General features: G+C 40.1%; 2 protein-coding genes and 2 long non-coding RNA genes across 12 annotated transcripts; 1 reads left to right on the top strand and 3 right to left on the bottom strand.

The window, feature by feature from the left end:
* Positions 1–12,521: 12,521 nt before the first annotated feature.
* On the bottom strand, positions 12,522–18,074 carry LOC113114965 (uncharacterized). The gene is made up of 4 exons (XR_003293815.1): positions 17,518–18,074; positions 15,771–15,879; positions 14,950–15,061; positions 12,522–13,421 (listed from the first exon to the last, which is right to left on the bottom strand). It is a non-coding gene; the product is annotated as an uncharacterized LOC113114965 (long non-coding RNA).
* Positions 18,075–68,678: 50,604 nt separating this feature from the next.
* LOC113114931 (eukaryotic translation initiation factor 5A-1) lies at positions 68,679–111,061 on the bottom strand. Of its 8 annotated transcripts, none has more exons than XM_026282089.1 (6): positions 110,778–111,059; positions 107,981–108,155; positions 107,480–107,584; positions 107,280–107,397; positions 107,118–107,190; positions 68,679–70,682 (listed from the first exon to the last, which is right to left on the bottom strand). In XM_026282089.1, the coding sequence occupies exons 2-5, from the start codon at positions 108,146–108,148 to the stop codon at positions 107,165–107,167; spliced, it is 417 nt and encodes a 138-aa protein (XP_026137874.1). In that variant the 5' UTR covers positions 108,149–108,155; positions 110,778–111,059; the 3' UTR covers positions 68,679–70,682; positions 107,118–107,164. The 8 variants fall into 8 exon arrangements, with proteins under 8 accessions (XP_026137874.1, XP_026137845.1, XP_026137892.1 ...); XM_026282060.1 differs by having other exon boundaries at positions 107,266–107,397; positions 110,778–111,058; XM_026282107.1 differs by lacking the exon at positions 68,679–70,682 and adding an exon at positions 70,803–71,728 and having other exon boundaries at positions 107,280–107,358; positions 110,778–111,061.
* Positions 111,062–115,282: 4,221 nt separating this feature from the next.
* On the bottom strand, positions 115,283–120,621 carry LOC113110627 (uncharacterized). 2 transcript variants are annotated; one of them, XR_003293181.1, is made up of 4 exons: positions 120,315–120,621; positions 118,323–118,477; positions 118,049–118,210; positions 115,283–116,379 (listed from the first exon to the last, which is right to left on the bottom strand). It is a non-coding gene; the product is annotated as an uncharacterized LOC113110627 (long non-coding RNA). The 2 variants fall into 2 exon arrangements; XR_003293183.1 differs by having other exon boundaries at positions 118,049–118,190.
* Positions 120,622–124,995: 4,374 nt separating this feature from the next.
* On the top strand, positions 124,996–139,303 carry LOC113114924 (uncharacterized). The gene is made up of 2 exons (XM_026282038.1): positions 124,996–129,110; positions 136,419–139,303. Exon 1 carries the CDS (start codon positions 125,084–125,086, stop codon positions 126,305–126,307), a length of 1,224 nt encoding a protein of 407 aa, XP_026137823.1. The 5' UTR covers positions 124,996–125,083; the 3' UTR covers positions 126,308–129,110; positions 136,419–139,303.
* Positions 139,304–144,179: the final 4,876 nt, after the last annotated feature.

The following is a 144,179-nucleotide window of genomic DNA, read 5'->3' as shown; positions in this document are numbered from 1 at the left end:
AAACTATTTTGCAAATCGCAATTACGTTACATGCCAACATATAAGCAGTGCTATTATGTTGGTCCTTAACCTATAAGCAGTGCTATTACGTTGGTCCTTAACCTAATATAGTCAATTTATTGCAGTGCTATTACGTTTGTCCTGAACATAATACATCCAAAGCAGGTTTCTTTTCACACGTAGCAGCTAATGCTGTTCATTTTGTTTTAATTATTTACTCCCTTTTTTCTCATCGGGCTACAAAATATTATCTATGCCAAGGGGAGTCAAATGTGAGGTCGTTTTACCGGAGCACCCAGATAATTTTTATCTGGCCCTCCAACTGGTTTTTGATGTTTAAAACCCCTCGCAATCTGATATCAAAGTCCCCGCAAAGGTTTAGCGCTTTCAGCGGTGAGTTTAACAACGCACGTGATCATTCAGCGGTGAGTTTAACAACACAGCGGTGAATTTAACAACACTCAACTGCAGGTAAAACGGCATTCAGAGGTGAGTTTGACCAAAGCAACCCTCAATTGCAGACAAAAGACATTAAAAGGTGAGTTTAACAACGCTCTAAGACGCTTGCAAGTGAGCAGTTTTAGCATTTTCTTGTCATAGGTAGGACACTGCTTTAAGAAGCTGGACAACGTATCGGAGGTTTGATTAAAAACTGTTGAGTCGGGACAATAAGTTATGTTTAGAAACTTTAGATTTGTAAGGTGGCCATTTCTTATGACGATAAGTGATAGAAGAAATTATAAAAATATAGCTTTCTGCACCAAATGTGCAGCTTACGTTATTATTGAATTCAAGTTTAAGTAGCCTATTAGGCTAACATTACATTAGCTCACAACTATTATCCAACATTATAAATGTATAAATATATTTATTTATTTATTTATTTATTTTAAGTTCTGCTGTGGCTTTGTTCGGGAATTTTTTTCATATGAAACTAAATGGGGAATATATATATATATATATATATATATATATATATATATATATATATATATATAAAATTCCCTATACTTGCATTTATTAACTGTTTGTCAAATTTTGTTATAAATTGTAATTAACAATATTAACTTGTTTTTTCACTATATAAAACGAATACCACATTCAATCTAGCCCATTCTGGCAACACAGATTAAGAGAATACTGGTGTGAAATGTTCAGTTCTGTTTTTTTCTTATTTTCTTCTTTAGGTCCCTCAAATTTGGCAGCTTCAAAGCATCACAAACGCACAAAGGCACTTTTAAAAGCCACGCTCATCTTGTTATTCTGTACTCATCAGTCAGTCTCTCTCTCTCTCTCTCTCTCTCTTTATAATATTTTCAAAACTCTGACAAGAATTGATGTCATGGCAACGCGTAGTGATGCAGTTGTGGAAACATGTGCATTTCCCTATTGACGTACGTGTAGCAAATAGCATTGAATTTTAGGCTTACTACTTGCATTTTCTTTCAACATCTTGGATGTAAACCCAAAACTATATTAGACAATATGGAGAAAAACTGTTAACTCCCTGTTTTTAAAGTGATAATAAAGAATATGTTTCATTTCATGTTAGTTGTGAGATTTTGAATAAGCTATTCTTTTAGATCTATTCATGGGACCTATATGCAATGTTTGATTACGTTCTACAACTTTAGTATATAATTGCATCCAAATATATCATGTATTGGTTAAGCCTAAAAATATGATTAGGCCTATTATTCATCATGGGACGACGTGACTACAGTCAAACCTGTATATTTCATGATACAATTTATGTAATTTTTCATACATTTTTGATCCGCTAATATGCAGTATTTAGGACGTGAATTTTCGGAGCACACATGCATCCCTGATCCAACCTTTAATGTCATTGGATCCAACTAACGTGTGTGCAGAGCTGGGTAGTAACGGATTACATGTAATCTGGATTACGTAATCAGATTCCAAAACTCAAGTACTTGTAATTAGAGTAAACTACTTTTTAAAATACTCGTAATCAGACTAGTTACTTTTTTATGGATTACATGATTACATATTATTTACACAATGGTAATAAGTCGTTCACAATTCATTGATTCTCCTAAATTTCTTTTTTTTAATGTTTATATTTTTTCCTAACAAACCTGCCGCTTATATACGTTCCTGATTCTTCGAGTTTTTCCGGCGGAGAGGGGGAGTGGTATCAGAATCACGCTCAGAAGAAATCAGCAACAAGATAATGGAAATTGAAGGGAACCTGTTTTTATACAGAGGGGAACGCAGCCTTTGATGACCGGATGTTCAGACATCATTTAATTTTTAAAGAAAAACACGGGAAAAATGTTACTGTTCAGTGTAAACTCTGCCTACCACGGATTAATTTGCTGTCCCTGGAATTCTTTGACCTATCAAAGTTATTGCTGGGAATTTCATGTCTTTTAATATATTTTTGTAATGTTGAATTTTCTTCATTGTTACTAACGTAACCTTATGCACTTCAAGTGTTTTGAGATGAAATATTTCACCTGGAAATGGTCTCTATATATTAGCCAGGGCTCTACATTAACGCTTGTCCGGGACAAGTGGATTTTGTGAAAGGGCAAGTGAAAGAGAATTGTACTTGCCCCGAACGGACAAGTAACCTGATCAAAATTTTAATAACAAACAATAACTAGGGCAGCACCGATGAGTCAATGATTCAGTGAGCCATTCATAAAAACTTTTAATTGCTTCATTTATTGAATGAATCAGCAGTTTGAACGAATCGGTTGAATCAACAATTCACTCATTAAGACAGTGACTTGTCACCACCTACTGGTGGTATGATATCATATTTAAAAGTATCAGTGTATTTTTCCAACATTTCATATTTTGTAAGTCAAACAAGTAAAACATTAATGTAATAACATAATTTATTCATGTGGACAAATGGAGTTTGTTGATACTGATTTCATTTTAATAATAACAACAACCATAATGTCTTATTTTTCTAATTTAATGTAAGGATAACATGTAAGAATTCAACGTAAATGTAGACATCTACATTTAACTTTTAAAAGTTAGAAAGTTTAATCTTTTAAGTTAAAAAGTGTTACAGCAATCAATTTAAGGCAAATATTTTAAAAAAATATATACTAATTAAAGTAATACCATTTTATTAGAATTTTTTTCATGATTCCCAATTATTTAGATTCGCAATTTATAATAGTTGTGCAGTCTTTACATTTTTATTTCAATGTAGAAATTATCTATTCATTTCATTTTATATTTGGACAGATTTGTTACGTGACAGCATTAATGAAAGTTTCTTAAGGGTCAATATCATGTTATCTGCATCTCCTGCACTCCATCAAGCCACTCTAATAATAGCAGTCATCACTCATAATAATGCACGACTCTATTATCTGTATAGCATGTGTGTAAGACTCTAATACAATTATGAAGTAATAATTTTATGACAAATAAATATTTCAGTGAGTAAAACTGGCTGTGTCTATAGTAGGCTGTTATGGACTACACAGCATTTTTATATTATTTTTAAATAATTTTTTTAATGATTATTATTTTAAATTATTGTCCCTGGATCAGTACGATACTCTTGTAATAAAGTAGCGGTGATAGCAGACATATTTTGAGTATCAGTTCTGGTTGAAAAGAAGCGATTTAATCCTGTTTACATGAAATAAGCCTGCTCCCGGACCTGCTTACGGACCTGTTGCTATGACAGCAGCTCCGGGATGAGCTTCGAAGAACCAAACGATCCAAGATCACGCCAAATCATCAACAATCAGATCCAGCTAACTGAGTTAGCGACGTACGAAGAACGGTCCCCTGTATTAGCAATGTTATTGCTGTGAGTTTCATTCTCTTTAATATTCATTTTTGTAATGTTGTTATTGTTTGTCATTTCCTCATTGTTACTTTGCACTTAAAATGGTTTGAGATGGATAGAAATGTCATCGCTGTGTGAGTTTAGTCTTTTTCAAAATTCATGATTGCAATGTAGCTATATTGTTTGATGTTTTTCATTGATACAGTCTTATTCACTTGTAGTGTTTTTCTTTTTTAGATTAAATATTTTACCTAGTAGTGATATTGCTGTGAATTTCATGTTTTTCAATATTAGTTTTCTAAATTTTCTTAATTATTAGTAAATATGCTTTAAAATCACAAGATGTGATTTTTTTTTTTTTTTTTTTTTTCAGTGTTACTAGCAAACTCTAACAGCAAGGTAAATTAGTGTTAGTATTTTGTTAGTATTAACTCTCCAAATATTGCACTTGAAAAAGAAGCTATTATGGCTCTTCTTGCTGAATTAAACAAAATTTTACATATATTTATATATATATATATTCAAAAAAAGTACAAGATTAGGCTAAATGAATATATGTGATATCAAATAAGGTTTAGAAAAAATGTAATCTAAATGTAATCCAAAAGTAATCAGATTACGTTACCAAACATGTGCAATCTAAGAGATCATATTACTGATTACAATTTTTTTTAATGTAATCTGTAATCAGTAACTGATTACAATTCATATGTAATCTACCCAGCTCTGCGTGTGTTTCAATGAGTTATTAGTGTGTGCACTTACTCTTCTTCGTTTGTTAATTACAATAGTCCAGACAGCCCTCCGACAAACAGCGCCCTGTTGTAACTTTTGTTGTTGAATAATTATTTAAGATTTTCGGAATAGAAGCATATGTGATGCTAAGTGTAAATAATTATAAACACTTTATTATTTTTATTATGTTTTTGTTTATTTTGAAAGATCGCAATGATGTATCTCACCCTGTTATACTTCAAGTACACACTAAGTATGCTGATAACTTTATTAATCTTTTAGCCTTGTCAAGTAGGTGAGTTGCGTGGCTTTTTTCTTCTTGTATTCTGAAGTAAAAAGAACGAGAAATATAACATCCGTGTAAGCGTCTCAATCTTCAAGAACTTTCACTAACATTTTTTGGTGCCGAAAGCCGGGATAGCGTCACAGAATGGTCGCGGAATAAGAATCTCGGAGTAGGAAAGTGAAAGTAAGTTTAATGAAGATGGCTGAACAGTTAGAACGGATGAAGAAGAAGAGGAAAACAATCCGCAGCTCAACGACGAAGTTACTGACTCATATGCAAGAAGAGATTGGTAAAGAAGAACCAGACTGTGAAAAGCTGCGCGAGTTACTTTCAATGTTATCGACGAAAGAAGAAAGCTTGGTGGATCTTGACAGAGGCATCGAAAACGAAACTCCCACGGACGATCTGGAGAGAGAGATAGAGAGTGCGCTGGATTATCAGGACCGCATTATCATGTGGAAATCCCGTGCAGTGAGAATGATAGAAAGGGAGCGTGAACAAGAGAGTGAACGGGTAAAAAACGCCTATGCAAATCAAGAAAGACGGCCAGAAAAACAGTCTGTCAAGCTCCCCAAATTGGTTATTGATAAGTTTACAGGAGAAATAAGCAAGTGGCAGGAGTTTTGGAGTCAGTATGAAGCCGCAATTCATTCTAATGAAGCGCTGTGTAAGAAAGAGAAATTCGCCTATTTGAAAACGTATTTGGCTGACGCAGCGGCCAAAGCAGTATCAGGGCTCACTCTAACGGACAGTAATTATGATGCAGCTATTGAATTGTTACAGAACAGATTTGGAAGGAAGGATATTGTTATCAGTGCTCACATGTCTAAACTGCTTAATTTGACTCCTGTAAAGAGATCATCAGACGTAAACGCGTTGAGAAGTTTATATGATGAATGTGAAATTCAAATTCGTAGTTTGGAATCTCTGGGTGTTCCTTGTGACACGTATGGCAGTCTTTTATGCCCTGTGTTATTGCAATTGATGCCAGAGGACATTGCTCTAGCTTATACTCGTCAGTTGGACTTTGATGGTGAATGGAAAGTGCCTGAGCTTATTCAATTTCTACAAAAGGAAGTGCAAAGCCGAGAAAGAGCACTGCAACTAACTAGACCAGAAAGTTCAAAAAGGGACAAACAGATGAGTAATATATATTTCGCTAAACCTGAGATGATTCATGAACCAAGGCATAAAAAATGGACAATGTCTTCTGCAGCTGCACTGCACACTGTTAGTCATGTTCCCAAGGCTTGTATATATTGTGAGAACCTGAACCATAAGCCTGAAAATTGCTCTGAGTATTCAGTGTCTGCTCGAAAAGACAAGCTAAGAAAAATGGGAAAATGTTTTGCTTGTTTGGGTCCTAAACACATAGCAAAGTTCTGTAGGGTTAAAGGAGTTAACTGTGCTAAGTGTGGACGTAAGCACCATCAGTCAATCTGTGAGCAAAATGATAAGCAGCCTGAGAACAAAAACGACAGTGTGGAAGATAGCAACCCTAGCTCTGAAGCTGTAGTGTCGTCTTTGTCGAACACTGTAAAACCAAAGGCTGAAGGGCAACCAACTGTGCTGCTTCAGACAATTAAGGCATGGATAGAAGGTCCAGCAGGTAAAAAATTAGTACGTTGTTTATTGGACGGAGGTAGCCAAAGAAGCTTTGTGCGAGAGAGTCTTGTGAAAACACTAGAATTACCAGTGCTGAAAAAAGAGACTTTGAATCTTCACACTTTCGGAGCTGAGTGTCCTGTGAGTACAGAACGTAACATCGTGAAATTGACACTTGAAAGTGTATGGAATGAAAATCAAAAAATAGAAATCGCAGCAATTGGGACGCCTCAAATCTGTACTGCTGTTATGAAAGTTCCTGGAGAACATGTGCAAAATAAGCTTAAAGCTAAGGGTCTGCAACTTGCAGATTTTTTCTCTGAGGACACCAATGATTCTGAGCTTTCAGTATTAATAGGAGCAGACTACTACTGGCAAATAGTATCAGGTAGAGTTGAGAGATTAACTGAATCTCTTGTAGCCCTGGAAAGTATTTTTGGATGGACTGTTCAAGGACCAATTCCCATGTTGAGTGTAACTGACACAACCTGCATGCAAATTTGTTTAGAAGAAGATTTCGCAGATTTCAAACAGTCAGACAGTAAGGTTTAAGGATGGTCGTTATCAGGTTGAATTACCTTGGAAACCAAATAAACAAGAGCTACAAAATAATTTCAAGGTGGCTAAGACAAGGTTTGAAAGGCTGAAGAAAACTCTAAAAGCTGATGTAACCTTTTACACACAATACAAAGACGTAATACAAGACTATTTACAACAAGGCATTTGTGAAGATGTTCCAGCCAATGATTCACAAGTAAAGGAAACAGGTGTTGTTGAATATTATATACCACACCATGCTGTACTCAGAGAAGACAAACCAACAACTAAACTAAGGGTAGTGTTTGATGCATCCTCACATGCGGAGGGTTGTCCATCACTAAACGACTGCTTGCTTGCAGGACCAAACTTGAATCCTGACTTGCTAGATGTGCTTGTCAAGTTCAGATTGCACAAAATTGCATTTACTGCTGACATCACAAAGGCATTCTTGCAGATCGCTTTGGCAGAAAAGGAGAAGGATGCCGTCAGATTCCTGTGGCTACACGGTTCTCCAACTGATGATAAGAAAAATGATATACGCATTATGCGAATGTGTAGAGTGGTTTTCGGAGTGTCCCCAAGTCCATTCCTGTTAGCTGCAACTATTAGGCATCACATTCAACAAAAGGAGTCAGAACAGCCTAAGGCAGTGGAAGCCTTGAGAGAATCGCTCTACGTGGATGATTTCATTGTGAGTTCTCGTGAAGTGGATGAGGCACACACTATTTCTACAGCTGCCAGAGACATCTTACTGGATGCAGGCATGAAATTGTGTAAATGGGTGACAAATTCACCAGAACTGAGAGCAAGATGGACAGGGAATGCAATGGAGCAAAACTTAGTATCGGACAGTAGTGGAAATGTACTGAAGGTATTAGGTTTAGTATGGAGACCAGAAAGCGATGATTTTGTGTTTGATTTCAAGCAACTGTTGAGTGTTTTGGAGAGAAAAGAAAACACAAAGAGAAATGTGTTGCAAACATCATCCCGTATCTTTGACCCCATAGGATTCCTAACTCCCTTTACTGTTAGAGTGAAATGTCTTCTTCAAGAAATGTGGGAAAGAGGACTTAGTTGGGATGAACATTTGCCTTCTGAATTGTCAAGGAAGTGGAATCAGTGGTGTAGTGAAGTTCCACAGCTTCGTTTAATTGCTATACCAAGATGGTACGAAATAGAGATTCAACCTAATGTTCAATCGCACAAATTGCACGTGTTTTGTGATGCTAGTGAAAGGGTGTACAGCGCAGTTGCATACCTGCAAGGAAAAAATGAAAATGGAGAAACTGTAAACAGTTTTGTAGCATCAAAGGCACGAGTTGCTCCTTTGAAGAAGCTTACTTTACCACGTTTAGAGTTAATGGGAGCTTTAATCGGAGCTAGAATGGGACATAATCTGCTTCGTCCCTTGAAGATGGAGAAACATCAAATTCACATGTGGACAGATTCAGTAATTGGCTTACACTGGATACAGAGTTCTGCACAGAAATGGAAACCATTTGTAGGTAATCGAGTAGCTGAAATACAGAATCTCACAAACCCTGAATCTTGGTCCCATTGTAATGGGAAAGACAATCCCGCTGATTTAGCCACTCGAGGAAAGAGCGTAGATGATCTCATACAGAGTGAACTCTGGTGGTATGGGCCGGCATCTTTAGTTCCAGCTCACTTGGAAGAGCCTGAGCAAAATTGTGTTGCTGAAATGAACACTGAACTGAGGTCTAAGTTTCAGGTCACCGTGCAGTTTGGTGGTGTTTCAACAACAGAACCTCTTTTGGATTTATCAAAATTTAGCAGACTGAAGACAGTGTTGCGAATAACTGCATGGATAAAGAGGTTCATAACTAATGCCCGATCAAGATGTAAAATCCAAGGCGAGCTCACAGCAAAAGAACTTCTTGCAGCTGAAATGTACTGGGTAAAGATGACTCAGGAACAGAGTTTCAGCAAGGAAATACATTTGCTCAAACTAGGACAAATGGTTGACAAAGACTCAAAGATCAAGGATTTGAAACCCTTCTTAGATGAAAATGAACTCATTAGTGTAGGTGGACGATTACAACAGTCTGAGTTCAGCTTCAGAGAACGACACCCATGGGTGCTCCCTACAAAACAAAGATATTCGGAATTACTAGTTCGGAGTTATCATGAAAGAGTGATGCATTCAGGTGTAAGAGATACACTGGTCCAGGTTAGGGAGAAATATTGGATTTTGCGTGGCCGACAGCTTGTGAAGCAAATAGTAGGACACTGTCATGTTTGTAATAGATTGAAAGCCAAGGCAGCTCAGCAAACTACTGCACCTCTGCCAAAGGACAGAGTTACTGAAGCACCACCCTTTGAAGTCACAGGGGTCGATTTTGCTGGCCCATTATATGTTAAATCTAATGGTGTACCAAAAAAGGCATATATTGCACTTTTTACATGTGCTGTTACTCGGGCGGTACATTTAGAGTTAGTGTCTGATCAGACCACAGAGAAATTCCTCCTTGCTCTGAAAAGATTTATAGCAAGAAGAGGTCTGTGCAAAATAATATACTCGGACAACGCAAAAACATTCAAAAGGGCAGACCAAGATTTAAAGGAACTGTGGAGATCATTTAAAACCTCTGAGCTTACAGATTTCTTTTCTTCAAATTTTATTACGGAACTTTATTGTGGAACGCGCGGCATGGTGGGGAGGCTTTTGGGAGAGACTTGTTAGATCAGTAAAGAATTGTTTGAAAAAAGTCCTAGGAAAGGCCTCACTAAACTTTGAAGAGATGACTACTATTTTGACAGAAGTAGAAGCAGTTATAAATTCTAGACCACTTTCGTACGCACACAATGATGCCGATGAGCCCCAACCTCTGACGCCTTCACATTTCCTGGTAGGGCAAAGACTAACCTCTCTGCCACCAAAGACTGTGGTCTCTGAGTCTAATTCCTCCATTCTGACTAAAGAGCATGCTGTTCGCCGATGGAAGTACCGACAGAGACTTCTAGCTACATTTTGGAACCGCTGGCGAAAAGACTATTTGATGGACTTAAAGTCAGCTCATAAGAGTGATTCAATAAAAGCAACTATGCTGAAGGAAGGTGATGTTGTCCTAGTTGGAGATGACAAAGTACCCCGACAAACTTGGAAAATGGGAAGAATTGAAAAATTGAATTCAGGAAGAGATGGCCTGGTACGTTCATGCATTGTCCGTACTTCATCAGGCAGTGTGTTAAGAAGACCTGTGCAACTGCTATATCCCTTGGAGTTAATTTAATTCAACGTCCTTAAAATTAGTATAGATGAACCTAGTTCATCAGGTGGGAGGATGTTGTAACTTTTGTTGTTGAATAATTATTTAAGATTTTCGGAATAGAAGCATATGTGATGCTAAGTGTAAATAATTATAAACACTTTATTATTTTTATTATGTTTTTGTTTATTTTGAAAGATCGCAATGATGTATCTCACCCTGTTATACTTCAAGTACACACTAAGTATGCTGATAACTTTATTAATCTTTTAGCCTTGTCAAGTAGGTGAGTTGCGTGGCTTTTTTCTTCTTGTATTCTGAAGTAAAAAGAACGAGAAATATAACATCCGTGTAAGCGTCTCAATCTTCAAGAACTTTCACTAACACGCCCCGTGCTGTGTCTGCAACCACTGCGCACTTTTGTCACTACTACAATGTTGTGCAGATACAGATTGTCCGAAATAAATATATGACTAAAGTAAACCCATTTAAAAATATATATTGTATTACTCAAAATCTAGACTACAATAAAAAAAAATAGATGACCAATTACATCATTGAAAAACCCAGGTGATTGGATTCTACAAATAAATTAAAAAGTACACATAATAATGCTTCCAAATCTGTCCTTTTGTTAGACATTTAGATTTGACTTAAGTCAAAATATTGTCCAATAGAGCATAATACAGTATACAGGCCTTTGTTCTTTTGATACTTATATTATGACCTCAACACTTATGCACAAAGATATATTTATTAATGGCTATACAGAGTAAATGTCCAGTATAATGAACCATATTACACATATAAAAAAATGGATAATGAACAAATTAATGATATTCTTTTTTATTTACACTGATTCAAATTACAATGGCAAATTGATTACAGTTGGTTCTAGCTATAGTTTTACCTAGACAGGGTGATACAAATGTAACAGAAATGAGTCGAACCAGACAAATTAAAGAGTCTATCAAAGCTGTGTTGAACACGAGCCGAATTCCTCAGGAAGTCATAAAACATTCTGTGCCACAAGTCCCAAGGAAGATAACCAACCAACCAACTTGTTCACACAACAGCTTTCAACATTAACACCACTAGAACAATTATTTACAATTTCAATTCAAAGAAGAGAAATTTGGTGTCAAATTTGTTGTTAGTAATTGAAATGCAACGCTGGACATCACATGGAAACCCATGAGTTAAACACTTCCATTGACTTCCCCCCACCTAGCAGAACCAGACTGAAATTCCTAAGGGGGAAAGGATTTTGTCTCCACAGAAGTATTTGTCAAGAGAATGGCAAAGAAACTGCTTTTGTACATATATATGGACCAGAATGAACTCAAAAAGACTTATAAATGAATCAGTCCATCGCTTCACTCCATATTCATTTATGTGTAACCCACACATTTGACTATCATGTTATAATCACTTATTGTGTATGTTTTTTTTAATAACTATGGGATAGCTGAAGGATACATAGTCATGTCTGGTATGTGTGTGATTGAATCTACTTGCTTGAAATAGCCCTGACAATCCTTTATTTGTCACATGTATCATATCCGTGTTAAAGGAATCATGTCCAAAATTATACCCTGCAAGAGCAGGAAAATTCGGACCACATGCTTGGTAAGATAAACAAATGATTTATGATAACCCTGAGCCAAGACAATATCTGATTGGTCAAGACAACATTTGAGGTGTGGCCAACAGGCCAGTTAAATACTTCGGACACCATGAAATCTTGCTTTTAGTTGGCTTTCAGTCCCTAGCTATGCTGCTGCTATCAGTCATGCCAGTTTCTAGTCTCTAGCTATGCTTCTGCTAGCTTGTAGCTTCTAGCCATGCTGTTTAATCATCACTGTTCTTTGAGCGCGGTTCCAGCGTGCTTCAGCCTGCACGCCTGCTGCTACTTAGCCACGATGAGAAGGAACACAACCTAGTCTCGTCAAACTTTATTTCTTTTCTTTTCCGTTTGAGAGTTTCGTGTTCTGAGTTAAGTTTTGTAACGTCGAGTCTCCGACGCCTGACCTCGGGTGCCCGTTCAACTTCAACCAGCGCACACGACTCTGTACCTTCAGCCAACAACCACGTGCTTCCCAAGACGTCACTTCAGCCACTACTGAACTTCCAGCCAATCAGCGACCCACAAACCCACAAGCCATAATAACTCAACTGACTGTACAGTACACTGTATGCAGGTTTCTAAATTAACTTTTTTGATCACCAGCCAATGTGGCTGGTAACTTTCTAAAGTTACCAGCCAATCAGAATTTCCACTAGCCATTTTTTTTTTTTTTTTCGGTAAAAATAACAAATGATGAGTGCCACTGAATGAATTTGATCATTTTATTAACATTGTTGGCATGAAAAACACATATAAAGTACAATGCATACAACAAAATATACACGGACTCAAATTTAAAATGATTAGTTCCCACCACGAAATTGCTCGTTTTGTTTTTATTCTTTCGCGTGATTTACACGCGGCAATCCTGACAAAGCATTACGACATTCTTGTGATCAAACACAAGCCATTCATGACCCGTCAGCCATTTGGCATTACATTTTATTTTCTTAGTTTCTTTGTCTCTTTGTCGATATCCTACGGAGCCCCGCACATCACCTGTAGGAGAAAAAAAATCAATCCGTGGCGACGGTTTTGCAATCCATCCCCTCAGTTTGTAAACCGTACTCACAAATTTATAAACTGTTCCCTCGGTTTAACAAATCATGCCCACAAATTTCCAATCTGTGCGCACAGATTTTGTAAACCATACCCTCGGTTTTCAAATCCGTACCCACAAAGTCATAATCCATGCGCACGCTTTCGCATTTTCTTCTTCCTTCCTTGTGTTTTCTGATGGACACTCTATTCGTTTCCATGTTTTTTCGCGCTGGTTTCACTGCAAACTGCGTGCAGCCAATGGGCATATGAAACATCATCATGTAGCATTACAGCACAGTGTTCATGGGAAATGTAGGAAGTGCTGCCAGGGTGATAAATGACCGAGAACAGAGCCTCATGTCATGCATCACCAGCCAAACTGGCTAGTAAGTTTTAATTAACACCCGCCAAAATGAATTTTAACCTGCATTTGGCGGGTTGGCGGGTGTTAACTTAGAACCCTGACTGTATGACCCTGCTTCTCTGGATAACCCTGCTTCTCTGGTGCTAACTCCAACATCTCAAAGGCAGGACAAAGGCTCCCAACTGTTCTTCCATTTGGTCCCACTGTTTCAAAAGAGAGTAAGAAATCAAATGCAGCAACTGTTTTAATCTGTCTTATTCACTATCCTATTTCATATCCACTGCATATTCAATGTAATTTTCACAGCTGCTATAAACTATTTCAGTGCTGCTAAATCTGTACAGTGCCATTTGTGTATAAAAGCCATGAAATCCAATAGCACTGTGTATACAATTTTGAATTCAGTGCATTCTTACCACAGTAATTTGTACATACTGTATTCATATTTCTTTAGCATTATGTAGATGTATTCTGCTACTTTTGTTTCATTATTCTACTACAAAGATTTGTATCAACCGAGAAAGAAAACATAACCAAGGATTGCACTATAAAAGTACAAACTGATTCTGAAAAAGTTGACAGTATTGAAAATGCAAAAAAAAAAAAAAAAAAAAAATACCTTTGAAAATTCAGTTCACTCTACTATGCTGAAAACACATTATTAACAAATTACATGTCTTTGTGTATTTCATTTATTTTAAAAAAATATACACTCATTTTAAATCTGATGACTGCAACACAGTCAAAATATTTGCGACTGTTTACCACTGTTTTATGTAACATCACCTTTTCTTTTAATAACATTTAATAAGCTTTTGGGAAGTAAAGATGCCAGTTGATTTAGTTTAGCAAGAACACTTTTGCCCATTCTATTATACAAGTCCTCTGGTGAGTTTTTAAGCCAAGCAGACTGTGGTTTGTCACTGTCCTGCTGGAAAATGCAAGGACTAGTGTGCTAGCAAAATTATATTGAAACCAAAAAAAAAAAAACATATGTATAATGTCAAATGTATAAAATGTACTAAAACACAAATGTTAGTCCGGACTTTTAGGTGTGAAACTGCCCTGAGATGTTTTCACTACTCCAGAGCCCAGCGAGAGTGTGCTTCACTATCTTATGCCAAAGTTTGCAACCAATTAAATTTTTACTAATACTGTGAGACTGTAATACCGTGATATTTTTCTAACGGTTATCATACTGTGATACACCCCTACTTCTTTTTATTTAACCAGGTGAGCTTATAGAGAGCACATTCTCAATAGAAATGGCAACCTGGCCAAGATAAAGCAAAAGGTGCAGGATGACAAAGAAGTTACACATGAAATTACACAAAATTACACATTAATTGCACGGAGGGATAGAAAAAGAAATAAATACAGATAAGATACAGGATGAGAGGGCAACACAGTAAAGGTGTAGGTATATGTACAATTATTGCAGCACAATCAAACAGAAAAGAGAAGAAGTGGGTGAATAAAGTGACAAGGCAACTACCTTAGTAGTAAATTAACACTGGGCGTAATTGTCCAAGTCAAATGTAGTGCAAATGACATATACAATGAACAGGCAGAAGCTCTAATAGACAACTTAGGAAATAAAAAAAAGTACTGACTGCTGAGTATTGTTAATCACAACTTTTGTCAGCCAGAAGCTAGAAGGAAAGTACCTGAGCATTAGTGAAAGGTTGCAGAGTTTTATGGTTAGTGATCTAGTACATTATTTATCCTCACTCAGTCTTCATCGGATGAATCAATGTCATCATGGAGGTAAGGAAATTCCTCACAAACTGCTACTCCATCTTCCTCATCAATTGAGAGAACACTTGGATCCACCACAATCTGCCTGTGATAAAGTGAACACAGGTTAAAGGTGCTGTAGGGAACTTTTATAAAAAAATATTTTTTACAGATTTATTAAACCTGTCATTATGTCCTGACAGTAGAATATGAAACAGATAATCTGTGAAAAAAATCAAGCTCCTCTGGCTCCTCCCAGTGGTCCTATTGCCATTTGCAGAAAGTCATGCGCTCCCGGTAAAAAACAACCAATCAGAGCTGCGCTCCGTAACTTTGTTTGTGTTCAAAATGTAGAAAAATGAACATAATAAGAGAGTACACCATGAATCCATTTTCCAAACCATGTTTTTAGCTTGTCCTGAATCACTAGGGTGCACCTATAATATGTGTTTATATTCAGACTATTTTAGATTGCTTCGGGGGTACCGCGGCGGAGTAACCCCAGTAGCTTTGTGATTCTTCATAGACATAAACAGAGAGAAGTAGCTCCGGCTACAATGTTCTTCTGCAAGACGCAAGCAGTTCTGTTTATTAACCGCTAGAGCGTCAAAAGTTCCCTACTGCAGCTTTAATTGAAATGATAAATATCACTTTCTCAGTCCTGTTGAGCTCATGAAATGACACCATCATTTTAGTTACTAAATATTTTACTTTGTAACTTTCACACAATGCAATACCAAAAGTATGTCTACAAAGAAAGATTAAGCTATTTTACAAGGTACAGTACAAGACAGGGACCGAACATGAGCACCCACCTATATTTTGACTTCACCTCACTCATTTGATGTTGTAGGTCACTCAATCTTGCCAACATAATGCAGCACAGTCCCTCGTATGCCTCCACAGATATGTTAGTAGGACAGACTTAAAACGTTTTAAGATTGGTTAGGGGCAAATGTATCCTACTGCAGCTTTTTACAGACACATACAATGTCCATATTTCTGTCCTGATGATCTTTGCTAGGTTAATGTATCAGCATTAATACCAGTCATTAGCTCATTCATTGAATATGGCTACACATATCTTAATAATAATAATTCATTACATTTATATAGCGCTTTTCTAGGCACTCAAAGTGCTTACATAGTCAGGGGGTATCTCCTCATCCACCACCAGTGTGCAGCATCCACCTGGATGATGCGATGGCAGCCATAGCAAGAACGCCCACCACACACCAGCTTATTGGTGGAGAGGAGACAGATTGATGAAGCCAATCAGCAGATATGCGGATTGTTAGGAGGCCATGATGGTCAGAGGCCAATGGGCGAATTTAGCCAGGATGCCGAGGTCACACCTCTACTCTTTTCGAAAGACATCCTGGGATTTTTAATGACCAAAGAGAGTCAGGACCTCGGTTTAACGTCTCATCCGAAGGACGGTGCTTGTTGACAGTATAGTGTCCCCATCACTACACTGGGGCGCTAGGACCCACACAGACCACAGGGTGAGCACGCCCTGCTGGCCTCACTAGCACCTCTTCCAGCAGCAACCTAGTTTTCTCAGGAGGTCTCCCATCCAGGTACTGACCAGGCTCAGCCCTGCTTAGCTTCAGTGGGCAACCGGTCTTGGGCTCCAGGGTGATATGGCTTACTTAAAGGTGCTGTATGTAGCTTTTTTACCAAACGAATCCTTTTTTTATTGCCTGTGTGTGAAGGGGTTGTAATCTCACATTAAAATTATCCACTTTGCGGGTTTTGCTATAACCTCTGAAAACAAGTATTTTTATATTTATGTGAAGGTCCCGGGTTGGATTTACCGCCAGTGACGTCACCTGCATGCGCGCTCCCAAGCCTCTCGACTCCTCTAGCCTACTGACCTTGCACTCAAAAGAGTCGACACTGCAACTGATGACATAGACTTATGACTTATGCAACTTAATGACATGTTTGATAACACTAAGAAATGAACTGCGCCCAGCAAAACACAGACTCCAACACAAACTCCACATATTGATAAAAAAAAAAAGAAAAGTTTTTTTCTGCTGAAGCTCGTAAGGCCAGACATGAATCAGATGAACTTCGGGTGAAAAACACGGATCAACATCGGCAGGGCATTTGAATCAAGGAGAAACCTTATCTACAAACCTAGAATGTACATTTCCTGAAGAAAGTGTGAAGTGGTGCTTGCAGTGGCAAAATTCGGCACGGTTGATAGGGTTCCATACTTATCATGGTAACATTACATGGAGCATAAGTTCAACGTCAAGCTGATAAAAGTAGCCTATTATTGTAACGTTGCAGTGGGAGTTTACCTGAGTTTCCAGCATGTTGTGTGGGATGCTTTGTGTGTTGCGTCTCAGTCTGGCCGGTACACACAGTGCTCGCTCATAAATTCGCTAAAAACTACATACAGCTCCTTTAAGTAATTATATGCATATATTGCATGTATATGCATGTATTTTTTTTTTAGACCAAATGGCATGAAAAAGAAAGACCTGTTAGTGTTTACTCCACAAACCTGTCAAATTATACAGCATCTCAGAGACAGTAATTAGTACTTACTCCCTTCTTTCAAGTCACCTCTGACCAACTTTATATCATCACCTAATGTCTTGGAGACACCAGCTAGGAACTGCCAGTGTTGTTTCATCTTTTTAATGAGAATAGTCTTTTCTTCTTTTGCACGAGACAACAGCATTATCTTGTCAAACACAATCTTCTTTTGTCTCAAGGGCACAGTGGATTCTGTAAAGATAAATACTGGTAATAGCAAACAAGACAAAAAAGATTGACTGACAGTAAAAGGCCTTGCAATGTGATATAAAACTACATACCGTATTTTCCGGACTATAAGTCGCACCTGAGTATAAGTCGCACTTATATTTCAAGGCCCTTTAAATAAACACTTTACTGGTCACCAAAGGCATGGTTATAATTTTATGCTTGTCTACTTACAACTTAGATGTTTAAATATGTTCATTGATATTTACAAACTAGTTAAAATGAGTGTTTTCCCGAGTGCCAAAATAGAATAGACCAGCCAATGCTAAATGGCTTAATACAAATACAAATACAAAAAAAGTCAACCTTCAAATAATTATGTTCAGTTATGCACTCAATACTTGGTCGGGAATCCTTTTGCAGAAATGACTGCTTCAGTGCGGCGTGGCATGAAGGCAATCAGCCTGTGGCACTGCTGAGGTGTTATGGAGGCCCAGTATGTTTCGATAGCGGCCTTAAGCTCATCCAGAGTGTTGGGTCTTGCGTCTCTCAACTTTCTCTTCACAATATCCCACAGATTCTCTATGGGGTTCAGGTCAGGAGAGTTGGCAGGCCAATTGAGCACAGTAATACCATGGTCAGTAAACCATTTACCAGTTGTTTTGGCACTGTGAGCAGGTGCCAGGTCATGCTGAAAAATGAAATCTTCATCTCCATAAAGCTTTTCAGCAGTTGGAAGCATGAAGTGCTCCAAAATCTCCTGATAGCTAGCTGCATTGACTCTGCCCTTGATAAAACACCGTGGACCAACACCAGCAGCTGACATGGCACCCTAGACCATCACTGACTGTGGGTACTTGACGCTGGACTTCAGGCATTTTGGCATTTCCTTCTCCCCAGTCTCTGGCACCTTGATTTCCGAATGACATGCAAAATTTGCTTTCATCCGAAAAAAGTACTTTGGACCACTGAGCAACAGTCCAGTGCTGCTTCTCTTTAGCCCATTTCGTGCACACGCCTGTGCACGGTGGCTCTGGATGTTTCTACTCCAGACTCAGTCCACTGCTTCCGCAGGTCCCCCAAGGTCTGGATTCGCTCCTTCTCCACAATCTTCCTCAGGGTCCGGTCACCTCTTCTCGTTGTGCAGCGTTTTTTGCCACACTTTTTCCTTCCCACATACTTCCCACTGAGGTTCCTTGATACAGCACTCTGGGAACAGCCTATTCGTTCAGAAGTTTCTTTCTGCGGTTACCCTCTCGTTTGAGGGTGTCAATGATGGCCTTCTGGAGAGCAGTCAGGTCGGCGGTCTTACCCATGATTGCGGTTTTGAGTAATGAACCAGACTGGGAGTTTTTAAAAGCCTCAGGAATCTTTTGCAGGTGTTTAGAGTTAATTAGTTGATTCAGATGATTAGGTTAATAGCTCGTTTAGAGAACCTTTTCATGATATGCTAATTTTTTGAGATAGGAATTTTGGGTTTTCATGAGCTGTATGATAAAAGACCTGAAATATTTCAGTTGGTGTGCAATGAATCTAAAATATATGAAAGTTTAATTTTTATCATTACATTATGGAAAATAACGAACTTTTATCACAATATGCATTTTTTTTGAGAAGGACCTGTATTATTGTTAGAATGCATAATCCGTGTTAGGGGGTCAACTAGTTACATATAGCTAAATTATATAATTTGATTACAAAAATGTTATCAGTTACAGTCACTGAGAAAAAATAATTAAATTGCGGTTAATTATGAAAATGTTACATCTGAATATTTTTTCACACACGTACAGATTTAATTGATATATTTCATAAACTACATTAACTACTCTAAAATATGAGTCAGATCTTTCAGGAGTTAAAAACATATGCTTATTTCCTATTTGGCCGATGTATATTCATTTGTTAAATTGAACTGTTTTACCAACCTGTTGTTAGATGCCGTGGCATTTCCTTTCATAGGTGTGCAAAAACTTGTTTCAAAACAGTATCATAGCTGTTAAACTTTCTTGTTGTGTTTTTAAATATGTATTTAATCTCCAAGCAAATCGGATTTTGTGGTGGTTATGCTTTAAAATGAAATGATCACAATCCTAATTTAAGGGATGAAGGATTTTGAAAAGTCTGACGGTCATTAGTTGTTGAGTACTCTAATGTTAACCCCGTCCTTTTTACAAGTTTCAAAAGATTAACAGTTGAAAACATTACAAGTCTTAAAACATGCAATCAAATGTTATCAGTTACATTACTTTTTTAAAGAAATTGATATAGTTACACATCTTTTTAGATTTTAAATAGGGTAATTTGTGATCTATAACCCATTACAAAGTTCATAGTAACCTCCCCAAAACTGTGCGTAAAATAATTCCACCAAGGTCTCAGCTACAGCTAAACGTTAAAACAAAAACTTCAGGTCCTTGTTGGCAGTTTTGTGAGGAGTCTGTGTGTGTGTGTGTTTGTGAAAACTGCGTGGTTTGAAAGAAAAATATTTTACATTACATTTACATTTATTCACTTAGCTGACGCTTTTATCCAAAGCGACTTACAATTCCTATATATGTCAGAGGATTTATAATATGTTTTAGTTTATATGTGTGATTTTACTACAAACTATAAGCATTCTAACTTAGAAACATGTTTTTATTTATTTTTTATTTTCCAACCAAACCATTTAGTCTGTCATTAAAAAGACATCTTATATATTTTTTTTCTTCACGCATCTGTTTTCATCTGTCTCTGGACTCTTGTTAAAAAAATTTGAGTGCTGACATGAATCCTACATGAAAGTTAAAAAAATAATACTTTTTTAACAGCATGGTTAACAACACCATTTGTAAAGTGAGAAAGAACGTCAAATCTATTGTATAAATTTCTGTGAGACATTTGTTAGCAACAAACACTTTTGGTTTCAAAGAAAACTTATGACAACTGATTTTCAATCTAATATAGTTATTTTCATGTTTGTGACCTATTTTGTTTGTTTGTGTATTTATGTACTTGTTTGAGTGTATATTTGTATTTATTTTGATTGCATGTTCATGCTTTCTGTATGTGTGTGTGTGTGTTTATGATTGTATGGTTGTGTTTGTGTACTTGTTTGCATTCTCAGTACGTTTATGTTGAGGTTAACAATATTTTGTTAAATAACATTTTTCTATGGACTGACTTGTTAAAATATCTCACATCCTTTTGACCAGTAAATGAACTTTCAGCTAACCTCGCGCTCACAGGCCTAAGTCATAAAGTTGAAATTGTCACCCTTTGATCACTGAGTACAAATTTTTTTTTTTACTTTAGCTGACCTGCAGCACACCATTTACAACACCAGAACCCCGGCAAAACTAATTAGATTACAGTTGAGTTGCAAACCCTGAAAACCTTTAGATGTTTTACAATCATCGCTGGCATTATCGTAACAATAAACACAAAGACATCAGATGCCAGACACGTTTCTATGCACTACTTGAGATGAGATATTTAGCCTTTCGTGTAATGTTGTAAAAGTTTAGACGTTTTATGATACAAATGATGACAAGTCTTTGGCAAGAAAATCAAAGATTTCCCAAAACATTTAATTCCAGTTAGATTTGCGTATGCCTAAAAGCATGTTTTAATTGATATATCAATGATAGAAGTTAATATTGACAAAATAAAAGACACATTCAAGGATTTAGACTACTAAAGTATGTGCGAGTGACTTATTAAAATTAAATAAAACAACACTTTTTTCCAACAAGGATTTTTGTTGAGATGAAAAAATAAAATCGTATAGGTTAACCTAATTTTAAAGTAGAAACATCTGTCTAATATTAGAACCAGGTTTCATCAAATAAGAACTGATGTGCTTTTATTAAAAACTTTACTTTGTTTAATTCTTACACAGTTACGGACCGCAGCTCTGATTGGTTGTTTCTTACCGGGAGTGGATGAATTTCTGCAAATGGCAATAGGACCACAGGGAGGAGCCAGAGCTTGATTCTTTCACAGATTATCTGTCTCATATTCTACTGTCAGGACATAATGACAGGTTTAACAAATATGTAAAAAATATATTTTTACAAAAGCTACCTACTGCAGCTTTAAGTGATTGATGGCTGTTCAGGTCTATGCAATTTAACGTATTGCTGTAAACTTGGGATTCCATATTTCCATTCTCTTAAACTCATCTTTCCCTAACTTTCGACCTTCCTGCAACTTGTGTGAATGTGTGAGTGCGTGCGTTCATGTGTTAGATTAGTTTATATGTCTTAGATTTATCTAATAAAGCCTTATTCATATCGAAAAGAGAAGTATCTTGTGTTTTGTGCTTACAAGTTAATGTCTTAAACTGCCGATCTTGTTACTGTGCTAATTGATAGTGTTTTCACTATAGTTTGCATATTAATATCCAGCGCAGATTTGATGTTAAACGGCTCATTCAGTGAATCGCAGGGCGACTCAGTGATCAGCCATGAAACAGTGATTCTGTTCAAATTCCCTTTAAATTATTAAATTATTCCCTTTGAGCTAAATTGACCTGTTTCCCTTACATTTTTATGGTGGAGAAAATGCAGGCAGTTTAATCTAAATTGTGAGCATAAACCAAGTTATTTAATCTTTTATTTTGCTGCGGATGAAAGATGAGAAGCTAGCGAGACGTGTGTGTGTGTGTGTGTGTGTGTGTGTGAGACCCGTGACGTAAGCAGCGCATGCCCGCTTAAATGAATGAAAGCAGCTAGAGGAGACTGCAACTCAAGTCCTCCTCTCCATTGTTAACAGCAGTAAGTGAACTTAAAAGTAAACATCTGAGATCGTACAATAAGGTAGAAATTGAGCGTGTTCCTCATTTTCGTAATGCCTTGTTTATAGCTGATTTGATTTCACTGCGTGTTCCAGTGCTTATCAAAAGCTATTCTATCTCAGTCACCGTTTGCTGAACAGAGCTAAATTGTAGTGATCAAAAAGGGATATAAATTGGTGAATAAAGAATAGTTTTGAGCGTGTTCCTCAATCTATTTATCAGAGCCTCCGAATTCATATTTCATATAGTTTGATTGCCAGTGCGTGTTCCACTGCCGAATCAAATTTGATATTTGACTCCCCTAAGTTAACGTTAAACCTTAGAGAACAATGTTTGTATCTGTTCAGAGTGAATGCAATCTTGCGTAACACTGCGTGTGTCCGAGAGTGATTTGAAAAGCTTGATCAAGTAAATTTTAACTGTGTACCAACCGCGAAGGAAACTTTTTGTGTTTGTGTCCAGAGAAACTGGCACGGAGACTCAAATCTGCAGAGGTCGCTATCACTGTGTTCCCTTAACTACAGAAAAAGCTTCTATTTGAATTAAGATAAATTTAACTCTATACAAACTGAGAGTTTAAGTGCCACATCGCAAAACCAACTGAAAGTGGTGTTGTTATTTGTAGTGTTGAAATGAGCCGACATTTCATGTTACATGCTTAACTGTACGTCCAATACAACGATTCATGTGCTAACGTTAATCCACTAGAGTGTGTTTTGGTTGCCACAGTTACAGTGACACGGAAGTCTTAACGCATTTCCGGAGAAACTTTAAACTGCGCATGCGCATGCGCAGCGCATCGACGCTAGCGTAAAAAAACTCCACGGTGTTGCTAAGCTAATGGAACAGTTATATATACATTGAAGTCTATGCTAAAGCCACTAGCCTCAAAGGTTAGCCGTTAGCATTACAATCCAGTGGTTGAATAGTGTGTGTTTGGGCAACGCTGACATAATTTAACCCTTTAAACATCTTAACTAACACTTGTTGGTCTCTTTCTCTCTCTTATTGCTCTCTTTTCTCACTATACCACTTATTTTCATTTTACTAGAAAGGGAAATACTAACTCACAATTATTAATTGTGACAAATTGAAATTTAATTGAAACATTAAATTTATTTTGAATCATTAAAATTTCCCTCTCAGATCATTCCATATGTCTTTTACTTCTAGTATTCTATTTTGGGCCTAATTATTTTAGGAATGAATAAGCCTTAAACTTTGAAAGTTTAAGTGAACGTATTCTACCTAATTTAATTATTAACCATCTGAATATATGCTATTCAGACCTTTACTTATTTGATTGCGTTTTACCCCTCTTCCTGTTTTGGTTATACACTTAACCACTATTGTTTTACTTATTGATTTCTTCTATGTAATTTCATTTTTGCATATTTTGACCATTTATTAATTTTACTTTTTCTAACCATTTCTTTACCCTAGCTTGGGATCGACACACCTGAGCCCTAAATGGAGACATTGTTATCCCTCACTATGAGTTCAAATAAATTAGAAAGACAACTCTCTTTCACTTAAAGTTTATTTTGTTTGATTAGTTGTATAGCAACTAAAACAACGCTCTCCTTGTAGTTGAGATAACCGCTACTGAGACTTACCATCTCCGTCCTCTCTCTCCTTTACTTTCCTCTTCTCTTTTTACATTTGTAGGACATGTAAGAACAATCAATCAATTCTAAATGAATTAAATACACGTGTCAAATCGTGCCAAAGACGACAAATCATCCTTATGAATTTGATTGTAATCATCCTCTCCCTTGTTCTTCCTAACCTAACCTAAAGTTTTAGCATCTCATCCAACATTGAGATAAATTTAATAGAGTTACTTGTTAAAAATCTGTCGCCTTTGCAGCCTCCCTGCTCGTCCAACTGTAAGGTGACAGGTGTCAATCCCGTCAGACTAAGGAAAGAGATATCAGCATTTTATATTTTATTCTTTTGTAAAAAAAAAAAAAAAAAAAAAAAAAAAAAAAAAACACGATTTAATACTATTGTTTACCTTCTTGATAACATTTAATTGAGAAAAATTTATTTTCCTCATTTGAAAAACATAAATTTTTGCTTGTCATTGAATTTGTTTTTCACCTTTTTCTCTCTTTTCCTCTTCCTCATTAGAGTGACAAAGTCTTCGCATCTCTAGTCTACTTAGACACCCTGAGACCAACACAGTCATCACCACCATTTCACTAGTGTTTCACAATCACTGATACAACACTTAGTTGTCCCACAACACATAGACTTTTACTCCACACAGATCTGTGTCAGTCTCTCTTCTCCCCAGCGTGCCAACATGCCGCATACTGCAGACCCCATTGCCCATGGGGAAGATGTGAACACTTGGCTGAGAGGCATGACAGACAGCCTCACCCCCAAGACCTTTGAACTGTTATTATTTTTAATAATAATCCTAATCCTGAGAAGATTCCTAACACAAGATTCAAGCCAGAACAACAACCACGAGGAGCTAGTCAAGATCACCAGCTCCCTAAGCTATGCCTTTTCAAGTTCAAGATCAACTCAAAGCACCCAGCGAGAGGGAGCAGGAAACAATGGAACAAGTTATGAAGCTCCAAGCAGCAGCTCAGCTCGATCAGCAATATGCAACGGCTGCTCAGAAAGACCTGGTAAACAGACTCCAGTATGCCGAACAGCTACTAGAGAAAGCCACGCTAGACATCAGAAACAAAAATTGTGAAATCAGTGCTTTGAAAGACCACCTTGAATGGGACAGAACTGAAACGGACAATCTGACCCAACAACTAGACGATACAAACGATGAACTCTACATGGTCAGAAAAGAACTCCAATATGCTTATGAGCAGAAACAAGAGCCCAGGAAAGAGAAACATCTCTTAGCCTCCTCACTGCTGAGCAGAGCAGAGTCACATGTCCAAGAACTGGCATATGACAAAAGGAGCGAAGGGCCACAACCTAAAACCTCACCTGCCTTCGCCACACAACCCTTTCCTGCCAACGAAAGAAAACCTCCCGTCCAAGACCTTGGAGCTTCACACGGGATGACCATCAAAGACCTTAACAAACTGTCTAAAAAACATCAGCAGGTTCAACCCGAACTCCACAGAGGGCCACGACATCCAGGCTTACCTGCAAGATATTGAATTTCATCTGGAAATGAGACCTCGTGATTGACAGAGACTGGTTATACCTCCTTAGAGCCACATCCAGTCCCGAGGTACGAAACTTTCTAGATTGACAGCCCAGTCAAACTAAGTCCCTAACTACCAGCGACTTCGTGTGACGATCGTGCACCAGGAAAACACAAGGAGAGGGAGAGATCCAATTGCAGGTACGTTTATTTGACAAAAAGTGTAATCCAAAACAAACAGTCCAAGCAGACAAACAAAACAAAAGCGGGAACCGGATGGAACGGAAAGGGAACTCGGAGGACGAGATAGCAAGGGTAAGTCTCGGGAGACGAGAACATAGGTTACACGAAGGGTAAGGACTCCATACAAACAATAGGGAAAGACAGGTATTTATAAGGAGACTAATGACAATAGATTGCCTGCACCTGTGCGATTGACTGGAGTGCAATTACTGTGAAGACAGGACCAGACTAGAGGAATTATAGTGCCTATGGTGAAGTGCCTCACTAGTGGACACCCAGGAAAACAGAGACTGACAGCGTGACACTTCGTGAGGTCCTGATTAAAGAGTTTACAGACCCAGAGTCTGTACATGGACTGTTAACTGCCTTGGAAACCAAACAAGGGACAAGAGACTCCACAAGCTTACTACAACAGACTCCGACAAGCCTACTTTGGTGCACACAACAACCCTGACCTTGAAGAGGATGTGAACTTCAAAACCCTCTTCCTAAAGAATCTGCACCCTGGAGTCAGGTGTCCATCTAGAAACCATCTAGGTGTCATGGCCTGTCCAAACTCCATGACCATCCAACAGTTGCGTGACTTAACACAGAAGGCCTATAACAAGCAAAAGATGGCCTCAAAGAAAGGTAACAGTACCTCAACACTCTTGAACTCTGTTAAAAAAAGACTCAAGCCTTGCACTGGACGACACCCAGTGGCATCACAACACCAGAGTCTTCCATCAAGAGCACAGAGAGCATGACACCCATATCCATGAACATTTTCAGCCCAACTGCTGGAAAAATCCATGGGACCAGCCACGCTTCAAGAAACCAAAAGGATAAGAACATCTGAAAACCTAACCAGACATCCAAAGGTAATCACCTGACAACTTGTGTGGGTAAGCGACAACAAAACCCACCTCAGCACCACTCAGACACGCACAGTGCTGAGTATGCACAAGAACATGACCGCTTACCATAAGAAGACATGGAACAAGTCATGAAACATCTAAGAGAGTTCCTTCAAGACCATTTACATGCATATGACCACAAAGTTGAGTCATGCTCGCTGTGACCAACGACAGAACGGAAGGCCTGTTGATCGCCTGGTACACCACATCAGAGATGACAAGCACCTGTTCAACAACGAACTAGAACGAACAAGTCTTTCACGGCCAACTGTTGATGAAAAATACTAAAGGACATCACCTCAGTCACTAACAAACTGTCAAATGAACTCCAACTCCAAGATCCACATTCCAGTCTGTGCAACAGCAACCCCCAGAGCACAGAAGGTCAGGAACTCTGCTACAGCCAGAAGGCACCCCAAGAAGAATGCAACATAGGAGACAAAAATTTTGCAAACCAGCTTCACACAGCCATGCCAAACTGCCTCCGACTGTGTGACAACATTGGGTTGTACATAATAATTAACTCAAATGATATATAGGGAATTTGAGTAATTAATCAGGAATATGATTAATATATATCTCATATGACAGTTACATTCATATTATTGATTATGAAAAATAGCTCAATTGCATTTATCAATAACTCATTACAGGGCACTGTAATTTACTCATTAATATGTCAATATTCCATTCTTCATCAACTATTGTGATATCTCTTCCTGTAAATTACTGCAAATCAAACAGTGGTTTGTCCAGCAAACGGCCGTAAGATTAACTTATCAATTTTCAATAAAGTTATCACTTCTTATAATTCAAGGAAAAATATTCTCTGGCATGAAAACATTATCCTATCATCATGATAAATTTAGTTTCTCAAAATAAAGCTTGACAGCATCCCTTACTTCCGGTGTCCACCACCGGGTTCGGGGATTGCCGCCTCGACAGGCACCGGAGACCTTACGGCCACAGCTCCGAGCAGCCGCAGCGACAATGGAGGTGGAGAACATGGTCCACTCGGACTCAATATCTCCAGACTCCCTCGGGATCCGGTCGAAGCTCTGCCGGAGGTGGGAGTTGAAGATCTCTCTGACAGGGGGCTCGGCCAAACGTTCCCAACAGACCCTCACAGTACGTTTGGGTCTGCCGAGTCTGTCCAGCTTCCTCCCCCGCCATCGGATCCAACTCACCACCAGGTGGTGATCAGTTGACAGCTCCGCCCCTCTCTTCACCCGAGTGTCCAAGACATATGGCCGAAGGTCTGATGACACGACCACAAAGTCGATCATCGACCTCCGGCCAAGGGTGTCCTGGTGCCACGTGCACTGGTGGACACCCTTATGCTTGAACATGGTGTTAGTTATGGACAAACCGTGGTTAGCACAGAAATCCAATAACAGAACACCGCTCGGATTCAGGTCAGGGGGGCCGTTCCTCCCAATCACGCCCCTCCAGGTGTCACTGTCACTGCCCACGTGAGCGTTGAAGTCCCCCAGTAGAACGACGGAGTCTCCAGTCGGAGCACTTTCCAGCACCCCTCCCAGAGACTCCAAGAAGGCCGGGTAGTCCGCACTGCCGTTCGGCCCGTAGGCACAAACGACAGTGAGAGACCTATCCCCGACTCGAAGGCGCAGGGAAGCGACCCTCTCGTTCACCGGGGTAAACTCCAACACATGGCGGCTGAGCTGGGGGGCTATTAGCAAACCCACTCCAGCCCTCCGCCTCTCACCATGGGCAACTCCAGAGTGGTAGAGAGTCCAGCCTCTCTCAAGAAGTGTGGTTCCAGAGCCCAAGCTGTGCGTTGAGGTGAGCCCGACTATCTCTAGTCGGTACCTCTCGACCTCCCGCACAAGCTCAGGCTCCTTCCCCGCCAACGAGGTGGCATTCCACGTCCCTAAAGCCAGATTCCGTGTCCAGAGATCGGGTCGTCGGGGGTCTCGCCTTCGACTGTCGCCCGATCCTCTATGCACCGGCCCCTTACGCTCCCTCCTGCAGGTGGTGAGCCCACAGGAGGGCGGCCCCACGTCACTCCTTCGGGCTAAGCCCGGCCGGACCCCATGGGGGAAGGCCCGGCCACCAGGCGCTCGCATACGAGCCCCAACCCCGGGCCTGGCTCCAGGGTGGGGCCCCGGCTGCGCCATGCCGGGCGACGTCACGGTCCTTGATTTTAATTTTGCCATAAGGGGTTTTATGAACTGTTCTTAGTCTGGCCCGTCACCAAGGACCTGTTTGCCTTGGGAGACCCTACCAGGAGCATATAGCCCCAGACAACATAGCTCCCAGGATCATTCGGGTACTCAAACCTCTCCACCACGATAAGGTGACAGTTCAAGGAGAGGGATGGTGGACACCGGAAGTAAGGGATGCTGTCAAGCTGAAGAAGGAGTCCTATCGGGCCTGGATGGCTTGTGGGACTCCGGAGGCAGCTGACAGGTACCGGCAGGCCAAGCGGACTGCAGCCCGGGTAGTCGTGGAGGCAAAAACTCGGGCCTGGGAGGAGTTCGGTGAGGCCATGGAGAAGGACTATCGGTTGGCCTCGAAGAGATTCTGGCAAACTGTTCGACGCCTCAGGAGGGGGAAGCAGTGCCCTACCAACACTGTTTACAGTAGAGATGGGCACCTGTTGACCTCAACTGGGGATATCGTCGGGCGGTGGAAGGAATACTTCGAGGATCTTCTCAATCCCACCGACTTGTGTTCCGTTGAGGAAGCAGTGGCTGGGGACTCGGAGGGGCACTCGTCCATCACCCGGGCTGAAGTCATCGAGGTAGTTAAAAAGCTCCTCGGTGGCAAGGCACCGGGGGTGGACGAGATCCGCCCCGAGTACCTCAAGTCTCTGGATGTTGTGGGGCTGTCTTGGCTGGCACGCCTCTGCAACATCGCATGGCGGTTGGGGACAGTACCTCTGGACTGGCAGACCGGGGTGGTGGTCCCTCTTTTCAAGAAGGGGGACCGGAGAGTGTGTTCCAACTATAGGGGGATCACACTTCTCAGCCTCCCTGGAAAAGTCTATGCCAGGGTACTGGAGAGGAGAATTCGGCCGATAGTGGAACCTCGGATCCAGGAGGAACAGTGTGGTTTTCGTCCCGGTCGTGGAACACTGGACCAGCTCTATACCCTTTCCAGGGTGCTGGAGGGTTCATGGGAGTTTGCCCAACCAGTCCACATGTGTTTTGTGGACTTGGAGAAGGCATTCGACCGTGTTCCTCGCGACATCCTGTGGAGGGTGCTCCGGGAGTATGGGGTCGGCGGCTCCCTACTTAGGGCTGTTCGGTCCCTGTACGACCGGAGCAAGAGCTTGGTTCGCATTGCCGGCAGTAAGTCAGACCTGTTCCCGGTGCATGTTGGACTCCGGCAGGGCTGCCCTTTGTCACCGGTTCTGTTCATAATTTTTATGGACAGAATTTCTAGGCGCAGCCAAGGGCCGGAGAGTGTCCGGTTTGGGGACCATACGATTTCGTCGCTGCTTTTTGCGGATGATGTTGTCGTGTTGGCATCCTCAGACCAGGACCTTCAGTGTGCATTGGGACGGTTTGCAGCCGAGTGTGAATCGGCTGGGATGAGAATCAGCACCTCCAAGTCCGAGGCCATGGTTCTCAGTCGGAAAAGGGTGGATTGCCCACTTCAGGTTGGTGGAGAGTTCCTGCCTCAAGTGGAGGAGTTCAGGTATCTTGGAGTCTTGTTCACGAGTGAGGGAAGGATGGAACGTGAGATTGACAGACGGATCGGTGCAGCTTCTGCAGTAATGCGGTCGCTGTACCGGTCTGTCGTGGTGAAGAAGGAGCTGAGCTGTAAGGCAAAGCTCTCGATTTACCGGTCAATCTACGTTCCTACTCTCACCTATGGTCATGAGCTGTGGGTCATGACCGAAAGGACAAGATCCCGGATACAGGCGGCCGAAATGAGCTTTCTCCGTCGGGTGGCTGGGCGCTCCCTTAGAGATAGGGTGAGAAGCTCGGTCACTCGGGAGGAGCTCAGAGTAGAGCCGTTGCTCCTCCACATCGAGAGGAGCCAGCTGAGGTGGCTCGGGCATCTATTTCGGATGCCTCCTGGACGCCTTCCCAGGGAGGTGTTCCAGGCACGTCTCACCGGGAGGAGGCCCCGGGGAAGACCTAGGACACGCTGGAGGGACTATGTCTCCCGGCTGGCCTGGGAACGCCTCGGGGTCCCCCCGGAAGAGCTGGAGGAAGTGGCTAGGGAGAGGGAAGTCTGGGCGTCTCTGCTTAGACTGTTGCCCCCGCGACCCGGCCCCGGATAAGCGGAAGATGATGGATGGATGGATGGAAAATAAAGCTTGTAGCTAAAGATCAGACACTTCAGTGACTCGTAATGTGAGCCGGGTGGAGGCAATCATGAATATATGGGTTTTTAATAATTGAACTAATAATACATCAAACTACAAATCACACAGAGTAAATACGCGTACGACACTACAGACAGTAAACTTTGTACAAGACATAACGGAATCAAGATAAGGGAGAGAAAGAGAGAGAGAGAGAGAGAGAGAGAGAGAGAGAGATCACAGAATGAGCTCAGGAATGAAAATCACAGACAGTAAACTTTTGGAAGCCAACAACGACTCAAATCATAGAAACATTTTAAGCAGCATTTAAATCTCCATAGAAAATGATACTTGCATGGCCCAGTGTGCGTGAGCTGGTGCCGCTTGAGTTGGAGCAGCGTGGTCCTTTGTGGCAAGGAGTGTTCGTTCATCTTCCGGGCTGCTGCGGAATCGCGCGGTATTTGAAAGGTTCAACAGACAATGTTCCAGAATTCGTCTTCCTTGTGTGGGGAGGCGAATAGTTGAATAATCTTAGTAAAGAAAAGAAAAGAAAACAACGAAAACGAAAGCTTCCGAAGGAGCCATGAGAATGACTGTCCTCTCAGTCCCTGTGCTGAGGGGGACGGCGATATGAGCGCGGCCCAAGGACGCGGAGAGGCACGAGCGGGAGCGTTCAGCCGGTTAGCAGCGTGTGAGAGAAGGAAGAGAGAGGGCGGACCTTGTTTCGTCAGCTCTTATGGCTTGAGATTGGTTCATGCCTCTGTTCGCGTGAACAACCAATGAACGTCCGCGATCTGAAGCGGGAAAAAGTTCCTTTGTCTCTGTGGAAACATCCACCCTAATGATTTAGGGCTTATCAGATTTCAGCAGTAATATTCTAGCAAGTTCGTAATTCAAGATTAATACATTTTACACACCTTTTACACAGGGGAATAGTTGGGTCACAACATGACAATTACAAAAACACCAAACCTGATAGAAACACGAAGTTACATTCAAATGCAGAATTACACACATTTAATGTTTTGATTAACACACGATATAAACTGCAGATAATCCAATTTATATGAGGACCCATCTAATGAACCAAACAGCAATACTTAATATGTTTAGAATACATTTGAGTAGATTTTACTAATCTCTTTCTAAGAGTTAGATTTCCTGTCCTGTTTCTCAGTGGGGTCATAAAGTTTTACGACCTGGTCAGGAGTGGGGTTACAGAAACATGACTATTTGAGAAAGTTAAAATGAGGAGAAACATTTCCAATTTATAAGATAGTAAAATTATAATCCTCGCATAACAAGGATTAACCATTTTATGCAACACAAACCTATTCCAGATACATATTAATAAAATGACGAAGGTAAGGAACTTCTAAGAAAGGTTTCTTTTTGTGTGGGTGTTGGAATGTGGTTGGGGGTTTTGTGTCTATTTTGAGGCTCGCACGGGTATCCCTGGACAGTCTCCATAGGTGTAATAACTGTCACTCAAGGCAGGATGTGGCTGACTTCAGGGCGCCCAAAATGGTGAATTATGTAAACAACAAAGGTCCTTGTTTACTCACGTTCTGGTCTTTGAGTGCAGAATGTGGTAGAGTCAGGATTCATTAATATGGAACAGATGGCTGAAATACCCTCAGCTCATTAGTGTTACATCTCCCCCTTTTCCGTCGGATGAAGTCCCTGTGTGGACATCATCGGACGGCAATCATCACTATGGGCAGATGAAAGGTGAATCATGACGGCAGGTGGTTCAAGATGGCAGGTGGTTCCTGGAGCTGAGGATTCAGCTTGATGAGGTTCTGTGTTGTCTTTGACTTGGCACCCCCTTTCTGGGGATTCCATCGGAGACCTCCAGCCACCGTTGTCGTGCGTTTGGCTGTAGAGGTTTGCATCTCGTTGAGTATCCTGTATAGGATGAAGATCACGCCAAGAGTCAGGGTGTGACCAATGACAATGGAGATGCACCGTGCAGATGGCGTAAGCCAGCCCAGTTAACACAAGGCTTAAGGGTATCATGTATGGAGGGGTTTTACCCGTGATTAGGCTGTCATTGGAGGAGGTAACTTCCCACAGCATGTCTGTTGTTAACGCTGTAAACAGCTGAGTCTGGGTAAAATCCTTCTGGAAGACAGTAAACAGTGGTTTCAAGGAGTTTATGGTCTGGTTCGCTGCATTGACACTGGACATACCAATGTTAAACGTTCTGGTGACAGCAGCGGCTCTGAGCAAAGCTCTCGGTGGTGGTGTCCGCTTAACATTTGTGTAACAGTCACTTTCTCATGTGTGCTGAACATGTGTTTGACATCGGCCTCAGTGTGAGTGAGGGAGTCCTCTCTCCATCGGATCCCTGTACAGCTGTTCTGTTACAGTGCTGGGGTAGTGTGCCCTGTCGTCGGTGATCAGGAGTCTCAGTGGTCCTCTCTTTGGCTGACAGCACAGCACGACAAACCACAGCAGCATCCTGGTACAGATAATAGGGAGAGAGAGAGAGAAAGGGGAGAAAGAAACAAATGAGGGCTGTCTTTGGTTGGACAGGGCAGCCTCTTTGCTTAGTGGGGGGCGACTGGGTTTAGCTCGCCCTGACTCCTGTTTTGCCACATCTTGCTGCTGGCATGACGCTTGCTTCAGTGTTTTGTCAGTGGCTCTGGTGCTGCGTGGTGCAGCACATGCTGCGTCATGGAAATATATTGGCATTATCCCTCTTTTGCTCCATGGCATTACAAGCCCTGGCATTGTGATGTCAGACGGTGCACAACCCACAATATTGTTCTGTGCACGCAGCATGTTTTGTGTATCATGCAGTGGTCTGGGGCGTTGTTTTGTTAGTGACTGTAGATTGGTTGCCAGGGTGGATGGAGGGGTCTGAGAGGTGGTATAGCAAAGTCATTATGGAGGTTTCAGAAGCCCGCATGTCCGCTATGTTGGTCTGTGTAGACAACGGAGCCAGCGTAAGCGATTCTGAGGTAGGCAGTTTAGCTAGTAAAGTTCTTATGCTGTGTGTAATCACTTCAACCTTGAATGTGGGTGGGTGGGTTGGGAGTGACCACAGAATGTTATTAAGTGTGCCAGTTTTGGCAAGGGTGTCAGTTTGATCAAGAGCACCCGTGGCCGTATCTTCGCGAATTCTTTTCTTTTAGTGGTGTAAATAAAGATTCATTCAAGATGAAATGTGTCCTCTGTCTCCCGCTTAATAAAGAAATATCGGCCTTCAAAAGTTCGCCATCAAACCTAAGGAAGCATATTGAGGTAAGTACATTAAGTATTTTGTTTTACTGATAGTTATTTTTTTTTTTTTTTTGGGTGTGCATGTTTTGACGTTGATGGCGCGCCTTTTATATGTGTAGTAGGCCTATTTTCACTAATGCATGCGATTGACAATATAAGGCTCACGTAATAAAATGCTAAAATGCATTTGTAATAATTAATAATCATTATCATTCGTGCTCTCATTGTGTTTGAATTCATGCAAAACACAAGAAAACCAAGCGAGAAATTTTTATTTTTAATAATTACCAAACATGTTGTATTGTCAAAACGGTAACACTTTACAATGAGGTTGATTAGTTCATGTATTAACTAACATTAAATAACCATGAGCAATACATTTGTTACTGTATCTGTTAATCTTTGTTAACGTTAGTTAATAGAAATACAGATGTTCATTGTTTGTTCATGTTAGTTCACAGTGCATTAACTAATGTTAACAAGATATAAAGTATTAGTAAATGTTGAAATGAACATGTATACGTGCAGTTCATTATTAGTTCATGTTAACTAATGTAGTTAACTAACGAACCTTATTGTAAAAGTGTTACCATCAAAACCAATGTAATGAAATCAATTCACCCTGTCATGTCAGCCTTACAGTCCTGTGTTTTTGTCAATATAATCAGAAAAAAAATTAATGTTTGATTGTCACTAAATGCTACTGTATTTCTAAAATCAACAAGTATTTAACATTATAAAGTGTGCAATTGGCTGCAAATGTCAGTTTTATTAAAGGGTTAGTTCACCCAAAAATGAAAATAATGTCATTAATGACTCGCCCTCATGTCGTTCCAAGCCCGTAAGACCTCCGTTCATCTTCAGAACACAGTTTAAGATATTTTAGATTTAGTCCGAGAGCTTTCTGTGCCTCCATTGAGAATGTATGTACGGTATACTGTCCATGTCCAGAAAGGTAATAAAAACATCATCAAAGTAGTCCATGTGACATCAGTGGGTTAGTTAGAATTTTTTGAAGCATCGAATACATTTTGGTCCAAAAATAACAAAACCTATGACTTTATTCGGCATTGTATTCTCTTCCGGGTCTGTTGTCAATCCGCGTTCACGACTTCGCAGTGACGCTACAATGCTGAATAAAGTCGTAGGTTTTGTTATTTTTGGACCAAAATGTATTTTCGATGCTTCAAATAATTCTACCTAACCCACAGTTCTAAAGCAGGATAAAACCTTGTATGCATTTAATTTAATGTTTTTTGAGATTAAAAGCTTAAACAAGAATCTCTAGTTTTCTTTCTTGCTTTTACTTTTACTTCTTTAATACTCAAGTACAATTTTAATGGAGTACTTTTTTACTTTTACTCAAGTAAGATTCTAGCCAGATACTTTTACTTTTAATTGAGTAAAATTTTCCCTAAGTACTTGTACTTTCACTTGAGTAAAATTTTTGAGTACTTTTTACACCTCTGGTTATCACATTGCTGGAACAGGTGTTGGTGTTTGACATGCTTGTTGTTTGCAAGTGTGAGTCCGAGTTCCACACATTCAGGTGAGGATTGGAAGAAACCCAGCGTGTGGTTTAAGGTTTGACCACATTGCAGGTTGAGCCGAACAGCGACCCCTTTGGTGTAAGCTGGTACCACCGTACCGACAACCCATCAGAACGATTGTCAGGTGAATGGTAAACCTGTTCAAACCGAAAACATTCAGTTCATAAGTTTGAGGTGTAAGAGTTCGATCTTGTCTCTTAGCTTCAAATTGGAGTCTTTTGAAAAGGTGAGATGAGATCACCGTCAGGTTTAATCCTGTGTCGATCAGGTCTTCCATGCTGACTCCTTTTCGGTCCACCCCCTTTTTGACAAGGCTGCCCAGGAATGTTTGCATCAGGGCAGGTGTGACGATCGATGGGTGGTAAGGACCGGTCTTGTGTAGCTCGCTGCGAAGGCAGGTAGTCAAAACAGCATTTTCTGGTACCTTGTGTTTGTGGTACCTGGTGTTAGGACCTGTGCTGTCTCGTTCAGGGTGTGCAGCTGTCGGCTGTGGAGCTTGGGTGATGCTGTCACCTTGTGCTGTGACAGTTAGCTCTGTGGTCTGTGGATGACGGGCAGTGTTCTGGGTGCTTGGCTCATCTTCCTTCTAAGTTTTCATGTAAAGCCGCTCTTTCAGCACCCTCAGGATCTCTGCTGTCTCAGACGTGGCTGCACTGTGTTTTTCTGACGTGGGCTCAGGATTGAGCTTACCAGTGTCATGTCGAGAGTGGTTCCACTGCCGGCTGTCGGGGCTTTGTGTCCTGGACGGTGGGGATCGGCGGTTTTTGGGTCGCCGGTCCCAGAATCGCTCGCTCTGGTGCATTGGACAAGCACCACCACAATTGTGTTGCCCTCTGCTGGCTTGGAACGGTATTGACTCTCTGTAAAAATGTTTGTTGTAAGTTGACATCCTGTTCCATACCTGGTTCGTTGCATGCTCCGAAGTAGGCTTTTCGCAGCTGACTACAGAAAGTCTGTGGGTTTCAAGTCGGCCCTGTTTGAGGTCCATAGCAATAAGGAGCCCATGGTCTGAGTTTGGATCAGAGAATTCAAGAATCAAAGTCTGTAGCAGTTGCTGGTAGTACGCTTTGACAGTCTCTGGTTGACGTTCCAGAAAACAATGCACATCACGGCTGGAAGTGATTTTTAACAGGTACAATGCGTTCACATCTGTCACGTTGGCGACAGTTTGCAAATGAAAGTCAATGGCTTGCAAAGAAGCATGAACGTCATGTCCTCCTCCTCCTTGGAGCTTGTCTCTCTGCAGAGTAAGCTAGTTGTTTTTAGCTCGGGCCACTTGCAAGTGTGTTTTGCAGGCCCAGGTTTTATAGTCTCTTTCTTTCAGTTCAGTCTCTGCTCTTTTTAGGAGAGCGTCACCTTGCTGGAGTTTTTTGTTGAGTTCCTTTCTGGCTTCTCTCTCCAGCTGTTCTCTTTGATCTGTGTCGAGGCGAAGATCTTGCAGGGCATTGTGAAGTCTTTTAACCCCTTTCTGTAGCTCTGGATCTGTGTCGTCCTCTTTCTCGCGCTGGTTCTGGGTCTCGAGGAGGAGCTGATCAAGATGACTCTGGTTTGGGGCCTGGTCCTTCCAGGCTTCCTCCGCGATGTTGCTCCGTTCACTGAGCCGTGCCTGGATGACGAGAATGTGACATAGCCTTCCGAAGATCCTGGTGAGTTCTTTGTAGTAGTCGCTTTGGTTTGGATCGCGTGTCATCAGTTCATCTAGCTCGCTGTCTAGTTGCTCTGGGTGCTGCAGGTTACTGGCGTCCTTGGGCAGGAAGGGGGTCGTCACTGCTTTCAACCATGTCGAGAGGTGGCCCCCGTGGACTGCTGGACTGGATGACTGGAACATCCTGACTGTCTGTCGGTGAGAGAAGCACAGCACACACACAAAAAGACCAATGCAAGTTCGTTCTACGTTTAACGAGCTATATTCATACGGGCTGTGCCGTTTATGAGAATTTTGGGGCTAACTGATGCAAACAGTCAGACAGTTAAGTAGCCAATTAACTTGGGTCAACGAAGGACCTGAAATGGAGATTTGACAGGCAGTAGCCTTGCGGGTCACGTGATGACACCGGCTGCTGGTTGTCGCTCTACTATTTAACTTTTATAGTTCCTTTGGTGGCTCTACAGGTTACTGTCTCTATGTTAAATGAAAGAAACAAATCACAACAGAACAGAGAAGAGAAAAAGATCAAAGTGAAACAACACTTGAAATGAGATAAAAACAATAGAAACACAATGTGTTAGTGCGAATAAGGAGGCCCAAGCCTACTTCTAGGTTTACGATAGGGCCAACAGGTGAGTTGGCTATCTGGGAAGGAAACCTAGAAATATGGTGTGGCTTAAAGAAGCAAAAGGGTCAAACACTTAAAATATATCCGGGGAAATATCTAATATTCTGTGGCTTATAATAAGTGGATGGGTTTTATCACATTTGGTTTACCTGGGTGAATTGAAGTCATTCGGGTGGAAACCAGTGGCTTGGTCAACCTCTCCGGCGCTCCCCAAACACTCAACCGCAGTGTCCCCGGTCCTCCGTTACTCTGGCGCTGCGCCCTCTCGAACAGCTTGTGACTTTTAACACAACCTTTGGAGTGCCAAATTGCTGATGTCTCCACTGTGTGCCGCTAATGGACAGAGACCAGAGGAACAGAGTTTCACTCGCAGCCAGTGTCTGTAACACCGGTCGGGCAGCCTTGCTCACCGGAAACCTGAGATGACTGTCCAATCACCAAGGGAGTTCTACAATCAAATACACAAAGGATGAACAAAAGAAACTTAAAAAAGAAAAGTTAATTAAGGTTTTGTTTGTTTAACATCAATTGAGTAAATATATATTATAACGGTGGTAGCCGCCCCCAAAGTAAAATAACCATTTTAAAGGGGGAAAAAAAAAAAACCTTCGGGCGCCAGACAGGATTAAACCTGTCAAAAATTATCTTTACCCAGGATAGCAGAAAAATAACCACCTGTTACACAACAAATAATAATAATCCCAGACTAAAGGTCATCAGGATATTTATTTCTTTCATTTGTTCAAAATCATAACACAGAAAAACAAAATGGACAAAAAATAAATAAAACACAATAAGAAATGACCACATGTTCCCACTAGCGGTCTCTCTCCGGAATCCGTGCCCGTGCCAGAAACCGACCGCGTCACGCTAATCCACGTTTGCAGATTCGTGTCCACATTCATTCACAAAAATGTCCATAAAAAAAAATAGAGAAAAAGAGAGAACAAAGAAAACACTGGATGAACATCTTATTCAGTTTCATTAAATCACACACATTAAATCAACAGCATCAATAATTTTATCGGGCCACAATAATTATAAACAAAACACTAAGCACACAGAATGTGCGAATATGAAAGCTATGTGAATGGGTGCGTGCGTGTGTTGCAGTGTGTGAAATGGCGGCGCAAAGGTACTGACCACGTTTGCAGGTATTGAAGGCACCAATGAGTATCGCGGGTCACCAGACACCAAGATAGGTGGATAAGCAGTTTTTTCTTGTCTTCAGCACTGCCCATGGAAGTTGGTCTGGAAGTGCAATGCTTCAGTCACGCACCAGACATCATACCCATGAAACAGCTGATTGACACACAGCCGTCTTTCCACCGTAAACTATCACTCATACGGGCTACCCTCATGTGCAAACAAACGGATGACGCTTCTGATTCAGGTATGACACGCTCCCTTTAAATACAATTCCCTTCGGCCGTTAATTGACACACTCCACCCAGAAATCACGCTAAAATGAAAGTGAAAGTAACCGATGTTATAGAACAGATTATTTTGTTTGCCACACTCTCCCCCCCTAGTAGAAAACAACCTATGGTTGTTTAGGAGAGAGAAAATCCTAGAAAATCTTCGTCATCTGAGGATTCTTGAAATATATCCAGGAGTTTTTTTTTTCTTGTATCTCCAGTTCTGCCGCTGTTGGATAACACATTTTTATGTTGCAAACATGTGCTGTACGTACGTCTTCTCCAGTGTCTTCCAGGGCTATTTGATAGTTCAACGGACCCAGCTGCTTGATAATGCGGTAAGGACCTCTCCATTTTTGGGCTAGTTTTGCGCTAAATTTACGCTGTGCATTAGACTGGGGAAAGTTACGCAACCATACTCGATCCTTGCTTTTGAATGTTACATCTCTCCTATTTTTGTTATAGTTCCTCAATAGTCTCATTTTGGCTCTCTTGCTGTTTTCTTTCGCTTGAGTTTGCAGATGATGAAGATGATGAACTACATCATAAGAGGCAGCATCTGGGGTTAGATTAGGGCCAGAGAGTATTTTGTCCATTGGACTTTGGAGTTTCCTACCCAGCTGGAGTTTGGCTGGGGTTAGTCCAGTGGTCTCTTGAACGGCTGAATTAAGGGCGAATCTGAATTCTGGTAAGAACTGGTCCCACCTCTGATGGTTGTCGTCCACATAGGCTGCCATCATGCTCTTGAGATTTCGATTAACTCTTTCTGTCATGTTGGTTTGGGGATGATATGCGGTAGTTAATTTGGGAATAACACTCCAGTTCTCACATAATTCTCTGAAAACAGATGAAACAAACTGAGTGCCTTTGTCTGAGAGAACGAAGTCTGGTACGCCCCAACGTGTCAGGATGTCTTTTCTGAAGATGGAGGCAACATTCTTTGCTGTGGCACTCCGAATAGGGAACAACTCCACCCATCGAGAATAATAATCAACAAAGACCAGCAGGTATTCATTTTGAGTTGTGCTACGTGGCAACGGACCCATGAGGTCGACTCCTAGCATTTGGTTTGGGCGGCTTGTTGTGATTTGCTGTAGTTTTCCAGCAGGCTTCCTGTTATCACTTTTCAGAGTTTGACATTTAACACAGGTCCTCACATGCTGTTTCACCGCTGACCACATGCCTGGCCAAAATGCTACTTCCTGAAGTCGCTTATAGGTCTTGTAGATTCCTCCATGGCCACAGATGGGAGTGGAGTGATAGTACTGGAGAAGGGTGGATCGGAGACTGCTGGGAATGTAGATTCTGTAATGCAGTTGGTTATTTGTCAGGTATGCTTTGTGATACAATTTGTCCTCAATTATTTCGTACTGGTCATTCAGACTGGCACAATTATCTGCAACCGCTTGCAATAATTTTGTAACTTCGGGGTCTTTGTGCTGTTCGACCCACAGGACAACATATGATACAGGCAGGGCTAGGTCTTTTCTGCTGGTGTACAAGTTACATCCTGGGGTAACCGAAGATCTGGATAGAGCATCCGGAGCTACATTTAGCTTCCCTTTTCGGTACTCAATAACAAAATCGAATTTCTGTAATCGCAGGACCCAACGAATGAGGCGGCTGGTGGTTTTCGTGGAGTTCATGACCCATTGCAGTGCAGCATGGTCGGTAACAACTGTAAAAAGCTTGTGCTCCAGGTAATGTCGCCACTTTTCCAGGGCCCAGATGACTGCAGGGCATTCCTTCTCCGTTGCAGTATAATTGAGTTCGGCCCCAGTTAATGTTCGACTTGCATAGGCTATAACCTCCTCTCTGCCTACATCCCTCCGTTGTGCTAATATGGCACCCAGGCCGATGTCACTGGCATCGGTGTAAACAATGAATGGCCGCTGAAGATCGGGATGGCCCAGAATGGGAGGTGAGGTGAGACAAGACTTTAGCTGTTCAAAAGCTTGCTGACACTGAATTGACCATTGAAAACTATGTCCCTTCTTTTTCAGTGCGTTGAGGGGTTCAGTAATTTTTGAAAAATTTGGAACGAAACGGTGATACCACCCTGCTAACCCGAGGAACCGCTGAACTTCCTTCAAGTTCGTAGGCACAGGATAGGTATGAATGGCTTCAGTCTTACACGGGTCTGCTGAAATGCCTTTGACACTTACAACATGTCCTAGGAAGGAGAGTTCTTGAAGACAGAATTTACTTTTCTTTAAGTTTATGGTGAGACCAGCAGTTCCTAGTCTATGGAGGACAGTCTGGAGGTCGTGGAAATGCTGAGTTATTGAAGGGGAGTACACAATGATGTCATTGATGTACACAAAGCATATTTTTCTCCTTAGTTCTCCCAGAACTGTCTCCATGAGCCTCTGAAAAGTTGCGGGCGCATTTTTGAGACCAAACGGCATAACATTAAATTGATAGAGACCTGCAGGAGTGATAAAGGCTGTCTTGGTTTTGCTGTTGGGGTCCATAGTCACCTGCCAATATCCACTGTTTAGATCGATTGTAGAGAAGATGGCTGCCCCAGAGAGGGATTCCAGAATTTCTGTGATGTTGGGAAGAGAGTAAGCGTCACTTTCTGTTACAGAATTAACCTTTCTGTAATCCACACAGAATCTAAATTTGCCGTCTTTTTTGGGTACTAAGACCACCGGTGATGCCCAAGCAGAGTGGGATGGTTCAACTATTCCTTGCATCAACATCTCATCAAGTTGCTCCTCCAGGGCAATTTGCTTGAGGGGGGACAAACGGTATGGCCGTTGTTTAATGGGGACTTGGCTGGTGGCATAGATGCTGTGTTGGAGAACCACAGTACGTCCAGTACGGAGAGTACACACCTGAGGGCTTTCGTTCAGGATTTGGAGTAACTGTAGCTTTTCATCAAAGGGTAAATGAGCAGCGTCCACAGCATTTTTTATCAATGTCTTTTCATCAATACCGTCCGGGTGTTGAATTTGCAATGGTGATGATGGAGGGGGCACAGAAGTTAATAAGGAAAGGTTTTGTGTGGCTTCCTTAAATCGACATATATCTTTTTGGGGACTTACATTTGACACACTTGGATTTCCTGGTTGAAAGGGGTACTCTTTTGAAGGATCCAGCTTGAAGGAATATTTTTGATCAATGACATTGAGTTGCAGCCCACTGAAGAAAATAAAGTCCAACCCCAAGACTACAGCATAGGCTAGAGCTTGGGATGAAAGTACAGCAGTAGGTAAGGTAAATGCTTGGCCATGTAAATTAATGGTGGTATTCAGCCATCCTAACGGAATCTCTGCTTTTCCATTCGCCAGATAAAGAGGACCATGGCACCACGGTTGCAGCTGGTCGGGGGATGTAAGCTGCCTCATGAGATTCTCATGGATGAGTGTGTAGCTTGCACCAGTGTCCACAATGGCTTTACCTGACCAGGCATCGATACAAAGGGGAACAACTAGTTGTTGAGGTACCGCTACACGTTCATTAGAGCTTGTAAGTGAGGAGGAGGTTTTCTTGGTTGCTGATTGTGACTTATGACTTCTTGTTGCAGCAACAGAGTTGTTGGACGGATGACCACCTGACTTGGGGTGATAAGGTTTTTTGCCGCTGGTGGAATACTGTGGACCAGACGTCTGAGGTGACTGGGGAGAGGTATAATGTGGACATTTTCCTGGTGGATGCTGTCCTCTACATCTCCAGCACTGAACTGGGATTTTCTCAGTAGGTTGGTTTGAGTAGGGTCTTTGTGATGTGGCTTGATGCTTAGGGCCCATTCGACCACAATCATAACGAAGCTGTTGCTCATAATCTCTTTCCAGTTGATGTCCTAATTTTACCAGCTCTTCCACAGTATTTACTCTGCTACGCAATTGACTGGCAAGGTATGGCTTAATATTCTTAAGTATCATCTTCACAATCTCACCCTCTGTAAAATCTGCCTTCCATCTTTTACAGAGAGCTCTGTAAGAAAACGCGAAGTCTCTAATGGATTCTGTGTCTCTTTGAATCCTAGTACGGACACGTTCAGCCAGTTCATCCTCATAATCCTCCGAAAGGAAAGCAGATAAAAATGCAGTCTCAAACTCATTCCAGGTGGTTATGGTGGACCGTCTGACTTCCCACCAGTCTCGTGCTGTTCCGTACAAGACAGTACGGAAGGTAGCCAGGATGTCTGCATCTGTCAGGGGATGTATAGCCAAAAAATCCTGACATTTGGTTAGGTACAATAGGGGGTCTGCATCATCTGAAGGCCTTCCAAATGTGGGGAAGGTTAATTTAATATGGTCACTTTTAACCACAGATGTTAACAGAGGGGTTGAAGAAGTTGAAGGAGTCACTGGAGCAGAAGGAGATGGCTGGGATGAAATACTGATAGTGCTGGGACCTGGTGGCGTCAAGACGCTTAACTTTTGTTGATCTGCACTTTTTTTAACACTTTGAAATCCTTTCTCCACTTCACTTTTCAACCCTTTGAAACCGGTGAGACATTGATCAGTTTGAGTAACACATTGTTGGAGTTGTGAAGTTATCTTATTATGGCTTGTTTGGAAAGTGTTTTGAACAGCTTTGATGTCCTGCTGAACCTCTGCTTGGAGTTGATCAACCATGAATCGTAGTTCAGAAACCAAGGTAGATTCCACCTTCTGGAGTTCTTCCGTGATCATTAACTTCATCGCTTTAGTCAGGTTATCTGCTTCAGTCTCCTCATGTTGCTTAGTGGTAGTAAACAGGGTTAAAACTTGATTTTTTTTATCCTCCACTTTTGCAGCAAGATCAGCAATCTGGCTCTGGTGCTGAGAAGAGGTATCTTTCACTTCCTGGGTAAGTTCATTCACTCTTGTTTCTTGTCTTGCCATTAAGTCAAACAAGGTATCCCAGTTCCCTTGTACCCGAGCAGTGACTTCTTGTATTTGCCTTCCAGGAGTTGGTAGAATGTTGGGCAGTTCATGTTGTGCCACTGATGAATGAGTTCCACCTTCAGAAGAGGTGCAAAGTTGCATGTTATCCCCTTGTGTTGCCCAGGTGAGAGTTTGTACTGGAGTGCTCCCAGCCAGAGCAGGAGAGGACATGTGCACATGGGTTCCAGGATGAACAGGGCTGAGTGGAGTGGGGGTATGGTAGAACACCGGAGCACATGGAGGTGGTTCCAGAGGCATCCCCGGTCACAGTGCAGGCGGCCATACTGGAGTTGAGATGTCTGGTGGAGGCTCAATTTCCACAAAAGTAGATTTGGAGGGAGGGGTATGTGCCATGATTGCGGTGATTGAGTGCAAGAATGTTGAGTGTGAAAACCAATAAATATCAGTAAATGAGATGTGTTTCAGTTTGTTTGTCCCTGAAATATTTATACTAAACAACAAAATACAACATTTCACAACTGTTCAATCATTATTATCTCACAAACACCAAGTAAATCAAAAACAATAAGTATTCAAAGTAAGTCGCTTTCACTATTTTCCACTATTCAAACAATTATCAATTACTGTGACTCCTTAGAGAGAACACCTCTAATTGTTCATTTAGCGTTCACAGTAAACACAAAAAAAAAAACAATTTTCAAGATTAATTCAGACGATTTCATTGTTTCACTAATTTTCAAAAAAAAAAAAATAAAGTTTTCAAATCACAATGTTTCAGAGGTGTGTTTTTTTTTTTCCTCAAAAGTGTTCAATAGTTCACAGGGATTGTCAAAATCAAAAGCTCAAGTTTCAAGTGTTCAAGCAGGTTTCAATTCATGTCCCTGTTCGGGCGCCACTCTATAACGGTGGTAGCCGCCCCCAAAGTAAAATAACCATTTTAAAGGGGGAAAAAAAAAAAAACCCTTCGGGCGCCAGACAGGATTAAACCTGTCAAAAATTATCTTTACCCAGGATAGCAGAAAAATAACCACCTGTTACACAACAAATAATAATAATCCCAGACTAAAGGTCATCAGGATATTTATTTCTTTCATATGTTCAAAATCATAACACAGAAAAACAAAATGGACAAAAAAAAAAAAAAAAGAAATGACCACACGTTCCCACTAGCGGTCTCTCTCCGGAATCCGTGCCCGTGCCAGAAACCGACCGCGTCACGCTAATCCACGCTAATCTTATTCAGTTTCATTAAATCACACACATTAAATCAACAGCGTCAATAATTTTATCGGGCCACAATAATTATAAACAAAACACTAAGCACACAGAATGTGCGAATATGAAAGCTATGTGAATGGGTGCGTGCGTGTGTTGCAGTGTGTGAAATGGCGGCGCAAAGGTACTGACCACGTTTGCAGGTATTGAAGGCACCAATGAGTATCGCGGGTCACCAGACACCAAGATAGGTGGATAAGCAGTTTTTTCTTGTCTTCAGCACTGCCCATGGAAGTTGGTCTGGAAGTGCAATGCTTCAGTCACGCACCAGACATCATACCCATGAAACAGCTGATTGACACACAGCCGTCTTTCCACCGTAAACTATCACTCATACGGGCTACCCTCATGTGCAAACAAACGGATGACGTTTCTGATTCAGGTATGACACGCTCCCTTTAAATACAATTCCCTTCGGCCGTTAATTGACACACTCCACCCAGAAATCACGCTAAAATGAAAGTGAAAGTAACCGATGTTATAGAACAGATTATTTTGTTTGCCACAATATGTAGAAATGAGAGGTAACAGCTTTACCTAATAATGATAAAACAAAACAAAGGAATTATGATAATAATGGTAATTATCAAAATAACCTAAGCCAAAAGAGAGAAGAAAAATAATAAAAATAAAAATAAAAGACAGGAATGAAACACGGGAGAGGAAGTAGCTGGTTTTCACCACAAGGGGGGGGGGGGGGTACTGCCTCTCTGTGCTTAAAGGCAAGCAGAAAACTTAATTCAAATTAAAAATTCAAAACTGGTTTAAATCAAAATTTAAAATAAGCATGTAAGAATTAAAAGGAAAATCTGAATAATATCCTATAATAACCAATGATAGCTGTAAGTTATCATTAATAATTATGAAATTAATCAAACAGGGTGAGATTAATCAAAAAGGGTAAAAGTGGACAAGCAATTCAAAACAGAATGGAAAAGACAGAGATCTCTTAGTCGATTTAACAGGAGACTGCCACTTGATGGCTTACCTTCTAAGTGGGTCAATCAGTAGTTGAACTGAAGCATCTAGATTTCCACTATTAAACAATTACATTTTAATTCAAATCATGTTTGAACCAAACTCAAAGTAAATGTAAACAGTTAAAGGAAGGGAAAATTATTTTGTTTCCCTGTAATAATATTCGCACGAGCAAAGCTGAAAATGCAAATAATTGTTGAGAATTTAGACAGCTAATTCAATACCTCACAGTGGAAATAGAGATTAGCAATTAGAGCGCATTATCTGAAACGGCCACGGGATGGTGGACTTGCACTCATGCAAGCTGGAATCAGAAGGCAGGGCGTAACTTGAAACTTCTAAACTTCCCTCTGGTGTTTAGATAGCGGAATTACAGCCAGTTTCACTATGATCTAATCTCTGTGCGCTGGTCAGCGCTGATTCTCCAACAGTGCTATCTATGTGCTATCTATTTACTGCACAAGAGTGTAAGGACAGGATTCGTTTCACTGCCAAGACACAAATGTGAAAAACAGGAATTTTTACATCTGTTGAACTCCCATAAACATTTATCAAAATAGCACTTATGATTTAAATGTTTTAGGTTTAGAAATCGGGTAGCTAAGCCAATTTTAGACCAGGAGTTTTTATCGTTTATTTTTGAATATCACTGTGGTTTACCACAAATTCAATAACAATATTTAATAAGCAAGGCCTTTTTAACTGAGAGAAAGAGAGAGAGAGAGAGAGAGAGAGAGAGAGATCACAGGATGAGCTCAGGTATGAAAATCACAGACAGTAAACTTTTGGAAGCCAACAACGACTCAAATCATAGAAACACTTTAAGCAGCATTTAAATCTCCATAGAAAACGATACTTGCATGGCCCAGTGTGCGTGAGCTGGCACCGCTTGAGTTGGAGCAGCGTGGTCCTTTGTGGCAAGGAGTGTTTGTTCATCTTCCGGGCTGCTGCGGAATCGCGTGGTATTTGAAAGGTTTAACAAGGCAGTGTTTCAGAATTTGTCTTCCTTGTGTGGAGAGGCGAATAGTTGAATAAACTTAGTAAAGAAAAGAAAACAAAACAACGAAAACGAAAGATTCCGAAGGAACCATGAGAATGACTATCAGTCCCTGTGCTGAGGGGGATGGCGATATGAGCCCGAGGCCGCGCAGAGGCACGAGCGGGAGCGACGAGGGTCGCAGCCGGTTAGCAGCGTGTGAGAGAAGGAAGAGAGAGGGCGGGAAAAAGTTCCTTTGTCTCTGTGGAAACATCCACCCTAATGATTTAGGGCTTATCAGATTTCAGCAGTAATATTCTAGCAAGTTCGTAATTCAAGATTAATACATTTTACACACCTTTTACACAGGGGAATAACTGGGTCACAACATGACAATTACAAAAACACCAAACAGTACATATATAGCTGATAGAAACACGAAGTTACATTCAAATGCAGAATTACACACATTTAATGTTTTGATTAACACACGATATAAACTGCAGATAATCCAATTTATATGAGGACCCATCTAATGAACCAAACAACAATACTTAATACGTTTAGAATACATTTGAGTAGATTTTACTATTCTCTTTCTAAGAGTTAGATTTCCTGTCCTGTTTCCCAGTGGGGTCATAAAGTTTTATGACTTGGTCAGGAGTGGGGTTACAGAAACATGACTATTTGAGAAAGTTAAAATGAGGAGAAACATTTCCAATTTATAAGATTAATAATTACAATTGATAAAATTATAATCCTCGCATAACAAGGATTAACCATTTTATGCAACATAAACCTATTCCAGATACATATTAATAAAATGACGAAGGTAAGGAACTTCTAAGAAAGGTTTCTTTTTGTGTGGGTGTTGGAATGTGGTTGGGGGTTTTGTGTCTCCTTTGAGGCTCGCATATGTATCCCTGGACAGTCTCCATAGGTGTAATAACTGTCACTCAAGGCAGGATGTGGCCGACTTCAGGGCGCCCAAAATGGTGAATTATGTAAACAACGAAGGTCCTTGTTTACTCACGTTCTGGTCTTTGAGTGCAGAATGTGGTAGAGTCAGGATTCATTAATATGGAACAGATGGCTGAAATACCATCAGCTCATTAGTGTTACAACTGTCTGCTAAAGAACTTCCTGTCTCTCTGGACTGACCCCCATTAGACCATGAACATGCCCTCATCCAAGCCAAGGATGCAGAGAGCCTTCAGTGACATACTAGAAAAAGGGGGAGACAACACAGACTTGAACAGATCTGACCACACATGCACTACACCATTAACATACACAACATTACCTACACCGAGAGGTAAACATATCTACTGATAACACAGTCAACAAACGTATTCTTCCCACAGGTAGAATATCCAACTTTTAGCGTAACAAAGTTACACATACCCACCATGGAGAAACGTGCAGTCATCCTCATAATACGTAGGACACCTGACACTAAGTTAAGGTTCATGACACACTAGCTGCACATCCTAGCTCAATAGTAGTTGTAACCCATGCTAGGAAAACCCACAGCAGCTTTGTTTTGTTTTTCTTTTACCTATCTTTCTCCTTCCCCTCTTTCCTGAGTAGGTGAAACACCTAAACACCCTGCAAGGGTCGAAGGTCTGATATAAGGATTGACTCACAACACCTAATATCCGCCAGCCACTCTAAACTGAATGGAAGCTAGAGAGCTCCATTCATGATAGGTTAATTCATTTCATTGAAAAAGAGGTTACTAGAAAACTAACGGTAAACGTGTGAAGACAACCTAGAAGAACCAAACAAAGTTAACCACAAATTTGATTGATGAATCAAAATAAAACAACTATTTCCAAAATTATCTAAACTATCCTCAATGTGCTAAACTACATTGACTAATTGAACTTAACCACGTGTACCTACATAACATGATGCCTGCACCAGTACAGTAACTGTCATGGAGGTGTTGTGTTGTTGTTTGCTGTGTTTGTCTGCTTCTTCTGCTTTTGTTTCTCCAGCGATCGACGATGTCTTCAGCTAAACACCTCGCTGATCGAAAGGGGGATATGTAGCAGAAATGACTCGATCCAGACAAATTAAAGAGTTGATCAGGGCTGTGGCTGAAACATGAGCCAAATTCCTCAGTAAGATAACATATGATTTATGATAGCCCCAAACTTTATTTCTTTTCTTTTCTGTTTGAGAGTTTCATATTCTGAGTTAAGTTTTGTAACACCGTCTGACCTCGACTGCAAGTTCAACTTCAACCAGCACACACAACTCTGCACCTTCAGCCAACGCCCCACCACGGGCTTCCCAAGATGACTACTGAACTTCCAGCCAATCAGCGACAACTTTACACAGGCAATGTACCTTCAGACATTTGTGCTGGTGTATCTAATATAATTTTAACCTCATTGAGGAACTCAATGCGAGGGTTAATTAAGTGATTGATGGCTGTTCATGTCTACACAATTTAACGTATTGCTGTAAACTTGGGATTCCATATTTCCATTCTCTTAAACTCATCTTTCCCTAACTTTCGATCTTCCTGCAACTTGTGTGAATGTGTGGGTGCATGCGTTCATGTGTTAGATTAGTTTATATGTCTTAGATTTATCTAATAAAGCCTTATTCATATCGAAAAGAGAAGTATCTTGTGTTTTGTGCTTAAACGTTAATGTCTTAAACTGACGATCTTGTTACTGTGCTAATTGATTGTGTTTTCACTTTAGTTTGGATATTGATATCAAGCGCAGATTTAATGTTAAACGGCTCGTTCAGTGAATCGCAGGGCGTCTCAGTGATCAGCCGTGAAACAGTGATTCTGTTCAAATTCCCTTTAAATTATTAAATGATTCCCTTTGAGCTAAATTGACCTGTTTCCCTTACAAACTAGACAAGACATTTTGTAAGTCATTTTACAGAGTTTGTTCAGAATACAAGCAAAAACTAATATTTATTTTGTATGGATACCCACACATATAGGAATAGAAGGTAATGAAAAGTGGATCAAAATAAAAACATTAAATTGTCAGACATCGTATTTAATACTCCAATGAGTAAATCTGAAATAAAAGGGCTAATTAAAAAAATAAATAAATAAAGATACGTGGCAAATCAAATGGGATGGTGAGAATAAAGGATGGCATTTATATAATATCCAAAGAACAGTTGGAAATGAAAGGAGAATTTCGGGGATAGAAAGGAAGATCTCGCCATAATTGGACCCATTGCACTTAATCAGTCATTATTTATAAGAGGAAAAACATGTGTCTGGACTTTGTGTTAAATGTGATCTTCCTGAAACAGTTGAACCTATTTTAATAAAATGTAAAAGATATGACAATGAAAGATTACAACTTACTTACTTACACTTAACATAGAAATAAACCAGATCTAATTTTAGAAATTGTTAAATAAAGATGTGACTATAGAAATGTTCCACAGATTAAGTATCTCAAAGAGTTGATAAACAGTATTTAAAGAATCACAACTAAGTTTATTATTATCATTAATTTTATTTTTGTATTTCTATTATCTCTTATGTTTGAGTTAGTTTTCATCTACTGGAGACATCGTTACACCTTTTTTTCTTTTGTTTAACTCTCTTTCAGTAACAGTCTCGATTTTTAAAATGGCAGTTAGTGGTAAAGTACAGCATAGTTTTGACAAGTATCTTGTGCTGGTGTTTTAAAGACAGGGTCTGATGTATTTTCTTTGAGATCAGCGTAAATGCATACCTCTTTTTTCTTAACTTTTTCTAACACCAACTTTGGTTTGTATCGTTGCTTTACATTCACTTCTTTTTTTAGTTTGAGGTAAGGTACAAATGTTATAAAACTCTGTAACCTAGTTTTCTAACTGGTAACAAACCTTAAAAGTTTTTAAATTGTAATGCTACAAGCTCTCACTAGTTGCTTAACAAAATGTATCTGATAGTTTTTTGGTTGTTTAGTTGTTATAGATAAATAACCAGTAACCTAGTTTTCTTTTTATTTAATTTTTAACAACTTTAACACCGTTTTTACACTTTTCCAAGTACGAAAACGATGATTACATTGTATCCATTTCATCTATGTTTATAATATTTTTCTTGAAATACACTGTGTATTAAAAACCTTAATAAAAACTTCCCTTATACCAATTTCATGATTTCACCCTTTTCAGAGTTTAAAAAGCACATAGCTTCCCAACACATTTTCCCTCCCGCCGAAATTCCTTCTTAGGTTCATAAGTTCATTTTTAGGTCACTGGGCTGTACAGGGAGGGGAGGGGGGTGTACAAACAGGTGTCCAGAACAGATGGCTTTTATGACCCTCATCAATTTTTTGGAGACAAGGCAGCCTATACTCTCTAACCACGATGCAGGGGGTGGAGCTCCTCTCCGCGCTCAACCTGTCTGTGTCCTTCTCCCTTGTGGCAGGCGGTGTTGCCGGCTCACACAACTGGTCTGAAGTCACTCTGTGCGACGATGGCTTGTCGGTTACGACCGGCTCTGGCATGCGCTCCGCACACAGGGGAGATGGTGGGCTAGGCTCTGGGTCCAGAGTGGACCTGGTAAGATCCTCCATTGGGCAGATGGTGACCCATTTCTCACCAGAGTCCACTCTACGTGTGAATTCCTTCTGGAGGACCATCTCCGGACAACAGCACTCTGCGCACAGTGTTGAGACTGAGCGTTGTAGAACGTGCAGAATGTGTCGTCCGTGTAGGTGGTGTGATGGGCTAGCAAAAGGAACTGCCTTGTATGGTCCTCGAGAGAACGTTTTTCCTGCTCCAGCAGGATGAGGAAGAATTCGGTGCGAAGGAGGGGATCCATAAAATGGAAAGAAAAAGGACTGAGGAAAACTGGAAAACAAACGGAGGGTGGACATGTAATTTAAAATTTTCTAGCTTGGGTCTTCTGTCAAAATACTGTGCCGGAAGGAACACTGAGTCGAGAATAATCGAGAGAGTCTTTATTAATCCAGCACAGGGGTAAATCCAACATGGAACACAGGAGGAAGACACACTGACTTTTAACTGGTTGACCCGACAAAACTGAACTGAAAGACTGGTATATAAAGACAAACTAAGGAAGGGCGGACAGGTGCATGGAATTACCAAATTAATGGGGACATGGAACACATGGGAAAGAAACTAGTCAAACCTGGAAACTAATCAGTTAACCAAACACGGGAGACAGAAACTGGGTCACAGAGAACATGGGGAATGGAAAACACAACATAATGAGTCCAGGGGTGTGACAATAATCACTTTGCCATTACATACAAAATGAAAATGAATTATTTTAATAGCTGGAGCAGTAGTATAAGCTGTTTTGAGAGAAAGAGGGAAAAGACAGGCTTGGGTCGGGCTCGAGCCTGTAATTCTGATAAGCTGTCGGACATGGGCCGGTCTAGGGCCTGAGCGTCTCAGGCTAGGGCCTAAATTTGAGGCCCGTGCAGGGCTCTAGGTTGGTCTGCCTCAGAAGTCCAACAGCATTCGTCAAAGTCAAAATTATCGAGATGGCCAGTCATATCAAAAAAGGGCAGGTCTAACGGTCACTGTCACAATGCAACTAGAGTTTGTAGAAGAGTTTGCTGCAAGTAGTACTGTATTAGAAAATTGTTTTACGATAGAAATGTTTAGCGACCAACAGTAATAGACTATATAGTAATGCAAACTAAAATTAAGTAAAAAAAGCGTTCTTTTACTTTAGCATCAAAACCATCAATATGATAGTATATTGAAAAATTGACACGACAAGTAGGCCTATATAAACCAGGCTCTACACTTGAAGCGCTGTCGAGTTCAAATGAGTTGCCGTTCGAGGTTTCTTATACGCAACAGAGTTTTAACATTAAGTGACATGACATCTGACACACAGATGCCATTGGCTCATGCCACTATGCTCAGTGGCCGAGTTTCCACTGTTGAGCTTAAACTGGGCATGCTAGGGCATGCCAGGGCCAGTTACGTTTCCACTGTCACTTCCAGGGCTTGATCGTGCCTCATCTGGGCCAACGGCCAGGGTTTTTTGGCCCAACGAAAAACCTTGGGCCAAAGCGGGCCAGCTGGGCCTAGAGGAGTGGTTAAGGACAAATGTGGAGTTTCTCCACATTTGGAGAGCGTCAGCACGTGGATCATTTCAGAAAGATAACAGCTTTAACACCAGTATTAAAGACTTTTTTAAATAAGTTGAGCTCAAAACTCAAAACTAAGACAGCAGCAGTGTTTTAAATAACTTGATCCGATGTGGATTATAATCACTAAACAAAGCAGAAATATTTATAAACGATGCAAAAGACTATGCACGCTAGGCATTAATATTACCATATTAAACATGGTAAATGTGACCCTTTGAAGAAATCAGACATCAGCTTGTTCTCTATCACAATTGTGTATTTATTTAGTAACTTACATTATCTGTCACTAGTCTCGTTTTAAGAGTTTAGCTCCACGTAGCCTATCATAAAAATATAATGTTTTATGTTCGGGAGCTTTAATAAAAATAGAGATATTATCATTCATTCTAAATGTGAGATATAGGCTACTGTGACTACAAATAAACAGAAACAGACTCGACTGAATAAGCTGGCTATTTTCATAAGCGTAACAATAAATAAATAAATAAAAAAGAAATAAATGTATTTCTGTGCAATTAATTTTGAGTCCTGATAAATTAATTAATTATGATCTATGTAACACTTATTCTATAGTAAAACCAGGGGCACTGCCAGGAATTTTGGGCCCCATGACAAAAAAAAATCTAATTGGGCCCCCTCTGCGCAGCTGTTGTCACCACATCTCTAGGACCTAACTGTCCCATCAAAAGCTTTACATAACTCTAATCAAAGGCTTGCAACTGTCTTGCTTCTTTTAGTTCAATACTACTACCAGCACAATATTTACTGCTGGTGATTTGTAAATGCAAGTCTGCATACGGTATATAGTTGACTATTTGATGCAAGATTAAAAGCCACCATAAAATTGTCCTTAAAGCAACACTATGTAACATTTTTACTTTAAAACAATGTTTCCAAAATCGTTTCAGTGGTTCATCAAGTCGTGACAGGGTGAAAGGCACTTATGCCTCACTGGAGTACCTGGAATGATGCCAAGTCATTAACACAGTGTTGCTCACCTTCTTCACTGGGACATAGTGGGGGGTGCAGTTATGGGGAGAGGGTGCTGCTGACTCATCTGTTGTTAAGTCTGCTAAAAGGGGTATGGACAATGATTTAATATGAATATCTTGCTAAACGTTTCCCTGCACTGATTAAATGTTGATGAAATGTAGGCTAACACTAGCCTGCAGCTAGCTAGTTTATTTCACTATGGACAACAGTTGAATACCACTCATAGAGTAAAGGCTAACGTTACCCACCTTTCTTGGTGAAAAACTGTGATACAGAATGACACCCTTTCTTTTGTCTTACTCTCATTTCTCTTTCCTTTTCTGAAAACCAGATTTTATTTTACCACTCAACATTATGGTCTCTGTATTTCTAGTGTGCAGTTAATTTTGGCAGTAATTTTTGATGTAGTCTTAGTCTTGAGACGAAAATGCTTAATAGTCTTAGTCACATTTGAGTCTTTTATAGTTTTAGTCTAGGAAATGTCATTGCATTTTTGTCAACTTTTAGTCATTACTTTTAGCCAAACTGTAGTTACCAAAATGTATTTTGGTAGCTAATTTATATGTAGGTTTCAAATTAAAATAATCATTAATTCTTATCTCTTTAGACCAAATCAATTAAGCTTATGAGACATTTGAATACATTTGGAAAATCTTGAATAAATTATGACAATTTTCATTTTTGGGTAAACTGTCCATTTAACAGAAGTGAAAAAGGAGCAACTTCTTTCATATATATATATGTGTGTGTGTGTGTGTGTGTGTATGCATATATATATATAATAACAATAAGACAAATACAATAGAGATACAAACTAAACAAATTTTTACTTAAAAGGATAGATCACCCAGAAATCTAAATTATGTCATTAATAACTCACCTTCATGTCTTTCCAAACCCGTAAGACCTCCATTTATCTTCGGAACACAGTTTAAGATATTTTTTTTTTTTCAATTTAGTCTGAGAGCTCTCAGGCCCTCCACTGAAACTGTGTGCACGGTATACTGTCCATGTCCAGAAAGGTAAGAAAAACATCATCAAAGTAGTCCATGTGACATTAGAGTGTCAGGTAGAATTTTTTGAAGCATTGAAAATAAATTTTGGTCCAAAAATAGCAAAAACTACGACTTTATTCAACATTGTCTAGTCTTCTGTGTCTGTTGTGAGAGAGTTCAAAACAAAGCATTTTGTTATATCTGGTTCGCGAACAAATCATTTGATGTAACCGGATCTTTTTGAACCAGTTCACCAAATCAAACTAAATTGTTTTTCAAACGGTTTGCGTCTCCAATACACATTAATCCACAAATGACTTAAGCTGTTAACTTTTTTAATGTGGCTGACACTCCCTCTGACTTCAAACAAACCAATAACCCGGAGTAATTCATTTACTCAAACAGTACACTGACTGAACTGCTGTGTATAGAGAACTGAAGATGAACACCGAGCCGAGCCAGATAACGAACAAAAGACTGTTCTCAAGCCAAGTCAAGTCACCTTTATTTATATAGCGTTTTAAACAAAATACATTGCGTCAAAGCAACTGAACAACATTCATTAGGAAAACAGTGCATCAATAATGGAAAATGACATTTAAAGGCAGTTCATCATTGCATTCAGTGATGTCATCTTGGTTCAGTTTATATAGTGTCTGTGCATTTATTTGCAATCAAGTCAACGATATGGCTGTAGATGAAGTGACCCCAACTAAGCAAACCAGAGGCGACGGCAGCAAGGAACCGAAACTCCATCGGTGACAGACTGGAGAAAAAAACCTTGGGAGAAACCAGGCTCAGTTGGGGGGCCAGTTCTCCTCTGACCAGACGAAACCAGCAGTTCAATTCCAGGCTGCAGCAAAGTCAGATTGTGCAGAAGAATCATCTGTTTCTTGTGGTCTTGTCCTGGTGGTCATCTGAGACAAGGTCTTTACAGGGGATCTTTATCTGGGGCTCTAGTTGTCCTGGTCTCTGCTGTCTTTCAGGGATGTAGAGGTCCTTTCTAGGTCCTGATCCACCATCTGGTTTTGGATACGTACTGGATCCGGGTGACTGCAGTGACCCTCTGATCTGGATACAGACTGGATCTGGTGGCTACGGTGACATCGGAATAAGAGAGAAACAGACTAATATTAGCGTAGATGCCATTCTTCTAATGATGTAGCAAGTACATCAGGTGTTATGGGAAGTGTTCCTGAAGATAGTTGATCGAAGATACTTAATTGACAACAAATTGTGACTGCCCTTGATCGGCACATCTGGTCACCTCATTCCTTCTCCTTCGGGTGCTGATGCCATTATTTCAGATAGTTAGCTTGCATTTTATTAGCCTATCCATCCACTGCGGCTGCCATATTGAGAATAGATATGCGAATGGCCCTTATCCGATCGCAATCCAATGACAAGGAATTTATGAAAGAAAATAGCCTAAAGGATACATTTTGAATGTTCAATAGTCCTCAAATAATGCTAGTCCAGTCTCGTCTAGTTAACGAAAACGCTGCATAAATCTAGTCACAATCCGTCATCAGATATTATTTTTAACTCATCAACGTCTCTCTTAGTCGCATAAAAAAATGTTCATTAACAAATATTTTACGTCGTTGTCTTCGTTAATTTGACAGTTCGGTTGTATTATTTGTAATTATAAAATAATAAAGAGAAAAAAAAAAAAAAAAAAAATTAATGTTATAATTCCTGATACTTGGATCAGGAATTAGCCTACATATAAATATAAACTGATTAGAAAATGTCACAACCCATTATGATGTCTATTCTAACGTGCTTTATAAAAACTTTTGTCGTCTTTGCACCAACTCAAAAAGCATTTGTTTATTAATAAATAATTAATTAATAATTAATGTCTTTTCCCCCTGACACGTTCAGATTCATGGAATCAAAAATGGTACTTCTATGGCATCGCTTGAAGAACCTTTTGAAGCACCTTTATTTTTAAGAGTGTATGTGCTAGCTTGAGCGTGGAATAGGCTCTAGCCTAACAAGCATGCCTATATATTAAAAAGTAATATATTAATCAATTTAATAAAGCATGCAACTAGTTTACTACAAAAATTCTTTAGTACAGGAGAGGCCTACTTAGCACAAGAAATAGCTCCATTTTTTAAATGAAATGTTACAATAAGATTACAAAAAATGTAACAGCTGCAAATCATGTCATCTTTAGGATCTGTCATTCGGAAGCATGGCTTTTCTCATCACTGCTATGCTGATGACACCCAACTCTACTTCTCATTCCAGCCAGATGACCCGACAGTAGCTGCTCGCATTTCAGCCTGTCTGAGTGACATTTCTAGCTGGATGAATGACCATCACCTTCAGCTTAACCTTACAAAGACTGAACTCCTGGTGATTCCAGCTAACCCATTGATTCATCACAACTTCTCTATACAGCTGGGCTCGTCAACCATAACTCCTTCGAGGACAGCCAGAAACCTAGGAGTTGTGATGGATCATCAATTAAGCTTCACTGACCACACTGCTACAACGACCCGGTCCTGAAGGTTTGCCTTATACAACATTAGGAAGATTAGACCCTTCCTTTCAGAGAAAGCAACCCAACTTCTTGTCCAAGATCTTGTTCTCTCCAGACTGGACTATTGTAATGCTCTCCTGGCGGGCCTTCCTGCATGTACTGTCAAGCCTCTGCAAATGATCCAGAATGCAGCAGCGAGGGTTGTCTTCAATGAGCCAAAAAAAGCTCATGTTACTCCTCTCGTCATCAGGTTACACTGGCTACCGGTAGCCGCTCGCATCAAATTCAAGGTACTGATGCTTGCCTACAAGACGACCACTGGCATGGCACCAACTTACCTAAACTCACTGGTTAAATCCTATGTGCCCTCCAGAAGTTTGCGCTCTGCAAGTGAACAACGCCTTGTGGTGCCATCCCAAAGAAATTCAAAATCACTCTCACAGACCTTTTCCTGGACTGTGCCCAGCTGGTGGAATGACCTCCCAATCTCAATTCGTACAGCCGAGTCTTTACTCATTTTCAAGAAACATCTAAAGACTCATCTTTTTCGCCTGCACTTAACCTACTAACACCAGCACTTTTCCTTTTCTTGTCTTTTTCATAAAAATAAAAAAAATATGAATATAATTTATAAAATATATATATATACACACACACCTGGCTATGCGTTCTATACTAGACTAACTGAGACTTGTCATGGCACTTGTATACTGTTGTTGTTCTCTTGTTGACCTGACTGCTTCTATTGTTCTCATTTGTAAGTCGCTTTGGATAAAAGCGTCTGCCTAAATGATTAAATGTAAATGTCATTATTGCACTGCATGAGTTATGAGTTGTTTTTTATCACCCTAATTAGATTATGAAAAATGATTTGTTGATCTTGTTTTTCTTGAGCCTTCTATACATACCTAACACAAAATATATTTTTCAATTACTTTCAAAAAGTGGTAGGCACAATATCGACCCTGGAAAAAAGTAGTGGGGACATGTCCCACCAGCAAAACCATTCGGTTAAAATATGCTCATCAGTCAGTTAGAAAAATAACTATAAAGAGGAGCATTTTGCTATATTTATGCAGATTTTAACCATCTTTAAGTTATTTCTTCACTAATTTGGAGGTTCAATTTGATATTATGATAAATATATTAATGTGCAGTTTATAAATATTTATTAATTACTTAATGTGTGTTTGATTAGATATTTTTTATTGATTGATAGCACTAATGTTAACCTTTCAGAGATGTTATTGTTGGTATAATATTTGTTTATTTTATAGCTGAATATGCTTTTCAAAAAAAAAAAAAAGACATTGGGATGACCACCCCCATCTGGCCCTCAAATGAAACGAATTGAATAGCCTGGTGTAGGTGATAGGGAATGATTCACAAAGTGTAAATATGCTTTCGATTGGTGCAAAAAGGTCTGGTTTCACGCAAACTGTGGCAGCACATATCCAGACTTTGGCTCTGATCCAGAGAAACAATCGTACGGAGCTGATCATATGCGCGAGTCTGCATTTATTAAAAACTTTTGCAACTACACTGCCTCAGCATGATAATGACCACTGTTTTGTTTTACTAAGAGTTTCATATTGAATCTAGGGGATAATCTAATAGACTGTGGCTGTCAAATGCGGCTTTACGAAACTAAACGTCTCTGGCCCGAGCAGACACAATCAAAGCACTGTTGGCTACTTTAATATACATGTCCCGCCCTCTCTTCCTGTTTCAGTTGAAATTACGTCACCACATAGAATAACTTTGCTTGTTTCAAGGCACTTCAGTGTTTGTTTGCTATGGGAGGAAATCGCTTAAAGAGAGAATTTCGCAAATCAGGTCTGGTTTAATATATAAATATTACATTTAAAATAAAATGTAAATATTAAAATAAATAAATAGAACAAAATAAAAAAAAGACTGCAAGTGATGTCACTAGCGGTAGCGCAAGTGTCTGAGAATGCAAGTCTGAGAGTGCAAACAAGTCTGCAGTCAGACCCTCTTGAAACTTGTCAGCGCTGCCACTAGACTTTTATTAATCGATACTGAATCGCTACATTATATTTCTCAAGGAGGGGGGTAAAATCACTTTTTTTTTTAAGTAACTAAACTCAGCTTCGGTGTTTCCCTATTGCTCGTGTGCCATTGACTATCCCTCTGCGTGTCACTGTTGGCATGCGTGCCATAGATTGCCGATAGGTATGGGCAAGATCTTATCGTTTGCGATATACCATTGAAAAGTCTCCTCACGATAAAAATTAGTCTCCTCACGATAATAACGATAAGTCTAGTTGAAGACGTAGTTTTGTAAGTGCAACGCGCGCGCCCCCGATTCACCATTCACGTGCGGAGTGAAAACAAGAATGGCGTAAGGCGGACGCGATGCTGAAGAGAAGCTTGTTGTTAAGCTAGGAGCTAACTCCAAAATTTGTAACTGGTTTGGTTACATCAGATGAGGAGCAAACTACCATAATATGCAAAAAAAAAACGGTCGTAAAGTTGGCGATGGAACGCACTGACGGAAGCAGTCACGTTTTGTTTGACAAAATATATGTTGCCATTCCAAACGGTCGAAAAAGAAGGATCAAAGCGAAGGATCCATAAACTGGACCCAAGATACAACATGCCATCAAGGAAGTACTTTTACAAAACAGCCCTGCCAACGATGTATGAAGAGTGCAGCGGTAGAGTTCAAACATCACTGTCAATGGCAGATTTTTATGCTTATGTGGAGTAGCAGAACGACAGAGCCATACATTAGCCTTACGCTCCACTACATAACGAGTGACTGGAGTTTGAACAGCTGTTGCACCCAGACAAGTTTATTCCCAGATGACCACACGGGTGAAAACATCGCGAGTTGCTTGAAGCAGTTTCTTCAAGAATGGAATTTACATGAGGAGAAACAAGTGTGCCTGACAACGGACAGCGGGGCCAATGTAGTAAAAGCAGCCACTCTAAACATGTGGACAAGACTGTCTTGCTTTGGCAATTGTCTACAAGTTGCTTTTGGTAAGTTTACTCTTTCTCTCTTGTGTCAGTATATTTAATGCATGCACACGGAGTAAACATGAGCTTAATATTAATTGTATTTATGAATTTGTTTCTGCATTAATAATGTGACTGCAGTATTTTTAACGTTAATTCATTACATTAGCTAAAGTTTATATTATGTGCATTTAATATTGGCTGTGGAATAGTTTACCTCATTATATCAGGAAATGTTCCTCTCTTATAGAGTATAAAAAACATTTGAAAGCTTACTTTTTCACTCTGGCTTTTGCTCATTTAGTGCTGTGTTAATGGTATGATAGGATATTAACAGTGTCGCTTAGAGTATGACATTGTCTGTGGCAAGGTCCTGATTTTAAATGTCTTGATGATTGTGTTATTTTATCTTTTGTACAGCACTGTGGTCAACTTTTGTTGTATTAGTATGTGCTTTATAAATAAATTGAAGAAAATAAATGTTCAATTATTTTTTAAGTTTCATCTATTTTTATTTTAACTTAACTTTAACTATTCTTTTAACTTTTTTTGTTTTTGTTTTTTTATTGTATTTATTTTATTCAAAAGAAACATAAATAAATACTTAAAAATAAACAAATAGTTTTGTTGTTGTTTTGCAGAGAGAAGCATGAGGGATTGACAGAGCTGTGGGAGTCTGTAAGAAGATTGTCAGTGTTTTTTCGCACAGCTGGAGAAAAAAAAAAATGATCTTCATTTGTATCGTTATCACAATAAATACCTGAAAAAATGGTGATAATTTTTTTAGGCCATATCGCCCATCCCTAGTTGCCGACCCCTATTCTACGGCATCGTGAAGTACCTATTTAGTGTGGAGTGTATAACCACATTTACAGAATGCATTGAGGAGGAGCCCAAACTATACTCTGTGGCCAAGTGATGCTTATGGTCCATGATATTGGTACAGATTTTTTGTAATAAACAATGTGTGACTGTATATTTCAAGTAAGAAAAGACATTAAGTTCCCCCTTTAAGTGAACCTTTGTTCCCAGGTCATGTACAAAATGGATTAAAGTGATGATAAAGTCAAGAAGAGATAAGACATAAACACAGTATGATTTTACAGGAGCCAAAAAATGATTTGTTATATTTATATTTTACATTGTCCTGTCTGTTCCAATCTGTATAATTGCAGTGAATGGTGCCCCTGTTTCTGAATCAGAATTTTTTTTTTTATCCATCTATCATAAAATTACTCCACATGGCTCTGGCATGTAAAAAAGTCTCACTTTTCTTTCTTTTTTTGGAAAATAGCTTCATTTTCCAACTTCCCTAGAGTTAAGCAGTTAAGTTTCATCGTTTTTGAATCCATTAAGCTGATCTTCTGGTCTAGCGGTAGCACCCAGTAATTAGTTCCCAGCTAGTTTGTGTAGTTGCAGCTATAGCATGGTTGCTGAGGACTATTTTTAGGCACTGCATAATATAATTGCACCTGCTGCACCCATGATATGGCAGCAAATTTCCTTTATTATTACGCCAGAATGAGAGTATAGTTCCTAGTCATATCGTCCTAGAAAATTGCAACTTTTAATTTTCCTTCAGTCTTAGTACACAATGTAACTAAAGAAGAGTCCAATTTTAAAAAGAAAAAATATAGAAACTCTTTGGTCATTTTTCAGCAAAATGCTAACGGTCTTATCAGATCCAATCTATGCTAAGCTAAGCTAAAAGTGCTTAGCTCCTGCAAATTTCCTGCAAACTTAACGCACATGCCTAGAATGCCTTGGGGGAGAGTAAATATATGGCTAATTTTATTTTATTTGGATGAACTATCCTTTAACGGCATATAATTAAAGTCTTATGTGTCGCAGTCAACACAAGCTATTATCGAAGTTGTTACATGTTGATTAACCAGTGGGAAAATGTCCTCACCTTCACAACCCTAATAACTATTCTGATTTTTGTGATTTATCAGTTGTTCTTTTTCCATGCTGAGTGAGTGCAACTGTTCACTAAAAATATAAAAGAATGAAAATAAAAAAATGAAATATTTTATAAACAGATATTATGTAAAAACAGGGAACGAGACACTGCGTCCTCTAGGGGTCGCTTTGGGGAACACCTCGTCGTGACTGAAGCATACATTGAAGCATACGGCGAAAGCCTCCGACATCACTACCTATAATATATAACTATAATAAATAAGCACCGGGAGAGCACGTCATTATCTGAAGCTTGCGTCCGAAGCATGGCAGGGAGCTAGAGGATGCAGTGTCTCGTTCCCTACCCAGGGAACTATGGTTACATACATAACCTGAGACAGTTCCCTTTCGAGGGAACTTCGAACTGCGTCCTCTAGGGGTCGCTTTGGGGAACAGTATACCCACACCGCCATGCTGAAGGGAGTGCAGACCAGAATCATGGCAAGCACTAAGTACCAACTCTACCATTTCCATGGGAGTTGCCCATGGGACGTTTAGACGGCTGTCTTTGACAGTACCCCTTACAGCCAAAAGGCCAAAGCTAAATACCCAACTTAATTGTTAGGGCCTCGGCCCGGGGTAGAGCTGAAGGCTTGGAATCAGGAAAGATTCCTTTAAAGGGATACGGCTAAAAACCTAGCTTTTCTACCAAGTCTTGCCTTTCACACAGGGGCTACCGCTAGCTTACGCATACGCCTGCTGAAAGAGCTGTCTCGACAGTTCTCTAGTAGCAAATACCATGTTTAGTTAGGTATCTGAGGATACATAGGTGGAGTGGCGCCCAAGATGAACGGGGCTTTTGCCAACTCAAGAAAGGGCACGAAGCAACCACGCAAAGCCCTCACCATATAGGATTTTAGAAAGAACGCAAAATACTAGAGTGCAAACTTACCACAGTGTGGATTTCAGAAAGTGTGCAAAGACTTCACGTGCACACTTACCATAGCATGGATTTTCAAATACTGTTCTAAGGAGGGGCTCTCGTGGCCCTCTGATAGAGCAGCTCATATATGGAATGTTGCATCTCAAAACAGTATGATTGAGAGTCATCAACTTGATCTATGGAAAGAATACTGGAGCGCTCTGGAGAAAAAACAGAGAACTCGGTCTCATATGAGAGGAGAACTCCGAGCTCAGAGTAGCGCGCTCATAGGGGACGCTTTTTTGGAAAAAAGGGCGCCTCCTTTTAGTCTGGACCATCAGTCAGGTGGTTGTTATGAACATAGAACCATAAACATTATAGGTCCAGCATAGGAGACTGTTATGCGAGGTTTCCACCTAACCTTGATCAGGTGGAGAGCTGGTGGTTACAGTGGAATTAGGAGGGGGAGGATAAAAGCAGAAGTTAACCCTCTGAAGTTGATTAACGCATATACGCGTTATGAGGCTATTTTCTCCTGATAACCTCTTAGACTCCAGAGGGTTAAAAATCGGTATCACTTCGATTCGGACAAGAACGCTGCCTATGGAAACAATACTGCAGCGCTCTGGGGAAAAAAACAGAGAACTCAGTCTCATATGAGAGGAGAACTCAGAGCTCAGAGTAGCGCGCTCATAGGGGACCTTTTTTGGAAAAAGGGGAGTGCTGCTAAATTACCACGAGAATCGTACAGGATTTCAGAAAGTTTGCAGAGTCTTGAGTGCAAAATTACCGCTTGTGGATTTTTAGAAAGTAAAAAGTGTTCACGTGCACACTGACCACCATGTGATTTTGAGAAAGTACACAAAGCTTAGCGTGTGTACTTAAAGGTTCCTAAGCATCACAGAGGCACTGAATCTCACGGGAGAGGCAAGTTCAATTTTACAAACCTCGGGCGAGGGGAGCATCACCTGAGGCAGCATATACAAGAAGAGTTCTGTAACTGCCACCTCCACTTCCTGCTAGATGCGACAGCACCCCTAAGTGGCCAGGAGACCCCTCGGGGTGACCTGGGGGGACATCCATGAAATTCCCTGCAGTGCTGTGCCAGGCCTGATGATCAAGGAGGCTCCCTCAGAAACCTGTCATCTCAGCCGCCTAATACCGGAACATGACGCCGGATGGCTGGTGCTGGAAAGTGTTTAGTAATCAATGTAACTCAGCACTGCAAAGGAAACTCACAGAGTTTATTAGTAGACACGTAACCACCAACAATTTAATAAACGTAAGTATATACTGAGAGGGTTACATTTACTCACCCAACCTCCTGCGCTGGATCCCCGCTCAAGGGGCGCCTCCTTTTAGTCTGAACCATCAGTAAGGTGGCTGCTATGAACATAGAACCATAAAAACATTATAGGTCCAGCATAGGAGACTGTTATGCAAGGTTTCCACCTAACCTCGATTAGGTGGAGACCTCGCAGGTGGTTAAAGTGGAATTAGGAAGGGGAGGATAAAGTTAAATGGAAGTTAAAAATCGGTATCACTCAAAGTTCAGAAGGCGAAACCTGAGCATCGAGAAGAAAGCCTTTTCTTTCCTCCCGATGCCTGCAAGGTTCATCCACAGATGTCTCTCCGCTGCCACCATGGCCACCATAGCCCTGCCCATGGCGGAGGCGGCCTGCTTGGTAGCATGGAGAGAGATCCGTGGTGCAGCGCAGCTCAGCTACCTGATCAGAAAAAGGCCCCTGCCTCTATCCAGGTCTCTTAGCAGATCAGTCTGATATGCTTGAAGCACCAGCACTGTGTGTAATAAAGCCACAGCCTGACCTGCTACTGCGTATGCCTTGCCATTTAAGCGAGATGATTTTCTGAAGGGGCTTAGATGGCAAAGAAGGAGATTACGAGAGGAAGTTTCCCCTGCAGAAAGAAACAACTTCCACAGATAATGTGGATAATGTGGATAATTCACCCAAACAAAGGACGCAAAGATCGTGTGTGTCATCGGGTGTCAAATGACACAGACACCGATGCACCCATCATCTAAACGCTTGCTAGTTGTCGCCATGATAAACAGAGAAAGATTGCCCTTACCGGTTCTTTCAGATGCACGCTTCAAACAAAATAGTCAGTGACAGTCAGTCAGTGACTCTTTCATGAACACCAGATTCAAGGACTTTCAAGGATTTTTAAAGCACCATTTAATTAAAATCAAGCACTTTTGAAATTCACACCCCCAGCACATAACATCATGAAAGTCCTTACTCTACTTACCATTTCACTTTCATTTAATATTTACATAAAGTAATGTCAGAATAATAATGATGTTTTGAATGTGTAGGTTTTATAAAATTAAACCGTTTTAGACAGTCGTGTTTAAAAGACTTGAAATCCATTAAACTCAATACTGGTAATATTCAAATGCAGTTTCTGAAACATTGATAAAAAATGCATTACACTGGTTTTTAAAGAATTTTTAAATTAAGAATTAATTTGTCTCCGCTTTCTTTATATAAAAAGCTGTTAAATGATTTAATAACATAGCAAAACCTGTTAACATTAAACATTTGCACATTCACTCAATAGAGACGTGCAGGGGCGTAGCCATCTTTTCAGAAGTGAGGGGGACAGAAATTATGCACACACACACACACACACACACACACACACACACACACACATACACACACACACACATCAAATTACAATATAATAAAAAACATTACAATATAACATTTCTGTAATCCATATAGCCTACCAGTCTACAGTTTTTTAATATAAGATTTTTAATGTTTTTAAAGAAGTCTCTTCTGCCCACCAAGCCTGCATTTATTTGATCCAAAATACAGCAAAAGCAATTGTGAAATATTTTTACTATTTAAAACAACTGTTTTCTATTTGAATTTATTGTAAAATGTAATTTATTCCTTTGATCAAAGCTGAATTTTCAGCATCATTACTGCAGTCTTCAGTGTCACATCCTTCAGAAATCATTCTAATATGATAATTTGCTGATGATCAATATTTAAAACAGATGAGTAAATTTTTCAGTATTCTTTGATGAATAGAAGGATACAAAATTCAGCATTTATGTGAAACAAAAAGCGTTCACAACATTATACCCTATACCATTCAAAAGCTTAGAGTCTATTTTTTATACTTTTATTTAGAATGGATTCTTTAAATTGAACAAAAGTGATGATAAAGACATCATTTTACAAAATATTTCTATTTCAGATAAATGCTATTCTTCTGACTTTTCTATTCATCACAGAAACCTGAAAAAAATCTACTCATCAACATTATCATAAGTGTTTTTTAGCAGCAAATCAGAATTATTTCTGAAGGATCGTGTGACTGGAGTACTGATGCTAAAAATTCAGCTTTAAAATCTCAATAAATTAAAATACCCCGCATATTGATAGCGGCTCAATGATGTGGAAAATTATATGCCATATACAGGAGCAGGACATATACAGGAGCAGATACATATGCAGGACAAATACAGGAGCAGGAAATATATGAGGTGGCAAGGGGGGCCTTTTACCGTACACGGGGGAAGAGGCGCCCCAGCACAGGGTAAAAGGCCCAAACAGCCCCATAGATAATACTTAAAGCTTTAGTTCACCCAAAAATGAACCTCATGTCGTTCCAAACCTGTGAGACCTCCGTTTATCTTCGAAACACAGTTTAAGATAATTTAGATTTAGTCCGAGAGCTTTCAGTCCCTCCATTGAAACTGTGTGTATGGTTTCTACTATTTTCTGCACATTTTGAAAAATAACAACTATTTTTTGTTCAGTCTATGCGTAAAGGCGTTCTGTGGCATAGCCGAAAATAACTTAAAATGCACTTTCCATTTTGATCATACAGGTAAGAGCAATACATCAATCAAAGCTGTAAATGGTGTACTTTTATTTGTATACACACATAATAAGAAAACTGTGCATTTATAAAATAAAGAAAACAAACAGAGTGTGCTGTATGCAGCCTTGGTCTGCGTGTTCTTCATTTATAAATGCTTATTAAAATGAACTGAAACTCAACAAATACTCCACAAAGAGATATGAGAGCTATTTCTATAGAAATCTTGACATGTTTATTGACAACAAATATTAAGTAATAAAGTAATCCATATGAAACCAACGCGATCTCCAGTCTTTGACGTCTCCCTTCACTAACTCTAATGCGACCACGTCCACGTGCTATAGATATATAATCATCCATGTGAAGCTTGCGGCGCGTAAACATTAATATCATGTTTTTAAATATGATGCTTTCATTCTAAACATGGTGATTATCTCCAAGGACACCCAAAATAATATGGTATTTAGCAACTGAATCTAACCATATCATGTCAAAAAATGGAAAAGTCAGCCGTCAAATAATTATCATGTTATTCAGGGCGCCTATAGTCGCTACAGCGGAGGTGTTTTTCACCCCAAATACCATACATTTACATATTCTTTCTTAAAAACCGTGGCTTTATCATAATCAAAAGGAAAATCATAAAGTCTCATCATCATTTGTCTCAAAATATATGCATTGATTTTTTTGCTATTCTCATTTGCTACTTAAATCTACAACATTTAAAAAAACAAAAAAATATTAGATCAAGCAAGCACAGAATCAACTTTGCGGTGCTGAGCACGATCGTGTGAGAGATCAAACAGATAACCCCCTTGTTCAGTTCTGTTTTTGACAAAAGCACATATCGGACAATTTTAAAAATAGCAGCATAAACACAACTGATTTCAAATTTAGTTCAAGCACTTTCAAGGACCTATGTTAGTTTTCAAGTACTCCCAGGCCTTGAATCCATATGTCTGAAATTCAAGTTCTTTCAAGAAGGGTGGGAACCCTGCAGTGAATATGAAGAAGATAATGACGTGCTCTCCCGGTGCTTATTTATAGTCGCGCCGGCCAACAAGTTGGTGTTTTTTCAATTTATTCTTCAGTCACGACAAGGTGTTCCCCAAAGCGACCCCTAGAGTACGCAGTTCGAAGTTTCCTCGAAAGGGAACTGTACATTGTTAGTTGCTGCTTTACAATTTTAAATTTAAGAAAAAAAGAATTACATTTAAACAAAATATATAATTTATGAATGCTTTCTTATATTACTGACAGATAGATTAACTTTATTATGTTTTAGGCTCCATTCCTGAATTAATCTCAACCAGCATCATGGCATGCTTTCCTCCCTCACACTGCACAGTGTGTCCTTTCAGGCTTTCACCATGGAAAATGTCTCTAAATTCTAAAAGTATGATCTTGACAAGGTACCAGGCTACAGAAAACTATTTTCGGAGGCTCACCTTAGAGAGCTAAAAGCCACTTCATCTTCTTTTTTTTCTTCTTTTTTTACAGTGTAATAAATGTCCCATGCAGCAAATATTGCTGTTTTATAAACGTTGTTAATAAGGAATGTTCTTACGCTTGATGAATCAAAGAAAAGATGTCATGGTTTTCTGATGGTAAAAAACAAAAAAAAAAAGGTGCTACTTTGTTAGGGGTTCGACATACAAAACAAAAAACTCAAGAGCCAAAGGTTGAACAAGCCACAATTTCAACTTTCTGCAGATTTCAGAGCTTTTTGGATAGTACACTGTCTGTATATTTTAACTTCAAGTTAAGTGTTAAAAATGCTAATAATATACAAATATTATTCTCCTACATTACATTAATAGTTTACCAACCAACAGTTCGTCTTTTAATGCCTTTTTTTTCAGTTTGCCAACATCAGCCAATATATGGTCGCTATATTATAAAACTGGAATGAATCACAAACAGAAATAAAGACATGATTTAGGTACTCTTTTTAAAATTGGGTTGTGTTATCTTGTTAGAAAACAAATTTGTATTTATTTTTGTCTTAATAACAGTATTGGAACAAACAAAAACTTAACTTACTGTAGACAAGTCAGGGGAAATGTGCATGACTGTAAAAGCAGTCCTGCATGGGATACAACTGATTTTATAGGGGAGTAGTAGTACCATTTTTTTTTTTTTTTCAAATCAAACCCTCAAACTTAAAATCCAAGAATTGGGGTACTTGATTCTTTGTCCTTCAAACATGAACGATAAGCATTAAGCAAAGCACTACAGGTCAAGACTGAGTATATAAAAGGCAGAAGTATGTGTCTGATTATTTCAATGAAATATAAGGCTAATGGAATCTTCTTCCACTTCAGAGCATACCCAAACATCCAAAACTTGGGAAATTTTTATAAAATGGTGATGCTTGCTTCCCCTATTATCAGTCTAATCAGGGGAGTGGGAGTGTGGGGAGAGAGGGGGAGGAGCAAAAAGTGATTCAAAGTCTTACTGCATCATCCATCTTTAGACACAAACCTGCATCATATCACTATCATTGCCTTTGTATCTGTCCTGTACAGGAGATTCTGCACAGATTCTTAAAACAGACACTCATGCTAGTAAAGACAGTTATGATGTGCCCAACCAGACCATAAATAAATACAAATAAAACCTTTTCCCACCACAGCCATTCATCATTATGGTACTTTCTTTCCACTCATGATGTCTATTTCTGTTATTTATTTCTTGTGTACCTTTTGTTTTATTAAATATATTTTCAAGTTTTTGAGTCACACATGGGCTACTAAAATAAAAGAAAAAAAGAAAGAGAGAGAGAAAGAAAGAATAAGAAAGAAAAAAGGAGGGAGAATAGGATTGCTGAGGTCTAATACTCTCATTTCCGGGTCCAGTGCATCTTGTCAACCCCTGAAAGGAAGAAAGAAGTACAGGCAGGAATGAGTGAAGGAGTGATAAAAGTAACATAATCAAGGAAATAGAAAAAAAGATGAAGATAAAAGTAAGTCCATATCCACAACACTCAAATAGTAGGATAAAAGCTTGTAAAAATCTTTAATCAAAAATATATGGCTGTCCAACACAAAGTTTCCATATAAATGTAGACAAGGGTCTACAGAAATAATTGGGTTCTCCTTACTAAACGGAGTCTGAAATAATTGCTTGAATATATGCCAACCTTTTTGAAGCCCAAAGTCAAAGTGCACAATAAGCCACTACACAATCACTTAATGACTCTCCCATTAGCTCAGAGGAACATCAAATATGGGTAATTTTAACACATGATAGTTTACAGTGCTTCTTGAAGTTATTTTACAATACACCATGTTTAGTTTTTTTTTTTTTTTTTTTTTTAGCTGGTAAAGTAAAATACAAAATGAAACCCAAAAATTATATTTACATCTTAGTCACTGCTTTTATACACCAGATACATCAAACACTGCAGCAGTCCTACATCTGTGTTACACAAAAGTGCCTGTGTGCAAACAGCAAAGTATTCTATGTGAAGTAGGTTTCCATTATAAAACCTTGTTTAAAACCCTTTTGTATATACATTATTAAACACCCTGGACTGATTACTGATTCCATCTAGACAAAGATAAAAAATAATAATAATATGTGACCCTGGACCACAAAACCATTCAAGTCGCTGGGTTATATTTATATTTTTAGCAATAGCCAAAAAAAAAGAAAATCATTAGGATCTTAGGTAAAGATCATGTTGAAGATATATATATATTTTTTTATTTTGTTAATGCAGACTGCTCTACACCCCTCTACTATGCGAACTTTCGTGAGTACGGTTGCCAGATATCAAGAGTTCAAATCCTCGAAATCAGAGCTTCGCTGTTACATAGATACATTTTCTTCCTGGCGTTTTGCTCATCTTAAGCAATCTGGCAACCATGTGCACACAAACGCTTGCTCCTCATTGTGGAAGCGCCACCGCAGATGATCTGAAAAACAAACAAAGCTGAAGTTTAGCATCTAAAAGAAAGCATCATTCAGCCGGCCTGTGTTCTGTCATGAGATCTCAACTGTATTGTTTGCGATTGTGCTCGCTGTATAAAAAAAAAAACTCAATTGCTGTTGTATGAATAGAGGTATATGGGCTATGGCAATGTGGAATTACTAATAGAAATTTAACTTTTATAATATTTTTCATTTGTTTCACCAGAGAGAGAGTGTATAGGTCTTTGATATACACAATGGGGCTGGAAAGTTTAGGCACCCTTTGCAGAATCTTTGAAAATGTGAGTAATTTTCAAAAAATAAGAGAGATCATACTAAATGCATGTAATTTTTTATTTTGTACTGTCCGGAGTAAGATATTGTACAACAAAGATGTTAACATTTAGTCCACAAGTCAAAAAAATTGCTGAAATTATCAAAATAACCCCCTCAAAAGTTTAGGAACCCTTGGTTAATACTGTGTGCTGTTACCGGATAATCCACGACTGTATTTCTGTTTTGTGATGGTTGTGCATGAGTCCCTTGTTTGTTCTGAACAGTTAAACTGAGAACTGTTCTTCAGAAAAATCTTTAAGGTCCTGCAGATTCTTCAGTTTTCCAGCATATTTGCATATTTTAACCCTTTCCAGCAGTGACTTTATGATTTTGAGATACATCTTTTCACACTAAGGACAATTGAGGCACTCCAACACAACTATTAAAAAAGATTAAAACATTCACTGATGCTCCAGAAGGAAACAAGATGCATTAAGATTTTGGGGGTGAAAACTTTTGCAATTTGAAGATCAAGGTAAATTGTACTTAATTTGTGTTCCGGAAAACATACAAGTATCTTTTGTTGCTTACGAAGGGCAGAGATAAATGGGAAAAAAAATCATATTTCAACAAAATAAGACAAATTTGGCCATCTTCATCGTGTTCAAAGGTTTTCACAAATTAAGAACAATTTACCTTAATCTTCAAATTCCAAAAGTTTTCACCCCCAAATTAAGAACCACTGAGTGGGGTTATTTTAATAATTTCAGCATTTTCTTTGTCTTGTGGACTAAATGTTAACATCTTTTATGTACAATATCTTATGTGTGCGTTAGTGATGTGCGGGTCGGGTTTTTTTCCAACCCGCGGATGCCGCTTTTATTAAATTATTTGGCCTGCCCCAGCCTGCCCCGCAAATAAAGTAAAATTTCTTGACCCGCCCCGACCCACCACGCGCATCGGGGACATCACGGAAGTTACGTTGCTACTTAGACCTTCATATCGTAAACTTATCTGTATAGGCTATAGGTAATTGCACTATGATGGTTTGTTCGTGAACAAATCTTTTAGGTGAACGAATCGTTCTCGTTTACGTAATCCACTGACCATAGACTGTAAAAGACTCATTTCTTGTTCAATGAAGTTCCTCCCACAGCAGCGGGCGAGCCTTATTAGCAGCACATGTGCAGCTCGTGAACAGCTCTGTGAACGGTTTCATCCTGTCAAAAAGAGTTACTCAAGATGTGACGGTCGGAGCATGTGACTTGTTGAATGTAGTGAAAGAATATGATCTTCTCATAGGTGAAAGAGTTGAATGATCTGATACATCTCGTTCGTGAATGAAATGAATGAGAGTACCTACAAGGGTCAGTCGGCCAAGCATGTAAATCTTGATCAGCAATCAGCAGATACAAAGCGCAGTTATTGGTGCACATACTATTGTTTTCATATTTAGAATACAGAACATAACTCCACATTTAATCCCCGATAAAACCTTGTGCTTTGTTAATCTAAACAATTTATTTAGACTATTTATTTAATGCAATCATGCACACAGTTTAATAAAGCCAAATCAGTTTTTGTCACAAGTAAATATGTTCATTGACTTATGACATAACATATAAGACTCTTTTTCGACAACAGCTGGCGTATTTGTGTAATATGAAGAAATGGTCACAGAACGAATCATTGAATGAATCATTTTGGTGAAAGAACTGAAAATCAATGAATCTCCTGAAAGAATCAAAATGTCCACCACTAAATTCCATGCAACATAAATGGATTTTTAAAAATGATGTTTTTAGTGACCCGCCCTGCAATAAAGTGCCAATTTCTTAACCCGCCCCAACCCTATGGAAGCAATTTAGTCTGGGCTGCGTCATCAGAACAGTGTGTTCAACGCATCACCGTTTCGGTTTAAAAAACGTTGTGCAACGTTTTGCCGGGGCTGAACGCAACCCAGCATAGCGAATGAAGAACGGAAAGCACGGGTAAGAGTTTAGTTTAATTTCATAAAAGTCTGAGTTTACACATTTTATCGTTTACACATTCAATCAAGACAGTTTTTCTAGTTAGAAAAAAATACAGTTGTATCAGGACAGTTACAGTAATTATAAATTAAACTGCAATCCAGAGTTGTGAAATTATAATTCTAAATAATCTTCTTTTATAAATTGATGTCTGTTAGGTCAGTGTGTACTTTCTTACAGTAATACATTTTATAACATATAATAGCCTAACATATAGTATAGTAGCCTAGTCATTGTTAACCACTACGTCGAAGCAATGTAGTTCGATCAAGATAAACAACATCATATATTTAGAAACGTTGTTTAATTTGTAAATATATTGTCTGTACATTGAAATGCATCTTTCTCTTCTTATAATTTAATAATATCTAAATCAGTATATTCTTCAGCGACTTCATGATCGTTTAGATCAGGGATTCCCAAAGTGTGGTGCGCGAGAGGAAAAATGTAATGGCGGTCTGTTTTTTTTTTTTCAAATGGGATTTTTCCATACAATAAAAAAAAACATGAACAGTAAACATTTCCTTTGTAATCGCTTTTGTAAAAAAAAAAAAACTATAATGTATTAGTTTTCGATGGGAACGTAGAAGACAGACGCTGTCTTCAACGCTGTAGCAGAAATGAGTCGAACCAGACAAATTAAAGAGTCTATCAGAGCTGTGTGCATTGAAACGAGAGCCGAACTCCTCAGGAAGTCATAAATCAGTTCTAGTGCCACAAGAACCAAGCAAGATAACCAACCAACCAACTTGTTCACACAACAGCTTTCAACATTAACACCAATAGAACAATTACTGACAATTTTAATTCGAAGAAGAGATTGTCAAATTTATTGTTCGTGATTGAAATGCAATGCTGGACATCACATGTAAACCCAGGAGATCAAGTTAAATACTTGCATTGACTTCCCCCCAGCCAGCAGAACCAGACTGAAATTCCTAAGGGGGAAGGGCTTTAAACCTTTGTCTTCACAGAAAAGTCCCTTTGCCAGAGAATGGCAAAGAAACTGCTTTTTGTACATTATATATGGACCAGAATGAACTCAAAAAGACTTATAAATGAATCGTTCCATTGCTTAACTCCATATTCATTTATGTGTAACCCACACCTTTGACTATCATGTATAATCACTTATTGTGTATGTCTTTTGATAACTATAGGATACATAGTCATGTCTAGTATTGATATAATCAAATTTTCTTGCTTGATATTGTCCTGACAATCATTTATTTGTAAAATATATCATAATCATGTTATAGGAATCATGTCCAAAATTAGACCCTGTGAGGCAAGAACCACATGCTTGGTAAGATAAACAAATTATTTATGATACCCCAGACCCAAGACCATATCTGATTGGTCAAGGCAACATTTGAGGGGTGGCCAACAAGGAAGTTTAAATACTTTGGACACCATGAAATTTTGCTTTTAGTCTGCTTTTAGTCCCTAGCTGCTGCTATTAGCCATGTCGGCTTTTAGTTCTAGCATTGCTTGTGCTATCAGTCATGCCTTGCTTTTAGTCTGCTTTTAGTCCCTTGCTGCTGCTATTAGCCATGTCTGTTTCTAGTCTCTAGCTATGCGTCTGCTAGCTTGTAGCTTCTAGCCATGCGGTTTAGTCATCACTGTTTGAGCGCGGTTCCTGCGTGCTTCGGCCTGCCTGCTGCTACTATGCCACGATGAGAAGGAACACAACCTAGTCTCGTCAAACTTTATTTCTTTTCTTTTCCGTTTGAGAGTTTCATGTTCTGAGTTAAGTTTTGTAAAGTCGACCTCGTCTGCGCGTTTGAACTCCAACCAGCCACACAACTCCAGCTTCAGCCAACGCCCAAGCACGGGCTCCCCAAGACGTCACTTCAGCCAACTGAACTTCCAGCCAATCAGCGACACCGGGGTACCCCTTTCAACTGGAGTCCCTTTCACTGCAAACGAAGGCAACGTATTCCCAGATATTTGTTGTGCTGGTGTATCTAATATAATTTTAACCCCATTGAGGAACTCAATGCGAGCGCTAATTACGTGATTGATGGTTGTTCATGTCTATGCAATTTAACGTATTGCTGTAAACTTGGAATTCCATATTTCCATTCTCTTAAACTCATCTTTCCCTAACTTTCGACCTTCCTGCAACTTGTGTGAATGTGTGTGTGCGTGCGTTTATGTGTTAGATTAGTTTATATGTCTTAGATTTATCTAATAAAGCCTTATTCATATTGAAAAGAGAAGTATCTTGTGTTTTGTGCTTACAAGTTAATGTCTTAAACTGCCGATCTTGTTACTGTGCTAATTAATAGTGTTTTCACTATAGTTTGGATATTAGTATGCAGCGCAGATTTGATGTTAAACGGCTAGTTCACTGAATCGCAGGGCGTCTCCGTGACCAGCCGTGAAACAGTGATTCTGTTCAAATTCCCTTTTAAATCTTAAATGATTCCCTTTGAGCTAAATTGACCTGTTTCCCTTACATGAATGGTGGAGAATGCAGGCAGTTTAATCTAAATTGTGAGCATAAACAAAGTTATTTAATCTTTGATTTTGCTAAAGGAATGAAAGACGAGAAGCTAGCGAGACGTGAGTGTGTTTGTGTGACCCGTGACGTAAGCAGCGCGCGCCCTCCCGCTTGAATGAAAGGAGCTAGAGGAGACTTTAACTCAAGTCCGTCTCTTCAATGTTAACAGCAGTAAGTGAACTTAAAAGTAAACATCTGAGATCGTACAATAAGGTAGAAATTGAGCGTGTTCCTCATTTGTGTAATGCCTTGTTTTATAGCTGATTTGATTTCACTGCGTGTTCCAGTGTCTCAAACGCTATCTCAGTCACTGTTTGCTGAACGGAGCTAAACTGTCAGTGTTTCAAAAGGGATATAAATCGGTGAATAAAGAATAGTTTTGAGCGTGTTCCTCAATCTATTTATCAAAGCCCCCGTATTCATATTTCATATAGTTTGATTGCCAGTGCGTGTTCCACTGCCGAATCAAATTTGATATTCGACTCCCCTACGTTAACGTTAAACATTAGAGAACAATGTTTGCCCATTTGTATCCGTTCACAAAGTGAATGCAATCTCGCGTAACACTGCTTGTGTCCGAGAGTAATTTGAATGGGAGTGTTTTAAAAGCTTGATCAAGTATATTTTAACTGTGTACCAACAGCGAAGGAAAACTTTTATGTTTGTGTCCAGAAAAACTGGCACGGAGATTCAAATTGCTGAGATTGATATAATAACTACAGCAGGAAGCTGCTATTTGAATTAAGATAAATTTAACTCTATACAAACTGAGAGTTTAAGTGCCACATCGCAAAACCAACTGAAAGGCGGTGTTGTTATTTGTACAGTGTTGAAATGAGCCGACATTTCATGTAACATGCTTAACTGTATTTGCAACAATGCAATGATTCATGTGCTAATCCACTAGAATGTGTTTTGGTTGCCATAGTGACGACCGTGACCCGGAAGCCTTAACGTACTTCCGGAGCAACTCTGAACTGTGCACGCGCAGCGCACAAACTCGGCGGTGTCGCTAAGCTAACGAAACCTTTGCATTTACATTGAAGTCTATACTAAAGCCACTAGCCTCAAAGGTTAGCCGTTAGCATTACCATCCAGTGGTAGAATAATGTGTGTTTGGGCAACGCTGACGTGATTTAACCATTTTAAACATCTTAACTAACACTTGTTAGTCTCTTTCTTTTTATCGCTCTCTTTTCTCACTAGACCACTTATTGTCATTTTACTAGAAAGGGAAATACTGACTCACAATTATTAATTGTCAAATTGAAATTTAATTGAAACATTAAATTTATTTGGAAGCATTTAAAATTTCCCTCTCAGATCATTTCATATGATCTTTTATTTCTAGTATTCTCTTTTGGGTCTAATTATTTTAGGAATGAATAAGCCTTGAACTTTGGAAGTTTAAGTAAACTTATTCTTCCTAATTTATATATTACCCATCTGAATATATGCTATTCAGACCTTTAATTATTTGAATGCGTTTTACCCCTCTTCCTATTTTGGTTATACACTTAAAGGGGGGGTGAAATGCTCGTTTTCACTCAATATCCTGTTAATCTTGAGTACCTATAGAGTAGTACTGCATCCTTCATAACTCCAAAAAGTCTTTAGTTTTATTATATTTATAAGAGAAAGATAGTCTGTACCGATTTTTCCCGGAAAAACACAAGCGCCTAGAGGCGTGACGTGTGGGCGGAGCTAAAGAATCACGAGCGCGAGTAGGCTTTTGAGTTGAGTGCATGTGGAAGCTGTGACACAGATCCAGAGGCTGAAATTTAACAAGAGCAGCATCAGCAAAGGCGGTATGCTATGTGGTATGTACTGAAACTGTACAGTATTGTTCAAAATAATAGCAGTACAATGTGACTAACCAGAATAATCAAGGTTTTTCGTATATTTTTTTATTGCTACGTGGCAAACAAGTTACCAGTAGGTTCAGTAGATTCTCAGAAAACAAATGAGACCCAGCATTCATGATATGCACGCTCTTAAGGCTGTGCAATTGGGCAATTAGTTGAATTAGTTGAAAGGGGTGTGTTAAAAAAAATAGCAGTGTGGCATTCAATCACTGAGGTCATCAATTTTGTGAAGAAACAGGTGTGAATCAGGTGGCCCCTATTTAAGGATGAAGCCAACACTTGTTGAACATGCATTTGAAAGCTGAGGAAAATGGGTCGTTCAAGACATTGTTCAGAAGAACAGCGTACTTTGATTAAAAAGTTGATTAGAGAGGGGAAAACCTATAAAGAGGTGCAAAAAATGATAGGCTGTTCAGCTAAAATGATCTCCAATGCCTTAAAATGGAGAGCAAAACCAGAGAGACGTGGAAGAAAACGGAAGACAACCATCAAAATGGATAGAAGAATAACCAGAATGGCAAAGGCTCAGCCAATGATCACCTCCAGGATGATCAAAGACAGTCTGGAGTTACCTGTAAGTACTGTGACAGTTAGAAGACGTCTGTGTGAAGCTAATCTATTTTCAAGAATCCCCCGCAAAGTCCCTCTGTTAAAAAAAAGGCATGTGCAGAAGAGGTTACAATTTGCCAAAGAACACATCAACTGGCCTAAAGAGAAATGGAGGAACATTTTGTGGACTGATGAGAGTAAAATTGTTCTTTTTGGGTCCAAGGGCCACAGGCAGTTTGTGAGACGACCCCCAAACTCTGAATTCAAGCCACAGTACACAGTGAAGACAGTGAAGCATGGAGGTGCAAGCATAATGATATGGGCATGTTTCTCCTACTATGGTGTTGGGCCTATTTATCGCATACCAGGGATCATGGATCAGTTTGCATATGTTAAAATACTTGAAGAGGTCATGTTGCCCTATGCTGAAGAGGACATGCCCTTGAAATGGTTGTTTCAACAAGACAATGACCCAAAACACACTAGTAAACGGGCAAAGTCTTGGTTCCAAACCAACAAAATTAATGTTATGGAGTGGCCAGCCCAATCTCCAGACCTTAATCCAATTGAGAACTTGTGGGGTAATATCAAAAATGCTGTTTCTGAAGCAAAACCAAGAAATGTGAATGAATTGTGGAATGTTGTTAAAGAATCATGGAGTGGAATAACAGCTGAGAGGTGCCACAAGTTGGTTGACTCCATGCCACACAGATGTCAAGCAGTTTTAAAAAACTGTGGTCGTACAACTAAATATTAGTTTAGTGATTCACAGGATTGCTAAATCCCAGAAAAAAAAAAATGTTTGTACAAAATAGTTTTGAGTTTGTACAGTCAAAGGTAGACACTGCTATTTTTTTGAACACACCCCTTTCAACTAATTGCCAATTGCACAGCCTTAAGAGCGTGCATATCATGAATGCTGGGTCTTGTTTGTTTTCTGACAATCTACTGAACCTACTGGTAACTTGTTTGCCACGTAGCAATAAAAAATATACTAAAAACCTTGATTATTCTGGTTAGTCACATTGTACTGCTATTATTTTGAACAATACTGTATATATTTGCTTAGCGGTTTTGGAAAATGACTAAGTTCCACTTTATGTCGTCTTTTTTTTTTTTTTTTTTAATCTGTACATGTGGAAAGTGCAGTTTGATGGCAGCATCGCATGTTGGTTACTTGATGTGCTTACGCGCCGATAGCTAAGTTAACAACACAGAGATATTTGAAGCAGTTTTACTCACCGCATGTGGTTCCAACACACAATCGTGACCCTTTTCCGTTGGGACTGCATTATCCTTAAGAAATAAACGATGTGCAATTCGAAATGCAGGGAACAAACAAAAACACTTGCACAACTCCGTTGATGCTCTGTAAAAATAAACTCCATCCACTGGTCCCTTAATGCTGTTTCTCTTTTGGTAATCTGTGCAGGGTTGTCTTGCCCTGGCAACCAAAAACACACTTCTTTTGTGACTTTTCGCGACGCTCTCGCTCTGATCAGGCTGTGCTCAGCCTCTCTCTGCTCTGCTATACGGGAGCGCGCGCGCACTTAGGACCCATATAAGGAAATTCCGCTAATCTAACGTAACACAGAGCCATACTCGAAAAAAACTTTCCGAAACTTGTGACAAACCGGAAGAGGTTTTTTTGGAACAAAAATACTCCTTCAAACGTACAACTTAATTTTTGAAACTTTGTCCATGTTTAGCATGGGAATCCAACTCTTTAATAGTGTAAAAAACTCAGTATGCATGAAATAGCATTTCAGCCCCCCTTTAACCACTATTGTTTTACGTATTGATTTCCTCTTTAATTTCATTTTTGCATATTTTGCCCATTTATTAATTTTTTTAATTTTCCTATTTCTTACCATTTCTTTTGTGTATCCTAGCCTGGGAACGACAAACCTGAGCCCCTAAAAGGAGACATTGTTATCCCTCACTACGAGTTCAAATAAATTAGAAAGACAACTCTCTTTCACTTAAAGTTTATTTTGTTTGATTAGTTGTGCAGCAACTAACACAATGCTCTCCTTGTAGTTGAGATAACCGCTACTGAGACTTACCATCTCCGTCCTCTCTCTCCTTTACTTTCCTCTTCTCTTTTTACATTTGTAGGACATGTAAGAACCATCAATCAATTCTAAGTAAATACACAATCGTGCCAAAGACGACGAATCATCCTTATGAATTTGATTGTAATCATCCTCTCATTTGTTCTTCCTAACCTCCCTACATTTGGAAACGCAATCCAAGTTTTAGCATCTCATCCAACGTTGAGATCAATTTAATAGAGATACGTGTTGAGCAACTGTCGCCTTCGCTGACTCCCTGGTGAGCGGTCCAACTGAAAGGTGTACGGTGTCAATCCTGTCAGACTAAGAAAAGAGATATCAGAATTATTATTGTATTCTTTTGTCCAAAGCAAGAAATATAATAATATTGTTTACGTTTTTGATAACATTTAATTGGAAAAAATAATTTTCCTCATTTGAAAAACAGAAATTTTGCTTGTCATTTGGATTTGTTTTTCACCTCTGTCTCTCTTTTCCTCTTCCTCATTAGAGTGACAAAGTCTTCGCATCTCTAGTCTACTTAGACACCCTGAGACCAACACAGTCATCACCACATTTCCCTAGTGGTTCACAATCACTGATACAACACTTAGTTGTCCCACCACACATAGGCTTTTACTCCACACAGATCTGTGTCAGTCTCTCTTCTCCCCAGCGTGCCAACATGCCGCAGACTGCAGACCCCATTGCCCATGGAGAAGATGTGAACATTTGGCTGAGAGGCATGACAGACAGCCTCACTCCAAAGACATTTGAACTGTTATTATTTTTAATAATAATCCTAATCCTGAGAAGATTCCTGACACAAGATTCAAGCCATAACAACAACCACGAGGAGCTAGTCAAGATCACAAGCTCACTAAGCTATGCCTTCACAACCCAGCTGAAACTGAGCGACAAGCACATCACCCACCTTCAAGAGGAGCTGACACGTGCTCAACGTCGCATAGACAAGCTGGAAGTGAAAGTTCAAAATCAACTCAAAGCACCCAGCAAGAGGGAGCAGGAAACAACGGAACAAGTTATGAAGCTCCAAGCAGCCCTGGCAGCAGCTCAGCTCGACCAGCAACATGCAACGGCTGCTCAGAAAGACCTGGTAAACAGACTCCAGTATGCCGAACAGCTACTAGAGAAAGCCAAGCTAGACATCAGAAACAAGAACTCTGAAATCAGTGCTTTGAAAGACCACCTTGAAAGGTACAGAACTGAAATGGACAATCTGACCCAACAACTAGACGATACCAACGATGAGCTCTACATGGTCAGAAAAGAACTCCAATATGCTTACAAGCACAAACAAGAGCCAAGGAAAGAGAAACCTCTCTTAGCCTCATCACTGCTGAGCAGAGCAGAGTCCCACGTCCAAGAACTGGCATATGACGAAAGGAGCGAAGGGCCACAACCCAAAACCTCACCTGCCTTCGCCACCCAACCCTTTCCTGCCAACGAAAGAAAACCTCCCGTCCAAGGCCTTGAAGCTGCACATGGGATGACAATCAAAGACCTCAACAAGCTGTCTGAAAACATCAGCAGGTTCAACCCGGACTCCACAGAGAGCCCCGACATCCAAGCTTACCTGCGAGATAACGAATTTCAACTGGAAGTGAGACCTCATGTGACTGACAGAGACTGGTTATACCTCCTTAGAGCCACGTCCAGCTCCGAGGTACGAAACTTTCTAGATCGACAGCCCAGTCAAACAAAGTCAAACTACCAGCGACTTCGTGAGGTCCTGATTAAAGAGTTTACAGACCCAGAGTCTGAACATGGACTGTTAACTGCCTTGGAAACCAAACAAGGTCGTCAAGAGACTCCACAAACTTATTACAACCGACTCCGACAAGCCTACTTTGGTGCACACAACAGCCCTGACCTTGAAGAGGATGTGAACTTCAAAACCCTCTTCCTAAAAAATCTGCACCCCGGAGGCAGTCACCATCTAGGTGTCATGGCCTGTCCGAACTCCATGACCATCCAACAGTTGCGTGACCTAACACAGAAGGCCTATAACAAGCAGAAGTTGGCCTCAAAGAGAGGTAACAAAACCTCTCCACTCTTGAACTCTGTCAACAAAGACTCAAGCCTTGCACTGGACAACACCCAGTGGCATCACAACACCAGAGTCTTCCATCAAGAGCACAGAGAACGTGACGCCCATATCCACGACCGCTTTCAGCCCAACTGCTGGAAAAATCCATGGGACCAGCCACGCTTCTCAAGAAACCAAAAGGATAACATCTGGAAACCTAACCAGATATCCAAAGGTAATCACCTGACTCATCCAAGAGCAACTTGTGTGGGTAAGCGACAACAAAACCCACCTCAGCACCACTCAGACATGCACAGTGCTGAGTATGCACAAGAACATAACCGCTTACCATTAGAAGACACGGAACAAGTCATGGAACAACTAAGAGAGTTCCTTCAAGACAATTTACATGCAGTGACCACAAATTTGAGTCATGCTTGCTGTGACCAGCGACAGAACGGAAAGCCGGTGATCACCTGGTGCAACACATCAGAGATGACAAGCACCTGTTCAACAACGACCCAGAATGAACAAGTCTTTCACGGCCAACTGTTGGTGAAAAATCTGAGGTACTAAAGGACATCACCTCAGACACCTAACAAAGTCACTAACAAACTGTCAAATTAACTCCAACTCCAAGTACCAAACTCCCTGGCTGTGCAACAGCAACCACCAGAGCACAGAAGGTCAGAAAGTCTGCTACAGCCAGAAGGCATCACAAGAAGAATGCAACATAGGAGACAAAGTTTTGCAACTCAGCTTCACACAGCCATGCCAAACTGCCTCCGACTGTCTGCTAAAGAACTTCCTGCCTTGCTGGACTGACCCTCATTAGACCATGGACACGCCCTCATCCAAGCCAAGGATGCTGAGAGCCAGTCTTCAGTGACATGATAGAAAAGGGGGAGACAACACAGACTTGAACAGATCTGACCACACATGCACTACACCAGTAACACACAACATTACCTACACCCAGAGGTAAACACATCTACTGATAACACAGTCAACAAACATATTCTTCCCACAGGTAGAATATCCAACTTTTAGCGTAGCAAAGTTACACATACCCACCATGAAGAAACGTGCAGCCATCCTCACAATAGGTAGAACACCTGACACTAAGTTAAGGTTCACGACACACTAGCTGCACCTGACATCCTAGCTCAATAGTAGTCGTAACACATGCTAGGAAAACCCACAGCAGCCCTGTTTTGTTTTGTTCTTCTTTTACCTATCCTTCTCCTTCCCCTCTTTCCTGAGTAGGTGAAATGCCTAGACACCCTGCGAGGGTCGAAGGTCTGATATTAGGATTGACTCGCAACACCTAATATCCGCCAGCCACTCTAAACTGAATGGAAGCCAGAGAGCTCCATGCATGATAGGTCAATTCATTGAATTGAAAATTAAATTACTAGAAAACTAACGGTAAATGTGTAAAGTAAGACAACCTAGAAGAACCAAACAAAGTTAACCACAAATTTGATTGATGAATCAAAATAAAACAACAATTTCCAAAACGATCTAAACTATCCTCAATGTGCTAAACTACATTGACTAATTGAACTTAACCACGTGTACCTAAATAACCTGATGCCTGCACCAGTACAGTAACTGTCATGGAGGTGTTGTCTTGCTGTTTGCTGTGTTTGTCTGCTTCTTCTGCCTTTGTTTCTCCAGCGATCGACGATGTCTTCACCTAAACACCTCGCCGATCGAAAGGGGGATATATGTAGCAGAAATGAGTCAAACCAGACAAATTAAATAGTCTATCAGAGCTGTGTGCATTGAAACGAGAGCCGAACTCCTCAGGAAGTCATAAATCAGTTCTAGTGCCACAAGAACCAAGCAAGATAACCAACCAACCAACTTGTTCACACAACAGCTTTCAACATTAACACCAATAGAACAATTATTGACAATTTTAATTCGAAGAATAGATTGTCAAATTTATTGTTCGTGATTGAAATGCAACGCTGGACATCACATGTAAACCCAGGAGATCAAGTTAAATACTTGCATTGACTTCCCCCGAGCCAGCAGAACCAGACTGAAATTCCCAAGGGGGAAGGGCTTTAAACCTTTGTCTTCACAGAAAAGTCCCTTTGCCAGAGAATGGCAAAGAAACTGCTTTTTGTACATTATATATGGACCAGAATGAACTCAAAAAGACTTATAAATGAATCGTTCCATTGATTAACTCCATATTCATTTATGTGTAACCCACACCTTTGACTATCATGTATAATCACTTATTGTGTATGTCTTTTGATAACTATAGGATACATAGTCATGTCTAGTATTGATATAATCGAATTTTCTTGCTTGATATTGTCCTGACAATCATTTATTTGTAAAATATATCATAATCATGTTATAGGAATCATGTCCAAAATTAGACCCTGTGAGGCAAGAACCACATGCTTGGTAAGATAAACAAATGATTTATGATACCCCAGACCCAAGACCATATCTGACTGGTCAAGGCAACATTTGAGGGGTGGCCAACAAGGAAGTTTAAATACTTTGGACACCATGAAATTTTGCTTTTAGTCTGCTTTTAGTCCCTAGCTGCTGCTATTAGCCATGTCGGCTTTTAGTTCTAGCATTGCTTGTGCTATCAGTCATGCCTTGCTTTTAGTCTGCTTTTAGTCCCTTGCTGCTGCTATTAGCCATGTCTGTTTCTAGTCTCTAGCTATGCTTCTGCTAGCTTGTAGCTTCTAGCCATGCGGTTTAGTCATCACTGTTTGAGCGCGGTTCCTGCGTGCTTCGGCCTGCCTGCTGCTACTATGCCACGATGAGAAGGAACACAACCTAGTCTCGTCAAACTTTATTTCTTTTCTTTTCCGTTTGAGAGTTTCATGTTCTGAGTTAAGTTTTGTAATGTCGACCTCGTCTGCGCGTTTGAACTCCAACCAGCCACACAACTCCAGCTTCAGCCAACGCCCAAGCACGGGCTCCCCAAGACGTCACTTCAGCCAACTGAACTTCCAGCCAATCAGCGACACCGGGATACCCCTTTCAACTGGAGTCCCTTTCACTGCAAACGAAGGCAACGTATTCCCAGATATTTGTTGTGCTGGTGTATCTAATATAATTTTAACCCCATTGAGGAACTCAATGCGAGCGCTAATTACGTGATTGATGGTTGTTCATGTCTATGCAATTTAACGTATTGCTGTAAACTTGGAATTCCATATTTCCATTCTCTTAAACTCATCTTTCCCTAACTTTCGACCTTCCTGCAACTTGTGTGAATGTGTGTGTGCGTGCGTTTATGTGTTAGATTAGTTTATATGTCTTAGATTTATCTAATAAAGCCTTATTCATATTGAAAAGAGAAGTATCTTGTGTTTTGTGCTTACAAGTTAATGTCTTAAACTGCAGATCTTGTTACTGTGCTAATTAATAGTGTTTTCACTATAGTTTGGATATTAGTATCCAGCGCAGATTTGATGTTAAACGGCTAGTTCACTGAATCGCAGGGCGTCTCCGTGACCAGCCGTGAAACAGTGATTCTGTTCAAATTCCCTTTTAAATCTTAAATGATTCCCTTTGAGCTAAATTGACCTGTTTCCCTTACAACGCACTGTTCTTCTTTTATGTACTGCAGGCTAATATGCGTGCCAACTCGTTTCATTCATTCCATAATATATATTATAAATATGCTTAACTGGCTGAAATCAGAGAAACTGTCAAGTTGGACATCTTATGATAAAGTTGTTAGTCAGGAGGAGAGGGGCAAAGAGAGAGTGAGGATTTGGAGGCAACAGAGACGAAGACAATAGAGAAAGAAATTGGGCAATTAAAAAATCTTGAGGAAATCTCTCTCTCGCTGCAGGCTGAGCGACTTTTGCGCTGCACTCGAAAAGTTCCAGATGCATCCTCTTTCATTTTATTTTATGTTTGAGCCTATGCTCTTTGCAAATTAATTATGTTGTGGATCGTGTTTAGGTTATTTATTGTCGCACAAAGTTTCAGATAGATCCTCGTTTTTATTTATTTTAAATATTTCGGAGCTTATTCTGTTTAATGATGTGGATCGTTTGTAACTTCATTGCAATTTAATTCAACGTACTGTCGTTCTAATTTGCATAACCATTATGTTATAGTGCAGCGGTTCCCAAAATTTGTTTTACTTAAGAAATATAAGGAAGTCGTGGCCTAATGGTTAGAGGGTTGGACTCCCAATCGAAGGGTTGTGAGTTCTAGTCTCGGGCCGGACGGAATTGTGGGTGGGGGGAGTGCATGTACAGTTCTCTCTCCACCTTCAATACCACGACTTAGGTGCCCTTGAGCAAGGCATCGAACCCCCAACTGCTCCCCGGGCGCCGCAGCATAATTGGCTGCCCACTGCTCCGGGTGTGTGTGTGTGTTCACTGCTCTGTGTGTGTGCATTTCGGATGGGTTAAATGCAGAGCACAAATTCTGAGTATGGGTCACCATACTTGGCTGAATGTCACTTCACTAATTAACTAATTAGTCATAGCTGGGGGCATATGGCCGGCGTGGGGGAAAACACTGCGAGCATCGTGTGTATCTGAATGGCAAAATGCACATATTGACCACTCATTCCCAGAGACACAGTAGTACAACTCTATTAACTATTAACTCTATTAATATTCATATACACTAGTCCATATCGATATTTGATTCATTTTACAGCCCTAATATAGATGTATTCATTCAAAAATAGCCAAATCCCGTGACGTTCTGCTTTATACAACAAGTTCTATTTTTGACTGGATTACGCGATTCAATCGTTTCGCAAACACAGACGGGGTGAATTTATGAATGAAAGTGTAAAAGGTCTGACACAAAACTAAGTTGTTACGTGTCCACATGCTTTTTCAAGTGGGTTTATGTTCGACACTAGGCTAACGTTACATAGTTTTGCTTAAGGTAGAAAGATAAGGCTAATTATATATGCATTCCACTTTCTGAAACAACCTTACACAGTTTTGATAGCGTTAATAATGAACATGATGTTAATATAGCCTGCCTGTGATGAAATGCTGACTGCACACACACACATGCTTAGTCTTGGGATTCCACAACTTCCCTTGATCATCCTCACAATTTATTGCTTGTAGCCATTTTGTAATCCTTTCCGGCTCTGTATGTTTATTAGGAATGTTGTAGAACTTAAATTCATAATTTGTTAGTTTATTGGAGGTACAGAAAACGACACAGCAACTCTTCGGCGTGATTGTCCCGTTTATTTCAATTGTCGCCAAGGCAATGTTTTCCCCCACGGGCTAAATTCACATCATGTGACGGGGCGTTCCCAGACCAACCGTCTGTATCTATAGCCTAATGTTTTTTTATGTTAAATTATTTTGTTTCTCATATATTATTTTCAGACATGATCAGACCTAGTCACATTACATTACTCATTTAACGAACACATACAAGCGCCCACTTTGACAGAATTCAATCAACAGCCATTAGTTTGGTAAAATTGAGCATCATAATGGACAAATTTGTTTTTAAGGGAGAAAAAAAAGAAATGTGAAAAATGCCAGCGAATAAACACCTAGAAAAAATAATAGTCGCAGTATCAGTAGTGAAGGAGACTGCTGGATATTCGGTTTGCCCCGCATTTTACTTGAAGTTCAGGCAAATGGGAACACCATATATTACATAGCAATCATCCTTAATTGAAGAAATGTGGCAAAACATCTCTGGAGAGAACATTATATTATTAATCCAATCCAAACCAATCCGCTTTATTTATATAGCACAGTTTAAATAACACAAGGTTTCCAAAGTGCTGTACACCACAACAATAAAAAAAAACACAATAGGATAAAAAAGATAAACACAAAAAAATAAGAGTCATAGAATAAGATCAAAACAACATGAAATTATAGAAATAAAATCAAATAAGATAAATAAATAAAATGCACTGCACACACAACACATTTAAATCACATTAATCACGATTACCTGGTATTAAAAGCCAGAGTAAAGAGATGAGTTTTGAGCAGTGATTTAAAATGAGACAGTGAGGAGACTTGTCTGATGTGTAATGGCAATACATTCCATAGTTTTGGAGCTGCAACAGCAAAAGCTCTTACTCCTCTGAGTTTTAGCCTAGTTCTAGGCACTGTCAGGAGCAGCTGGTCAGCTGACCTGAGATAGCGGCTGGGAATGTAGGGGTGCAGAAACTCGGCGAGATACAGTGGGGCAAGGCCATTCAAGGCTTTAAAAGCAAATAAGAGTAGTTTAAATTGAATCCTAAAATGCACAGGCAGCCAGTGGAGTGAAGCTAAAATAGGTGAAATGTGCTCATACTTTCTTGTGCCAGTTAAAAGACGAGCAGCAGCATTTTGAACCAGTTGCAGACGGGCAATGGAGGACCCATTAACCCCCAAATAAAGTGCATTGCAGTAGTCCAGCCGAGTGGTCACAAAGGCGTGAATTACTGTCTCAAAATGCTGTTTCTGGAGGACTGGTTTAATTTTTGCCAGCTGCCTTAACTGGAAAAAACTGGACTTCACTACGGCTTTAATCTGGTTTTCAAACGTAAGGTCAGTGTCCACCTTTACCCCAAAATTAGTAATAATTTGCTTGTGATACTGTGCTAAGGAACGCAGATCAACCAACGGGGTCACAGAAGTGCCACTACCACTAAAGACCATTACTTCTGTCTTTTTTTCATTAAAATTAAAAAAATTAAGAGACATCCAGGCCTTAATGTCATGTAAACACGCTAGCAGAGGCTTAACACAGTAGGAGTCTGACTTTCTAAGAGGAACATAGATCTGACTGTCATCTGCATAGCAATGAAAATAAATACCATGCTTCCTGAGAATTGAAGTCGGTGGTGCATTCAGAGCAGAATTAATAACCTTAAACAAAACACGAGGCTTGCAGGAGTTCAACAGGACAATATCAGAAAAATATTGACTTTTAGCCTCTCTCACAGTGGATTGGTAATGGCGCCAGCAATCCTTCAATATTTGAAAAGACACTTGTAATTTGTCCTTTTTCCATTTTCTCTCAGCTCTTCGACACTGCTGTCTGGAAGCACGGGTGGATTCATTCAGCCAGGGCTCAGACTTAGTTTTAATCCGTCTGATTTTTAATGGAGCCGCTATGTCAATGGCAGTTTGACAGGTGTCGAGAAACCAAGAGCTCAAAGACTCCTTATCATTATACACACTTTCAGCCATGATGCAGTTTTGACTGAAAGCAGTAGAGAAGTAAGCAGCAGTGGAGGCAAGTGCGAGCAGCAGCACGAGGTTTAACTGTTTGACAGCAAACAGTAGCTTCAAACAATACCGGCATGTGATCAGAGAAAAAAGCATCACAGATCTCCAGATTAAAAACAGGCAAACCATAAGATAAAACAAGATCAAGTGTGTGACCACGTTCATGTGTTGGCCCAGTTACAGATTGGACGAGATTAAAAGAGTCAATGATATTTAGAAAGTCTTTCGCTAATGGATTCTCAGGGCAGCATACAAGAATATTACAGTCACCGAAAATAAGGACCCGGTCATATTTAGGCATAATATCCGCCAAAAACACAGAGAAGTCCGTTAAAAAGTCTTTGTTAAATTTGGGAGGACGATAAACCACCGCACACAACACCGTGTGCGACTGACCCAGCTCAAACAGACTCAGTTCAAAGCTGGTGGGAGATGACAGCGATATCTGCTTGCATTTAAAGTCACTCTTAAAAACAGTAGCAATTCCTCCTCCTCGGCCAGATGTCCGGGGAGAATTAAAATAGCAACACCCGTCAGGTAAAAGTTCTGTAAAGACACTGAACTCACCAGAACTCAGCCAAGTCTCGGAGATAAAGAGAAAATCCAGTTCCCGTGATATGAAGAAATCCAAGTGACCTGGCGTTAACCAGGGCCATTCTAGCCGGAGCTGACGGGTCAGGACGAACAGCTGAAGAGGAAGCATGACACATAGGCCGCAGATACTCCAGATTCACTCCGCGCCAGCGGAGACAGGGAGAGCAGGGGCCGCGGGGTTGGAAGGCCACATCGGAACCCGCCACCGTAACCAGACAGGAGGCAACAGGGTCCAGAGAACGTTGAGCAACACACAAGCGAGGACCAGCTCCATATCCACCTCGATCGGGACATACAAACACCGCCCTCAGCCTCACGAGACAACCGCTACGCTTCCCCCGGCGTCGGTATCTTTTCCGTCGAGACGGTAGAGCAGGAGTGCGGCGGAGGTATGATGGAATATCCGAGAGGAAGGGAGGCTCAGTCCCCCCACCGTAATAATCCCATTTGTGCAGATTTCCAGCCGTTATTCTCAGATCTAGCAGCGTTTCATACAGCGACAGGGTGTTGACAGAATGTACAAGTGTTAGAAACAACAGAAACACATACAACAGATGGAATGGCTGAAGGCATGCCTGACACACTGGCGCCATCTTGCCCTGTCCACTGACAATTGTAATGTCCATGTAAGGTATTAAATTCGAATGTGCTTTCCATATTTGGACCAACATAGGCTACATTTGTGAATGCACATTTTCTGCAATGTCGCGTCAAGTCATGCTCCCGTGCGCGTCTTACAGACTACATCTTAAGCCATATGTTAAACTTTCCGCGTCCGTGGGGAGACCTTTATGGACCGCTAGGTAGGCGTGACGTAATCATCGTCATGGGAGAGTGTGTGCTGAGGCTCTGAGAGGACAAACGTGTACCTCCCATTTTTTTATGACCGCGCGGACAGGTGCGTGTGGCCAGTAGGCTTCAAAAGCTCAATTGTACATGTGGATGCAGTGTGAAGAAGCCCATTGCTACTCGAACCTGTGCAATCCGCTTGCACTTGGACTTGGACCATACTGCAGCCCAGTGGAAAAAAAGGTTGAGAACCACTATAACATATATAGTTACAAATTAAACAACGTTTCTAAATATCTGATGTTGTTTATCTTGATCGAACTACATTGCTTCAACGTAGTGGTTAACAGTGAGTAGGCTACATGTTTTAAAATGTATTAATGTAAGAAAGTACACACTGACCTAACAAATATCAATTTATAAAACAAGATTATTTAGAATTATAATTTCACAACTCTCAAAATGTTACTTTTGTCTTTACAGGTCTTTCTTTGTACTATCCTGATTGCAGTTCAATTTATAATTACTCTAACTGTCCTGTAACAACTGTATTTTTTTCTAACTAGTTTTCTAACTAGAAAAACTGTCTTGATTGAATGTGTAAACGATAAAATGTGTAAACTCAGACTTTTATGAAATAAACTAAACTCTTACCCGTGCTTCCCGTTCTTCATTCGCCATGCTGGATTACTGATGTAAAGGCTTAGTTTCCATTCTAATTAATCCATATTGCGCAAAAGGTGCGCAGAATCGTGCTCCTTGAATGCACTCAGTGGCTTATGATATGATTGGTTGAATGGTAAGCTCGCATCTGATTCGCTAAAGAGTACGACACACCCACGTGGGAAGAGAGCTCTGCCAGGAATGTCTCAAAAACACACACACACAAATCTGAGTGGATCTGTAGTAAATGACGATTTGTACATTCAGAAACTCATACATTCACAAGGTTTTTGTGCACAGTTGTATATCTACAAATTGTTTTTTTGCATTTGTGAAACGTATTTTATAAATATATAATTTTATTTTGCGCATGTGAATTGCTTTTTGTGAATATATTTTTTTTTTCACTCACATGAATTTTTGTGTGTACGTGAATTAGGTTTCATGCATGTGAAATTGTCTAAGCATGTGTGAATTGTGTTTTTTGCGTGAATTATATTTGAGACTAAACTGCTTCTATACAACCCGACCCACGGGTTATGAGACGACCCGCGCATCACTAGTGTGCGTGTTTGTATATATATAACTATAAATATACAAAATAAATACATGTGTTTTCAGCCAAAGAGGATCATAGTTTCATGCCAAAGAGGATCTCTTAAACCAGAGACAGTAGACAGACTTGTGTTCTTAGCTAAACACACACACACACACACACACACATATATATATATATATATATATATATATATATACACATACATACACATATACACATACAGTGGGTACGTAAAGTATTCAGACCCCTTAAATATTTCACTCTGTTAAATTGCAGCCATTTGCTAAAATCATTTAAGTTAAAAACATTTTTCCCTCAATGTACACACAGCACCCCATATTGACAGAAAAACACATAATTGTTGGCATTTTTGCAGATTAAAAAAGAAAAACTGAAATATCACATGGTCCTTAGTATTCAGACCCTTTGCTGTGACAGGTGTTGTTCATTTCTTCTGATCATCCTTGAGGTGTAGAACCACCTTCATCTGAGTCCAGCTGTGTTTGATTATACTGATTGGACTTGATTAGGAAAGCCACACACCTGTCTATATAAGACCTTACAGCTCACAGTGCATGTCAAAACAAATGAGAATCATGAGGTCAAAGGAACTGTCTGAAGAGCCCAGTGACAGAATTGTGGCAAAGTACAGATCTGGCCAAGGTTCCAAAAAAAAATTCTGCTACACTTAAGGTTCCTAAAAGCACAGTAGCCTCCATAATCCTAAAATGGAAGACAATTGGGACGACTATAAACCTTCCTTGGGCTGGCTGCCTGGCCAAACTGAGCTATCGGGGGAGAAGAGCCTTGGTGAGAGAGGTAAAGAAGAACCCAAAGATCACTGTGGCTGAGCTCCAGAGATGTAGTCGAGAGATGGGAGAAAGTTGTAGAAAGTCAACCATCACTGCAGCCCTCCACCAGTCGGGGCTTTATGGCAGAGTGGCCCGACGGAAGCCTCTCCTCAATGCAAGACACATGAAAGCCCGCATGGCATTTGCTAAAAAACACCTGAACGACTCTGGTCTGATGAGACCAAGATATAACTTTTTGGCCTTAATTCTAAGCGGTATGTGTAGAGAAAACCAGGCACTGCTCATCACCTGTCTAATACAGTCCCAACAGTGAAGCGTGGTGGCAGCATCATGCTGTGGGGGTGTTTTTCAGCTGCAGGGACAGGACGACTGGTTGCAATCGAGGGAAAGATGAATGCGGCCAAGTACAGGGATATCCTGGACGAAAACCTTCTCCAGTGTGCTCAGGACCTCAGACTGGGCCAAAGGTTCACCTTCCAAAAAGACAATGACCCCAAGCACACAGCTAAAATAAAGGAGTGGCTTCACAACAACTCCGTGACTGTTTTTGAATGGCCCAGCCAGAGCCCAGACTTAAACCTAATTGAGCATCTCTGGAGAGACCTGAAAATGGCTGTCCACCAACTTTTATCATCCAACCTGACAGAACTGGAGAGGATCTGCAAGGAGAAATGGCAGAGGATCCCCAAATCCAGGTGTGAAAAACTTGTTGCATCTTTTCCCAAATGACTCATCACTGTATTAGATCAAAAGGGTGCTTCTACTAAACACCGAGCAAAGGCTCTCAATACTTAGGACCATGTGATATTTCAGTTTTTCTTTTTTAATAAATGTGCAAAAAAAATAATTCTGAGTTTTCTGTCAATATGGGGTGCTGTGTGTACATTGATGGGTAAAACAAATGAACTTAAATTACTTTAGCAAATGGCTGCAATATGAAAGTGAAAGTGACGTGACATTCAGCCAAGTATGGTGACCCATACTCAGAATTTGTGCTCTGCATTTAACCTATCCGAGGTGCACACACACAGAGCAGTGAACACACACACACACTGTGAACACACACCCGGAGCAGTGGGCAGCCATTTATGCTGCGGCGCCCGGGGAGCAGTTGGGGGTTCGATGCCTTGCTCAAGGGCACCTAAGTCGTGGTATTGAAGGTGGAGAGAGAACTGTACATGCACTGCCCCCACCCACAATTCCTGCCAGCCCGGGACTCGAACTCACAACCTTTCGATTGGGAGTCTGACTCTCTAACCATTAGGCCACGACTTCCCTTGAAAAGAGTGAAACATTTAAGGGGGTCTGAATACTTTCCGTACCCACTGTATGCATGTGTGTGTGTGTGTGTGTGTATATACACACACACACACACACACACACACGTTTGTTTTTGTGAAAAGTTGGGACATCCCAAAGGCGTAATGGTTTTTATACTGTACAAACTGTATATTCTATCGCCCTACACAGGAAACTTTGTGCATTTGTAAATGTCAAAAAAAAAAAAAAAAAACTAATTCTGTATGTTTTATAAGTGTTTTGAAAAATGGGGACATGGGTTATGTCCTCAAAAGTCACCCTCTCCTTGTAATACCCGTGTCATACCCATGTCATTATACAAAGTTGTGTCCTGATGTGTCACAAAAACACGCCCACACACACACACACAGTGTATGTATATATATAAGATAGAATAAATATGAACTGGCCTTAATCTGTTAACTGTCACCCGTCCGCTCTGTGGGACGCCTACATTTACTTCACTATATTACAATTAAATCTAATCTAATCTTGACAAACTATATATCGTTGGAAAGGTCTAAGACTCCCAAATATATATTTGGAAGGAAAAGTATTATGTAGGAAAAGTAATAGATTAATTTATGACAAGAGTGCACCCTCAAAAATCTACATTATAACAGGAATTTAAATAAACAAGACTTCTTTGTTGCCTTTTTCTCTATCACATTTTTAGAAATCATGAGAAATTATATATCAACTGAAAACTTAAAATCTCAAAATTCATCCTTTAACCTGATACCTGTCACTCACGTTTTTGAAGATAGACTTGAATGTGCATGATACAAACCTAAATTTTTATATTTCATGGCTGAAAACATTTTGTAACATGATTTTGATGTACCATTTACATGGTAATGCAATGTCTGATTTTAAAATGGGTTTTAAAGGATGAATTTTGAGATTTTATGTTTTCAAGTGATATATAACTTCTGATGATTTCTAAAATGTGACAGAAAAAGGCAACGAGGAAGTCTTTTTTTTAAACAAAGGTCAAAACTCCTTTTGTAATGTAGATTTCTGAGGGTGCACTCTTGTCAGAAATTGATCTATTACTTTTCCTACATAATTTTTAACAAAAAATATTGGTATAATATATATTTGGAAGTCTTAGACCTTTCCAACGATATATAGTTTGTCAAGATTAGATTAAATTTGATTGTAATATAATATAGTCAACGTAGGCGTCCCGTATACAGGACGGGGTGACATTTAACAGGTTAAAACTCATTTTAAAATCAGACATTGCATTACCATGTAAATGGTACATCAATAAAATGTTTTCATTCATGAATAATAAAAAATAATAACTGCATAGTTCTACAGTCCAAACACCACTATCAACACATTCAGCATCAGCATTCAGTATTTTAGTTTTTAAACAAGGTCTTTACCAGTGAGATTGAATTAAAGTATGCTATATCAATATTATTCCAAAATGTTAAAATCTAATAATGTCGGTGCGAATAAAACAAAGATGCAAAGTGTTTCATTCATCAAAAAAAAAAAAAAAAAAAATGAAGGTAAATCTATATTTTTTTACTTGAGCCAATAAAAAAAAAAGTTTTGTCACGGTTTAGTACATTTCGTTTCTCATCCAACATGTGAGAAGTTGATCTGAACAACCCTTCACTGTCTCCGCGTGTGCAGGGCGCGAACAGGTACAGATAAGCCCGCGCAGCTTCAGTGACCGATGGAAAGGGACTCTAATTTTGATCAGTCGCAAGTTCACTTCCTGCTATCTGTGCCTCAGACGTGTAGCTCTGCACTTCTAGTGCTGACCGGCTGCCCCACTCCTGCACACAGATTTTGAAATACTTCCACACAAATGACATGATGGCGAATGATTACAATGTAGTCTGTGCACGTGGGGGCACTTCCGCAAAAATCGGCCGAAAAAGACCAAAAACCGTCCGATTGCGAATTTTAAGCAAAAACCACCCGGTTCCAATTTATGGCCGGTCAACCGGTGCATCCCTAGTAACTAGGATTTACACAAGCTCCAGTCTGGATCCAGAACACCTGAGAAGAGATGATGCTGACCCCTCAAAGGACCCCAGATGATGCTTACCGTGAATCAACAAACAGAACTAACAAATATTGCTACAAGTATGACTGCATCCTATAATAATTGCTGTTAATAATGTTCATCGTCTGGCTGACTATATCTTTTATGCATTTTTCTGAAAAATCCTGTTATGCGCTCAAACTGACAGTCACCACTTATAAGCTACTACTAAATATTGTAGAAACTTGATTTTCTATAAAGTTGCTTTGTAATGATTTGTATTGTAAAAAGTATGTATATGTGTGTGTGTGTGTGTATATATATATATATATATATATATATAAATATATACATACATACAAACATATACATCAGTGATGCGCGGGTCAATGTATAAACAACCTGCACCCGACCGATGCTTTCAACTAACCCGCCCGCAACTCGGACCGCAAAAAAAGAAAAAGAAAATATTGTACCCGACCCGCTTCCTGACCCGCATTTATCAAAAGTAGCAAATGCGTTGCCCCTTTATATTAATTTAATTACTTAAATAGACAAAGCATAATAATCGTTATGACCGCACACATAAGGCTTGCCACAAAGAACCGGTTAAAGTAATGATTATGAATGGGTTTAAATTAACAAGGACTCATTTAATTCTTTAGTAATAAACTGGTGTTTTCTGTGTCGCTGCTAAGATGAAGTTGACGATGCGGACTCGCCATGAACACCAGAGAGAAATGCACATTTCATATGGATTACATATTCACAAAGTAGCCTATTTATTTTGTTTTGAATATGCTCGTTTAAAAGTATTTCAAGCTTTCTGTAATATATTGCCTATATTTATTTTTAAACCCACCGACTAAAAGATTAAGACACTACCTGACCCAAAATATCACCCAAAGTTTCTATAGCTTTTTTCTTGGCCATTTCAGTATCTGGAAAAATTACTGGGGCTAACTTGTTACTGCAGTCGAGCGGTATGAATGAGTGTGATGTACGGCATGATAAATGATCGTCGAACTTTGTCAGCCTGTGGGTCATTTGGTTTATTGAAAAACGATTGCACTGATTTGCATGTTTCTTCATGATGCGCTTTTTTTTTTTTGTGGTACTCACAAGCACCATGTCACTCACGTCGTGTTCTCCACCATGTCCCACTGAAAAACTGCTTTTGCATAAAATGCAAAAATCTCTCTGCTTTGCCATCTACAGGTCTTAACCAAGAGTATGTTGCGGCCCATTTGCTATTAAAAGTGCATCTTCTCTTTTTCGTGGTCACACCGGCCATGGCTGCTTAACCTGACCGAACAGCACGTGCGCTCTTCAATTTGAGATTGTTGAGGAGGCGTTCGTGCACCAGTCAACAGTTTGATTGACGTACTACTCAGCCTATCGACTAACGCTTTTATTGCTCTCCTCTGAACTATTGGACCTAGTTAACAGTACGCCTATGGACGTATCCGTGTATTTATTAGGCAGAGTACAATGAAAAAGCGGGACAGATGCTCAATTTGAATGACAAAGGGTAAAATTGCTGTACAGTAAAACAAAGCGGACAGGTGTTCACTCTATTTGCACCACTTATTCAGCCAATAAAGTGTAGGCCTATGTATTTCTCAATTGTGTCTAGTACTATATAAATTACAAAGGTATGTCAAACGACCGCGACCCAAATATCATTTAAAAATTTTTTGGATGACTCGTAACCGCGGGTAACCCGCTCATTTCGGATCAACCCGCGCATCACTGATAGATATATATATATATATATATATATATATATATATATATATATATATATATATATATATATATATATATATATATATATATATATGTATATAGTGGCGGGGTGAAGAAGGACACGTCAAGTAAGTACAGGTGAGTTCCCCGAAGGGTGGATTTTATTAGTAAATAGGGTGGCAGAAGGCGGTGAGGTGGGGTGGTCCGGTGCGGGGTGCTCGGCTTCCTCTGTGGTTTGTGGCGGTGTGGGTCCGTTGTGCTCTCCCGTGTGTGGTGGGGCTGGCAGTCACACACTGCTCTCTGAAAGCAAGACAGACAGTGGGATTAGCTGGCTCTCCTGGAGACATCTCTCACCTCAGTGTTCGTTTGCGGTGCTTAAATAGGCAGCTCTTGATGATCCGCAGGTGTGACCGCTCAGCCCGTGACAAGCAGGAGCAGGTGTGACTGCTCGGTTTCCAGGGCGACGCTGATGAGAGCTCGAGACACGTGCATCGTCCTAGTCCTGTGGAGAAGCGGGGAAACTGGGGGAGGGTGGGGAGTGGACCCTGACAGACCTGCGAAAGCTGGCCAAATCCGAGAGAGTTCATCGGCGTTGGCCGTCCCCGCTCAATGTTGCACGGTGAAGTTGAAGTCCTGGAGCACCAGGAACCACCGCGTCCGGTGCTCCGTGGAGGCCGAAGGGAAGGGCCCGGTATTGCCAGTGTCCATTTGGGGTCGAGAAGGCCGTCTTTGGCTTGGCCTGTTCCGAGAGGGGGACTTGCCAGTCTCTCTTCGTGAGGTCGAGGGTTGATATAAACTGGGCCCTTCCCAGACGATCCAACAGCTCATCGACGCGGGGCATGGGGTAGCAGTCGAACTCGGAGACTTCGTTGAGGCGGTGAAAGTCATTACAGAAGTGGAGGGTGCCGTCGGGCTTCGGAACCATGACGATGGGGATGGACCATGGACTGTGAGATGGTTCAATTACCCCTAACCTCAGCATCTCCTGTACTTCCTCTTCGATGGTGTGTCTCCGAGCCTCCGGGACATGGTAGGGCCGCTGCCCGACGATGGTTCCGGGTGGCGTGTGGACGTCATGTTCCAAGACGTCGGTCCGCCCAGGCTGGGGGGAGAACACATCCGGAAACTGACTGACCAGGTGCTCCAGCTCGGTCTTCTGGGCGGCGGAGAGTTGAGGGTCCATGTCCACAACCACGGGAGTCGCTTTGGTGTAGGCCGAGAGCTGAGGCCCGGTTCCAACCCAGCGCTTCAGGAGGTTAATGTAATAAAGCTGGTCCCTCCTCCGTCTTCCGGGCTGCCGCACTCTGTATGTAACGGTGCCGACCTTTTCGGTGACAGTGTACGGCCCCTGCCAGGTGGCCAAGAACTTGCAGGCAGCCGTAGGGACCAGAAACAGGACATGGTCTCATCGCTGGAACTCCCGTGTTTGGGCCACCCGATTATAGTGTCGCTGCTGAGCCTGTTGCGCCATGACGAGGTGCTCCTGGACGATGGACATCACTCAGTCGATCCGCTCCCGCATGTGTTCCACGGTGGTACGGTGTATGGCTGGTTGTTGTTCCCAGGCCTCTCGGGCAACGTCGAGCAGACCACGGTGCTGGCGGCTGAAGAGCAGCTCAAATGGTGTGAGGCCTGAGGGACCTCCCGAACACCAAAGAGGACATATGGCAGCATCTTGTCCTAGTCCCTTTTATCTTCGGCCGTCACTCGGCGCAGCGTTTGTTTCAGGGTCTGGTTGAGCCCATCGGTCTGGGGGTGGTACACCGTGGTACGGAGCTGCTGGACCTTCAGGAGTTTGCAGAGGTCCGCCATCATCCGGGAAATGAACGGGGTGCCCTGGGCAGTCAGTATCTGGGATGGGATGCCGACCCGACTGCACAACAGGAAGAGTTCCTGGGCGATGGCTTTGGTAGTGGCCTTTTGGAGGGGATTGTCCTTAGGGTAGCGGGTGGCATAGTCCATGATGACCAGGATGTGTTCATGCCCCCGGGCGGACTTCGGCAGCGGCCCCACTAAGTCCATCCCGATCCGCTCGAAGGGCACCTCAATGATGGGCAGCGGGCTGGGGGGAGGGATCTGTGGTGAAGTCTGCTGGCAGGTTGGGCAGGCTTGGCAGAACCGCCGGATTTCAGCCTCTAGGCCCGGCCAGTGGAACCGGTCACGGAGGCGCTGGACGGTGTTCTGTACTCCTAGGTGTCCTGCCATGGGGTGTGTGTGGGCTATCTCCATCACCGTTCCTCTCTTGCTGCGCGGGACAACCAGCAACATCTTTCCTCCCCCCTCCGCTGTGCGACACAGTACAGCAGGCCATTTTTCACTATGAAGTGAGGAGTGGGGTGGGGTGCTGGCTGGATTTCTTTTCCGTCCACCACTCTCACTTGACCCCAGCAGTGTTTTAACCGGTCGTCCGCGTGCTGCTCTTTGGAGAACCCTCCAGCCCCCGTCACTTGTTTATACACACACATATACATACATACATACATATATATATATATATTAGGGGTGTAACGGTTCACAAAATTCACGGTTCGGTTCGATACGATACACTGATGTCACGGTTCGGTTCGGTTCGATACGTTTTAGATACAGCAAAATGTAAAAACATCTCAACTTTTCAGAATGCCGCAAGCGCACCGCGGGTCATGTGACAAGAACTAACCAATCAGCTTCATCCTTTCCCGTAACAACGTTGAGAGCTCAGCCAAGATGAAGGATCAGCTGATCATAGTTGTATATGGATTGCAATTTTGAAATAAATTTAGTAGCAGAGCTACTGCAAGCGATTTTTAGAGCTGCAAATCCATTTATCCTTCGCTGAAATTTCCGCGTCTCATGGAGAGAGCACGTCATTGTTGCTTAGCAAAGACAGACGCCTCATGAGCGCTTCTGCCCAAGCGCTTTGGAAAGGAGGAGAAAGACGCGCTTAGCGTTTTCCATGCGTTTTTAGGCACGATATGTGAACGGCCCCTAAGGCGCTCGCTCACTCAGCACGCGCTGAAGGCTCGTTGCAAAATGTCGAATGCCTTTAACAGACCAGAAATATAAGATCCTAAAATAACCAACAGGTCTGGTGTTTGGGTTGGATTCCCTGTAAGCTATAGTTTCTAAATGCTGCAGGGATAGTTTGCTGCGTGCATGTTTCTCCTTTTTTTCGTCTTTTCCCAGATAGTACTGACGCATATATCCCAGATTTTTTTTTTTTTTTTTTTATTCCCGCTGGTGTACCCTGTCATGTTGCAGATGCGACATACCGTTGTTTTTTTATCCACCACTCTCTTGCCATCACCATTATAGCTTAAAGGGAATCCAAAGTGCACCCAAACACCAGACCTGTTGGTTATTGGAGGATCTTCTCAATTCTAGTCTGTTAAACGCATTGGCTATTTTGCAACGAGCCTTCAGCGCATACTGAGTGAGCGAGCGCCTGCTGAGTAGCCTAACATAAACATATAAGATGGTGTTTTTTTCTTCTTCGGGAGTGTCAGGGGCGTTGCCTGTTACGTTGTTTGGGTTATTGGGCTACCTTGTTGAACGCATATCATTATATTTCTCTCTCTCTCTCTTTTTTTTTTTTTCAAATATAATTAATTACTCCAACGAACCGTTCAGTATACATAATGCGTACCGCGTACCGAACCGAAAGCGTCGTACCGAACGGTTCAATACGAATACGCGTATCGTTACACCCCTAATATATATATATATATATATATATATATATATATATATATGTGTGTGTGTGTGTGTGTGTGTGTATATATATATATATATATATATATATATATATATATATATATATATATATATATATATATATATATATATATAGATAAGGATGGACATGGTCAGAAACAATGCTCAGGTAGGCCGTGGCACTTAAACGATGCCCAATTGGCACTAAGGGGCCTAAAGTGTGCCAAGAAAACATCCCCCATACCATTACACCACCACCACCAGCCTGCACAGCGGTAACAAGGCATGGTGGATCCATGTTCTCATTCTGTTTACGCCAAATTCTGACTCTGACTCAACAGAAATCGAGACTCATCAGACCAGGCAACATTTTTCTATTCTTCAACTGTCCAATTTTGGTGAGCTCGTGCAAATTGTAGCCTCGTTTTCCTATTTTTAGTGGAGATGAGTGGTACCCGGTGGGGTCTTCTGCTGTTGTAGCCCATCCACCTCAAGGTTGTGCGTGTTGTGGCTTCACAAATGCTTTGCTGCATACCTCAGTTGTAACGAGTGGTTATTTCAGTCAAAGTTCCTTTTCTATCAGCTTGAATCAGTCTTCCCATTCTCCTCTGACCTCTAGCAAAAAATGCCTTGATTTCACTATGGGAACACACTGACGGACCGCAACCACGTGAACGCTGGAATCCGTTAACATGAGTGCGTAAAAAAATATGAAACACATACGCACTGCAGACAGAGTATGTGTGAAACAGGGGTAAGGTTGTTTGCACCTTGTGCAGTGTGGAATTAGTTTACGGCTTTCTCAAGCACTTTGTGATACATTTTGGAAACAGGATATGAGCCCCTGGCCTAATGCACCACCTGGCTTGAGAAACCCATTCTAAAAGACTTACTTTTAGTCATTATTTTATTTGGGTACATATTCTGAATGCCTTTGGCAGAATTCAAATGATCCATTTTAATCTAGATTAATTCCAAGATTACAGTAAAATTAATCTAGATTAAAAAATTAATCTATGCCCACCACTAATATTTTATAATAATATATATTTTTAAATGTCATGCCAAATATTGTCTCATTTTGTATTTCATGAGAGCTACACATTCCAAAAAAGTTGGGAAAGGTAGCAATAAGAGGCTGGAAAAGTTAAATTGTACATATAAGGAACAGCTGGAGGACCAATTTTCAATTTATTAGGTCAATTGGCAACATGATTGGGTATGAAAAGAGCCTCTCGGAGTGGCAGTGGCTCTCAGAAGTCAAGATGGGCAGAGGATCACCAATTCCCCTAATTCTGCGGCGAAAAATAGTGGAGCAATATCAGAAAGGAGTTTCTCAGAGAAAAATTGCAAAGAGTTTGAAGTTATCATCATCTACAGTGCATAATATCATCCAAAGATTCAGAGAACCGGAACAATCTCTGTGAGTAAGGGTCAAGACCGGAAAACCATACTGGATGCCTGTGATCTTCGGGCCCTTAGACGGCACTGCATCACATACAGGAATGCTACTGTAATAGAAATCACAACATGGGCTTAGGAATACTTCCAGAAAACATCGTCAGTGAACACAATCCACCATCCCTCGCCGTTGCCGGCTAAAACTCAAAGAAGAAGCCATATCTAAACCTGATCCAGAAGCTCAGGCATTTTCTCTGGGCCAAGGTTCATTTAAAATGGACATTTAAAGTGGAAAACTGTTCTGTGGTCAGACGAATCTAAATTTGAAGTTCTTTTTTAAAACTTGGACGCCATGTCATCCGGACTAAAGAGGACAAGGACAACCCAAGTTGTTATCGGCGCTCAGTTCAGAAGCCTGCATTTCTGATGGTATTGCATGAGTGCATGTGGCATGGGCAGCTTACACATCTGGAAAGGCACCATAAATGCTGAAAGGTATATCCAAGTTCTAGAACAACATATGCTCCTATCCAGACAATAGTTTCTTTCAGGGAAGACCTTGCATTTTCCAACATGACAATGCCAGACCACATACTGCATCAATTACAACATCATGGCTGCATAGGAGGAGCATCCGGGTACTGAAATGGCCAGCCTGCAGTCCAGATCTTTCACCCATGGAAAACATTTGGTGTATCATAAAGAGGAAGATGCAACAAAGAAGACCTACCGTATTTTTTGGTGTAACAGAAATGTGTCGAACCAGACAAATTAAAGAGTCTATCAAAGCTGTGCGTTGAAACACGAGCTGAATTCCTCAGGAAGTCATGAATCAGTTCTAGTGCCACAAGAACCAAGCAAGATGACCAACCAACTTGTTCACACAACAGCTTTCAACATGAACACCACTAGAGCAATTATTTACAATTTCAATTCAAAGAAGAGATTGTCAAATTTGTTGTTTGTAATTGAAATGCAACGCTGGACATCACATGAAAACACATGAGAGTACTGCACAAGTCCCATTGAGGCAGGAACCACATGCTTGGTAAGATAAACAAATGATTTATGATACCCCCGAGCCAAGACCATATCTGATTGGTCAAGACAACATTTGAGGTGTGGCCAACAGGGAAGTTTAAATACTTTGGACACCATGAAATTTAGCTTTTAGTCCCTAGCTGCTGCTATTAGCCATGTCGGCTTTTAGTTCTAGTCTTGCTTGTGCTATCAGTCATGCGGGCTTTCAGTCTGCTTTTTAGTCGGCTTTTAGTCTGCTTTTTAGTCTCTGCTATTAGTCATGCCTGCTCTTAGCTTTTAGCTTGTAGCTTTGCTACCTAGCCTTAGCTTTTAGCTTCTAGCCATGCTGTGTAGTCATCATTGTTCTTTGAGCGCGGTTCTGCGTGCTTCAGCCTACTGCTACTTAGCCACGATGAGAAGGAACACAACGTAGTCTCGTCAAACTTTATTTCTTTTCTTTTCCGTTTGAGAGTTTCATGTTCTGAGTTAAGTTTTGTAACGTCCGTTCAACTTCAACCAGCGCACACGACTCTGCACTTTCAGCCAACGCCCAACAACCACGGGCTTCCCAAGACGTCACTTCAGCGACTGAACTTCCAGCCAATCAACGACCTCGGGATAGCCCTTTCACCGAGGCTCCTTCTTCACAGGAGATGCAAGTAACTTTACCTCCAGACTGTGACCTTTACTGGTGTATCTAATATAATTTTAACCTCATTGAGGAACTCAATGCGAGCGCTAATTACGTGATTGATGGTTGTTCATGTCTATGCAATTTAACGTATTGCTGTAAACCTGGGATTCCATATTTCCATTCTCTTAAACTCATCTTTTCCTAACTTTCGATCTTCCTGCAACTTGTGTGAATGTGTGAGTGCGTGCGTTTATGTGTTAGATTAGTTTATATGTCTTAGATTTATCTAATAAAGCCTTATTCATATTGAAAAGTGAAGTATCTTGTGTTTTGTGCTTACAAGTTAATGTCTTAAACTGCCGCTCTTGTTACTGTGCTAATTGATAGTGTTTCACTATAGTTTGGATATTAATATCCAGCGCTGATTTTATGTTAAACGGCTTGTTCAGTAAATCGCAGGGCGTCTCATTGATCAGCCGTGAAACAGTGATTCTGTTCAAATTCCCTTTAAATTATTAAATGATTCCCTTTGAGCTAAATTGACCTGTTTCCCTTACATTGGACTATAAGTCGCATCAGTCCAAAAATACGTCATGATGAGAAAAAAAAAACATAAGTCGCACTAGTCTATAAATCGCATTTATTTAGAATCAAGAACCAAGAGAAGACATTATCGTCTAATTTTGATAAATAAGTCGCACCTGACTATAAGTCGCAGGACCAGCCAAACTATGGAAAAAGTGCGACTTATAGTCCGGAAAATATTGTAAGTCAGTTGAGCAACTAGAAGCCTGTATTAGACAATAATGGGACAACATTCCTATTCCTATAGTTATAAAAAGGAACTTCCACATCATTGCTTTCTGTTTTTATTTACAATTTGTACAGCGTCCCAACTTTTTGGAATCAGGTTATATATATATAACGTACACGCCCACTGCCAGAGCGTTTCTCAATCTCGAGTCAAGAACCAGTTGCATCAGTTTTCGGATCACCATTACACTGAACCGAGAAGCGTTTCTGTCAGACGCATCCGATTCGAGAACCAAGGAGCTGAAGATACTGCGCATGATTCAGCGTGGAGCAGAATGACACACAGAGCGTCTGAACTGAACTGATTGTTTTGGTGATTGATTCTGAACTGATTCTGTGCTAATGTTATGATCTCTGTCCACTGGAACGCTATCGCTTTTCATTTAAAACAGGTTATTTAAAACAATTACTTATCAAACAGATGGAATTAGAAATAAAGGCCTGCCTCTAATAAAAGCCTGCTTCAAATAAAAGCCTGTTACCTTCTGCAGTTCAGGTAAACAAAGGCCCCGGCTTTTATGTGAGGAATTACAGTTATAATTACAAATATCTTGAGATAAATATTGAATATTGTAAAACATTTGACAATATTGAGAATTTTTTTTCATACATCACGCAGTCCTACTTATTACTGGTTTTGTTGTCCAGGATCACATAAAATAAAAATATTATTACAAGGTTTCTTTATTTGGGTAAAGTAAAAGTAAACATTTGAATAAGTGTTTTGCTACAAGCAAAAAACTGTGTGAGGCACAGTTGCTCCAGGCCTAGTTAACAGGTGATTATGTGCACCGCAATAAGAGTTCCATATACCTGCTGTATTTTATTTAGCCATGGCTTTGATAGCTACTGCAGCCTCCTCATTCATTGCAGACAGGACAGTGATCTGCAAAGAAACATGATTACACTATTAATGTTTGCCCAGTGACATTTAAAAGGTGGCTGATTTAATGACACTTACCAGGATTTCCTCACCAGAATCAAACTTGTTTTCTATCTCTTTGCCCAGGTCTCCTTCTGGCATTTTTAGGTCTTCTCTGACCTCACCGCTGTCCTGGAGCAGAGACAGATAACCATCCTGTATGCCAATAAGCTAAAATGTGGACAAACAGAAATTTGTGAAACACTATGATTTATTTACAGTGCAACTGTGTCTAAAATTCCCAATAACATACCTGGTAGTCCATTCTTTTGATGTTAGGGACATCCATATTGTGGGTTGAGGGACAGATGTCCTCATACTTTTTGCCAGAGAAGATGTCAATGCCCACCATGTGAACCTTGAATCAAAAGATAGGGAAGCATGGGGTTTACTTTGCTGCTATTTAAAATCAGCTCACTTAATTTAATCCGCATCATCCATCACATTGTGTGAATGGCTTCCCTTTCACATGCCCATGCAACTAATTTATAAAACCTTGTATAAAGAGACTTGTGGAACTCCTTTATTTTGAAAACAAAGATTCACCCATACTTAATCCATGTAATTCAACAGTTTACATCAATACTATGACAGCTAAATAATATGTGTTTTGCTCTGATGTACTCATCAAAAAGATTTATGCATCTATTAAAATCAATGTTACTAAATTCAAGGTAAATGTAACTTATTTGCACTAGTCTAGCTAAGTTGTCAACTGCTATATTTTTCTACTTTGTCACAGACAATCACTTGCCTTGGCATGTCCATGTTTGCCGGTCTTAGATGTGGACATTTCCACAATCTTGCATGGTCGACCTTTTAGCACCACAAAACCATTTTTTCGCAGGGCAGAGCATTGCATGGGGTAGGTAGCAGAGGCACCAGCATCACCTGTTGTAAAGTCCAGGTCAGCATCCGCCATGTTTTATCTAAGGATTGATGAGCCACCAGTACAATGGTTAAATTATTGCCATTCTTTATATAAACATAAACAGACCAGTATAAAATAAACCATTCATCAAAATGTAACCGCTTGTTCATTGACTGAAAAGAAAATGCTCTCTCATCTTTGAAGAAATTAAAATAACGTGCAATTTTAATCAATTAAAACCCAGCGCTGTCATTCATTAAATGTGGTTTCATGCCTCACTTGGTTTGTAGAAGCTATATTAGTAGGGGTGTAACGATACGCGTATTCGTATTGAACCGTTCGGTACGAGGCTTTCGGTTCGGTACGCGGTACGCATTATGTACCGAACGGTTCGTTGGACTAATTAATTATATTTGGAAAATAAATAAAAAATTTTGAAATATAATGAGATGCGTTCAACAAGGTAGTCCAATAACCCAAACGACGTAACAGGCAACGCCCCTGACACTCCCGAAGAAGAAAAAACACCAACTTATATGTTTATGTTAGGCTACTCAGTCAGGCGCTCGCTCACTCAGTACGCGCTGAAGGCTCGTTGCAAAATGGCCAATGCGTTTAACAGACCAGAAATAGAAGATCCTCCAATAACCAACAGGTCTGGTGTTTGAGTGCACTTTACCAATCGATCGGGGCATCCAAACAAGCACGGAAATCAAAATGGACTACTGTAATGTGTCGGAATTTCCTGAGCAGTACGATACAATTAACAGGCCTGCACGTTATTAGATAGAATAACTGTTATAAATAGAACGTATGCACGGGCAGTTTTAAAAACTCCACCTACTTTGCTCTTGGCATAGTGCAGCGCAAATCACGTTGTATCTGAAGGGCAACGCTGAGCCCAGGGTCCAGCGCCGCGCATACCGGTCCTGTGTGAAAGACCCTTTAGCCATTTCGCAACGAGCCTTCAGCGTGTACTGAGTGAGCGAGCGCACTCTGTAGTGGAAAACGCAGGTTTTATGAACATGCTTAATGTAATTGAGCCCCGTTAGCCTACAATATTCCTTCACGAGCCCATTTCAGCCAGACCATAATTCCTGCTTTGTTCCAAAAAACATAAGCCCTTTAAAGAACCAATTGAGTAAAAACACACTCAATATAAAGAGTTATAGAGTTCCATATAAAAAGTTCCTAACTACTACAACAATATAACATTTTCATTTTTTTTTCTTTATAAGGAGCTGTTTTTGTTTTATACAGTATGCTGCTAAGAAAACACCATAGAAGATGGGTAAAGAATAGCTCCATCGTTGTTCAATGTAAAAAAAAAATAAATAAAAAAAAAAAAAAGATACTTTGTTAGTTTTAATAAATAAAACATTTTTTAAAAATCAAGGAAATTTATCTGCCAATTTTTTCTTTTTGCTGTATCTAAAACGTACCGAACCGTACCGAACCGTGACACCAGTGAATCGTATCGAACCGAACCGTGAATTTTGTGAACCGTTACACCCCTATATATTAGGCAACAAGAGCATGGCACTTGAACTGAACTTTTTCAATGCTTAGCTGTTATAAATATGTAATTAACCTTAAATAATAATGGTCAACGATAACATAACTGTAATTAAACTGCTAGAGAACACAACACTTGAGTAGATTTACATTATTCATTGTACTGTGCCCTTTTGTGGTCTGCAAGTATAAACGTGGGAATGGCCCAAACGTCAAGTGATATATGTTCATGCACATATCGATACTTGAAGCCATTTCAATCCACATTTAAAATGAGAAAACATACGAAATCATATGAATAGGCTAATATATGCACTTCGCAGGGTCTAGTGAGTTGCACATATAAGTTAGCTGAGAAAATCCACACGAACTCGCCGCGCTTCAATAATTCTAAATTTTACAGAAAATAAGAACCATGTATGTTTGAACAATATGAATCTGAGCCGCTTTCATAAAGACACGCGTGTCCTCCAGCCGCAGTGAGCTGGCTGCTATCTATAAGGCCTGCTGGATCAAGTGTAGGTCTCTGCAGGAAAGTAATGGGAGTTACCAGATCAGGGTGTTTTTACACCATGATACCTGATTGGATAACGTCATAGTGATGTTAGGTTTAGGGGTGGGGTTAGGTAAGTGCGATCATTTAGATTGCATGATTTAGAAACACCCAGCAGTTTGAAAACACCCACAAGGTGATAAACGCCCACTTTTGCAATGCAGAGACATAAGTCTCGCTGGATCCACCACTGCGCAATGATCAGAAACCAAAGGCCCGCCGAGCAGCGCACTAATCGCAGCCAAGCAGGTGCAAGTATATTAGCGTTGAACCGCACACGAACCAAATCCACAATCAAACTATAATGCAGAACGAATCCCTTTGCAGCTAAAACGAGGTTTCCTATTATGTAAGGCTGAGCTAATCCACAATATGAGGCGCAGCGTGGACTCGTGTCGTCTTGAGTTATGATCGAGTTTATATATATGTCTTTGTGTCGCATAGCAACTGTTGTCATTTTCAATAACTTGAACAGATGCTGCATCGAAGTCTTACTGTTTGCTTTGTTAAAGTGACAAAAAACGCACAATAGATAAAGGACCATTTCGAGGGAGGAGATTGTTGCTATGCGGGATGACGCCCGTTGTTTGAATGGTTTAAGAAGCTATTTACCTGGTTTACAGACTTGTCCACGCTTTCGGGGCAATCCAACTAATTACTCCTACTGGATATCCCTTTTTCTTCTCTTCTCTGCCGCTCTTGCTATCAACCGTGCAACGTCGCTTGTGTTTATTCACTTAATTCACTTGACTGTCCCAAAGCGTGAATCCTAAACTCCCTTTTCCTTACTCTCGCACTCTGATCGGTACGAAGTCGACAACACAGCATGAAATCTTTTACTGTCTATGCATGAAATGAACCTCAGCCGAGCCGTTTCCTCCGAACCGCGCATGCGCATTCACCTCGCTCTTTAATTTCTAGGACGGGTGGAATCGCCTGCCCTTACGAAAAATAACCATGGTTTTATTATAGTAAAACTGTAGTAACCCATGGTTTTTTGGCGTATTGACTGCCATTTGTAAAACCACAGATTTACTACAAATACCATGGTTAAACTATGGTTAATATAGCAAAACCATGGTTAATTTGTGGTTACCATGGTTTAACTACAGTAACCATGGTTTTTTGGTTTTATTTGTAGTAAAACCATGGTTAATTTTCGTAAGGGTGCCTCAAGATGTCTATTTTAATTGATGGAATAGTCACGGATCGACGATCTCCACGCAAAACGGCAAACCAAACCAGGGACGTTGTCCTGACTTCAGATTTTTCTAGCCGGGTTTCTAGCCAATATCTCGTCCTTTTCTCATCCCTTACAAAAATAACCTACATGAATCCTGATTTTTCACTTGTACTGCACAGCAGTCCTGCAGGAATTATAAAATCCTGCAGGATTTTTTTTTTTTTTTTTTAATCTGCAGGATTTGTAAAAAATTCTGCAGGAATCATAAAGTCCTGCAGGATTTTCCACTTGCACTGCTTTCACTTTTGTGAATGTTTGCTTCACTTTTGCATGTTTCTGTTGTACTGAAGGGTTCATTCTAGAACATGTAGGAATGTCCTACACATACTGCTGCTGCACATACTGCGTTGTACAGCACAAGTGAGAAATCATACAGGAATTAAAAAAAAAAAAAATCCTGCAGGACTGCCGTGCACCTCACGCAGAAACAAAATATTTGCTTTAAGGAGTTTTCCCTGTAAATAAAAAATAAATAAGTCAAAAAATAAATATATAAAAACTGGTTTTGGATTCAGGATAGGTTATGTCTAGACTAGAGAATAAAACTCTGATAGTTGCTGTATATTTATTCATACAATTTTTATTTAATTAGATTCAAGTACATTTCATGGAACTATTTTGGACATATTATGCTCTGGCTGTTGACAGCAATGAGACAAACAATGAGTTTTAACAAGTAAATAAAAAAAAAATAAGAGTAAGAATAAATAGGCAATTATATATATATATATATATATATATATATATATATATATATATATATATATATATATATATATATATATATATATATAAACATTTCTCTAAATCATTTCAAAATTATACATTTCTGCAAACATCCACGACATGTCAACATTCAAGAGATGAGTCTGTATACTCTAAATTTTTACCTTTTATAACATGAAGATGCAGCTATTTTGTTTTTAATCCAACTCCCATCTATTTAGTTGGATGCAAAAAAAAAATTATTTGGAAGACCTGGTAGGTCCTTGAGGTAGACACAGGTTGAATGTATGTCTGTGCATTTGATAAGTTCAACTGAGTCAATCCCTCTTTCTTTTAAAATGCTTGGTGCTGTTTTACCTGATTCTCTGTCTTTGCTGATGTCATTACTTGTTGTTTTCATAACATCAATGAAGGCATGACCCCATTGCCTATGTCTATAAATTATCGACCCATGTTTGGTTTGAACTGCATGGTTGATTCTTTTAGATAAAGATTTAGCTCCTTTTGAATTAATTTGCTTGTCATTAACCACAGCCCTAGAATAAAAACTGAAAGCTTTATTTGCACTTAAACCTGACTCTAGAAGGATATGAGACTCTCTTGGGGTTGGCTGTCGTACATGTGGGCATCCAAGAAACATCACGCTAGAACTACCAATACACTTTGTCACAGTATTGGTGCCTCCCAACATTTTTTCAACAAAGCTTTTGCTTTGCTGTGTTTGTTCATCATTGAATACAGCAGCAATGAGTCGTGGAACATGTTGTTAAAGGTTAAACATGTTAACAATTTGTTCTGCTACAGCTTGTGTGCCATGAAAGAGTTTCTGAAGGTGTCCATTCTGGGACTCATATAAGAATGCACTGTGACTCCATAAAGGACCCCGATTTTTCACAGATGTACAAGTATGAGGACATTATAAGACACATGACACTTTCCATACTGAGACTCAAAACGGCCCACAAATGCTTTTAAAAGGCCATCAGCTTTGTCAATGTCGTGGGGGGAAATTGAATCTTGAAGGAGAATGTATGTAGCCTGTACTAGAAGTAAATGGTCAAGATATTGTCTGGGTAAAATGCCAAACAAACAGGGAAGACTGTAAAATAAGAGAAAGTGTCTGTTTTCCGAAGCTTTCCAATATTTAAGCAAAGAAATTGAACGGGGTGGTCTTGTTATACTTGTAGGTAGTTTAATGGCAAGTAACCTTCATTCAATCTGCTCGATTTCACTTTCAATGTACCAAGGCTCTGTATGGTATTTGGAGTCAAACCATAGGGTAGTCAGCTGGCGACAAACACCAAGTAATATGCCATGCATGCAATTATATGCAAATCCAGAAACCTTATTAAAAAACATCAGCAGCATTAGAGGAGATGGACCTTTTACACCATTTATGCATGTTCCAGAACCAACAGCTTGCTGAGCATCTTTACTGTGTTTTCTGTGTGATCTCAGCTTTGGCCCTGTTGACTGCAAAGGATACACCCTTGTAAACCCATTACCCTTTTCTACAACTTCACCCTTTTGATAACACCAGTTACAACCATGCTCTTCATTAAATTGCTTGACATTCTGTACAGCACAACAAGCCACTGAATCACAAATGCAAAGCAAACTGTATACATGGACTACTGCTTTTTCACCTTTCCACTGACAAAGTAACCCTTGGTTTTCAAAACTACGCAATTCATCAACAAATGATTGCAGAAAAGAGTTCATTTCTGGCTTTTTTGGCCCAAACCACCAAGAATGACATGCTTTGCCCACAGATTAGGGGGGAGCTTGTTGATTGTGACTTGAAGAGGCCAGATATGAAAAGGAGAAGATTTGAAAATTGGAACACCATCAACATTCCAGGACACTGAAATATTCGCCAATTTTGGGTCATTTAGTGCATCAATCGATTTGTACATAGTGCCATCAAATATGTCTAAAACATTTTGTGAGTTGCGCTTTGTCCTTGACCATTTGTAATTCAAAGACTGATAAAAATCTGTATCTTGAAATTTACCTCTTAATTGATCTGAAATAGATAACTTGATAAAGACAGAGACAGATTTGATTAAGCTTTCCATGTCCCCTGGGGTACCATTGCATGAAGCACAATGGGTGGGGATTTCACTACCAAAGAAATATTGGCAGGATGGGCAAATATACTGGACTTCAAAAGTGTCACAATGAAAGGATTTCATGAACTTGTATAAGCTATCTGGAACACCATTGGTTGAATCAGGACAGTGGAGATTGATAACATCTAACAAGTCACTCAAAGCCACTTTGGATTTAGTATGCTTGAGGCTGTAGGTAAGGATGCACAGCAGACATTCTTCATTAGTGATTTTGGCATTTGGATGTCTTTTTTCCTCACTGGCACACTCCTCTCTTTTTTCTTTGCTTCCCTCACAAACTGCACTGTGGTTTCTGACAATCTAGAAAGTAAATATTGCACTAATTACAAGCTGACACATAAAGAAGTGTGAGCTTTAAAAAAAAAGCATGAGGCAATAGACTAGATACATATTCTAAACTTTATTCTCACATGAGTCTGTGGAAAGTTCTCATCAGCTGTGCTAAAAACATCACCCTCGTCATCAGCAGAAATTGTGTATTTATTGCACATTAAAACACGTTAGTGTTATTTCTTTGTAAATATAATAGTAGTAGATATTCTATACCTTCTGTCAAGATGATTTATGACTTTGACCTTTGACCTTTTGACAGGTTGAACTTCCGGTGACCTTATGATGGATGGGTGGAACAAATGAGTTCAAGGGTTAACCTATGACCTTTCCCACGCATCGATCATGTGCTTTTGACAGAAAGTTTTACCCTATTGACCTAATTAGTTCTAAATCATGGTTTTGACAGCTAGTTTTTACGGTACATGAAAGACTCCCCACACATCGATCATGCGGTTTTGACAGAAGCTGTTTGAACTTTGTGTCTGTTAGCTTGTTTGAACTCTGTGCCAGCTAGCTTGTTTGAACTCTGTGTCAGTTAGCTTGTTTGAATTTTGTGCCAGTTAGCTTGTTTGAAGTTTGTGTCAGTTAGCTTGTTTGAATTTTGTGCCAGTTAGCTTGTTTGAAGTTTGTGCCAGTTAGCTTGTTTGAAGTTTGTATCAGTTAGCTTGTTTGAAGTTTGTACCAGTAAGTTTGTTTGAACCTTATCATATACACTGTAAAAAAAATCCCGTTGTTTCTACGGAAAAATACCGGCAGCTGAACATTACTGTAAAAATGACATCGAACTGTAAACATACTTACGGAGTTACATGTGAATTTTACATTTTAAACATGTATATTTAACATTGGATTTCAGTAATATTAACATCATTGTTACACTGAAGTGAACAAGTTTGAGTAAATTTAACATTTTAAACATGTGAATTCAACATTGGGATTCCGTGATATCTATGGTCACTACTATGCTAAACTGACGAGTTTGCTCAGTTAAATTTACATCCGGCTGTTTATTTAACGTTATAATGTTGTATATAAATAGACACTTTCTTGTATTTTTTACATGTAATAACTGCTTATTGTGCATCAATAAATGATCAAATAAACAGGGAAATATCAAACAAAAAACTAATTTAAACTGGTAAAACAACAGTAAAACTTTGCGCTTTAAATTGGGATGTTCTGTATATTATACATAAAATATCCATAATATGCTGTAATAATGAAGTTATATTGTGGTAAATTAAAAAAAATACATCTTGAAATAAGACAAGAGAGGAAGATATATTTTGCAAAATTTATTTAATAGCCATCAAAATAGTTGTAAATAGCGATGCTAAACTAAGTTTGAAAAGTTATTTTTTAACCAAGTTTAAAGTGCCAGGCGCACAGCAACAACTCAGTATGGCATAAAACAATTGGCCCTTTTTTTCAAAGGTATACAAGATGCAAAAAAGCTACATGTAATGTGTTTTTTTTTTTTATTTAACTATGACTGAATCCAAGTTGAAATACTCCAGAAGACCACTATTAAGAGTTTAAAATGTAAAATTACATAGTGCCTTAACCATAATACACATTGTGGATTTAACAAAGTGAAAACAGTACCTCTTCTCAAACAAACAGTCAGAGTCAACAGAAAGAGTCCATATTTAGGCTTAACGCCACTCGTGATCGGAGAGTTCCTGTATCAGGGTGAAGACTCGAGGGTTCAAGTTGAGAGGATTCTTGGAGTTTTTATTCTGTACTTTGGTTCCCTTTTCTTGGTTTATTGAGAAAACACCTGTAGATTAAAGCATATTAAGCATTTTAGTTGATCAGTAAAAAAAACTACAATGTGTGTGTATGTATGTATATATATATATATATATATATTTGTGTGCGTGCCTGTCTGTCTGCGTGGGTGCCTGTCTGTCTGAGTGCGTGGGTGCCTGTCTGTCTCTCTGCGTGGGTGCCTGTCTGTCTGTCTCTCTGCGCGCATGGGTGCCTGTCTGTCTGCGTGCGTGCGTGCGTGCCTGTCTGAGTGCGTGGGTGCCTGTCTGTCTCTTTGCGTGGGTGCCTGTCTGTCTGTCTCTCTGCGCGCATGGGTGCCTGTCTGTCTGCGTGCGTGGGTGCCTGTCTGTCTGTCTCTCTGCGCGCATGGGTGCCTGTCTGTCTGCGTGCGTGGGTGCCTGTCTGTCTGTCTCTCTGCGCGCATGGGTGCCTGTCTGCGTGCGTGCGTGCCTGTCTGTCTGCGTGGGTGCCTGTCTGTCTGAGTGCGTGGGTGCCTGTCTGTCTCTTTGCGTGGGTGCCTGTCTGTCTGTCTCTCTGCGCGCATGGGTGCCTGTCTGTCTGCGTGCGTGGATGCCTGTCTGTCTCTCTGCGTGGGTGCCTGTCTGTCTGTCTCTCTGTGCACATGGGTGCCTGTCTGTCTGCGTGCGTGCGTGCCTGTCTGTCTGCGTGGGTGGATGCCTGTCTGTCTCTCTGCGTGGGTGCCTGTCTGTCTGTCTCTCTGCGCGCATGGGTGCCTGTCTGTCTGCGTGCGTGCGTGCCTGTCTGTCTGCGTGGGTGCCTGTCTGTCTGCGTGCGTGGGTGCCTGTCTGTCTGTCTCTCTGCGCGCATGGGTGCCTGTCTGTCTGCGTGCGTGGATGCCTGTCTGTCTGAGTGCGTGGGTGCCTGTCTGTCTCTTTGCGTGGGTGCCTGTCTGTCTGTCTCTCTGCGCGCATGGGTGCCTGTCTGTCTGCGTGCGTGGGTGCCTGTCTGTCTGTCTCTCTGCGCGCATGGGTGCCTGTCTGTCTGCGTGCGTGGATGCCTGTCTGTCTCTCTGCGTGGGTGCCTGTCTGTCTGTCTCTCTGCGCGCATGGGTGCCTGTCTGTCTGCGTGCGTGCGTGCCTGTCTGTCTGCGTGCGTGCGTGCCTGTCTGTCTGCGTGGGTGCCTGTCTGTCTGAGTGCGTGGGTGCCTGTCTGTCTCTCTGCGTGGGTGCCTGTCTGTCTGTCTCTCTGCGCGCATGGGTGCCTGTCTGCCTGCATGGGTGCCTGTCTGTCTGCGTGCGTGGGTGCCTGTCTGTCTCTCTGCGTGGGTGCCTGTCTGTCTGTCTCTCTGCGCGCATGGGTGCCTGTCTGTCTGTCTCTCTGCGTGGGTGCCTGTCTGTCTGTCTCTCTGCGCGCATGGGTGCCTGTCTGTCTGTCTCTCTGCGTGGGTGCCTGTCTGTCTGTCTCTCTGCGCGCAAGGGTGCCTGTCTGTCTGCGTGCGTGCATGGGTGCCTGCCTGTCTGCGTGGGTGCCTGTCTGTCTGCGTGCGTGGGTGCCTGTCTGTCTGCCTGTGTGCGTGCCTGTCTGACGGTGTGTGCTTGTGTCTGTCTGTCCGTGTGTGTGTCTGTCTGCATGCATGCATACCTGTCTGTCTGTGTGTGTGCGTGTATGAGCCAGACTAGACTAGGGAATGTAGAAATGAGAAAGCTATGTTTACTCACCTTTGAAAAAACTCCAGAGTTGAAGCCAGCTCAGATGGATAATGGATATTAAAACAGTAGTAGCTCCCGAACATGAGGCACAATGCAGAAATGAATGACATGTTTGTGTTGATTAGGTTCTGATTCCAGACTCAGCATGTACCTTGTTGACGAATAGCAGGACTGTCATAACAACAAATTATTTAACAGGTTATATCAATAAGTTCTGCACTCACATGATGTATTCTATAAACAGTGCAATAAAATAAGATTGAAAAAATAAAAACAAACTTACCAGACAATAACAGTGGGTGTCAGAAGCACTTGCTCCAGTTGGACCTCTTCTGCCAGACATCTATCTTTTACATGGAGGAACATGGACTCCTCCTCAAAGTAGCTGAGCAGAAGCATCTCTATCACATCATCTGAGCAGCCACTCTGCAGATGTCCCTGATGACAGGCAGAGAACAAATCTGACTCTTTAATGCGGTCACAGATTTTAGTGACCGTTTCATCTGCTCATATCATTTTTTTTTTTTTTAAAGAACTTACTTTAGTTATTGTAAAAACTTGACCTAACAATAGTCTGTATGGTAGAGTCAGGAATCAGCAGCTGTCCTTTTTTAAGGTAAAAGAGACAAATGTTTCTGAGATAATATTGACATTCTCTGGAATATCAATGGCTGCACTAGCTGTTGGCATGGACTCGTGTGTTTTCTGAATCATCTGTACTGGCAATGACAAATGGGGGCTGAGGGCGAGTTTCCCTGTAACGTAAGGTACATGTTATCAATAACATCTAGTGAGCATGCTTTATGCTTCCTACACATGTCAGAAGTAAATTATTACTTTTTTTGTAAACACGATCGTACAACCACTTAACGTTACTCGACATGACTCAAATATGATCGTGTGAGACTATAGAGGGTTTTCACCGACGTCACGTTCTGGGCGGTAACCCGGATGCGCGGCCATTGTGGAGGTACCCGGTGTAAAAAACTGAACGGAGTACAATGGAGTATAGTGCGCTTTGGATACTTTAAGTGAATGTAGCCATGTCTAAACAACCGAAAAGTTCAACAAAACGTGCCCAAGATGCAAAGGCATGTAGGGAAGGACTTGGACCACAAGAAAAGGCGCGATATTTCGAGAAATGACGATTTATTGGCGGTGCAGATCCCCACGAGTTAGCTCCCTCTTCTTGGATCCGTGACGACCCGGTGATTCTTCCTTCGTATTCATATTCTTCCTTGCATATCCCGATATAGTCAACTACCTTTTCTCGCCGAGCCCATACACAGCGGAAGATCTTAAATCCTACAAGGGTTTGGAGGCTTATAACCAGATGGTGTGTGGATGTGTGAGGGAGACGCAGTACCAAGTTATCAACGACCGTTGTATTGTAAAGGCCAAAGTAAGTAATGCAATAACGTCTTTAATCAACCTATACTTAACTGTATGATATCATTGCGATACTCAAGGAGTAGCCAAGTGACTCTCAATCATGTTTTTTTTTTATTTCATCAGACTCCCAGTTTGCTATCTACACTGTACACTATCTGAGTTAGTTTCATAGTATTTTATTCTATCATATAAATGCACATGTACAATCTGACACCCCCAAAAAAAACACACACTATTATTCTTGAGCTGTCTTATTAGTACAACCTGAAACACGGCAATAATTAAACATTTTCCTTGACGACGTTCGGGATATACTTCAGTGCCAGTGCTTTGTTGTGATGCGGAGTGCCTCCAACATGCGGAGTGCCTCCAACATGGCCGACTTCCGATCTGATGACGCGCCGTGAAAACCCTCTATTGTTCTTTCTCCGTGTGAAAATGGCGGGAACATAATGAAATGGCACATTTTAAATCCGCAACAGCAAACGTTATAGGATAAGCTTGCGGTACAGGTGCATTGTGTGTACACGATAATACTGGCCATTCAAAGCGGAGTAAGTGGTAAATGTTTGACTACAGTTGGCGCCAAGACATTTGAAAAGACAACGGGGCTCATTCCTATGCCCTCTGCAATGTAGTACATAGCCTCTTAATGTATCCAATTCCAAATTATATTTACAAAAGACGCAGGCGATCATTTTTAGGATTTCAAGTGTTCAGCTGACCGAAGTTAAAATTTAAAGTTATCACGCATTGATCGAGCTAGCTAGATATCTTAAATATGCTATCTTAACTGTTAAAGTAACTTAGCCTGCACCATGGGCTTTCAGTAAACATCTTCACTTGGTCTCGAAAAAAAGACTAGGTTAAATGTGAAGCTTACCGTGCAATCTTTCAATTTTCTGGATGAACAGCAGCAGATCCTCCAAAAAAACTTGTGTTGAGATCGTAGATTTGTCTTAAAAACTTAAATGACTTTAAAATAACAAAGTGGTCCGAAGATTTCTGCTTGGCCTGTTTTTTGTCTAATAAACGCAGTTCTGGCTCGCTCGTTATTGACGTCACTTGTTCTTCTCCCGCTCTCCTCCCGCGATTATCCAATCAGAGACGAGCTTCATCTGCCGCTATGAAATTCAAAATTAGGCATCTCAGCGCACAAGAGAGAGAGAACAAAGACACTGTTAGGTTGTTTATAGCCTGTGATAATGATATAATGCTCTTTTTTTTATTTTTTTATAAAAATAAATAGAAAACCATTAAGCAAAGTATTACATTAAAATTTAAAGACTAAAAGAAACATAAAGCATAATAATTATGGTTGGGACTGAACAGAAGCATTACTTTGCACATTTTAATTCCTTATACTCATAGGCTATAAATACAGTATGCTACAAACAAATCATACATCGATGTTAGTGAAGGCACCATTCAGTTGTTTAGCCTGTGATAATGACACAATGCTCAAATTATTTTATCAATAGGCCTATGTAGAAAACCAGTAGGCTAAGTATTACAGTATTTACATTTATTACACACTGCACGCACGCACACACACACACACACACACACACACACACACACACACACACACACACACACACACACACACGGTAGGCTACAATATGCTACAAATAGCCTAAATTATAAAAACTATTTTATTATAATTGTAGCCATATTTTTATATATAATATGGAGAGAGAAGCTGTTCAGATGTGACAAAAAAATTGCATGCATCATTTCATCAATCATGCTAATATTAGCCTACAGTATAAACTTGTAAAGTGACACACATACTTTATTTGTATTTTTAAAATCAACAGACTAAAACTTTTTTGTTTTAGTTTGTAGTTTTTACAATATTTGCATGTCAAATTAACAAAATTGTTTTGTTATGAGTATTACAGTATTTCTTTGTTTTTGATACCAATAATTTGTAATTTTAACAAATAATTCTGATTATTATCACATATTGTTATTGTAAATATAACAACAATATTATGTTTAATAGTTTACAAAATTTCACTGTGAATTAAACAAAAACAATATGTTTTGGGGTTTACAATACTTTTCTGTAGAGATTTTACATAGTTTTCCTGTAAATTTCACGGTCATTTTTTACAGTGTATGTGACATTCAGTTATTTCACATTTATATATATATATATATATATATATATATATATTTCACATTTATGTATATATATATATATATATATATATATATATATATACATATATATATATATATAAACTATAAACATTCTATAATTTACATGATCTAAAAACAAAGGTTGAAAAACACATTTTAGTTATTTCACATTCATATATAAAACATTATATAATTTATATAATCTAAAACACATTTTAGTTATTTCACTTTCATATATAAAACATTATATAATCTAAAGCGATTTAACTAAGGTTGAAAAGCTTACTAAAGCAATCCACCTACCTTATTTAGACAGAAGCTTCAGCTTTGCGAGAAACGGGGTCCCACCTCCATCTGTCGGACTCTCTCTGAATGATAGCACACGGCTGAGCAGTGCTCGTGCCCCAGGGAGACAGACAGAGAGAGCGCGGCCTGCAGGCGCGCGCTCGTGCCCACAGGGAGAGAGACAGAGCGCGCGCCTGCCACAGTACAACAGAGTTTGAAAACATGTAGTTCTTTATATAATATACATATTCTAAGTTTATAAAAAAAAATAAAAAAAATGAATCCGACTGTTTCAGATAAAACAAGATCCATTTTGTTTAGAGAGCTGAAGGTCCCTGTGCTTGCACGCTACACTTCACTTTCTTCCGAGTTTACTAACCAATTATAATATCTTCAAAGACATTGCTCATTAAAACTAACGTATCTCACGCAGGAGTACCATGTTTTTGACAGTTTTCTGACGGGTGCATCTATGAATTACGGTGGGCGAGCGGCTAGCATCTCTTTGTACCCGTCTAATTTATGACGACATGGGCGACCTTGGTTCAGTTTCCCACCTGTTGAACAAGTTCATTCATAGAACAAGGATGACACCTAGTGGTCACTCAACACCGATTTCTCTCACAGACCCCCTTATAAACCCATTTAGACGCGTTACAAACCATCACTTTGAAGCAGAAAACTTTTTGGACGACTCTCCAAGACATTTGCTTTCCAAGACAATGGATCAAAGTGAGTATTTTATCATTTCATGTCATCTGATGGTAGTGATATTAAAAAAAAAAAACTATTCATTGATCAAACTGTGTTATGCTATTTTACAGTATATGATGGCTTTAAACCATATTTCATGTCATTCCTGTAATTTTCTTCATGTTAAGCAGATTATGCAGTCATCTGCTGATAGTGATATTAAAAAAAAAAAAAAAACTATTCATTGATCAAAGCCTGTTATGTTATTTTTACAGTCTATGGCGTCTTAATATTTCATTTCATTCCTGTAATTTTCTTCATGTTAAGCAGATTACGCAGTCATCTGCTGATAGAGATATTTTAACACTATAAAGTATGTGTTATCTGACTTAATATCTCCGCGTCTAATATCCCAATCACTGTTTTGTATGAAAAAAAAAAAAACTTTTATTTTGCAAATATGACCATATCCTGTCAAAAATATTTTTATTTTGAAAATATGACGCCATCCTGTTGAAAATACGTTTATTTTGAAAATATGATGACGTCCGGTTAACGTGCGCTTAGCTTTTCCTGCTTCAATGCTATGTATAGGATATCAGAAAAAACAATTCTGGTCCGTTAAATCTACGTTTTGCCACCGCGTTATCCGTTTGTCATCTATGAAGACGACATCGCGGGAGGTGTAAGCGTAACTAAGCGTAACTCAGAAAAACATTTTCCCGATTGCTAACTCTTCACAGTGAAACGACATATGAGGATATGATGGTGAAATGGCTCCCTCGGGTGAGTCTGGATGAAATGACACCGTTATAGTTATTTATATTTTATATTTATAAATTAAAATGAACGTATTTTAATTTTGTATTTTATTAATTTATATATATATATATATATATATATATATATATATATATATATATATATAATTTATTAATTTATTTTTATTGTTTTTATTTTATTAATATTATTAATTTATTTTTATTGTTTTATTTTATTTTTTATAATATTTTTTTAATTTATTATTAATTTGTTATATTGTTTTATTTTTATTTTTTAATTATTATTTTATTTTTTATTTATTATTATGATTATTATTATTATTTTTAATTAATTTATTTATTTAATTTTTTTAACAGACAACATCCTACCTGATTCCACTCCGGCCCAAATCGAGAATCCAATAGGATCCTGCGACGAATCACTTCCTGGACCCGACGACGAACTAGCAAGAAAGAAGTCTAGAAAAACGAATCGCCCCACCTCTCCGGTCAGTCCTGGACCGCGTGACGAACCACCAAGAAAGACTTATCGGTTTACAGCGGTGGTCTGACCTGAATCATACGGCGAACTACCGAGAAAGGCTTATCGTTTTACCCCGGCGATCAGTCCCGAGAGCTCTCCAGAGAGGCAAACTCTCTGTCTGGCACCACCGAACAGCCCGGCGACCAGTCCTGAGACCGAGCTGTTTTATGGTAAGACTAACTACATTATTTGCATTTAAACCAGACGGGGTCAAACCATTAAGATTTTTAAAAAAAAATTTTACACCCAGCAGACTCGAGTATAAGCCATAAGGATGACGTGACTACCTGGGGGCCGTCTCAAATCGATGCCTGGGACCAGAGTTCTTGGATGAGCGAGCGTGACGAGGTGTCTGCCACCAACGCGGGTCAAATACCATATCCTTCTCCCTCACAGTCGTCGGAAGAAGTAGAAGTGGAAGAAGTGCCGGCGCCTCAGCCGGTTGATGAACCATTCGACGATCTGCCTCCGTTTCATAGCCCCATTAATTCGATACAATCAATTGGTCAAGAGTTTCGCGACGCGCAGGTTGACATAAACAACAAATACATTGAACTCCGCGACGTACAAGATGATATTAACGACAAATTGATCACGTTGCGACACGAATCTCATGACAGACAAATCGTTGCGTGGGAGCTCCGTGCGTATCACCTCGAGTCACGCAGTCGATTCGATGCTCAAGATCGCTTTATTCAGGATCTGGCCAATGAAATATTCCATCGCGTCAATGCTATGAGATCGACGATTGATCAGCAGTTTGATAGAAATGATCGTATGGTGACTCAATACCAAAGGGAATTGATGCTACTATTGCATCATCTCATTCTCACCATCGTATATGAGACCATGGAGTCAAACTGAATATAGATGTATTCAGAGTAATTCTTATATTCCATCTATACTTTGTTTACATATAATCTGATATTTCAAGTAATTCTTATATCTCACGTCAGCTATGATTGTATAAATATTCCATGTATGCGTTTTATACTTTGATTTACATATAATCCGATATCTGCGTTTATACTCTGATTTTGTCATATATGCTTTTATATTCTGATTTTGTAATACTTCATTTATGATTTTTTCTACTATATGAAATGTGTAATAGTTCATGTATGCTTTTTTTTTACTCTATGAAATGTATTATAGTTCATGTATGCTTGTTTTAACTCTATGATTTTGTAATAATACGTGTTTTTGGTCTGAAATCTAAAAATGGACGGTTCAGACGACTTACTTCAATCAGACCAATCCTCCACAGAACTGACGCCGGACGAGATCGAAATTCTAAGTTTACTTCCGGACTCTTTAGAACAGTATTTGTTTAATCAAGAATCCCCTCCTACTTTGGATCTTTTTGAATTAGACGTAAATCCAAATATGAATTTGTTCAATCCTCTGCTAAGCCTAGACACCGATCCCGTTGTACAACACGGCGGTGTTTTAAACAACCCACCGGCGGCATGTACCGAGGCTGATCCTGACAACACAGACCACCCCGCCGGTAATGATACTCCGCAACCGTCCGTATCAGGTAACGTCGACCCTACTACACAGACTCGATTAAGCCGTACAGACGTTGACAGGTTGATTCGCGAGGGTGGGGACGTTAACGGATATCATGCTTTACCACAACCTCGTTTCAATAGCGTGACATTGAGAAGGACTACGAATATGAGAGAGATTAACTCTACAGATTTGGCCTCTTACCACGCCCGCTTACACAACATGCTTACTGGAATTGTGAATTTCGCTAGGGAATTTGACACAAATTCTCCGGTGATCAATATCACATTGATGGCTCCCAGTTTACAGATGCCCGTTAGTGGGATTTTAACCCATAGTAATAATTACAATGTGATTGGGTTTATGGATCAAATTGAAAAAGTTTTACAGAGCAACGACCGGTTACTATCTGACCAAACCGTAGAATTTGAAGCTTCCCTAGCCATGAACAGACAAGGCGGCGGTCGACGTCGGAAACTCACGGACTTGGCTGTTGATGAGGTGATCAAAAGGAAAAAGACGAGCTTATTTTGCCCGATCAATATTTCAAATAATTTGTGCTTCTCCATCTGCCTCGCCCGTTTTCTTAACCCCCAACACCCTGAGAGCGATTTAGAAAAACTGACTACCGTCATCCAAAACAGCGTCGGCTTCTCAATCCAAGACCCAATCGGTCTCTGCGACATAGCCTCGTTTGAACGAGCGCTAGACATTAAAATCGTCATATTTCACAGATGTTTGAATGCGTTCCTCGGTTCAACATATGTGTGTCCATTTTGCTACAAATCCTACACCAACCCTAGACACCATCGATGTAAGCACGCCTGCAACATCTGTTTCGACGCGGAATGTTACAGGTTCCAAGCGAGAATCATACATTGCCCCGATTGTTTGCGTTACTGTAAATCGGCTTATTGTTTCGAAATGCATTAAAAAAAAACACCTCCCGGTCAGGAATACCCCGCCTGTGATATGATCAAATACTGCAGACGTTACAGCGTTAAACCGGGCAACGAGAAAACCAAACACATATGCTCACCAGACAAATGTATGCATTGTCGAGAGCCTCTGACGGACGATGGAGCACATCAATGTTTCATACAACCTCTAGAGCTCAAGGAACCGTGTGAGAAATATATTTTTTATGATTTTGAAACGCTTTCAAAAACGGACGCCACGAGGCTAATTTTGTTTGTGCCATTTTTTTTATTTTTATTTGACCTTTATTTAACCAGGAAAATCTCTCTGAGATTAAAATCTCTTTCATAGGAGAGTCCTGGCCAAGAATGGACAGCAGTTACAGTCACACTTACAGATTAAAACAACAAATGTACAATTTAAAACACTTAAAAACAATTGCAAATCAATGAGTCTTCTTCGAATGACCGAATAATAGATTTAAAATGTTCCATAGGCAACAAAGTTTGTAATTTCAATTTTGTTTGGAGTAAATTCCATTCAAATGGAGCTGCGTACAAAAAAGCCCTTTTTCCCAATTCAGTTCTCACAAATGGGACAGAGAGAGTAAAACAATTATCAGACCGGAGGGAATATTTCCCAACACTTTTCTTTTGAATTAGACAACCTAAATATGAAGGCAACAACCCCAGAATAGTTTTATAAATGATTAAGTAAAAATGAATTTTCCTTCTAATAGACAAAGATGGCCAGGATACTCTATTATACAATATACAATGATGAGTTAAAGGTTTACTATCTGATATAAATCTTAAAGCGCTGTGATAAACAGCATCCAAAGAAGAAAGAAGCTGAGAAGAAGCAAATTGATAAACCACATCACCATAATCGAGTACAGGCAGGAAAGTAGCAGAAACTAACCTCTTTCTTACATTAAATGAAAAACAGAACTTATTTCTAAAATAAAACCCAAGCTTTACTTTTAACTGTTTTGTTAATTTAGTTATATGAGACCCAAAAGATAATTTATCATCGATAGTGATACCAAGATATTTATAATCTTTCACTAACTCAATCACATTACCTTGCAAAGTCTGAAGAGGAATTAGATTGTCTACCGGCTTTTTTCGAGCTTGAGAATAACATGATTTTAGTTTTATCAGCATTCAGAACAAGTTTTAGTGTATGAAGCCGTGACTGAAAAACATCAAATGCTGCTTGAATCAAGGCTTGCTGTTTTGAAGGTGCACCACAATACATAACAGTGTCATTTGCGTAAAAATGTAAATTAACGTCTTGATTACCATGGTCAATACTGTTTATGTAGATAGTAAATAAAAGAGGCCCTAACACGGATCCTTGAGGAACTCCTGCCATGACATTCAAAGGTCAGAAATGTACCGCCTACGGCACGGACTGCATCGCTAAGCTAATCAAACGCTTCAGACAACCCCGATACAAAGGCTAATGCTTCATCGCTCATTATGCCTCCAGATTTGACGCCTTTCTCATTCTGGAGTATTTTTGCAAAGCGGGGATCGTGCTCGAGGTCATAATGCAAGGGTGCAAACTACTCCTGATGTACGACGACGCATTTGCCCAACGATACATCGATAGCTTTTTCCCATTCGCTCTCGCCAAAATGCCCGCGGCGTTAGACTTGACGACGACTGAAAAAGGCTATTTCCCCCATCTTTTCAACAGGGTGGAAAATGAGAACTACGTCGGACCGTACCCTGACAAAAAGTTCTACAACTACGAGAACATGTCGGATAAAGACCAAGAAAAGTTTGACGCGTGGTACAGCACGGTCAAGGGCGAGCTCTTTAACTTCAGGAAAGAACTGTACGACTACGGCGTTAACGACGTCGTGTTATTGCGTGAAGGTTGCATGAAGCACAGGGCGTCATTCCTACACTGCACCCAACTCGACCCTTTTGGGTTCACGACGATCGCCAGCTGCGCAATGGGGGTCTTCAAAACACATTATCTCGCCAGAAACATGCTCGCCCTGACGCATAACAAGGCGTACATCCATCAGAATAAGTCCTACTCAAGCGGTTCGATCCAATGGCTCAAGTATATAAAAAATGGAATCGGATGAAAAAGACTGATCCCTCCGTGATAGAATTTATGGCCGATTATTCCGCCTCTGAGAGATTGAATCCGCGCGAAACGCTCTTTGGAGGTCGCACCAACTCCTATAAGCTATACCACAAAGTGAGCGGCGATGAGAAAATAACATATCTGGATTTCACCAGTCTGTAACCTTTCTGTCAGGCCAGGAAAAGCTACCCGATCGGAGACCCCGAAATCATTTTTGTAGATTTCGAACCGATTGAAAATTATTACGGACTTATCAAATCCACCGTGTACCCTCCCCGCAACTTACTGCGGAAAGGAAGTACAACTTACTTTCCGCTCGAACGGAAAACTGACTTTTCCGCTATGTAGAACCTGCTCTCAAGACCAAAACCAGACCTCGAGCTGTACCCACACGGACCAGGAAAGATCGCTCTCGGGCTGTTGGGTCAGTATCGAGCTTTTAAAAGCCATCGAGAAGGGCTATGTGGTAGCCAAGATAGACAATGTTTGGCATTTTCCACAACGGTCAGACACGTTGTTTGCCGAATACGTAAAAACCTTCTTATGTTTGAAACAACAAGCTTCGGGCTACCCTCCGAACGTCGTCACGGATGCGGAGAAAGAGGCTTACATTCGTGACTATTTTGAAAAAGAGGGTATTCAACTCGACCCGGAAAAAATCAAGTACAACGCCGCCCAAAGGGCGATCACTAAACTAATTCTGAATAGTTTGGTCACCACTTTGTAAGGTCCAGGCACCCGGCCCAAGGAAGGTATCTGGTGCTGGATGAAGGTTTCCTGCATGTTCTGTCTTTGAGCGCGTAGAGTTATTCATTTTAGGTTAAACTCAAATCTGACTCCATTTTATTATTTAATCTGACTCCATTTTAGTATGACCTCGAATTTAGGTTGAAATGCAAATTGGTTGTATGCCTTTTTAATTAATATTCTTCTGACATTTGATTATTCTAGTTAACTCTATTTTTATATTAACTCATTCATTCGGGTGCTCATGTTGCTAACAAGGATACAACTTAATCTACTAGTCAATAATTACAGAGCAAGACAGAATAAAATCAAAATGTAACAATTTATTTACAGTCAGGTAGATATGCATTTTGCCAATTACATATCCAATTGAAACACATCAAATCATATCAATACAAAACATCAAATTCTCAAAGATGAATCTAAAAGTAAAATATGCATACCTGACCTTAGAAAATACATAGTATGAAGTGAAGAGACACACAACACACTACGGGCTTTCTACACAAATCGCCCTGATCCTTTTGCTGCAATCCTTTAAATACCTCAGACCAAGACAAACATCCCCCGAGATGAAGACAGAAACTAACAATTGGAATTTGCATTACCTCAGGTCCCAAGCCTGGGTGGTTTTACAACTCAATGGGAACAGGGGGTAATTTACATAGAGGACCCTAGGAAAGGGCACTCCCATCACAGTAATCAAGATATCTCCTGACTCTTCAGATCTGTATTATCTTCTAATCTACTTTTGTGAGAGTGAGACCATTGTACCAGTTGCACTGAGACATTTCCAATGATACTACACATGAGTGTTAGTTCACTTGCATTTACATTTTCATGTAATCATTTTGAGCAGACTGAGTAGAAGGAAGAATGGGTGAAGGGATTTGAAATGAAACAAATGGCCAGAAGGGGAGGAGGTCTCCTGCTCCTCCACTCTGTGGGGTGTCTCGAAGATACCCGTGTATGTTTGTATTGTCTGTTTCTCAGGAGATCAAAGTATCTCAGGTTCTTTCGTCCTTACAGTTCCTCCGTTTGACCCCCAATGGGTCACATTCAGATGAATCCAATGGGGTCACCGTTAGATGATTGTTTATCTTTCAGATGTTATCTCAAAATTGTCTTTGTGATGTAAGCAGCTTTAGAAACCTTCTGAGGGCTGTATTCATCTGCAGAACACTCAGTCTCAGTATGTGTGTGTTGCTTGAGTTTGGCAGGTGGATGAATGTCTCCAGGGTTTCTACCTGTGGTTGAGCTCAGCATGTGAGCACAGTTAAGTGGGTCAATCTGAGCCTTTACAACTTGTTCAGTTAACGTGTCTTTCCTTTGTGGAGAAACCTCTGCTCCTTATGGCACCTTCTCTAGGACGGTAGTCTGACCCATCTTCGTGAATCCTCTCACCTCCAGCGGTGCAGTTTTTTAAGCAGACTTCAGTAGGTGAAGGTGTTCTCCTTGCTCCTTGATTTGTGTGGGACACCTGAAAAGCATCTTAGTGGCCATTCAATGACTGAATTCTGATCAGCTTCATTTCATCACCCATGGATTAAGATAGAAACGTCATAAGTTAACATAAGAGCAATAAAACAAAAAAGAAACCTGATGAATTCATGTCAGCCAGTGCAAGTGGTACATCTGATGTTAAAAGTGGTCCTATGTAAACATAAATTTTGGTATGAATATATATCAGTATAACTTGAGCATTAATTTAGAGGTATGCATCAATAAACGTCATATAATTACTATAAGAATAATATTCAAACACAATTATGAAGGTATATACAATAATCACACTGTTAATTCAGGAATTTTCTATTTAAAGTCACTTTAGAAGATGTAAGGTTTTAAAGAAGTGACTTAGAACACAATTAAAACATTTTTCTACAATGTAAATCCTAAATTCCTTGTAACAGGTGTGTGTGTGTGTGTGTGTGTGTGTGCGTGTGCGTGTGTGTGTGTGTGTGTGTGTGTGTGTGTGTGAGTGGGTATCTGATATAAAGGTTAAGTCACAGTTGATGGTTTGGTAAAGTTTCAAATTTTATGATTGATTTGATAGAGATGAAGTGCAGGCACATCATATTTGATCATTTTAATAATGTTTATTGTCATTAGTGATGTGTTGGGAAACCAGGGGCCCTCTGGCTTGTCAACCATCCTAATAACAATCTAAAATATTCAAAATGTAAAATTGTAAAGGCTTGTCTGCCTCTGTGTTAAAAAATTTGCACCATCGATCTGTGACTTGTCGTACAAATGTGTTACAGTGTTCCATTAGTTTTTTAGACAGTTGCAAATAGTAGATATTTTATATCTTTTGGCAATGTAATTAATTCTATTGTCCTGTGTGTGTGAGGCTATGTGGTTCTGTCAGTGTGATGATGGACATTAGATCTTTAGTGGAGTACCACGTTTGTGATCTAAGCCATCATTGTCTTCTGATTGTAGTGTACAGACTGGATAGTCTAGGTGAGGTGATGATGCAATGGGTGAAATGTATGTTCTATGGTCATGTCTGGGAGATGAATGGATTCTAATCTATAGCAATCTGTGTTGCAAAAATTTTGTTCCGGTTCTAATCCGGGAGGCCATGTAGATATTTGTGTGGTGATGTTCTCCTGTGAGGTGTGAATGGCCCCTTCAAGTGTCTTCACATTCATCTCCCGCATTTCAGGTTATGTAACAATTCTGTTGTCCTGGCTTGGTGCAGAGGGGACAAGACACCCTCCTGGTATCTGTCCTCCAAAGAATTGCAGTGGTCAACCTGAGACAGAAAAAGATACAAAGATAACCACAGTTAATTTTGAACTTTTCATCAGTTTAGTGCTCTGGCATGTGGAATTACTTTAACTACATTCATCCTCATGTACTGCAGTTTTAATCCAGATGTCACATGAAACGGAGTTCGGTTGGTCAGATCTGAATTACTGCTCCTGTTTCAGTGCAGTCTGAGTGTGTAACACCTGATGCTGCTCTTGCAGTAGAGCCCTCACAGTCTGCTGTGTCATGAGCATTGGAGACCCCAGTTCTACTGGGGACATTTTCTAGATTAATTGGTGTTTTTATCACCCATGTCATCATGCATTCCAATGGACCAATGTCCATGGCTTTAGTTGCTGTTGCTCTCATTACAGTCAGATCTGTGGGCAGAAATGTGTTCACCTGTTTTGGTGTTGTCTGTTTGACAATTGTTGTTTTATGGTGTTGTTCACACATGCAGATCTCTGTGGCACATAAGAACTTCTTGTATTTTACACCCCCCTCTCATTATTTTTCAAGTCAATTTAAAAGATTAAAAGATCAAATGGTGTTTTGTGGCTGTATACGACTGTGGCTTTGTGTAAATGCTGTCATGCTCCAAACAAAGGAAAGGAAGTTTTACAATTGTTATGTAAATTTGGTCCTGTTGCTGTAACAGGTAATAGCCTCTAAGAGCAAGTGTGAGGTGAGATCTGGCTCAAAATACTTCCATAAAATGTTTTTATTATTACAAGATTAGCTGCAAATTCGGAGTTTCCATTTCCAAATAATGTTAGCCATTCTCTCTGATCAGATCAAATTTTTAGTTGGTGCTCCTCAGTGAAGGATGAATTGGTTTGCTATCGCTTGTGCCACACTATTGAAATGAAATCACACTTCCTCCCTTTTGGCACTGTGAAGCAAATCAATCTGCCACATGGTTTAAGTTCTCACATGTGAGGAGAGCATTTTCATTAAGACATTTATGAAATCACACTGTGGCCACGTGGCTATTCTATGCTCCTCTACATGGTTTAACTGCAGCTATACAGAAAATAGCAGAGTGTACCACTCAGGAGACAAACAAATTCAACACAGACACACATGTAACTTGAAATTGCGATGCAATTCCAGTATTAAAGTTATTCCAATTTTACACAAGACACATGGTCTAGAATGCATGTAGCATCTACAACCTTAAACCTAAGTGTTTACACACTTACAGTAAAGCAGTCATGTGTTTTTTAAAGAATAAACTAAACTAAGCTATGTGTACATTTAGTAGCACAAACAACTATAATGTGTTTTCTATGCTCACAATGTTCAGCACAATTATAAATTTGAAAATGCAAGCAGGATTATTGAAATTTGGATGTTTCCATATTAAACTCATTGCTATTAAACTGCTAACCCACTAGTAAGTGAAGTCAGTAGCTGAAGGCCTTGCATTAACAATGCAGTCAACTCACTAAGAGTGTTACCTGAGGTAGACTTGTTACATGTCAACCCCTGATCTTTTCCTTTAGAAAGTGATATCTTACGTTTCTGAAAATAAGGTGGAGGTCTACTCCTTCCCAGTGACCAGCATTTTTCCTCTGTATGGCCTATTTTCTGACAGGAAGAACAAAACCTGCTATCTTTGCCACAGGTTTGTTTGCTGTGTTCTCCTGAAGTTTGAGGATTTTTATGAATCTCTAATGCTTTTTTTACACCTTGCGCACTGGTCCACGACTCTGCGCTATTATGGTGCTGCATCTCCTTAAGAACTGAAATCGGCACACTATCTTGAGCAGTGGAACAGGCTTCCTCTGAACTAAAAGTTCTAGATTCATCACAGCAAGTCACCTCCTCCAAGAAGTGGACATGCTTTTCAGCCCCATTGCTTTTAGAATAATTCCCTTCTGTCATCCACTGTGCAGATGCAGTGGTTTGGGGCTTTGATTTCCATCTGTTTTCTATCCTTGAACCCCAATCTACAATCGCTCTGAATGTGTTTTCGGCTGAATCTGCTCCGTTTAACAAAGCATTTTGGACTGGAGTGCCAGCATTGTTCTTTATGAGTTGTAACAATGGTTCGTGATCACGGCTTGCATTTTCTAGACCGGAATATTCTTTGTATGTCGTCCACAGACGTTCGGCGAATGTTTCAAACGGTTCATTGCTTTCCTGCTTAATTTGTAGTATCCTGCTCCAATCTGCACTTGTTGGACCCCTTATATCTAGCAATGCCTGTTTTAATCGTTCAAAGATACTTTCGTCAGTTTCGTTATTGTTTCGCTTGATTATGTCTCCAGATTTCATTTGAGGGGTTAATTTAGATCGGAGTTCTTCAGGAATGGTTAAGAGTGCGATTTGCCATACATCCCTAGTTTCCAATTTATACACTGTGGCTTGTAGCATCGGTGTTTCCCAATAGGGTTGGAATGGCCCTCTTCTGGGCATCATTCCCACAATCTGTTTGTGTGTTGTACACTCTTCGCATGTTAATGGGCGGCTAATCGTGGTTATTTCATCGTTTGTATTTGTTATGGTTTTGAGTACAGCAATTTTAACTGATTTGGAGGGTTTTTCGCTGGATTTTGCTCTGGTTTTAATCGGACTTCGCTGATTTTGTTCTCCGTGTCTCTGAACGGGATCTCGGTTTCTCTGAGAATCTAATGCGGCAACATCATCATCGTCACTATCGCTGTTTCTTTCATAATCAAAGGTTTCATGCACTGCCGCTTGCTTAACTGCAGCCACTGGGAAGCCTGCATTATTACAGCAGTCTTCAAGAGCTGATATATAATTATTGCCGGTTTGGAGTTTCTTTTGAAGCCCTTCGAGTTTTCTTGACATCATCTCACTCTGTCTTGCCCAACCTTGTCTTTCGAATGTAAATGCCTCGACCTGTGCTCTTAGTTTTTGCAATTCTTCAGAGCGCCCTTTTTCAATTTCTTTGATGCTTGTTATTGTTCGTTTGTTTTCAGCTATTGTCTCGAGGTCATTTTTACGAAGCAGGTAGACGATAGCAGTTGGGATATTCTTATATTTCGATTTAGATGCCATTTTTTTTGCCCTCGGCCAAAAACCAAGCTACAATTTCGTTGTTTTTCCATTTAAGATTGAATCCTTTATCGTTTAAACTAAGAAGTGTGTCTTTTATTTGTAATGCCTGAATTTCCATGATCTCCTGATCTACACTGTCACTGTATTGTCCCTGAAAAGCCATGTTTCCCGGTTAATTCTCCCCCCACCGGATTTCTACGGTCTCCGGTCTAACAATGGGTATGTCGACCCGTTCTAAAAATGTGTCTGTATGTGAAATGCAAAAAGCTTTCCCTCAACACTTCTAATAAGAAAAAGAAATGAACTTACCGCAGCAGTTGTAGACAGGGAATAAGCTCAAACCTTATATCTTCAGAGAGAATCAAATTGAAATTAGCGCTGGAAAGACGTCACTCGCATAATTAGGGAGATCACGTCGGCGGGGTCACCACTTTGTAAGGTCCAGACACCCGGCCCAAGGAAGGTATCCGGTGCTGGATGAAGGTTTCCTGTGTGTTCTGTCTTTCAGCGCGTATAGTTATTCATTTTAGGTTAAACTCAAATCTGACTCCATTTTATTATTTAATCTGACTCCATTTTAGTATGACCTCGAATTTAGGTTGAATTGCAAATTGGTTGTATGCCTTTTTAATTAATATTCTTCTGACATTTGATTATTCTAGTTAACTCTATTTTTATATTAACTCATTCATTCGGGTGCTCATGTTGCTAACAAGGATACAACGTAATCTACTAGTCAATAATTACAGAGTAAGACAGAATAGAATCAAAATGTAACAATTTATTTACAGTCAGGTAGATATGTATTTTGCCAATTACATATCCAATTGAAACACATCAAATCATATCAATACAAAACATCAAATTCTCAAAGATGAATCTAAAAGTAAAATATGCATACCTGACCTTAGAAAATACATAGTATGAAGTGAAGAGACACACAACACACTACGGGCTTTCTGGCTACAGAAATCGCCCTGATCCTTTTGCTGCAATCCTTTAAATACCTCAGACCAAGACAAACATCCCCCGAGATGAAGACAGAAACTAACAATTGGAATTTGCATTACCTCAGGTCCCAAGCCTGGGTGGTTTTACAACTCAATGGGAACAGGGGGTAATTTACATAGAGGACCCTAGGAAAGGGCACTCCCATCACAGTAATCAAGATATCTCCTGACTCTTCAGATCTGTATTATCTTCTAATCTACTTTTGTGAGAGTGAGACCATTGTACCAGTTGCACTGAGACATTTCCAATGATACTAGACATGAGTGTTAGTTCACTTGCATTGACATTTTCATGTAATCATTTTGAGCAGACTGAGTAGAAGGAAGAATGGGTGAAGGGATTTGAAATGAAACAAATGGCCAGAAGGGGAGGAGGTCTCCTGCTCCTCCACTCTGTGGGGTGTCTCGAAGATGCCCGTGTGTTTGTATTGTCTGTTTCTCAGGAGATCGAAGTATCTCAGGTTCTTTCGTCCTTACAGTGGGGACGCTTCTCTTTAAGACCGAACTTACCTCAAACGATTCTGGTGCGCGAGCCCGAAGATTTCACCAGAATCGTTTTTGGCAACACCGACACCTTGTCCTATTTCTCATTCGTCTCAGACGACGTAGCTCTAGTCCAGCATAAACCCGACAAGGACAATGTTTGCAAGGCGCGCGACATCAATGTTTTTGTAGGCGCTTTCACTACAGCGCACGCCCGACTGGAATCGTAGGAAGTGATGGATAGACTAGGCGTACGATGGCTATACTCTGACACCGACAGCGTCATATTCGTGTCTAGGGACGGCGACTGGGAGCCTCCTTTTGGTGATCATTTAGGGGAGCTGACGAGCGAATTGGACCCCGACGATCATATAACGACCTTCTGTGCCAGTGGTCCCAAATCATACGCTTTCGAGACGGTCAAAGGTAAAGTCTCCATGAAAGCTAAGGGCATAACTCTGAATGCTAAAAAATCCAAAGCTATCTGTCTCGAATCCCTGATTGGTCTGGTTGACAGCTATGTGACGTCTCACGATAGATCCAAATACATCCTGGCTCAGATGGAAAACATTGTGAGGGATAAAAAGACTTTAACATTACAAAACAAATCAGTCGTTAAAAGGTTTAAGGTCGTCTGCGATAAACGTCGGCTTTTAAGCGATTATACCACGCTTCCTTACGGCTACTGATCAGATGGCGATGCACAGAGGGTCTCAGGTTGTGTCCGATTTTGATTTCAGACTTCAACACCCTTTCAGCTGCGTTGTATCTGGACCGTCCAATTCTGGAAAGTCTTATTTTGTGAAACTTTAGTTGGAAAAAGGTTTGAATATAATTTCGAAGAAAATTGAAAACATTGTTTGGTTGTAAGATTGTTGGCAAACTTTGTACGATGATTTACTTCAATTGTATGACATTAAATATATATTATACAGGGAATACCCCAGAGTCTGAATGATGATGATTTACTGCCTGTTACCACCGCCAACCTTCTCGTCGTCGACGATCTCATGGAACAAGCTAGCGCTAACGTCGAACTGCAGCGCGTGTTCACTCAATACTGTCACCATCGTAATCTCAGTTCTATTTACATAGTGCAAAATTTATTCGCGCAGGGAAAGTCGAGTCGAACCATCAGCTTAAACGCCAATTAAATGATCCTGTTTAAAAATCCTCGGGACCTCCATCAAGTGGCGATGCTAGGTCGTCAAATGTACCCCGGAAACACAAAATACTTTATGGAGTGTTATCACAACGCGGTCGACCGACCTTTCAGCTATCTAATGATAGACTATAAAGTGAAAACTCCGGAGCAGTACCGTCTCAGAACAGGATTGCTTTCAGACCGTTTTTTCGGGTTTATATCCCTAAAAAAAGAAGAGCGTGATCACCATGTCCGCCAGGCTTTGTAAGCATCTGCCGGTGTTAAAAAATGTTACATAAAGCCACTCCTAAACAACGACGCCTTCTTTTACAATCGGCGTCCGACGAATTCATTATAGCGCTCTGCGAAGTGGCTCTAAACATCCTCTACGGCATCATTCCGGTGAGCAGGCAACAGTACCAAAAACTGAAAAAGAGAAAAGTCGATATTAAATTTGTAGCCGATAAAAAAAAAATCGGCATAGCGGCCAAGAAACGAGTCTTCAACCAGAAGGGAGGGTTACTGCTACCGCTCCTCAGCGTCGCCGTGACGTTTCTCACCAGCTTGATAGCGAATCGTTAGGATGGAGTATGCCGAAAAGATGTATTTAGTCCCTCACCATCAACTGGATAAGCTCAAGAGTGAAAATGCTCGCGAGAACATTCAACAGACCGTGGAGAGCGATTTGGACACCGCCATAAGAAATATTTTACGCCACGACGATTTGAATCCTTACGAAAAAGTCAAACTTTACAGCCAAACCCTGGACAGGTTTTTGAACGTCGTTAAACAAGGGGATCGTTAGAGCGGTGTTTTAACGCTTTCGTTACCCGATCTTGATCCCGGTCATAAAGACGAATCGCCGACTACCACTAACGTCGAAGACGGTAAAGCCGAGGAGGCTGTCGTCGCCGAAGTTCTGAAGAACGTGCTGTCAAGAAGCGTGAAAAACAGCAGATACATATTAGACAAGATGTCTAAAGCTAAAGGACTAAGCTCGTGGAACGAATCCGGGGAGTTTGTGTTCAGGGATAAATCCGTACAAGGTTCGCACATGGTCGATTTGTTAAAAAATGTTACGGCCCCGCAAAACGTTAGGGATGAACGGAGACCTCCGGGATGGTCGGAGTTTCTACGCGCCTTTGGCGAATTAAACATCCCTTTTTCTACGGTGCCAAGCCAACAGGTCAGACGTACGATTAACTCTATAGAATAAACCCGTAGAACCCCCATCACCGTCTGTTAGACCTTATAAAAGAAAAATAAAAGGGAGAAGATATTCACCTCCCTCGGGTCCAGATTTTGAAGACTCGCAGTTTAAATCGCCGACTATCGACCTACGGCAATGGCTTGAAATGTAATGACTCCTTAGATTTTGCACGAGCATTAATTTGTATCTTATGATTAAATAAATAAAAGACGATAAGAAAAATATAATGGTTTAAGCTTTTTTATTTATACGTCAAACATGTCTGCACACAATGAACGCACGATAACATTTTATCATTACAAACATGCAGTCTCAAACTCTTCACAAAGAGGGACACCATTTTATCATTTTTAATATAATCATCGTTGTATAGTTTCATCACGTGGTTATAGTCGCGACCTCTGGCTAGATGATATAGAAAAAACACACAGTGCTGTCCGCAGGTATCCGATGAATAATCCTGGACGCGTCTGTCGGAGTATAATACGTCAACGTCGTTGACGTCTAGAAAGTTAATGATGCTGATTGGAAAGCGGGGGCTGTCGGGCGGATTGCCGAAGCTGTCAAAAAAACAAGCGGTCCCATCTCGGGCTAAATAAACGGCTTACCAATGTTGGCCCGGCAATCGAGCCGGATGGGTATTAACAACGCAGAACGATGGTAAGATCCTCAACGGTTTTTTGTGTAGTTGATCGCTCGGCAGAACCCCGAGAAAATGAGTCCCGCATGCTATTTTATCCACGATAGCTGTGAGTTGTAGCGTGTTCATCGATCAGTACCTGTCTGCGGTTAGACACTTCAATGAGGCTGTCGAATACGGCGTAAATTATTAAATTAACGGTATTCGGCAGAGCTTGTCTGAAACGAGCTTCGACTCTGATGTTCCCGGACTTAATGAGGGAAATGTGCTGACCGGAGTCCTCGTCAGGCGTCAGGTTAAATGCGTAGAGCATGTATCCGTTCAGGAAATCATTCCTGCCGATACAGAGCGGTTGATCTTTAAGGTGTCTCCCGGTCATCATCGCCAGCTGATAATATTCGCGCACCGCCAAACCGGCGTCGAAATTAGGTTGTAGAGGCTTGGCGGGAAATTGTTGACCGTCCAAGTAGACCGCAAGGAATTCCAGATTGAAATGTTTGAACGCGAATGGATTTTTCTCGTAGGAACCGGTGAATGCGTCGTTATCGACCATACCGATAACTATAGACTTTGGCAGCGTTCCTAGAAACAGATTTTCTTGATTGGAAACGCGAGAGCCGGCGGGTATGGAGAACGATTTTAGACAGACCCTATCGATGGGGTACTTGGCCGTGGTCGAGAGCAGCGTCTGGGCGTGAGCCAGTCTCACCGGGGGTGATAAGGAAACTTTTTTGACAAATAGGGACGCCGCCGCTATATGTAATTTGTAAGCCACGTCGTCTGACCTCATCAGACAGAATTCATCCTTTGCCCTTATGAACCGTAATTTTAAATCCAATCCATTAATTAAAAGTTTCTCTTGAAAGAATATATCGCTGTGTATGGGGGCTAGCAGTTCCACCTCGCTGCTTCGGCTGGTGTAGAGCGATCTCTTCGTAAACCCCTCGTTACGGCCTGTGGGGTCATTTACATCCATGTAACCGGTTGTGTCTTTGTGAAACAGCCCGGCGCTGAAAATACTTTCCAGCGTATCTTTACCGTAGTTGAGCAGACTTTCGATGATGCAGCGATACGGATGAGTTCCGGAGCTCTGAGATATCAGGCGGTCGCCGAGGGTTATAAACCAGACTGTTTTTTGATCATTAAAAAATATATACTTTTGATGTGCAATTGTTTAGTCATTGAGACTGTAATCGAAGGCTTTTTTTTTTTTTTTTTACATAAATCCATTCTGGAAAATGGTTTATACAGCCCACATACATAGAACAGGCAGATATTTTGCTATTGAATGTTGTGTAAGTGCAGTTTACAGGAAATGGGTCTAATATCCAGTTTATTTTCAAAATCAAAATATCGGCTTATAAATCGGCTCTTTTCGAGTTAATATCGGCATCGGCGCCCAAAAACCCATATCGGTCAGGCTCTAATATATATATATATATATATATATATATATATATATATGTATGTATGTATATAAATAAACATTCTTGAATCATTCTTGTGTTTTGTCTTGCCTCTCAACAACTTTTAAAATATTGGCAGTAATTTAGTGACTCGATACGCTGATTCCAACTTTAACTTACCTGATAATGAGCTAATTCACCTTAAGGAAGTGAATCAATATACTGTATAATTCAAGAGACTTTTCAAGAGACAATTCAAGACTTTTAAGGTTCTTCAATTGTTTTAACATTGATATACATCAATTTTACAAAATTGACATTTCATTTATATTTCGTGTAAATTCATGTTTAAATTTAAAATTGTGACTCAAAGCACACTTAGTAATTAAACTCTGCTGCATTTTGAATCAAAAATCACATTTAAAAACAAATGCTACTGAGATTAATATATTGATGCTATATACAAAGTAACGTGACTGCAAACTAAACCAACAGGATACTAGAACTGCGTTCCTGAAACTGCAGCCATCGCTATATTAGCCAGTACGGTAGGTGGCGCTGTCAGGAAAAACTAAGGTCCTCCGGTTGTGCAGGAACATACTATTGGAATTAGGTGGTCTCCCTTTCCTATTGATCTGTAATTATAATATTGCTAGAATCCCATACAATTTATCTAAATTTCACAAACAGGCATTACTTGCATGGTCATTAATCTTTAAGCACAATTTCTCCCCTCACCGGTACTTCATTTGGAACAATCAAGACATTGTATATAAGAGAAAATCTTTGTTTTTTAGTAGTTGGTTTGAGAAAAACATTCTGGTTGTTTCCCAGTTATTTAACTCAGAAGGTTTTCTTTTAAGTTACGAAGAATGTTTATGTAAATTTAATTTTCCAGTAACTCCCAAAGAATTTTCCATTGTCATGGATGCTATTCCTAAAGGAGCTGTTATGCTTTTAAGGGACTCTGTTAGATCATCCAGCGCTTTATCTATTTCTTTAGACCCATTTGAAATCCCTGTATGCTTTGCTATGCTTTCTGTTACCTTCTTCATCACGTAACTTTAAGATTAGATCACTTTTTCAAAAGGAGCTTGTAACAACTCCTTATGTTGTGTTTTATTGGAGGAATGTGGTTGATCATATTGATTGGAAAAAAGTATGGAATCTGTCTTCGAAATACATAATAACAAACAAGGTTAGAGAGATCTCATTCAAATTATTACACAGATTTTACCCAACTAATGTTTTTTTGAAAATATTTAAATCAGGCATCGATACAAGCTGTTGTATTTGTGGTGACCCTAATGAAACAGATGTACATATATTTTGGGATTGTCCTCACACACAGCAATTTTGGATTGAATTCTGTAGTGTTGTCAATCGCAGTGTGCTCCATGGTTTCTCTCTGCTTTTTAAGGATGTACTGTTTGGCTTCTTTAATATACCAAAAGATAAAATTAAGGAATATTTGCAAAATTTCAAATTCACCGTAGTAAATTCAATCGTCAAAATCCTTTATATATTGTTTTTGAAAAAGAGGCTCAACAGTATATTCAAACTATTTCATCTTCTAAGAATCTCAAAGCTTGTAAAACGATTCATTTATTTAATATTTTTAATTTATTTTGTTAAAGTTTTTGTTTTGTTTTATTTATTTACTGTTATATGTCTATAAATGATGCTTTGCGTGTAATGTCACCTCTTTGCACGTGATGTTGATATTATCTGTATTTGTATTTTTGGTACCTTGGCATTAATAAAAAAAATAAATAAATAAAAAGTCAGTTTATAGCCTACCGTTAGCATTTTATATCTGACGGCTTTATTTAGGCTTTAAAATGTATTAATTTTGGAGTAATTTGTAAATATAATCTTGATAAACAAAATGTATAAGGGTCATAACCCTTTTTTGAACACATATCTTATTTTTTGCGATTTTCCAAAAGTCTATGGGGAAAATGCATGGCTTTTCGATCGAGGGAACCGGCTAGCACTTTTTTCCAGGGATTTCAGAACAGCGTAACAAATTTTGCGTCGTCGGGCAGGCGTGGCCTATTTGATAATTTGCATAGGTCAACGACCATGCGCAGATGGAAGGAAAGCCGTTCACTAAAATTGCTTCAAATAGCGTTACTTCTCAGAGATTGTGGGTGTTTTTCATATTATATTCATACTGTTACAACTGAAGGTTACCTTTCCGCGATCGAGAGGTGTTTCGTGTCAAATTAAATTCATACAGTTAAAATTACATTACATTAACACTGTTATAACTTCAGATACCTGTCCTGATCTCAGGTGTTTCATGTCAAATTACATTAATACAGTTACAACTTTAGATACCTGTCCTGATCTCAGGTGTTTCATATAAAATGTAAATACAGTTACAACTTCAGACACCTGTCCTGATCTCAGGTGTTTCATGTAAAATGTAAATTAATACAGTTATATCTTCAGATCCCTGTCCTGTTCTCAGGTGTTTCGTGTAAAATGTAAATTAATACAGTTATAACTTCAGATACCTGTCCTGATCTCAGGTGTTTCATGTAAAATGTAAATTAATACAGTTATATATTCAGATCCCTGTCCTGATCTCAGGTGTTTCATGTCAAATGTAAATTAATACAGTTATAACTTCAGATCCCTGTCCTGATCTCAGGTGTTTCATGTCAAATGTAAATTAATACAGTTATAACTTCAGATCCCTGTCCTGATCTCAGGTGTTTCATGTCAAATTACATTAATACAGTTATATCTTCAGATCCCTGTCCTGATCTCAGGTGTTTCATGTCAAATGTAAATTAATACAGTTATATCTTCAGATCCCTGTCCTGATCTCAGGTGTTTCATGTCAAATGTAAATTAATACAGTTATAACTTCAGATCCCTGTCCTGATCTCAGGTGTTTCATGTCAAATTACATTAATACAGTTATATCTTCAGATCCCTGTCCTGATCTCAGGTGTTTCATGTCAAATGTAAATTAATACAGTTATATCTTCAGATCCCTGTCCTGATCTCAGGTGTTTCATGTCAAATTACATTAATACAGTTATATCTTCAGATCCCTGTCCTGATCTCAGGTGTTTTGTGTAAAATGTAAATTAATACCGTTATAACTTCAGATACCTGTCCTGATCTCAGGTGTTTCATGTCAAATGTAAATTAATACAGTTATATCTTCAGATCCCTGTCCTGATCTCAGGTGTTTCATGTCAAATGTAAATTAATACAGTTATATCTTCAGATCCCTGTCCTGATCTCAGGTGTTTCATGTCAAATGTAAATTAATACAGTTATAACTTCAGATCCCTGTCCTGATCTCAGGTGTTTCATGTCAAATTACATTAATACAGT

The sequence above is a fragment of the Carassius auratus genome, chromosome 2 (genome assembly GCF_003368295.1).
Source record: "Carassius auratus strain Wakin chromosome 2, ASM336829v1, whole genome shotgun sequence".
In the NCBI taxonomy this organism is placed as follows: Eukaryota; Metazoa; Chordata; class Actinopteri; order Cypriniformes; family Cyprinidae; genus Carassius; species Carassius auratus.
The sequence above is the reverse complement of the archived record's forward strand: the minus strand, read 5'-3'. Positions and strand labels throughout refer to the sequence as shown.

Coding starts and splice junctions, on each gene's coding strand:
- LOC113114931 (XM_026282060.1), bottom strand. CDS start 108,148: ATGGCGGATGCTGACCTGGACTTTACAACAGGTGATGCTGGTGCCTCT. Junction 107,398..107,479: donor TCAAAAGAATGGACTACCAG/GTATGTTATTGG, acceptor TCCACATTTTAG/CTTATTGGCATACAGGATGG. Junction 107,191..107,265: donor ATTCTGGTGAGGAAATCCTG/GTAAGTGTCATT, acceptor GTTTCTTTGCAG/ATCACTGTCCTGTCTGCAAT.
- LOC113114924 (XM_026282038.1), top strand. CDS start 125,084: ATGGACGGTTCAGACGACTTACTTCAATCAGACCAATCCTCCACAGAA.